Source organism: Ostrea edulis, chromosome 2 (genome assembly GCF_947568905.1).
Source record: "Ostrea edulis chromosome 2, xbOstEdul1.1, whole genome shotgun sequence".
NCBI classification, from domain to species: domain Eukaryota; kingdom Metazoa; phylum Mollusca; class Bivalvia; order Ostreida; family Ostreidae; genus Ostrea; species Ostrea edulis.
In genome coordinates, this window is record NC_079165.1 from 19969593 (window position 1) to 20077184 (window position 107592).

Here is a 107592-nt window from a genome sequence, read left to right on the forward strand (position 1 = left end):
AGTAGCAACCCAAGTTTGTGCCTTTTCTGCTCCTCAAGATGACACAAAATAACCATTTCAGTCATTTTCAACCAAAATGGGGTTGCGACCCCCGTAACCCTCTCTAGATCCAACTCTGAGTTATACTGTGTCTTTTGTGCTGTGGGAATAAGGGTGTGAATTGATGAAGTATTTTTTCATGTATTATAATATTTCATAGTACTTATATACAGCCTGGAGGTGATATTTCAGAATGTTTTTAAGAAAAAACTCTTAAGATCATACATCATACCAACTAAAACTCCAATAGTAAAATAATATATTCACTAATGAAGAATTCTCTTCAATTCTCAATTTGATTTCTACTTATAACGAAACTATCTGGCACTATTTACGAAGTGCACAATGACACTCGCAGAAAAATGATATTTTTTAACCGAAGGAAAATAAAATTTTTAGTTATCTGCATTAGAAAGAGAAATAACATTGCTTTGTCTAATTTCCTTAGTTACTATATTGTGTTGAAATCCACACGACTTGGGGTGAAATGTTTTGTATTTGTTTTAATAAATTTCAATTATATTCCCCCCACAACCCTGAAAAATTCAACTGAACGCTTTTGCTAATACATGTATTGATGGAAATTGTTAGTTTTACAGCTATCAAGGTTAATTAATATATTTATTTATTACCTGTAATACATTTATATTCATCAATTTACATAACATTCATTATTCCTTTTGCCAAGGTCACTTTTATTGCAATGTTATTGTCCAATGAAAAAAATTGTTACAAAAGCTTTCGTTAAAGTTAACCTCCGTAAGGTCGACAATTAATTATATGCATTTTAAGACACACTTTCCCCCCGATATATCATTGAATTAAATGAAAATCAGGGAAAGTACCTTTTAAGTGTTGACTACATTGTGTTGTTTTGCCGATGGAGTTCAAACGTTATAATAAAGTAGTAAAATGTTTTACATGTACAATAGAAATTAAAAGTGAACATTTCAAGGCTATGATTATGCCCTATACTCCTTGATATTCTAAACTAAGTGAGCACAAACACTTCTCCAAAGTGAGATAATTGAATGCATGTAAAAATCGTAAATAATATATCTTCCCTTGAAATCAGAATTGTGATCAGATAGGAAGTTTCTTTTGAATGACTTACCATATTTTAAGTGCTACTTGGCAAGATAGGGGTCGGATAGTTAAACAATGTCATTATAGAAAAAATTAGAACTGTGTGTAAGTTTTAAAATGTTATGCTAATTCAACCCTCCTATATCTTAATCGAATGCATTTAAAGCCCTAACATTGTGCATTGCGGCTAAATAGAACCGTTTATCAATCTTGACATCTAATTTTCCTCCGGGATCCTTGCCCTCCGAATATTTTATACTCTACACGAATAATTAAATCTTTCAAAAGTTGTAAAAGGTTTTTTATTATTATTTTTTTTATATATATCTAAAGAATTGGACATACCTTGAATTTTTTTCTCTTTATCGCGACGTAAATATCAAATTGCCTTAAATTGTCTACGAGTGAATAGCAGAATCCGAGTTTGATTTAATATCTGAAGTATAAATTCATAAAGACCCTGAATGAACAGTCCTTATGAATAGGATTTTACTTTCAGTATCTTTTTATTATCAATATATTGATTACCGCTTTCATTCGATGACGCAGTATGTATATCAACCCTCATATTGATTTTTCTTCTCTTACGCAGTTAAGGGGGTACTTTTAATTCATGTATACACGAATGTTTAGCCCAGTTTGATGATCAAATGCGTTATATACTAAAAAAAAAATTATCTGCCATTCCCAGTCGAGCAGTGACCATGGCTAATTTCCTGTGTAACAGTATGCCTGTGTAGATTTTCAAAAAAATAAATATACTTGTATGCATGTCTCTTTCATATTGCTGGTGGCAATTTGAACATAAAATATAATAGATATTCCCCATGCATAGTTAAAGCTTATCAGTGAACATTCTTGCTTCTTTACAATAGAGTGCAATTTTGTCCTGCTTCTAGACGGAAATAAATGCACCTCAAATCTGGATTGTGTTTTCTTATAAACAAAACATCTGCAGATCATAAGAATGGATAAGAAAAAATATACAGAAAACACATTTCGATAGCAAACCCGAAGCATTCCAAGACTTAAGGAAATTTGTGTGTGAAAACGGATGTCCCAACAAGCGTAAAAGTAGTACTTCATTTGGTAGAACACCCTCCCGTGCCTATTTAAATCATTCAATTAGAGCGATGACTCCGCCAATTGTCCCAAACTGCAGTGATATTATCTGGAAATATAATGCCACAACTGTCGAATCATTTTCGGTCATTTTGCTATTAATGTAATGAGCTACATCCTATCCCAGTCGGGAATTGTTTGAGAGCTTTCATATATGTTCTGTTGCTTTATTCACGGAACATAATATTTAGCATTGAGAATGTTTTTGTTGATAACTAGAAACGTTATAAAGTGTTTATGGTTTTATTTAACGCACAAGTAGCATCATGGTGATGTAAATTCACTGACCCACATTCAAAGCAATGGTGTGATAACGTATGCACAATCGACCCTCGTATTTACCACAATCTAGCCATATATGGTGCATTTATGTCACGAAAGGGAAAAAATCAATTCTGAAATACAGAAAAGCGTCCATTTCTAAAATTATCTTAAATCTATTATTAGTTTCCTATTCCCAGATTCAATGTCGTGTTTGCACTAACCAGCGTAATGCAAGTTCATTGATTTTTCTGCCCTTGTAGAAACCCCCAACATGGTCAGATCGAGGTTTTGTCGAAGTTTTATATATGTTTTGATCTATTTTTACTCTGATTTGAGAATATCTGCGTCAGCCGCAATATTGACGTTTAGATTTAGTAGTGCAGCCTAGATTGACGACACGACCATGAAATCAGCCATGCGGGTTTCACTTAATCCGCCAATCAGAAAGTCTGTTACAGATAGAACAATTACTAGGAATGTACATTCAAATTGGGTGACGTAAGCGGTGATGCTGTGTGACGTCACACGTATTCTCATAGACATATTACGATGATGGTGAAATATATACACGTGATGGCAGACTATTACTCGATGTTGAAGTCTAGTCGAGATGGTGTAACATGCATGGAATATAGCAGCCAAAATATACTCGGGCTTGGATATTTTAATGCAATCTGGCGTTTAATTTTGAATTTCATGATTCTACAAAACAAACATCTTTGCAGCATCAGGATTTGGAATTAAACATTTTAGAAGGTAAGCAACTTTACTTTTTTTTTTTCTATCTCTATTCCTTAGCAAATAGCATTGTAATAAATATCTGCAGGTAGTGCCCCAAAAGATTTTGTTGATAGTTTAACAACATTTAGATAATATAAATAAGAAAAAAATTAAACATTAAATTGTCATCGATTGCTGTGGTTCATAACAAAAAGCATAGAATTGTTCTCTTTACACAGTTAACATTAGTGAGACTCAGTAATGCATCAGCTGGAATATGTATTTGTGTTTGCAAGCTTGTTTGCTTCTCGTTGCCGTTTGTAACTGAAAACTTCAAAAGAAAGTTAATTCCTGATTTCTCCATGTAACAATGATTCCAAGAGATCTGTGGAAAGGTTGGTTGGGTTTATTTGTATACTATCAAAATATCAACATTAAGAACAAATTTCTTGCATATTCACACTAAAATGCAAATGTCTTTCATATTCTCACCAAAAATCAAATTTCACGCACTAAAACAAATTCACTTTTACATTTTGTTTAAAAAAAAAATCCTATTCTCGTTGACAAACGATAACGGAGGAAAATGTGGAACTCTACAGTCATAACACATGAATTGTACAGAGAATGCTTTAGAGAAGACACCGAAGAGTAGGACATCATTGTTTACTGCAAGGTGTTACAAAAGTATAACAAGACTAGTGCTAAAAAACAAAATGTTTACTTTTTTTAAATATTACAACAAAATGAGAGAAGATTGTACAACGTCCTGGAATGTCTTTAAACCTTTAAACTTGGCAGTATCATAGGATATTCTATGGAAGTAATTGTGTGAGAGTGCAAAATGTCAAATTTCTGGTGAATATTCTCGCAGACGTGCTTAAAGGGAAATAATGCATACTAAGTAAATCATACTAACAACGAAAACTTGTATTTAACCTTGATTTAGACAAGTCTGTTTAACATCCATATTATAAATTTGCTGTGTCAACAAGATCCGGAATTGCGTGTCATAAGAGGTAGAACTGTAATAATGATCGTCAGAAGAATGCGGTTATACAATTGATTTTAATTTTCATGGCGTAATATTTCTTTAGCGAAATGATGGAAAATTGGATTATTACATGTCAACATGAAGTGCAAATTTTTTCTAATGAATGTAAAAAAAAAAAGAGAGAGAGAGAGACAAGAATAGGGAAATTATGTTCTACACTTTAAGCATTTAAAAAAAAAAAATTCGTTTCCGTTGTATTTTGTATAAATTAGTTTTTTTTTCATGTTATATTGTTAAATGAGGCCCTATGCACTAGCTATCCGCAATATGAATTCAGAGTGATAGAAACCAACCCAGTGATAATCACACTGCTTTGGGAGTATGTAAGAAACGTGGCTCAAGGTGTACTATCAGCTGGGTTCACAAATGGAAACTGTATCATGTCATCTTTATCAAAATTGGAGAAATCTTGGCCACTACTCCATGACGTCATTCTGATATAACAAGAAATACGTTTTCAAAGGGGGTGTGTGTTCTTTATCAATATATAAAACCCCAATATCGTTAATTTTATGAAGTTCGGTATTTAGCAGAGAATGATGTTTCCTTTCTGAAACAAATAAATAACAGCTCCATTTGACCCAGACGCTGGGATATTTAACCCGTCCCTCATATAACACTGGTTTGCCGTGCGATTTCCCAATTTGAATTAGATTAACTGTTGACAGATTCGAATGGAAAAAAAAATCGCACCTAATGATATAGTTCTCATACATTTATTTGGGGGTCTCCGCTGTATCAGGCAGTACAAACACATTTCGTTCTTCTTTTAAAGGGAAATGAAATATCACTGCCTCAACACCAATTTAATTTGGTTTATAGAAACTCTAAAAATTCAAACTATCTGGAGATAGTGACTGTGTTTAAAGGTTTAAGAAAATAAATTTGTCAGAAACAAAGTGACAGGGTTAATTGTTACATATGATATTTCATTACAACTAGGAGACCAATCAAACGGCTACAGAAACGTTAGCAAAGATCTGAAGTGACAAATGAATAATAGCACATAGATTCCAATAATTAAGATCGACATTTTCATTCAAACATGTATAAATTGTATGTCACGTTGTAAAAGTCTTGCATTTCGATTTGTCATGAACGCGTACGGAGTAAAATCAGGTATTCATAATAGCTACAAGTTAAACAGTATGAATGAGTGTATGATATACACCATATTATGAAATACATTTTCTTTTAAATTTTTTTCCAGCTAATATTCCGTCGACCTCTGTTGATCTCAGTCTCTCGTCGCAGAAACCTGAAGGTCAAAATACATCCCCAATGCTGCTTTTGCAATCACAGGTATAGTTTTGGAAAATCTGTTAAAGAAATTAAAAACAGTCCGAAATGATGCATGGACTAGCAAATGTATGATACTCTTATTGTCATCAACACCAGTATTCACTCCTTTGATTTCTTTACAGTCCTCGTATAACGCCGGGACGGGATTCCAAACTGACCCTTGCAGTATATACCCTTCCTGCGGAACTCAGGTACCGGGCATGTTTCAATCCCCTAATGTCGGAAACAACCACATCCCGGAGTTTGTAGATAACTTTTTCCAAAACGACGATGTCACTCCTATCACGATGTCGAGTCAATTCAGCAGTGGTTCATGTGAATTCCAACAAAGTTCGCACGGTATGTTTGATGCTCCATTTCCTTATGAGAGCTCTCTGATGGATAAACAGCCGATGAAACCCTCCGTCTCGTTTGGGGATAATACAAGATGTAGCAATGTTGCACATCAAAAAGTGGAAGAACCGGTGTTTGCCTATGAAGGCACTTTCCAGAGTTTCCCGGCGATGGATACTCATTATCAGCAACAATTATTAAATCAAAATACAAAGCCATTTGTTCGCTCTGGTTTGTTTCCACCACACCAGAATGTATTTTCTGAGAGTCATACGGATTATACAAACTTAGACAAAAAAGTGGCCGCCTATTCCTCAATACAGGCCTACAGTGGCAATCCAAATATATGTTCCCGGGGAGAAAGCACATTCCATAATTACGACAGCCCCTTCCCAGGGAATCCATTACCTCAATCAGAAGTGTGTTACCCCTGCCGCGACGTTCCCTTCCGTAACTCATACGGAATTGATCACAGTTCTCTTCAAATCCAAAGACAAATGTCTCACCATGGGCAACTAAATCTCACACTTCCACCACCCAGATCAAATGATGGGTAAATATATGTATGCTTAACTTAAAGATAACTCTAAAGATATATGGAACATATTTTATCTATTGTCTATTGTTTCTGTTTTATCATTTTAAATCTCTTTTTTTTTCAAATAGACTGAAATATCACATGGGATCACCCACTACATCCCCCACTTCTGTCTCATCAAGATCTTCTCCCATCAGTGGCCACGAAGCACCACAACGGGAAGGCATGTTGTGTGCCGTGTGTGGTGATAATGCTGCTTGCCAACACTATGGAGTCAGAACCTGTGAGGGCTGTAAAGGCTTTTTCAAGGTAATTTTGAATGTAGTATATAATACACCACTACTATACAGACTGTAGTGGTTGATGCAATGGAATCAGACAGGCTATGTACAGAAGATAATTCGTATTAACCTCATAATGATTTTTCTTTCAGAGAACTGTTCAGAAAAACGCAAAATACGTCTGTTTGGCCGACAAAAACTGTCCAGTTGACAAACGAAGACGAAACCGGTGTCAATTCTGTCGATTTCAGAAATGTTTATCTGTAGGAATGGTAAAAGAGGGTAGGTATTTCAAATAATCATAACACTTTTACTGGTTTACTTTCTTTATAAGAAGAACATTAATATTTTGTGTCTAGGTAATGTAATGATAATATTTGTAATTTTGACAGTTGTTCGAACTGACAGTCTTAAAGGACGTCGGGGCAGACTTCCATCGAAGCCGAAGAGCCCGCAGGAATCGTCCCCATCCCCGCCAGTCAGTCTCATTACACTTTTAGTGCGAGCACATTTAGATTCCAGTCCTGATAAATCAAGCCATTGTTACTCAAAGGTAAGTACCGTAAAGATAAAGGAATTCAAAGAAATTTGTGTATGTTTTAACACCCTCTTGCAAATTCCTAAGTTTTCGTGGTGTTTATGATGTTTATATTTTCCTCACAGTATGAAGTGCCTTGCACCAAAACGGAGGGGTGTAATGAAAAGACAACAAACATGTTCTATGACCTGATCACATCATCTGTTAACATCGTCAAGGCTTGGTCGTCCAAAATTCCCGGTTTTTCTGATATATGCCAAGAGGACCAGAATCTGCTATTTAAATCTGCGTCGCTCGAGCTCTTTGTTTTACGACTTTCCTACAGGTATTGAAAATTACATTCAGCAGCAATAGTATTTTATATCTTTGAATATTTTAAGGTAAAATACTGATTTTCATTCATCATACATTCATGTTTTTGTCAAAAATTTTGCAGGATGCAAGGAAATACGGATAATGTTATCTTTGAAAATGGTACAGTTCTTCATCGAAAACAGTGCGAAGAAATTTTTGGAGAGTGGATCAACTCCATTGCTGACTTCAGCACGTCCTTATACAGAATGTCTTTGGATATATCAGCGCTAGCCTGCATGGAAGCCTTGACTCTCATTACTTGTAAGTTGCATTTCGAATTAACTACCCAATTTTCTGTTTATATGTTTTTCTTGGCACATTGATTTTGACTGCGGATAACTCCGTTTACATGATCAGGATATAGGGCTCACGGCGGGTGTGACCGGTCAACAGGGGATGCTTACTCCTCCTAGGCACTTGATCCCACCTCTGGTGTGTCCAGGGGTCCGTGTTTGCCCAACTATCTATTTTGTATTGCTTATAGGAGTTATGAGATTGATCACTGTTCGTTATCTTCACCTTGCATGTAAAACTACATGTATTCAGTAAATTGAAAATACTATGTTCAGCGGGGTTTTTTTTTTTTGTGTGTGTGTGTGTTTTGTTGTTTTTGTTTTGGGTAATCGATCATTATATTAAAATTTAAATTGCAGTGAGACATGGGCTAAAAAACCAAGCTAAAATGGAAGAGATCCAAATGAAAATCATCGACAGCCTGCGCGATCACTGTGTGTACAACAGCGACGCTCAGAAAAAGCCCAATTACTTCTCCTCCATTCTTGGGAAAGTAGCCGAATTGAGGACCTTAAGTCGTCAGGGTATTCAACGAATGGAATTATTGAAAATGGACACAAGTGAAGTCTCTCCGGCTCCTCACATGATAGAAGACATTTTCTTGTCCAGTGAATTGCCGTTCTAACGATGGACCTGCTTATCAGTTCTTCATTTACATGTAATGTCACAGTGTTTTCGATATTTTTTGTGTCAGTGGTACATTTTGTGATTTATTATTTCACCTGAAATCGTTTATACATGTATTTGATCTTTGAATGAAAAGCTTTATCACGTGGCATGACACCCTTTTATAGCAAACTTATGTCGCATGTCATTAAAGATATCGAATTTCTTGATGTTCATCAGATACACACAGGTATTCCTTTGTCCTTGTACGATTTTTCTCTCTTCCGTTGACCCTTTTAAATTAAAAATGTTGTATATTTTGTCGTTTTTACGGTTGTTTTTTTTTATCGTACCGTATTATCAAGCCTTTTAAGGAACATTTTTAGAAGTGTAAATACGTCATCGATGCTTTAATAATTTTCTAAATCAGGCACGTAGAAACGGGGGAGAGTGGGGGATGAGAATGAAACATTGAAGTAATCGATTGACACCCCACCCCACCCCCGGTGTGGGATTTTGAAGTTTGGGTAATATAACATCTATTAGGATTTTTTATTCTCTTGCTATGAATTTTTGACAAATTGTTAAGTCAACTCCTCCAACACACTTTGAAGAACGGTGCTACGTGCCTGCTAATATGTTTACGAGACATGAATCATCAAATCGTGCGTAGTAATTTATCTCGTATTTAGGTGTTTAATGTTTGTGAATGTTGTTAATTGTCTGATTTTAAGTTTGTGATAAAAGTCACGCTAAATTAAAATCATATTTTGATTTTATATTTATTTGATATCTGTTATATTTATTTTTGATAATACCCATGGCACTGAGAATAGCGACCACAATGTACAATTTCATTTCATTTCTGGACAGAATATAATATTGCTCTTTCTGCATGATATGACATATCTGCTAGATCACATTGCAGGCCAGTAGACTTGATCTGATAGAGATGCCTACCAATGTTTCAAGTTCAGCTCAAGTTAACTTGCTTTAAAGTTATACCAACCATCTTTTCTGTCGATCCTTCTCAGAAATTGAAATTAGATCAGCTTAACTTGACCCTTAGTCCAATCTTGTTCAAATAAAGGGTTTCGTCCCCAGGGGGATAAATCTAGAGATTAAAAATAATTGTTTTCTAAAACCACTAAAAATAACAGAACTCTCGCGATGACTTTTATATGAAACGATGGGAACAAAAATATGAATGAATTTTTAGGAACATGTGGGACATTTTGTTATGATCAGGATGGGGTCTGAAAAGCGAGAGATGAAAAATATCCTTTTGAAGAGCAAAGCTAAGAATTTTTTCAGATAATGGGTCGGCAGTGTGATACCTAACAGTAGGGCCCAAAAATTTAAAGACATAAGTATGAAATGACTTATTGGGTGAACGCAATGACCTTTGGCCTCCTTTTGGTTATTACTATGGAAAATTTTAAAAACATTTTTCGCATACAACTGCGCTGTACAATTATAAAGTGAAATTTTGCTCAGAGATACACAATTCCTGTGTAGATTACAGAGAGAAACGGCATTTTTCATTTTCCTATCTTGCTTTGAAAATGTGAATGACTAATGCTGATAGTGTGGAAGACTTACAATATTTCGTCATACTTTTCAATTTTGATATAGTCGTGTGTGTATTCTTGGATTTCCATGTTTAACTTTAATTAATCTATAAGTAGTTATGTGTGTCTTCTAAGATTGATAATTATAAATGGATGTCTTACTGTAATCTTTAAGTTTGTTGCATCTAATTGTTTGATGATGAAGTGCCATATGTAACGCATGCGCAGATCGCTTAAAACATGTTACACGAAGGTTCCCTTTCCGAAATACATATTTATATGTTTTAAAAGTGCAGGTGTACTCATACATTCTAAATATAGTTTATGTATTAAGGTTCATATTGTTACTTTTAATTGAATAAATCTATGAAAACCGAAAAAACTCTGAAACTTACCGATTTTTAAAATCATCTTTTCTGTAGTAAAGACATGGGACTTATGATATAACTTTCATATTCGAAAATACATGAGGGTTTATAAGCTGCAACACGTCACGCCGACATACTCATGAACGCACTTCTTGGAGTATGCCGACGTGAAGACTCGCAATTCATAACCTTATGTAATTGTAATTTCAAAAATATAAATTCATTTCTTATAAACATATTCTATACTTTCCGTTATGTCGGAATTCCCAGCCGTTAAAATGGACGTACTATATTTTATCAAGATTCATACTCGCATTGTATATATGGATTTAGTATTCAACAGTGATATCTTAAAAGGCTTATAAAAAGTACAAAATGACTAGGCCTATTCAGAACGACAAGGTTCTGGGGCAATCGTTCTCACCCACTAGAGAGAGTACCAGGGTCCCAACGTTGGCGCCAAATATATGTCTGTTGACCGAGACCTCTGGCACGACAGTTCAGTGCTCTACAGATCGAGATAAGGAGTTAACCTACTGTCCAGAGCTAGTAGGGAGGCCACATATCGAACACTACAACACAGCATTTCTTGTTATAGTTGTTTATTATTCCTTTGGACTAGTATGGTGAAAACCTTAGTTTCAAACACTTACCAGGGTACACAAAAATAAAACTCCACTGAATGACACATAAAATTAACAAACCTTTTCGCCATCTTTTTTAATGTATCACCGAGTACGTGTACCCGCGAAAGACAGAAAAACGTTTTAAGCGGGTATACATATGCAATCTCTTAAACGTTTATTTGTACCCAGGTTTTATCTCAATTATGTCTTTTCCCTGTCACCGCCGTAGTGGGTTAGAGGTTAGAGCGTTCGCCCCGCATGCGTAAGTCGTTAAAACAGGTAGTGACAGTTCCATCGCCAAACTCTCAGGTGTGAATTCACGTGTCCTCGGAGATGACCTTAAAAACGGATGTCCCGTGTCACAGTAGGTGTGGCACGCTAAAGAACCCTCGCTGCTCAATGGCCCTGTCGTTTCGTTTTCCCGTGTTTTCCTGAGACTATATCATTGTCTTAAATTGGGTTGAGAAATCTCGAAATGGGGAGGGGGAGATGCGGAAGTGTTTTAGAGTACTAGTATTCTGATAAGATATGTATAATTTAGTGTTTTTGGATCTGTAAGCAGGGGCGGCGCTGGATTCACCACTGGTCAATATCTCAGCAATGCGTATCTTAAAAATCACAGCGCTTCGGAATTATCGCCCTTCATTTGGTTTTTCATGTTTTTCTTCTTATTGCTGCTATATATTTTTTCTTACGGAATTTGTTCACGAGATTTCTCAGAGATGTCATGATAAATAAATAAATAAATATATATATATATATATATATATATACATATATATATATATATATATATATATATATAATTATTCAAAATTGCAGGGATGGCCGACAATAATATGAAATTCCTTGCCCGTACTTCCGGTCATAAGTTGGGGCTAATTTCCCGTTTTTGTGTTGAATTTTGTCCACAAGTTTCCTCAGAATGGTTTAAGATAAAGACAGAGACCTTTAAGCTACATGTATCTAATTATAAATAGTTCCCTCACGCTCCCCTATTTATGGCTGCCAATACAACCTAACAATGGGTCAAATGCTGTCTGACGTGTTTCATACCGATTGTTTGACCGTTCTTGGTACACTGATGTTGACTACGGATAACTCCATTTACCTGATCAAGATATATGGCCCACGACCGGTCGACTCCTGCTAGGCACCCGATCCTACCTCTGTTATATCCAGGGGTCCGTGTTTGCCCAACTCTCTATTTTGTATTGTTTTTAGGAGTTGTGAGATTGATCACTGTTCGTTATTTTCACCTTTCATCAAATACATGGCCCAGGCGCCATGAAATCATGTTTCATCCCTATAAAGAGGCATGGTCACGATTTGAAATGAACATTTTCAGTTTTATTTTCCCATTTTTAATGTTTACAATGCTTTAAAAAGGTATTTCATATAGTCAGCAAAAATTTGAATGTCAGTTGTTGAGTTACAAGTGAGGTACAACACTCACAAGTCTTTGTAAACAAGTTTACATCTAGATTGCTCAATAGAAAATATCATGTTCAAAACAAAATGAGATGTGACAAACACTAGAAAATGTTTAACTGTGTTCACATTTAATTTGCAAATTGAAAAATCTGCTTTGAAGAAAACTTTTATTCATATATTTAACATATGTAAACAAAAACATGACACGAGCCTTGTTGACATAACAAGAATTCTGATCTCTGTATCTCTCACTGGCGTTCAAAGAAGGTGTTGCACGTCTCGTGTTAATTTCCCTAAAGGTGTTGCATGAAAGATCGATAAAATTAAGTTATTCAAATATATGATAAAACCAATTGGACCTTATGTCTTGATTCAAACATTTTTGAAAATAAGTTTAAAAGACGTGTATTGACAAAAATTAGCCAAATTAATTTGAGTTTAAATCAAGCAATAAGCATTTCATATGATTTTTAGCATTAAAATGAAGGAGTATCCCCGAATTTCAGAAAAACTGCCTCCGTGAAACAAAATAAATTTAGCATGAACATGTTCTTCGAGTTTTCCACTGAAAAACTGTCGCTTTGAAATTCTGTTTCACGAGAGCATTTTCTTTGTAAAGAAGTATAGCGCTTTTGTTGACGAAACGGCCGACTCAGAAATCTAAAGGGAAAACACCGGTTTCCAATAATAGACTGGCATATTATTTTTAAAGGGGCATGGACACGATTTGATCTGTACGTCAATTTTCGTTAGTAATTTATAGTATACTGCGTGGATTAGTTGGTAAGGTCAGCGATTTTTATATGAAAAAATGTTTTCTTTGGTTAAAACGACCGGGTTTGAACCCCTCACGTTCACAACATTTTTTTTTCATATTACGTTTTTCATCTAGATTCTTTTTCTTAAAATGAAACACACTTCTAGTTTTTATAAATGTTTCATGTAAAATCTGTTTAATATTACAATGTGCCGAGCTTGAAATAAGTTTCCGATCTGGACACTGTTTAGTTTGTGAATAGGACTCGCAACAAACACGCCGAATACAGCATACAATGCCTGTGTTTCAAAAGTCAAGGTTGCTAAAGAGAACTTATATGTTTTTTCTGTGTGAAAGTTGTTGACAAAGGCATCGTACCTTTTACGAAAACCTGTTGTGAAGTTTGCAAAGTTTTGAAAGAAAAACTTTAAGGCCAAACAAGATAAATAACCGTCAAACAGTTTGAGTGGAGAAGATATGTATTCCAGTTGCAAATTGTTATGGTTAACCAATGTTTTCAGGTGCATGTACATTGAATTATGTTGAATTTTATTGATGCGTAAACACTTTCCATATTTGTTTTGTGGTCGGGGTTGTAGAAAATAATAGATACGAGTATAAGAGCTTTTGGACTGTAGTAGTATATAATATCAAATATTTGATACACTCATAATATGTAACCTTATACATTGTATCTGATACTCAGAAAAAATAAAAAGACAATTCCATTTTCACGATTTAAAAAAATAATGTTTAGACTACATGTATTGACATATACATGTATAATGTAATAGGTTTGTCCTTAGTACTGGGGAATCCTACAGGTATTTAAATGGCAAATACGCAATAAGAGTATAAATATGGATGAGAGAGTTGGGCAAACACGGACCCCTGGATATACCAGGGGTGGGATCAAGTGCCTAGGAGTAGTAAGCATCCTCTGTCGACCGGTCACACCACCCGTGAACTCTATATCTTGAACACGTAAACGGAGTAATCTGTAATCAAAATCAGTGTGCCAAGAACGGCCTAACATTCGATATGAAACACGTCAGACAGCATGATGCAAAATGCTGACTTTAAACGGGACTGTTGAAACCCCTGTAACATCAACTTCTTTGTCAGTAGCCTGCCTCGATTTAAAAACTTATCATACGTAGAACAATCTCCTGTGTATCGAATAAGTTGAGAGATTTAAACACGATATGCAGGTGATACATGTAATGGAATATTGCTATATAAATACATGTATGGGAAGTTGACAATGAAGAAGCTGAAATCATCCCGTTTGTCATAAAATTGAGTTATTAGTTTGCCGTTAGTATTTAATTTCAATAAAAAATATAAGTACGAAGCAGATGTGTAAGACTCTGTGGTGTCTTATTTCGAGTTTACGGGAATATACATGTATCGAATCGACATATGAATGAAAATTGTTTTATGTATAGCTGATAGGGTGATGCTCCGTTTGGCACTCCATCATAACAGTGAATCGTAACACCTTTGTCAGGAATTAGAATGGCCATTTATTGAGGAAATAAATGACAAGAGTATTTCAACATATTTACAAAAGGATATGTTAAAGAGATTAACAAATCCTACAAATAAAAAGCAATACATTAAATATGATGACAGTGCTGCCTAGGATAACATATATACAAAGAGATGTTTTAAACAAATTCACAAATCTCACAAATAAAACACAATTCAATAAATATGACGACAATGCTTTGACGGTACATAATAGAACAGATAAAAATTGCCAAGTTCTAAAAAATGCCAAAGATGGGGTTATGCCCGCCACATATCAAGACAAGGAAGCGGTGTTGATAAGCCCCCCCCCCCCCCCCCGCCCCCCTCCCATCAGAAAATCATTATTGTTAATAGATAAAACGTCATCGATATATCTAAATGTCGAGTTGAAGGCCACAGAAAGAGATCTTTTTTTTCTTCTCATGTAGAAGCTTTTAAATAAACACTGCTTCAAAAAATATAAAAACAGGTCAGCTTACAAAGAAGAACAATTCGTGCTCATGGGAATTCCAACAAATTGTTGGAAGACATGATCACCAAAGACTACGAAGATATTGTCAATGAGAAACTCCAGTAAATTCTTTATTTCGACTTCAGAGTACTTGCGCTTGGAATCAGAGTGGTGTTTAACAAAGTAATTTTTTGGATGACAGATCACTAGATATGAATATTTTCTTTTTTCACTTTTTGTTGAAGAAGCAACTGTTTAGGATATCAAAAAGTCTAGTCTTTAATTTATAGTCAGGAATGGTCGTGTAATGTATTAAAAAGTCATATACGTTTTGACGTTGTTGATTTGAGAAAATTTTTGCGATATCAAATTTACTGAAAGTTCTTAGTATAGAATGTTTTAGGATCTACATTTGATTTACACCACTTCTGAGATATAGCATAAAAGTTTAGTTTTTGTTTTTCAAATGTTAAGTCTGCACTTTGGGACCAGATGATTACCATCCAAAAAATATTTTAGAAACATGTTTCACCCCACCCATCCACCCCAAACTCGTAAGTCTATAATCACGCAGATAAATGTCAGACCTATTTATCCGGAACCAATTCCTCAATCTTGAATCAGAAGAACATTTTGATAATTCACGATAAATGTCTTTTAAAAATCAGTAATGAAACTAAAATTTACCAAACGTTTTTGTGTTTCTTTTTCAAGAATGGACCAAGCTTCTTCCAAAATTTATGTCGTCTGCCATAATTTTGTTCACCGTTCCCGAAGCTAAAAAGAATAACGAATAATGTAGATACATAAAACGAAGAAAGAATGAATAAATCGACTCAAAATAATGTCTCTCTTTCTCTCTCTCTCTCTGCATATGGTATTGTTTTAACGATGCACTCATTGCACTAACATGACTTGCCTTCAGTTCAACTTGACTAAGAACGATTCAATGATTTAAATGATATACTCTAATAACTCTCTGTAAGGAATCTAAATCTTTGAGGTCAAAGTAAATCTTTTAAAATGTCCTTTGAAGGGAAATTTTTGTGTTGTATTTGTGGTCAAGCCTGACTTAATAGAATTTTATCTCCTAAGAAAGGTTCTATTGAAATCTATATTGCATGTCTTTTAAATCATTCTACTGGAATTTTCCAATATTTTGAACAAAGATGGACGAATTTCATAAACAAGGGTAAGAAAACATTCAAATAATTGTATTCAGATTTTTATATTACATCTAAGACCAAGATTATACATTATAGTGGTTTAATTAACGATATACTTAACACGATGAAAATCTTATTTTACTTCATAACTTTTCTCCTTTTAGTGAAATCCATGTAAATATCCGTCATTGTTTTGCTTTTCGTAACGAAACGCGTATTTGTTTAACCACAAAGCCCATTATCCTCAATCCATATTAACACCCGTGTGGATAACGTGCAACAGAGAACATGCGTGTGGTGTGTTGTCCGTATTATCCGGCACGTAGCATTGTTATGCTACATGTATATCACAAATAAAATCTAGAAACTTCAAAATACATGTACTAAATTCGGGGGAGGGGGGCATTCACTAAATGGGGTTCAATTATTAGTTCAAACTTACGTTCTTACTATTCACTACTGCTCTCAAAAAAAGTAAGGGGGAGGGGTGCAATATACCTATTTAAAATTCGATTGTGATTATTTTTCCTAGTCGTCTTACAGAGTAGTCCCCCCTCTAAATTCCCCCGGAAAATAAATTGACTCTTAAGAGGGATTTTTCTCTGGAAATAGACTCTGAAGTAAAGAGTGACTCTCAGTGATCCGCGGACTCTATAGCACATTTTCCGGGGGAGGGGGAAGGGAGGTTCTACTCTAGATTCTCCTAGAGTGGACTTTACCCCCCCCCCTTTCCGAGTCAGTTTTCCAATAATCTATAAGGACTGTATTTTATAGTATACTACCAAATACAATATAGAGGAAAAATTAGCTGAGCAACGAGGAAAGAAATTGAACCAATATATGCAATATTTATAAATTAGCATTAAACACTAGCTGTACATATTAATCAATCTAATTTTTTCCCCTTTTCATTATATTAAGAGCTTGCATTTGTCATGTTGATATACCGAGCACGCCTTCTAATCTGTCGTGGTGTTCTAAAAACTTCTTTTATTTATGGCACATGCTTTGGACTCTATAAGGTCCATTACACAGCATTGAAGGAATTTTGCCAGATTGAATGTTTAATATAATGGTCTTCCACTGTTATGATATTTCAATCAAATTGGGATGTTTTCAATCGTCTACTGTTTTCAGTGGTGTAGGTAGGTTTGAAATATTTGTAAGCAGGGGGTCTGGGGCGCTGCCACCCCCAGAAGCCGAGGACATTTTTCGTAATATGTAATAAAATTTAACGAACATAATTGTAAGCACGTGCATACAGTGCTACCGTGTAGCTACGCCACTGGTTTTATGAAATAATTAACTAGAAGAGGATGGTATTCTGGAGTGCCAAAAAAGAAAGAAAGAAAAATATATATATAAACTCAAAATATTTATTTCTAAACCCAACTGCTGCTCGTATTAATTCACTTAATCGTGTATTCAAATAATCAAGCATTAATTGATTGAGTACAAGGTATGAAGTCATTCGCTGCATTATTTCGCGCTATGATTGAATTTATACACACAGCTATTGAAATAAAGATATCCTGAATTCAACAAAAGATATCCAAATCTGAATCGTTGCTCTCTTCAGTTGAATTAATGAAAGTAACAATTGAATAATTGCACTCAATAATTCAATTTTGCTCCCGGCAATTAATGAGCGATATAATTCTATTAAACAGTGGCGGATCCTGCACCGGTGTGTTGATTGTGCGTCTCATTTCCAAAATATGATATATTTTTGAAAATAGAAACACGTCCAAAACGCTGAAATATACTTCTTATTTTGTCATAACTCAGTAGCTTCAGCCCCCCCCCCCCCCCGGCCACGCTTTGGGGCTTCAATAGAGCCACCACAATCCATCATTTTACTGCGACCTCCCTATCAGAAATTTCTGGATCCGCCACTGTTAAAGGTAGTTCAAAATATCATTCATTGAGAACTCTAGTTGATAACTTGATATCTTTATCTGAATTATTGATGCCATAGCAATTAATTGATTATTGCAATCTATAATTGAATAAATGATATAACTAATTCTATTGACGATTAATTACTATGTTCAATAAAAGAACAAATAATGAGAATACATGAATTCAAGGGTGCATTAATATCTCTCTGTGATATATTGAGCACTTTCATCATTCTTCACTAATCAAAATAAAGTTGTAAATAAACAATAGAATTGAAATTAAAGGGTACTGTCATTTGGGGGTAGACGACTTATGGAATGGTGAATAGAGAATGCAATGGATCTAGTAACAAGGACGTAGAGTCGACCCCCATACCCTCCAAACGTAGGTCTATGGTGAAAACTGTTCAATATATCATGCTACAGTAAAATCATACTTAACGTTACAAACTGAAGGACTGTTGTGACCTTGACAGACTGAATTTTCAACATAGGTCGTAGATACCCCTCTGGATCCTCCTTTATACTAAATTCTCTTAAAATGATATTAAACGTACAGACGTCCTATGGATCCCCAGTTATTTACATTATGAATGGGGAAATCCTACTCTGGTATTAGAAAGATGGGGAAGATTGTCTCTACGGTATGATTTCCCCGGGGAAAGTCTACATTAAAGTATGATTTCCCCCGGGGAAAGTCTACACTAAAGTATGATTTCCCCCGAGGAAAATCTACATTAAAGTATGATTTCCCCCGGGGAAAGTCTACACTAAAGTATAATTTCTCCCCGAGGGTAATCCTACTCTAGAGCAGATTTTCGGGGGGATGGGTTACTATGGGGGAGATATTACTCTATAACAAAGGCAATTTGTGAAAAATAAGAAATAGTCGATTCGTGGGAAAGGGCATCTTCACAAGTCAAGGGTTATTGATTCGTTACCTCGCAATAACCCTTGACTTGTGAAGATGGGGAAAGTGTTAGAATACTTTTCCTATTGTATATTCAAATTCACACTGTGCTTTCATTCTGTGTTGCTGCAGGTTGTTGCTTTGTTTTGTAACAATACTCGTATAACAGGCCGAAGTCTGTACTATTTTTATTGAACACTTCATTGTTGAATTCTTCCAAAACTATTTCAGTGTGTGCGGTGGGAGAAACACGTGATTCAAGGTGAGTTCTTTACTGTTATTTTATTCTATGTTAAAATAAAATTAAAAGATTTTTAAACAATCATGTAAACTTTATAACTTAACATTCAAATTGTGAAATACTGTATGTTCAAATCAAATCAAATCTCTCTCTTTTTTCTCTCCTTTTCTTTCCACTTTTCTCTTTGTCCTCTCCCTCTCTCTAAAACCATAGCCGCCTGGGTCAAGGACATTGCACTTGTCAATAAGACATTTTTTTTAAACGTAGATAAATTAGTATTCTGTGCATGGTGATGACACATGTAAGTTAAGCTCCTGAAACATGAAAAAATGTAAAAAGAGACACCATAGATCGGAGAGAAATATTTATTCGTGGTTCGAATTCCCTCCATTGTTTACATGTGGGTTATAGTGCAACATTATTGACCCAGGCGCCTATGTCTATAAAACTACATTCCAACAACATCCGATATCTCAAAGAGTCGGATCCACAAAGTAGATACAATATCAAATATAAGAATTATACATGTACACGTGTATACATAGAGCACTAAATCGTCTCTAACAGGAAGGGAGAAAATGCAACGGACCAGACCGGAATTCGAACCCGGGCCCCCTGAATCTCTAATCAGGTGCTCTACCAACTGAGCTAACTGGCCACCGGCGATCGAATCCGGCTGACCGCTACATTCCTCCCTCCTTAAATGTCTTCATACCTAAAGACATCAACCCAGGATCTTAATCCCCTGGCAGGCATTTTCACCTGCTAGTTCAACAGGGGCTGGTCACAGCACCAAATGTAACAAGAAGGGAAAAAATGCAACGGACCATAGCGGGATTCGAACCAGGGACCCCTGGATCTCTAGTCAGGTGCTCTACCAACTGAGCTAACTGGCCACCGGCGATCGAATCCGGTTGACCGCTACATGTCAAAGGATCAATATCAAATCTGGGTAACAAAAGTAAAGACATCGGGAAGAACAATTTGTATCAACTTTCATTGGTGTTTTTATCACAATTAATATTAATTTTGCGGAATATATATTTGAGCTTTTCATTAACAATTTGAACCTGAAATCTATGACAAGTACAGTGTATTTGCAATGCTGAAAATAACCTTCAAGGTTTACCTGAACAGTGTTTTTACCATTTTAATAAGCACCGATTTTGACCTTCCCAAAATGAAATTATGACATTTTGATATGTTGCAATCTCAAGAACTCATTAGAATACGGATTTTAGGGACAACCATGCTCAGGGGTCGAAATTCACAACAAAATCTACAAAACATCAGGGTTCTTGTGACAATCTGGTTCATATTTATATTCTCAGTTCTTGAAATTAGTGTAGCCCAGTAAGTTATACCACTGTCAGTGTATGCCGTGGTTATTGTAGCTCAGTAAGCTGTACCGCTGTCAGTGTATGCAGTGGTTACTGTAGCTCAGTAAGCTATACCACTGTCACTGTATGCCGTGGTTACTGTAGCTCAGTAAGCTATACCGCTGTCAGTGTATGCTGACGTTACTGTAGCTCAGTAAGCTGTACCGATGTCAGTGCATGCAGTGGTTACTGTAGCTCAGTAAGTTATACCGCTGTCAGTGTATGCAGTGGTTACTGTAGCTCAGTAAGCTATACCGCTGTCAGTGTATGCCGTGGTTACTGTAGCTCAGTAAGCTGTACCGCTGTCAGTGTATACCGAGGTTACTGTAGCTCAGTAAGCTGTACCGCTGTCAGTGTATGCAGTGGTTACTGTAGCTCAGTAAGCTATACCACTGTCACTGTATGCAGTGGTTACTGTAGCTCAGTAAGCTATACCGCTGTCACTGTATACCAAGGTTACTGTAGCTCAGTAAGCTGTACCGCTGTCAGTGTATGCCGTGGTTACTGTAGCTCAGTAAGCTATACCACTGTCACTGTATGCAGTGGTTACTGTAGCTCAGTAAGCTATACCGCTGTCACTGTATACCGAGGTTACTGTAGCTCAGTAAGCTGTACCGCTGTGACTGTATACCGTGGTTACTGTAGCTCAGTAAGCTATACCGCTGTCAGTGTATACCGTGGTTACTGTAGCTCAGTAAGCCTTACCGCTGTCAGTGTATGCCGTGGTTACTGTAGCTCAGTAAGCTGTACCGATGTCACTGTATGCCGTGGTTACTGTAGCTCAGTAAGCTGTACCGATGTCAGTGCATGCAGTGGTTACTGTAGCTCAGTAAGCTGTACCGCTGTCAGTGTATGCCGTGGTTACTGTAGCTCAGTAAGCTGTACCGCTGTCAGTGTATGCAGTGGTTACTGTAGCTCAGTAAGCTATACCGCTGTCACTGTATGCCGTGGTTCCTTTTTGTCATGGCTCGAAGACTTCTGTTGTTGGAGAAATACTGAAGAACAGGTTTTCGTTGCTATGATAAATGTACGCATACGTTTGAATGCAACGGGCTGAGTTTAAATAAGGTTTTTAAACAGTACCTACACTCCTTGTGGTTCAGTTCTCTTAATTATAATATCGAGACATTGCGATGTGTGAAAAACAACTTTGTGCATTTGTTTGGCCTAAAGTCAGGAACTAGAAAGAATTTGTAAAGACTAAAACCCAATCCGGCCCAATAGGGTTTGTTTCTCTGAATTGGCCCTTTAAGGATTACCTGCTCTTTCTCAGGACAAAAGAAATAAATTTACATAAGACAGCTAAAGATAACAGAAGATGCACCAAAAGCTAACACTAAAGCTACTCTATACTTGTTCTGCAAACTACATGTTCAGTTTTTGGCTGGCTATTCGATACATTTTATTCGGGAGCTGGCCAAGATTAAAGTTTTTAAAAGTAGGTCAAACTCTAAGGTCAAGGTCATGAGGTAATATAATTTGTTACCTAAAGAAAGGTCTTTTCAAAATGAATACACATGTGAAATATGAAAGCCCTATCACTAGCCATTAAAAAGAGATGACCTTGGTTAATTTTCTCTCTCAAAAGTATGGCAATTAAACTCCAAGCTGATGGCCACAAGGTCAAATATTTTGGTACCAAAAGAAAGGTCTTGTCAAAAGAAATACAGATTTGAAATATGAGTGATTGATTGATGTTTTCCGCCACACTCAATAATTTTTTAGTCATCTGGTGACGCCCAGTTTGTATAGGTGGAAGAGAGAACTCAGATACAATGTACCTGGGAAGAGACCACCGACCTTCCGATAGTAAACTGGGAAACTTTCTCACTTACTGGCAATGCGAAATATGAATGTCATATCACCATTCATTCAATAGTTATGGCCAAGGTTAAATTCTACTCACAAACAGGCAGACCTAAAACTATATTCCCCAATTCTCCGATTGCGGGGGGCATTAAAATGTAATTCTATGACACTTACGATAAGATCCATCTAAAATAAAAATGTTCTGCATTGTAAAATGTGTGTGTGTGCGTGAGAGAGAGAGAGAGAAAGAGAAAGAAAGAGATTGAGATTTTGCATACATTGTCCATTTCTTTAACAACAGATTACGTATCCTTTCACTGGTTTGAAAAAGTATTATGTAAAATGAATAAGGAGTGATTATTTATTCGTCACATCTTCAATCTTTAAATGACATGCATACATACCAGTAAGATATGCACACGTTTATCTCTGATAAGAGGCTTACAGATTCAACATAGCAAGCTTAGACTTTGACAAAAATATTTTCAATGTAGTCAGAGCATTTTTAATCCAAAAGATCCCTTTCAATAAAAGTCTATCTATTCCTCAGTAAATTGGTATGGTTACAAACTGGACGTATGCGCCGCAGAATTCTAGGTGAAATCAGCACGATACCCTACATGTCTCTTTCAGCTTGTTGGATATCCACGATCCCTGCAGGTACCGCCTGTCCACTGAATGCACATTGAGTGGTCAGGGATGATCGGGAAATCAGTCCCTGTGTACGATGCCCGCAGCTGGCCTGTGGTACGTATTGAATTGCAACATTTAAAAAAAAAATACAATTTTGTCTAAATATTACTCTCATCAAGAAGGAAGTGCTTTGTACATTTCGTTTGTGATTGATGCAGGTTAAGACAAACTGTTGGGTAAATTACCGAAGGTATTACTATACTGTGAGTAACCGGGGGAGGGGGTTGAAGGAGAGGAGTAGGGGTGTTAGATATACATGTAGATATACACTCTTGTATATTACCTCTCAGTGGCATTATTTTATGTCAGAATGCATGTGCTGTATCAGTAAACTAATTTACACTAATATACGAATGTTAATTAACCACGAACTATCACAATACTATATTTGGTCAGCACAAATAGTGAATCATCTTGTACGTCTGTCTCAATACCATTTCTTCGCAAAATTTTTAAGTAATTGATGAAATGCCATTTCAAAGACGTATTTTATGACATTTAAGAATTCATTAATAGCATATATTTTCTGAACAGCATGTGGGGTGCTCTAAATACTGTTGAATGCATGCAAATTCCCACGCGTCCCAACGTACAACTTTCAAAATTAAGATATTCTACGTTCATACATACGTAATGTATTTCTTTATGTAGTAAATACCTGATATTAAGAATATGATGCCCCATGATGTTGGGTTATCCTCTATAAGTTCATTGAGTGTAGCGTTTTATACATGTATTAGTCAAATTAAAATATCCATACCATGTTTCAATACTGAAAACTACAGATTCTGTCAAATCTGGCATGTATTTTTCCAAGGAGTTATATTGACCAATTTCATAAAAAAAAGGTTTGAAACAAATGTCGCGTTTTAGAGTATAAGCAGTGTTTTTTAAAGTTTTAAATTTTCATATATAGAACCATATTATTGAAATACATAAAGAGGTCCTAAGTTTGTCTGTGCAGCCTATGATATCCGAAAAATTGTGACTTCTAATACCTAGATATTTTTTTCAAACATTTTACCTTTACACCTCACCATTGACATAAAAACCTATGACCCCCTCAAAGCTGAAAACCTTGAATAATCGCATGGAAAAGGGAATCTACATTGAGAAGTAAAAGACCCCGTCATTCAACATCATGTTACATCGTCCTGACTGGGCCGTGGGATATTTAAAGTACTCAGTGACGTAGGAGAAGTGGCACCCGGGGCACATGCCCTCAACTTTTCAAAGTGATGTCACAACCATGTTTGTATCCCCCTACTTTTCGAATTCAGTATCAGTTATGTAATTAGCATTACAATTAAACTAATCTAAAAGGTATACGTGCCGTATTAAACAGTGTTTTGTTCTATGTCCATAATTTTGTCAGTATGATAAACTATGAAAAATAATACGATTTCACAATTTCCGCAAACTATATACGGGTATTAAAGGGGTACTGGTCTACGCAATGTAATAAGAAAACGGTGATTTTCTAATGCATATTCATGAAGGAATGACGTTTATGATGGAAGTTCGCAAGCGCGCGAGAAAAATATCATTAGAAACACCACGGGAGATTTACAGTATGTAGTCGTACTGAATAGCGATTCATGTTAAACATGAAATTTAACTTTCTCTCCATTGCTCAAAGTTGTTCTCTCTACCCTGTTTCTGTCTGACTGTCTTATATCATTGAATGTGTCCCGCCAACAGCCTGCAGGCCATCCACGCTTTCTCGTTATTGTTGACTTTCGAAATTCCGCGTACACGAGATCATGAACGGGCGTTCACTATCCGACTCGGATAATGCATACTGAGTGAATAATTTGCATTTTAGCTAAATGTATATTATATAGCTAAATATAAAACACGCGGGTTTTTTTTTTTCCATCCCTACAAAAATACCCAAAGATTGCGGTATTTACCGTATAACTTTAATCTATGAGGCGAGCTTTAATTAATACCCGTTTTGTGCTTTTTAAAAACGTTTAATCCCCTCATCTTATTTCCTTTTCCCCCTCTTATTTCGCAATCATAACTACATATTGGGATTTCTCTTGAACTGCATCCGGATTTTCACAAAGTGAAACATACATGTAATTTCTGCCTGTGTTTTGACAATTCACGACAGAAGTTCAGTCATCCAATGCTAGCATTATGTTTTGAATGACACTAAATAAATATCAGCCTATGTCATGAATCGACAGTCCATACTTCGACCAACTCTGCAGCTTTGACATATTGATAAGACCTTATAAAGGAGCATACCTGCGCCTACTAGACTAGAAGTAGTTTCAATTTCAGTGATTTGGCAAGTCCACCTTTCATTCTTCCCTCCACTTCCTCCCCAAGTAAAAAATTGCACTTTTCAGACCGCATTGGATATTTGGATATGCATACTATGAAAACTATAACGAAAAAGAATTTCGTATATAAAGGGTTTTCTTCCCTTCGCTGCTCACAAAATTTTAGCGGACAGCGAAACCATATCTATTTACGAACTAAATATCTGTCCAGTGACTTCTCGTGGAGATACGGGTTAGAATAGGTCCTCAGTACCCCTTGCTTGTCGTAAAAGGCGACTAAATGGGGCGGTCCTACGAGTGTCACAGCAAATGTGGCACGATAAAGATCCCTCCCTGCTCAAAGGCCGTAAGCACCGAACATAGGCCTAAATTTTGCAGCCCTTCACCGGCAATGGTGACGTCTCCATATGAGTGATAAATTCTCGAGTGGAACGTTAAAGAATATGCAATCAACTAGAAATGATGACTTTAAACTCACTGTTGAAACCCATGTAACACCAACTTAATTTTCAGTAGCCAGTCTTGATCTGACTTTAAAATGATCATACGCAGAACATGCTCCTCTGTATCGAATCAGTTGAGACATACATATAAACACCATATGTAGATAATAATGGAATATTCACTTGCTACACAAATATATAAAGCCTAGTACCAGAATCCCTGACTTTAAGCAACTTGGCTGTTTGATGTCCAGGAGTTAAGAAAAAGATTTTCTAAACAAATTATAATGTTTACCACGAATTTCACATTTTTACGAAATCCTCTCTACATTGTACTTCCAAATCCTAGTACTGGACCTGGTTCTTCATAGAACATTATGTCCAGGCGGATGATAGTAGCAGCTAAACTCATCAATATCTACAGTTTAAAGTATAAGAAAATTCCCAGAAATCATGAGATTATCTTTGGGGTCAGTGGAGCGGAACTGCTCATCTGATGGTGCTCCTAGAACGTCTGATGACAGCATGTTCCAATGTCTGATTGCTCATGGGAAGAAGAAAAACTTGCACATCCATGAGTGATGGAATTTCCTGTAACCTGTATATTCCCCAGGTTCTGGAGTCTCCTAGTGGAATGTGAGTTTTGACAGGTACGGTAAAGTCCTTATGGAGTCTCCTGGTGGGATGTGAGTTTTGACAGGTACGGTAAAGTCTTTATGGAGGATCTTGCAGGTCATGGGTAGTCTGGTCTTGCATCGTCTAACTTGCAGTTGGTTATGTGGACTATTGTGCACTTCTCATGATTAAAAGCGCCTGAAGAGACATTCTATCACTTGTTCCTTACTTGAAATTTTCTACTTGATTTAAAATGCTGACTTCCTTGTTAAAATATCTTTATGTTATTATTGAAATTTTCTATTTGTTTTAAAATTCTGACTTCTTTGTTAAAATATCTTTTATGTTACTATTGAAATTTTCTACTTGCTTTAAAATGCTGACTTCCTTGTTAAAATATCTTTATGTTATTATTGAAATTTTCTATTTGTTTTAAAATTCTGACTTCTTTGTTAAACTATCTTTTCTTATCACTTAAAGCACATTTTGGGTGTCACAGTACTGTTGATAACGTCTTTGTAGACCTAGCTGCATTTTGCTTCAACTGTCGATAGGATGTACATGTAGTAATGTCGTGTTTGGAAAACAGAATACTTAAATCCATCTATAAAATTAAGTTTAATTAGTTCATTTCTGCTAACAGCGCTTTTGACGACACTGCACATCATATATCCTAAGCACCTGATCCCACCTCTGGTATATCCAGGGGCTCGTGTTTGCCCAACACTGATTTTGACTGCTAGTTCGTCAATACAACCTCGCATTGGGTCAAATGCTGTCTGACGTGTTTCATACCGATTGTTAAGCTGTTCTTGGCACACTGATTTTGACTGCGGATAACTCCGTTTACCTGATCAGGATATGGGGCTCACGGCGGGTGTGACCGGTCAACAGGGGATGCTTACTCCTCCTAGGCACCTGATCCCACCTCTGGTGTGTGCAGGGGTCCGTGTTTGCCCAACTATCTATTTTGTATTGCTTGTAGGAGTTATGAGATTGATCACTGTTCGTTATCTTCACTTTTCATTCAACAAATATCTAAAGAACCTGTATATTGTACAAGTCATGATACTGAGTTGTCTTCGTGTTACTGGAAATAATAATCCAATACTGGTGGAAAATGTTTTCATAGATGCGGAGGAAACAGTTGCCTCTCCAATTTTGTTTTAGCAAATACTTTCTCTTATTGGAATTTAAAAATATACCTACCTCTGGTATGTCCAGTGGTCCGTGTTTGCCCAACTCTCTATTTTGTATTGCTTATAGGAGTTATGAGATTGATAACCATTCGTTATCTTCACCTTTCACACAATAAAAGTCAACGAAACAAAATGAAAAACAAACACACAAACAAAATTAAAAACTAGAGGATGCATTCCCATTGAATATGGACCAAGAAGACAAGACCTAGTACCACAAGCACTTAAATTACATATCTGTTTAAGAAATAGATTCTTGAATTAATACAGTTACTTATAGACGATATACCCCCTAAAAGCATTGTAAATACTTACACTAACGTCTTCAATACCCTAATCTCAGCAATATTTGGACTGACGCCTCAACACTACCCGAGCATCAAAGATTTTGCACAAAAACTTGCTCAGCGTCTGGGGGCCCGCCTGATTTGCCTCCCCAGGTTTACATGTCAAATATCACTTACAAAATAATCAATAACAAATACGTTGTAACAAAAGATGGGTGGTATAGTATCCGAATATGAATCAGGCAGAGCGATGTTACACTCGCTCAATGGTGTTTATATCCGGCGTGATGTAGTACGGGTCCCAAACAACTGAGCCGTATTCTAGGATTGGTCTGACGAGCGACATGTATGCGGTGCGTCTGCTTGGTTCGGGGCAACTACGCAAGTCCCTACGCAAAAAAGCCTAGGGTTCAATTGGCTTTCTTGGTGATGTTACCGATATGGGTTCCCCACTTGAGGTACTCTGAGATTGTAATTCCGGGGTATGGGTTTGAGGGGACCTGCTGGATGATGGTATTGTCCAGATTATAAAAGTATTGGCTGTTTCCCCTGGTACTGAGGATATAGCATTTTTTTGGCATTAAACTTGATGTCCCAGGAGTTGGCCCATTTCCTCCCAGGTGTAATATGACGTGGTCTTGCTGAGACTGAATTTGGAGGCAGAGCGTACACTCGTCTGCAACCAGTCGTGTCTGGGAGTGTACATATACTGAAAGGTCATTTATGTGGTACAACAATAGTACGAGGCCGAGGATGGTCCTCTGCGGAACCCCGGTAACTTGGGGTTGTTGTTTTTTGCCTTCTAAAGTGACCTGTATTGTTCCGACTGTGAGGAACCGTGTCAACCATCCATGTATGTGACCGTCTAAACCTTATGATATTAGGTTGTGTAACAACTTTTTGAGCGGCGCGCTGTCAAATGCCTTGGAGAAATTTCATATGGCAGTCTACTTGGATGTTGCTATCATATGCACTTACGAAGTCTTCCATGGTGACTTGGAGTTGAAATTCACACGAGTAACAAGATTTGAACCCATGATTTAGGTTGGTGAGTATGGCATCGTCCTTTAGGTGTTTCATGAGGTGGCAGCATATGATGTGCTCTAATAATTGGCAGGACACAGGTTAGTGAGATGGGTCGTTAGCTCTCTGTAAGGTGTTCACCTCCCTTTTTTATACACTTGAGATATTAGCATTAAGCCAATTGAATGGTAGTGTACCGGTATCGAGCGACAACTGGAAAACTGCACTGAGGCCGGGCGAGAGTTCATCGCTGCGCCCGGAGAGATTCTTATTCGGAATCGAATCCGGTCCACATATTTTAGCTGTTTAGGTTTTGCAAGAGATTGTTGATCCCATTAACGTCGATGATAACGTTTGTGGGCGGGTGGCTGATGTATGACATCGGTACTTCCGGTAGAACCTCTGACGGGTCCTCCTCTGTAGAGATGGATTGAAACTGCCATGTTGATCTTCTGGAGGCTATCACTAGTTAGTGCACCGCGGTCTTTTAGGAGTGAAACGCCCATGTTATCCCGTTTCTAAACTTGATGCAACGTCAGAAAGGTTTACTGTCATTATTCTTGAAGCCTTCTTCTAACATGTTGTTAACATAGCTGTATTCGTGGGGATCCGTTTTAGAATAGGTCCTCAGTACCCCTTGATTTACGTAAGAGGCGACTAAGTGGGGTGGTCCTTCTAGACCGCAAAAACGGAGGCCCCGGGTCACAGCAGATGTGGCACGATAAAGATCCCTCCCTACTCAAATGCCAATGATGTCGTCTCCATATGAGTGAAAGATTCACGAGCGAGAATTCAAACAATGTACAACCAACCAACCGGTCGCGCTAGCTAAGTGGCTGAGTGTTCGCTTCGTAAACGGGAGGTCGTGAGTTTGAGACCTGCTCGTGCCAAGGCTGCGTCAAACCTAAGACGTTGTAAACATACTATTAGGTAGTGATTGCTCCTTCGCCAAACGTATTAGAAGTGAAAATAATGGGTTTCTCGGATATTACCTTAAAAACAAATGTCTCATGTCGTGACAGACGTTGACACGTTAAAGAACCTCACTGCTACGGTTGTAAGTGCTTAAAGCATAGATCTAAATTTGTGGTACTTCACCTACAACTGGTGACGTCTGAATATGAGTGAAGAATTCTTGACAGGACGTAAAACAATAGTTCATTCTGTTGTGTTCTGCTTAACGTATAATACGTTTAACTTCTCGTTCTGTCATGTGTTATTCTTTAGAGCCTGTCTGTAGAGCCGTTGTTTGTGTCTTAGTATTTTCTTGATAATCTATTTACCCATGGTAGTTTTGGGCGCAAACTATAGAGTCTGGATGGAATGTTTTCTTCATGCTGTGCTGGATACCGTTCTTCAATGTTTCCCACGTTTCGTCGATGATGGCACCATTATTGGCTTTGTTTATGGTGTCTGACGAGATTTTTTGCACAGTCCTGTTTCAGCTGACCCCAGTTCGCTTTTGAATATTTATAGATCCTACGTCGCTGTTGTAAAATGGTTTCACTGGTCAGTGACGATGGTCTCATAGTGTGATTGGTCTGGTAAAGTGATGGATGATTTCACAAGTGTTGGGTTTGAAGGAAACAGAAGGACAAACATGTTATCTTCTCTAATATAAGTGATTCGTGTATTGGCTGAGGTTAGCAGATGTTACGGACTGTCTTGTCAGAAGTATCGTCCTTCACATGCGGGTTTGTTCAGTTTATGTCAAGGCAGTTAAAGTATCCAACCAGCAATGTGTTTTAGGGTATAAGGTATGAAAGAACTGCTGTAGTGAACGATCAAGTTCCAAGATGTCTCCCATCATAATGTGACATGTAGAAGTTCCCAATGAAAAGGTGAAAATAAAGAACAGTGATCAATCTCCTATAAGGAATACAAAATAGAGAGTTGGTCAAACACGGACTCCTTGACACATCAGAGGTGGGATCAGGTGCCTAAGAGTAAGCATCATCATTCCCCGTCAACCGGTCACACCCGTCCTCCTATATCTTGATCAGGTAAACGGAGCAATCCGTAGTCTACATTAGTGTTCTAAGAACTGCCTAACAAGCCAGTCAGCATTTGACCCAATGGTAGGTTGTATTGGCAAGCTTGATCATTATAACGACCATAGAATTTGTGAAATGATTACTTTAAACAAGACTGTTAGACGGCCTGTAACCAACTTGTTTGTCAGTAGAGAATGTAGAGGTGAAAGAAGAAGATAACGAACAGTGATCAATTTATAACTCCTATAAGCAATACAAAATAGAGAGTTGGGCAAACACGGACCCCTAGACACACCAGAGGTGGGATCAGGTGCCCAGGAGGAGTAAGCATCCCCTGTCGACCAGTCACACCCGTCGTGAGCCCTATATCTTGATCACGTAAACGGAGTTATCCGTAGTCTAAATCAGTGTGCCAAGAACGCTCTAACAATCGCTATGAAACACGTCAGACAGCATTTGACCCAATGATAAGTTGTAATGGCAAACTAAATCGTTATAACGACCATAGAATTTGCGAAATGCTGACTTTAATCGAGACTGTTGAAACTCCTGTACCATCAACTTGTTTTTGGGTTTTTTTTTTGTAGCTTGCCTCGATTTAAAACCTGACCACACACAGAATAGGCTCTTGTGTATCGAATCAGTTGAGAGATATAAACACCATATACATTACTCCTCCTAGGCACCTGATCCCACCTCTGGTGTGTCCAGGGGTCCGTGTTTGCCCAACTATCTATTTTGTATTGCTTGTAGGAGTTATGGGATTGATCACTGTTCGTTATCTTCACCTTGATACAGGTGATAATGGAATATTGCTACATAAATATGGGAAGTTGACGATGGAGAAGCTGAAATCACCCCGTTTGTCATAAAGTTGATTTGTTAGTTTGCAGTTAACATCTTCTTTCAATAAAATATCTAAGTTTGAAGCAGAATTGGACAACTCTGTGGTGTCTTTTATTTCGAGCTCACAGGGATATATCGAATCGACATATGAATGAAAGTTATTATTGTTGATAGATATATCTAAATGTCGAACTGAAGGCCACAGCAAGAGATTTTTCTTTTCACGTAGAAGTTTTTAAAAATAAATTCTGCTTCATATTGATATAAAAACAGGTCAGCTAACAAAGGAGCTCAATTCGTGCCCATGGGAATTCCAACAAACTGTTGGAAGACCTGATCACCAAAGACCACGAACATATTGTCAATGAGGAACTCTAGCATATTTTTATTGCAACTTCAGAGTACTTCTGCGTGGAATCAGAGTTGTGTGTAACAAAGTAATTTTTGGATGACTGGTCACTAGATATGAATATTACCATTTTCCATTTTTGTTGAAGAAGCAACTGTCTATGATGTCAAAAGGTCTAGTCTTAAATTGATCGTCAAGAATGGTCGTGTAAAGTGTTGAAAAGTCATACTTCTTGATGTTGATTTGAGAAAAGTTTGAGGTATTTTTTCCTCAGTAGATTGACCTTGACACAGTGAAGTTCACAATTTGTTACCAGTGCATGTTCATCTGACAACACAAGATTGTCATTCACCAGCGTAAAGACTCATTATCCGATTGAGCTTGAGTCATTCCTGTACGCAGCATCGCCTTCGGGGAACGATTTGAACGTCACTATATGTACACAAAAGTTTTGTTTTGTTGGCGGTTCGTAGATCGGTTTGCCTTTGCTAGATGATGTTGATGAACTTTATGTTTTTGATGTCTGTACAGAACAGTCTCGATGTGCAGGGCTACTAGTTTGCAGTAGACTGAATGCTGAACTGAGTGAATTTATAGATGTACCCGCGACAGGATGGTGTAGTTTGAACACTTCAGTTCGTAGGTAAGGAGGATGATTGAGTTACAGTTTATACTGTCACACTTTCAACATAGCCAGCTGACGTTGGAGCAGTTGTTTGATTGTAGTCATCGCAAGCTACCTCAGCGCAATATTCCAAATAACGGGGAACTCACTAATACCATAAGGGAAAATATTTCTGTTAGTGTTCCTCGGTCCTGGGTTCAACTACAGACGTGTGTGGTTGTTTTGCAGTTGATGATGAGCGTCATTACATGCCAAACCTTGAGTGCTTAGAGATGGTGAATCATCATTTCTGATCGAGGTTTGTGGGTACAGTACACAATCAGTAAAACGCTGTTAGTAGTCAGTGTGATAGACATCGTAAAGAAATATGGTGGATGGTGGGCGGCGAATACAAAGTCGCGTTTTGGGGTGATACCAGCCATTTATGCGAGGATTTTCTACACGATGTGCCTAGTTGTTATAAGCACTTGATGATGGAATGGTTGTATGATAATGTGAAGTACATGACCTTCGTTCAAGCTCTGGCTAGTGGGTAAAACCTTTAGCTCACAGATGTGTGGCACGCCAAAGAACCCTCACTGCTCAATGGCCGTAAGCGCAGAACATATATTTGAAGTCCTTCACCGGTCTTGGTGACGTGTCCATATGAGTGAAAAATTCTCGAGAGGGACCTTATACATTACGCATAAAACAATATTCTCTGCTTTTCGTTTCACTTCAAACTTTATGATAAATTTGACGTTTTTTCTCCAGGAAAATTCGTACTCAGATTTTAAAAAATAAAACTGACTAGAGTTTTTCTCCAGAATCTCCACAACTGGTCCAGGATATCGCCACTGGCAGTACATATGTCTCCAGCAACTACTTCAGTCTTGGTATTTGAGAAGTAGACGAAAGAGATCTACTAGAGATCAACGAGCAAATTGGGATCACGACTTCGTGAGGAAAACTCACAAGGTTTTGACACAATCTGAGCAAACTGGTATACATAATGTACCAGTAATACCGGGGTGCTCAGATTGATCTCGTACCCGAGTACGGCCATTCTATAATTAGAGGCGCGTCATCAAGCTAACAAGTTGATGTGGGTAGCACGTGACCTGTGTGTACACAATGCGAGTACGGCTTAATCTCAATATATTCCGAGTACGAGTTCTCCTGGGTACGAGTTCTCCAAAAGTAATGGCGTGACATAAGAAAGATAACTCTATTGCACTCCCGTGGAGAATATTGACGAGTGATAGAAAAAGAGTAGGCTACCCTTGGTGAATGAACTCTCATAAAGCGGGTAAAAGTCGATACATTTAAACATCGAAGCAGAAAAAAGGGACATCACTGTCATCAGATACCCCTGCGGTTGGTAGGCCTTCTAAGACATTTATTCTCAAAAAAAATGCATGTCGCGTCTAAACATTTTTTGATAAAATCAAGTATGCATGCACATTTGGGTAATCTCGGTTAAGATTCTAAATGGACTAACGCCTTCATCTCAACATTTAAAATTTGCCCAAATATAAGCATACGTTTGGCTACGGTGGCTGGTTTACCGTTTAGGACAAGTGGAAGAGGTTTGTTTGTTTTGGTTGGTTTTTGTTTTATAAATTCGTGGTACGGAATAAAATTCGTTCCCACGTTTTTCATGGAATTAAAACAAAATCTCGTCCATCTAAACCACTTTAACCAACCACTGTATATTGGGCCCAAAATGAAAGTTGCTGTGTTTCTTTTAAACTATCCAACCATAAATTATACCCCTAACAAAAAACAGTTGGATAAAAATTTCAATAAAATAATGTGTACAGTGAGCGAGTGGCTGATAATATGTATATATATGGGGAAAAAAATAAAATCTTATGTTGTTGCCCGAAGATAAAAGACCGAATATCATCACTTAATCAGTAAGTTATGTAGGGATATTTTTTTCTTTTATATCCATCGATGTTCCAAGCATCTTAAAAACCACATCGTTTTTAAAAATGAATTTAAATGTTTGTGAAAGTCTTTGATAATTTAAATGTACATGTAGCTCTGTTTTTGTTCACCAGCGTAAAAGGAATATTTTGTTTTACATTATTGAAAATTGTCCTCTTAAGTATCTTGGATATTGCTTAAAATAATTGAACTTAAATTTCATAGGTAAGATGTGCGTAGAATACAACATGTACATGAAACTACTATTCTGAGGACTTGAAACCTCCATTACCTGTTGTACAAAGATAGAGAAATGATAAAGACAAAGTTTTTTGTTGTATTTATTTGTCTAAGTTTACAGGTGCACTTTACTGGTCACGAATTTCTTGTTTACAGTTCACCACATGGACGCATATTCAATTTATCGATTATGATTTTATATCATAAACTGGGTAATTTTCCCTTGGATTTAGGGGCAGGTCTAGGAATTGAAGTAAGGGGGGGGGGGGGTGCAACTTCATGAGGCAGACCATTTTAGAAGAGGTCTTCTTGATCAACATTCATGACAATGCACTCGGATTGTCCGTTAGATTTCCCGGAGTAAGGAAGATTTTTATAGATTTAGATCTCATTGCTATACCAAAATTTGTGTGTAGCATTGAGATATAAAGAGAAAAGTAAGTTGTAATTTGCATGGCCCCCAGTTCCCCCTGAGGCAGGGTGATGGGGCCAAAACCTAAAAAAAAATTATGCAATCTATAAAAATCTTCCTTACTCCGGGACATCCAACAGACAAACTAAGTGCATTGTCTTCCAAAATGGTGAAATTCCAGGCCCTTGGGTCAAAAGTTCCGGTTTTAGGGTGGGGCTCTATGATTTAGATTTATATATAATATGCATTGTTTCTTTAAAAACATTCTTGACCGCTGGACAACAAACATGATAATTTTAAACAGAAAAACCTCTCAAAATTCATGGTCTCTGGGTCAGGTTTTGTGGTGTTAGGTTTAATCTCAATGGCTTTTATATACAGATATAATGAAAATGTGTTATTTCTATGAAAATCTTTTAAACAACTGTACACCAAACAACTAAATATTAGTAATGATGAGCAAAGAAACATCTGTTGATAGATATTAAAATTGCAAAATTCATGTGACAGGGATTTGGGCCAGAGACATTAGACAAGGCTACCTTCTTTACACTCCAAAGTGCATGTATCTATCTGCAAAATTGCATTGAATTGGAGGCCCTACAAAAATTGTGAGTTTTCCCCATTACATGCCTGGATACCTCTTCTACAGGAAAAAGGCTAGGCCTGTAACTCCCGCTCGAATCATATTGTATGCGTGGGTCTGGTCAGGTACTGTTTGTAATTCCAGCACTTGTCAAGTTTGGTCTTAAAATTGTTAAAATCCTTAGCACCCACGACCCAGTCTGGTAGACTGTTCCAATCGTTTACGACTCTTATTGTGAATGAGTACTTTCTAACGTTCAGGCGGATGTGTCTTTTTAACAGCTTCATACTGTGTCCTCTGGTTCTGTTTGTATTGGACATCAGCAGCAGCTTCTCTCTGTCGAGATCTTGTACACTTGGATCATGTCGCCCTGTTACCTTCTGTAGTATAGGGATGGTAACTTAAGGTGTTGCAGTCTTTCCTTACAGGGAATATTTTTGATGTCGTTGCATAGCTTCGTTGCTCGTCTCTGAACCTTTTCTAACTTGTCGTTATCATCTACAAACTGCTGTATCCGAGGTACATTTCCGTACTCAAGTGTTGGACGAACCATCGTTGTGTACAATATTTCAATGACTGTGCTGGCCCATGTAGCAAATATCCTTTTGATGACCTTCAAAACTTTGCTGGCTTTTCCTACAGCATTGTTGACATGTTGATGAAACGACAGTTTGTTGTCCACCAATACACCAAGGTCTTTTTCCTTATCTGTTGTTTCCAGTTCTATCTGCTGACTGTTGTTGTCTTTCATGAGCTGTAAGAATAGTTCAGGTTGTTCCACTCAGGTGTATCACACAACATTTGCTTGTGTTGAACTTGAGTTGCCACTTGTCTGACCATTCTGACATCCTCTCAGTGTCCTCCTGTATTCTTGCCCTGTCATCATCTGTGGCTGTTCTTCCATACCTCTTCATGTTATCAGCGAATATACGGGTCACACAATTACATGTAACTGCATCCTGGAGGTCATTAAAGAAAATGATGAACAGTAAGGACCAAGAACGCTGTCTTGCGGAATCCCACTTGTCACATCAGACCACTTAGACGTGCTGCCATTGATGGATACCTGTTGCAATCGACTTTCTAGGAAGTTGGTTATCCATACTCGGATGTTGCCTTTGATGCCATAGCTTCCAATCTTGCTCAGTAGTCTCTTGTGTGGAACCTTATCAAAAGCCTTCTTGAAATCTAGATAGACTGTGTCAAGGGGGCTTCCGACCACTCATCCAGGCACACTAACAGCTGTGTCATTCAGGAGTGTCCTGGTACAAAACCGTGTTGCTTATCACAAAACAAGTCATGATCATTCGTATGTTTCATCACTGCTTCTCTCACACTATGCCCTCCATAACCTTATGGAGAACCAACATCAAACTAACGGGTCTATAGTTGCCCGGTGTACTTCTGTCCCCGTTCTTGAAGATGGGTGTAACCTGGCCCTGCTCCCACTGCATCGGTAGGTGTCTGGAGTCCAAATTAAGGCTTTCTATGGATGATGTTGAGGGGTATAGCAATGCAAGGTGCCAGCTCCTTCAACACTCATGGATGAAATCTGTCTGGGCCCGATGACTTACTAATTTTACATCAAGAGATCAGGAACAAGGATAAGGATCATATTGTGAAAGTGAATGACTAAATTTTTATGTCTTTGCGCTCCTGAAAGTCCAACAAACCAAGTGTACTAGCTCCTGCAAACAAAGTTCAGGTATATAGGAGTCACTGATTGTCTGTCTGTCTATCTGACTGCCCATCTTCTGCCCTTTCACCTTACTTTGAACAAATTTGTAATGGAGTGACAAATTAGAAGCTTATACTTGTCATAAAGGCTGCTTATACATGTAACATGGGAAGGTGTAAAGAATCTCATTGTCGGAACCCACTGGTTTTCTCTCCGTACACTGCATGCATTCAACAATATACACAATGGTGGCTAATGAACAGAACAAAATACAAATGACTTAGCACAAAATTTCTTATGACCTTGTACTAAGGTTATTTCGTCAAGGTTACTGTTAAGAACAGCTTAACATTTTTAACATGTTTAAGGACCAATGATAACTATAAAGTGGAGGGATATTAGATGTTCATGCTAGAAACAGATTGAATGTGACCATATGGTGTGATGTTTTCCAAGATCCAGCATACTGCTCAAAAGTTCAGAAAGTGTTTACTGGATAATTTTGTAAAGGAAGAACATTAGAAGAAGAAATAAACATCACGTGTGATGTCATTCAGTTCTGGGATCTGATTTTGAAAGATGCATTCATTGTAACAACACACAACTTTTCTTATTCATAAGTATTCATATTTGTATTAGCAAGTTCATTGGGTCCAAGCTTCAAATGATTTTTTTTGGTATCAAACTTATATATATATATATATATATATATAATGTCCAACATCCATTGTTGGTGTTTATTTTTGATATTGTTGCCATCTTCTTCAGAACCAAATGGAAAATTTCAACTAAACTGTTACTTCCAGGGACAGGATGGGATCACAATAGGGATCAAAGTTTTATATGGGAATATAGGGAAACATCTTTTAAAATCTTATCAAGAATAGCTGGGTCATTAATATGGAAGCATCAAATTCATTAGATTGCTCAATTCAGGGGCACCATGCAGGGGTAGGATGGTGCCATAATAAACCAAAGTTTTATATGGGAATATACAGGAAATTCTTTCAAGATTAGCAGGGCCACACTAAATCATATAATGCACACATTCCTAAGTTGTGTTGATTTGATCTGTTTATGCTTCCATGACTAGGGGGGGGGGGGGGGGGGGGGGTTGTGAGTGATAGAGCTCACATATTTCTTATGTGCATTATTTTTGACAAAACCTTTCTTTTGGTTCCAAAGTTTGTGATTCTGACCTACTTTTAAGAAAACCTAACATTAGCAATTTCTCCTGTAGGGCTATCATATTTTTTGTATAGATTCCTAATAGAAAAAACTTCATTTGATGCCCTGATGTTTGACCTTATGACATTGACCTTTGAGTTTGACCCATATTTCAAAGCATTAACTGAAAATTGAACCTTGCTCATAACTTTTGAATGTTTAATGATACAGTGTACATGTACATCTTTCATGTATACATAAAAAAAATTTATTTCTTATATGGTAAAACTTTTCATATCGTACTATGATGCTTGACCTTGTGACCTTGTCCTTCTCTATTAAAGCAAGGTCATCATCATGCAAGTCATATTGGTAATGAGGTATATTTATGGTTCTGCAATTCTTGCAAGCATCAAGCATCCTTCAGTAGTACATATTCAGCTTTAGAGTTTAATGTGGTGCTCTACATTACAGAGAGAGCCAAAACACTAGGATGAAATTAAGACAATCTCTATAGTTAATCTCTGTTCAGTGAGATGTGACATAAATGCAGGATTAAAAGGGAAGATCATCTGGGAGGGTTTTTTTTTTTTTTTTTTTTTGGACACCAAAAATTCATTGGACAGATTTATATATTGAAATTTTCTCTCTCCTGATATTAGAGGTTTCTGTGCTCACTATTTCTTGTCAAATCAGTAGTGCTCTTTTAGGTCACCAGAGATAAAGACTCCAGTGAGTTTTTCTGATAAAATATGTCTGGTGATGTCTGTTGATATATGTGGTGGCATTGACATTTGCATTGTAAACTTTTCACAATTTTATCCTCCCCAGAACCACTGGACTAATTTCAACTAAACTTGGCACAGAGTATCCTTAGATGAAGAGGATTCAAGTTAGTTCAAATGAAGGACCATTTCCTCTTCAATAAGGAGATCCAATATTCAAGAAAAGATTAAAAAATAGAGTACAGTTATCTAAAGATCTTCTCAAAACCACTGGTACAGAAAAGATGAAACTTATGTAGAAGCTTCCTGATATACTAATACTGGTAATGAAAATTCGAGTTTGCCCAAATCATGGCTCTGGGACAGGGGTAGGATGGGGCTACAATAGGGGATTAAAGTTTATGTGGGAGGGGCTACAACAGGCGATTAAAGTTTACGTGGGAGGGGCTACAACAGTGGATTAAAGTTTACGTGGGACAGGAGTAGGAAGGGGCTACAATAGGGGACTAAAGTTTATGTGGGAGGGGATACAATATGGGATTAAAGTTTACATGGGAGGGGCTACAATAGGGGATTAAAGTTTACGTGGGAGGGGCTACAATAGGGGATTAAAGTTTATGTGGGAGGGGCTACAACAGGGGATTAAAGTTTACGTGGGACAGGAGTAGGATGGGGCTGCAATAGGGGACTAAAGTTTATGTGGAAGGGGCTACAATAGGGGATTAAAGTTTACATGGGAGGGGCTACAATAGGGGATTAAAGTTTACGTGGGACAGGAGTAGGAAGGGGCTACAATAGGGGATTAAAGTTTACATGGGAGGGGCTACAATAGGGGATTAAAGTTTACATGGGACAGGAGTAGGAAGGGGCTACAATAGGGGATTAAAGTTTACATGGAAGGGGCTTCAATAGGGGATTAAAGTTTATGTGGGAATGTATAGGAAAAATCTTGAAAAGTCTTCTTCCCCAAGAACAGCTGCACCATTATCATATTCATATGCAAGCATCGTCTGGTAGTACATATTCAAGTTTGTTAAAATTATGTACACCGGTGGGTGGGTGAAAATCTTTTCTCAAGAGCATCACTGCCATGATTAGTTCTATATTGATATGCAGATTCAAGTTTGTTCAAATTGTGACTCCTGGTATCACAATTTAGAGATCAAAGTTTTAAATGGAAATACATCAGTACATAGGAAAAACTTCTCAACAACAACAGGTTCATGATTAGTCATATTAAATGTGCAAGCTTCCCTGGGTAGTGCATATTCAAGTTTGTTCAAATTGTGGCTCCTAGGGGTAAGGTATGACCACAATAGAAGATCAAAGTTTTGCATGGGAATAGATATAGGGAAACGTCTTTAGAATTCTTCATCTCAATAACAGTAGGGTCATGGTAAGTCATTTATGCAAGCATCCTTTAGGAAGTACAGATGCAAGTTATTCAAATCATGACCACCATGTTAATATAATGTCGTTAGGGGACATTCTGTTTTTGTCCTGCTTGTCTGTCTGAAACTTTAACACTTTTAACCTTGCTAGAGTGTCCGTGATACTGGGCTCTTCATTTGTACAGTTCATATGACATTGTAATTTAGCTTGCAACCGTAACCTTGGTGCTTGACCTACAGTACTCCCACCATTATATTGCCCCTCCTCCCTTTTATAATGCGACCCTAGCTTATTGCCTAAATATCCTGAAGAAAAGATTTCTCCCATGTTGCCAACCCCACATAATGCCATATGCCAATGGGTTTTTATTTTATAAGTAAATTGTCAAATTCTATAGGGAATACTCTCAATGATAATTAATGCCAATTATCTAACACCCTTTGATAATCACACCTGGACTTTGAGAGCAGTGCAGTGAAGTGTGACAGGCTGGACAAGGTATTCAGATGGTCAGGTTAATTTCGAATAATTGCAGAATAAAACTCCACAATCATCTAAATGTTTATAGAGAATGTAGCCCAAATAAATTACATAACTGAATTTCTTTTGACTGCTCAGTGAATTGTAAGTATTAAATGATGAAATCGTTATATTGCCACACCATCTTTATTGCCCATAATGGTTTTGGAACAAAAGTTAGCAATACACTTGTATATTTAGGGAGCCTCGAACAGCACTGTAGTTTTAAGAAAAACTTAACTTATTCAAATCTCCTGAACTATCTAAGGTAGAGCTTTATTATTTTGTATTAGATTTCTTATGGCAAAACTTTTCATTTGATGCCCTGATGTTTGACCTTGTGACCTTGGAGTTTGACCCATATTTCAAAGTATTAACCGAAACTTAATCTTGCTCTTAAACTTTTGGATGTTGAGTGATACATTTTTTATATTCCATAAATACATAATAAAATTAATTTGTTATGGCAAGACATTTCATTTCATACTATGATTGTTAGCTCACTTGAGCTGAAGCTCAAGTGAGCTTTTCTGATTGCATGCAGTGTCAGCGCTTCAAGTTGCGAGTAAAACGGACGCATTTGCAACCAGAAAATCGATTTGTGATTAGAGATCATAATTAAGTCGCATTTTTGTAAGTGGAGAAAATTCCGGCATCCAGTGAAATTTTATAATAGGGATTGGAGGTTTGATTAAATATTTTTCAGTCTCGGTTAAAACAACGTTTGAAAGCAAGGGTTGCTATTTTTTTATTGAAAAATATCAAATTAAAAACACAACTTGCAAGTCTTATTTACAAATTCTTTTACCATGGCGAGTAGAAATTTTGTAATTGGCGACTAGAAATTTTAAAATGGCAACCAGAAATATTTCTAGGTCGCCATTTCGCGACCTGATAGCAAATGTGACTTGGAGCCCTGAGTGTTATCGGCCGTTGTCTGTCTATCAGTTTGTAAACCTTTTACATTTTTGACTTCTCCAGAACCACTGGACCAATTTCAACCGAACTTGGCAAAAAGCATCTCTGGATGAAGGGCTTTCAAGTTTGTTCAAATGAAGGGCCATGCCATCCTCAAAGGGGAGATAATTACAAAAATGCAAAAATAGGATGGGGTCATTTATAAATCTTCTCAAGAACCACTGGCCCAGAAGAGCTGAAATTTACATGAAAGCTTCCTGACATAGTGCAGATTCAAGTTTGTTAAAAGATTCAAGTTTGTTAAAACCATGACCCCCAGAGGTAGGTTGGGACCACAATAGGGGATCAAAGATTTACATACAAATATATAGGGAAAACTAGAGCCAAGCTCGTTGCAAAGCAACGAGAGGTCTTCCGTCGGAACTGTGTGACATAAAAACCTTAAACTTGACCATATGTCCTTGGGTCAGGTCCTAATGCAGGCAATACAGGAACCGTACATGAGTATGTGTGTGTGGGATCTCACTTTCGCCTTCTTTCCCTCTTGATATGTTATACATAACATCACCCCGGGAAAAATTATTTGAAATAATTATCCAGTGATTTTACAAAAGACGAATACAAGTTAAGTTTTTAGAAAGAAAATAATCAACTGTACTGTGACAGGAAGATAAGTACTGTAACGATATAAGTAGTTTGGCTACGCTGGCGATTCTGACTTCTCGTATGTACTTATGAAATAGTTTGAGAATTTAATATATATCATTGAAATGAAGCTATAAAGGTGATATCGAACTATAAATTTTTATCGTTAGGTGTTTAATAAATTTATACTACTCAAGTACATGCGTGTATGATCTCATTCCACGAATCAATCTTTTGAGGCGTGCGTTTATGTGGGATTAAATTCTTTCAGCATTTAACATTTTAGTCCCAATAATGAACAAAAAAAATACTATTTAAATTTATGAAATTTATGGCTCAGGACATACAATAAAGGTATATAGCTGTTACCAATATTTTATCATATAACAAAATTATGATAGCATAATATTCAGACTGAAGAGAATAATTCATAGAGTTTGAATTATTTATACATACAAATCAAATAAATTGCTCTCAAATCTTGAATATTTTATTAAACTTTAATATCTATCTGCGTAAATACATGTAGGTATATTATGTACACAGTGCGCACAGAAGTCGCGTATGAATTTCACGCCAGGGGCACGTGCCGAAGTAAGTTATGCACATATTTTTCCCCCTTCACCTACCTAATGATACGGTTACCTGTTTGTGGGTCAAGCATTTTACTCATATATAACACAATACTCGAGCAAAATATTATGTTTATGAGACCAATAAGATGTTAAAGAACAACTTTTCCAGCGAAAGCCATATCGAAATATTGACCGTTTTTGAGTTATAAAGCGAAAACTTTGAAGATCCCCAGATCCCTAATTTAAGGGGCCAGCCCCTTTTTAGGGATATCAAAAGAAAGCTCTTAACATTTTGCACAACTTTTGTTCTACACGTCGTAACAAAATAAAAGGAAAATATGTGTAATTCTTTGCTCCTTTAAGGAAAGTCCGTGCTTTTACGTATCCGGTTTTAAATTTTAAACACCGACTAGAGAGTTCCAGTTATAACTTCTTTGTCCGATGTTTGTAGTTTACGAAAACTGTACGAGTCAAATTTATCATTCAAATGTGAATCTTAGATATATTTACCATGAATTATTATAGTATCAAGTCCGCACTAGTTCCAATGGTACAAAGCAATGTAATATCCACATTGATCTCTAAAAGGCTCATAGCTTGCAATCTAAGCCTGAACAAGTTAAAAATCATACATAGGCGTGACCCTCACAGTGGAATTCAAACTGTTTTTAGTGAGTTTGTGTTTGGTTCAAAGAAACCCAGATCGAATTATAAATCCTCAGAAAATCATCAGCAAAGCTGTTGAATATTTGAACTCTTCTTCACAAGTACTTTCAAGAAACAAAATTATTTGTACATGAGCTGTAGTTGCTAGAATCTACACATGTTACACTATATTTATTTTTTCTATAAGTTTGAGATAACATGTAGGTATTTTTATGTATGATATGATTGATAGCCAAACAAAAAAAGAACAACACACACACCAAAAAAATTGTGAGAAAAAGGAAGGGGTGGGGGAGCCCCCCCCAACCCCCCCCCCCTTCTTGTTTCTAATTGTCTGGTAGGACAAAATTTTCAGTATGTTTTACATATATATATATATATATATATATATATATATATATATATATATATATATATATTGTCATATTCTGTTAATCTTTATTTTAAGACTGTATTTGCTGTTACAATTTACTATTTTCAAAGTGTGCAAAGAATAATTGTAAAACTTAAATTTAAAAATGGAGGTTTACGTACTTAAGAGACCATTTTGCGAAATATCTCTGGTCAACTATGGTAAAATATGTTTTTTTGTTAACCTTAGATATAATGCTACATATTTTTAAAGAAAAACTGGCATGTAAACAATTTAGATTTTGAGAATTTTTCAAAATTGCGATATTCTGTAATTTTTTTCTGAAGGATGTGAGCAGATTAAACAGCAATTGTGTATGTTTTCAATTGAATATCTTTAAAAATTCTCTCAGTAAATGAATAGCTATTGGTTTTTATATAGCTTAATATGATGTGCTTTGGTGCATATTTTTAATAAAACATGAGATCATGCATTCTTGTGTTAAAATTTGGCTTTTGCATTTGGGGGTATATGTGCTCTGTAGCACATAATATAAAAATAAACCCGCAAAGGTATGTCTAATATGGGTGTTTTAGTTAGTTTATGAGTTGTTAAAGTTATTTAAATGAAAAAAAAATTTGATTGACAGAAATTTCTAATAGTATTTACCTACCTTAAGCGTCCTAATTTTTGAACCCTGTAAACCACCATTTCGAACGCTGTAATCAAAAAACAAAAAACGATATGCACAACTACAATGCTCCTACTTTTCATTTTCAATGCATTTTCTGCTCAAACTTATACAGTCTCGGTGCCTTTGTCTGGAAACCAAAGCCCCTAAAATTTCATTCAAAGGGGAATAACTCGTGAACAGAAGGGAATTTCTGAAATGTAGTACATCAATTTAAAATCGTTCTATAAGTTTATGAACCCTGAAAATTTGAGCAAAATCCATGCAGAAATGAGCGAGATATGAAGTTTCAAAGTTAACGTCTAGGAAAAAAAAAAAAAAAAGAATAATAAGAATAATCTTAACCAGCACAATCAGTAGAAGGTCTTCCGTTGTTACGGAAGACCTTAATTATGAAAAATCTTCTCAAGAACCAGGAAAATTTACATATACAGGAAAGCTTCCAGACATAGTGCAGATTCAAGTTTGTTAAAATCATGGCCTCCAGGGAAAGGGTGGGGCTACAATAGGGGTCAAAGTTTTACATACAAATAGATAGAGAAAATCTTTAAAATCTTCTCAAGAACCATTGGGCCAGAGAAGTTTACATGAAAGTTTCCGGACATCGTGCAGATTCAAGTTTGTAAAAACATGGCCCTCAGTTGTATGTTGGGGCCACAATAGGGATCAAAGTTTTAGATGCAAATATATAGAGGGAATCTTTAAATATGGGCCAAGGTGACTCAGGTCAGCAATGTGGTCCATGGGCCTCTTGTTAATCTTGTGACCTTTTCCTTCCCTAGTGAAGCAAGGCCATGCTAGTCATATTGGTATTGAGGCATACCCATGTTGTGTGAATTCAAGTTCAGTTATGTAGTAACCTTTTGGGGTTAAGTTGGGACCACAATATGAGACCAAAATTTTTCATGCGAATAAATATTTGAAAAAAAATCTCTTAGAAATCATAGGGCCATAGTAATTTAACTCAGGTGAGCAGTGTGGCCTATGGGCCTCTTGTTTTATACATGGAATGATGATTGTGTATTATGCTGTGAGTCTGATTCTGATGTAGAGGTCTTTGGAAATGACCACAATATGTTGTTACAGTAGTTCAATAAAAGCGGTATGGCAAATGCAAGTATTGAGCATAATGCCAAGTATTTCTTTCATCATTTTAATTTAAAAGAAGAAGGGATTTAAATTGCAAAGTAAGTAAGAATTTGAGGCAAAATTCCCAGTGGTGTGACAGTGTTTAATTCTATTGATTTGGGAAGGTAAGTGATACTCAACTACATTTCATTTAAATATAAATATTCAAGAAATGTCACATCAAATTAAAGTAGAGACAAATTGACAGTTGGCTTTCATATTAAGTCTGAAACTCAGGAATGAAGAATAGCATATTGAAGAGAAAATAGAAATGGGAAGCAGTTTTGTGTGATCAGTTGAAGCAATGGGCCAATGTTGACAATAATGGGACCCTAACATCAAACTCTGCTGCCTCTAGCCGAGGTAAACATCGTGAACCGAGTGGACCGATACAAAGGAACATTCCAAGGATTTAAAGGTTGAAAGGTCAGTTCTGGGCTTATCAGCACACAGGTAGTTGAATTGTTTGGGATTAATATTTGATCGAACTTAAAAGAAGTGATAAAATATCGTAATTGGGATTACAATAGTGCCCAGACAGTGTATTGAATAAGGTTTTTTGTGGTCTGTAACTTGTTACACGTTGTGGTGATTAACATAGAGGGCGTACATGGTGTAAGTATTGTATGTGTGTGTGTTATGACTATATTCTCTCACAGGATTAATGTGTTGGTTGGGACGTGTACATGTATCTGATGGGGTTTGACACAGGTAAGAACACCGACTACACCTGTTTAGGGAGGCGATGTGAAGAATTACTTTGTGGTCAACAAGTGATTTATCTCTTTGAACTCGTTAATCCAATTAATCTACTCTCATTTATCTTGAGTACATCTTGGCCTGAAGGAGACTATTTTCACTAGTTTTATCCATTCATGGAGGGTTACAGGGTTTGCATATAGTTCCTTGTATACTGGTCACTCTGTTGAAACAGTGAGAGGGAAGTTTGATGGTCAAAGTCTTTGGACCAGTTGATCTGTCAGAACTGGTAGTAATTAAAATGACAATGTTTTCAAGAATTTCACCCTCTGACTGGGTGAAGTTGATCTGTAAAACCTTTCTCCTTCTGTTAAGAGGAATGCCTGGAGAGGGGACTTAATGACAGAAATTTTAAAGAAAATATTATGTACATGATGCTGAAGCTTCTGTTATATAGTGTTAAAAAATTCTGATGTATGAAAGAGAAACTTGTAATATATAAAGTATATTGTGTCGATATGTGTAATCCGGACTTTAATTTATCAGTTTTAAACAGATTAAAAGTATAAATACAGCTATATATAGTGAACAAAGCCGTTTTTACTGCTTTCATCATTGATTTTCTCTGGTTATTAATACTCCAAGCTCCTATTTAAAGACTGTTGTAATTTTATTGACTTTCAAAACTAGGCTTTCCAGGATGAATTTAGTTTATTTACTAATATTTAATACATTGAAATAAAATATTAGTGTGATACATATACTTTTATAATACAAAAAAAAAAATGCTTGAAGAAACCGAGTTATTGCTTCAGTCTCCTGATACTAGTATGTGATATGAATTAATTTACCAAACAGATGAAAAAAGAAATGTTTAACTGGTATAGTACATGTAACCAAGGATAACCCATAAAAGTTCAAAAGCTTATTTCCAGTGGGATTCTTTTATGCATCTATGTTGGCGCTAAGGGGTCATTTAGTATATGTACAGTGTTATGCATCTCATTCATGCTGCCTTTCAATTTCTGATATAAACCTCAAGGATAAACTTGGGGCATATGTAACATTTATTTATTTGTTTCTCAGTAACAGATAATTTTTCATGCCATTTCACGTACAGTTGCTCATTTTCTATTTCGTTTCTACAAAAAATCTTGGGATGATATTACCATGTGTATTATTTTGATATTTGTTACAATTTAAGTAAAAATGTAAAGTTAGTTCTTGTGTATTACAGTAAGTTGTATAAATGGACATTACTGGAGCAAAAAAGGAGAGAAAAATCTTTTGAACAATCGGATATGATGAACCCATGACCCTTGCATTTCTAGTTAGGTGATCTATAACCACTGAAACAAGCTAGGCCAATATACAAAGCACAGTAATATCTGGTAATATTACTGCAAAATAAAATTTCAACCCATTTTGGAAATTATACAAGAATTCTCGAGATGAAATATATCTTTAGAGAAATGGAAAATTTGAAGTTAGAAAAGACATATACCAGTAATTTAGCATCCTAATTGAATTCTCAATTCAACTCATGACAGGAATATTTTTAGTCTTTATGTGGCAGTTTCTCATGCAAGTATTTAGAGCAATTTATATGAAAAATTCAGTAAGTATATGAGTATGATATGCAGTACATAATGTGATTATATTTTTCTATTATGAAGTAATGGAATTTCACTGACAGCATTGTCCCAAGAGTTCAAATTATAAATTATTTTATCTGATTGCAATATACATATATGTAATAGATTTCAAGATTTTTCCCCAAATACCATTGTTTGGCTCTGATTCTGGTACAAGTACTGTGTATTTTATATTAATGCTAGTACTGAATCCATTGACTGCTAAACCCGTAAAACGGTCCTTACTACTGTCATTATAGAACACCTAGTGCACGTTGGAAAAATGCCCACATCTCCGTTTTAATACGCAAATTTATAATGTCCTGTCTGTGACTTGCTTATGTCAGAAAATGGCATGCATTCAAGACTTTTTTAAGAACTGTTGTCATATTATTATTAATGAAGGCTATTTAAGCCACTGGATTGCATGTTCTGCATACTCCGATGTGAGAACTTCTTGAGAATGAGATATCAGTTAGTTTGAAGTGCAGAAATAATTCTTACAACACTTATGTTTTACATGAATGTTGAATTAAAAGATGGATGAAATATCCTGAGTATGATAAATATTCAGTAACTTCGTGTGCTGAAATTATGGTTGAGTTTGTCACCTCTGTGCATCTTCAACTGTTTTATTAATTGATTGATTGTATTTTGTTTAACGTTCCACTTGTTTTGTTTTTTTCATTCGTATGGAGACGTCACCATTGCCGGTGAAGGGCTGCAAAATTTAGGCCTATACTCGGCGCTAAATACGGCCTTTGAGCAGGGAGGGATCTTTATCGTGTCACACCTGCTGTGTTTGCAGTCTCATCTGAAGGACCGCCCCATTTAGTCAATTCTTAATTACGACAAGCAAAGGGTACTGAGGACCTAAACGACCCGGATCCCTACGGAATTCAACTGTTTGATTCAAATATATTATATTGTACTAATATAAACTATTGATAGCAGAAATAATTAGCAATTTGATGGTATCCCCTTTCTTCTTGTGAACCACAAGAGTACAATTTATCAGATAGAATATGCAAGCAACGAACTCCTTGTGTAGTATGTTATAGTTTAAGTTTGTTTATTCAACCATGACCTAGCTGCCAGGGCATGGTTACAGTTAAGAGTTTATATATATAAGCACAAATCTTCAAAAATTTCAAGAACTTCAACCAGAGAGAGAGAGAGGGATAAGATTAAAGTTTTGTTCAAAGGTTGACCCTTTAGTTTCTCACTACCTGAGTGTCTCAAACTTATGAATCAGTTTAATGTGCGTGGCATGCAGAGGATGCAGAGACAAAGCAATGTTGTAGTTTGCACATTGTTTATTTGTAACTATAACTTTTCATATCTTGCCTTTGGTTGGATGATATATTCATTTATGGTACCCTATCATGAAACAAGTCAGGTCAAAGCTATGAATAAAGGGTCATAAAAAAATCACAATGAGATGATAAGAATACAGAAAGGATTGATACAGTGATTTATCTTGTGTGATGTGATAGGGTTATATTTTTGGAGAAGGTGGCATTCATAATTACAGAGTTCTTTGAGAACCCTGTTTAAATAAACATTATAAAGAAACCAACATTACATTAATGATGCTCTTCATAGAATCTTGGGTAGAACAGCTTTGACAGACATGACTTGTTGGATGTGACCTAGCTCATTAACTTCAAAAAGCCATTTTCTTCCCTCACACTGTCTGTAAATGGATTTAGCTTGAGAAGTTTTCCAATAAACTTGCATTCTTTTATGGAGTTGTGAATCTAAATTTGTCTCCTGTGGTGATGTTGGTGGGTTTGTGATCTTGTTCAGTGGATGACAAAGGTATTACACATGTATTGGTATCCCAAGGGAATATTGGGAATAGCATTAAGTTCATTTATTGACGTAAGTTGTGATAATTGTACAAGTTAACCTTTGTCAAGTATGTGGTGTATATCTGCATAATTATCAGTCTGCAATGTACTGTAATCTAGCACTTCCATAGTTCTGTATTAGTATTTTCCTATAGTACCGGATGTTATATTTAGTTATTTTTTCCAGTAACAAGGTTTGATTTTTGGCCACTGAGGTATCCATTTTTCAAGCCAATTTACACAACTGCATGAACTAGAATTTGGTACACATTATTTCAAATAAGACTGTTTTAACTTTTCATTATTTCATATTAAATGGTCTTTGAGTACCAATTCTGGTAAAATTTAGAAAAGAAATTTTTTGCTAACAAATTATAAATTTTAAAGTGGTGCTGCATTTAAGGATAAGATGGTGATTCATAAAGTAAGAATTGATAGCACAAGTGACACAGTTAATGATGATTGTAAGTTACTTTTACATGAAGGTGCCTGAAGCCACCTTATAATATCATTTACTGCACATCAACAATAAAAGGTTAAAAACCTCCGCTTTTGATTTCAGTTGTGGGATGCACTTGGGATTAAATTTCCAGATGTATGTTTTTAACGTCATGAAGTGGTGGGTATTTTGGGAGAATCATGTTTCAGATCACACTGTCTGTGAATATGTGATGTAATATGTTTACTCATCGAGATAAACAATAGTTCTTATTAGGTCTTGTATTTCAGTTAAATCTCAGTGGTATCCAATAACAAAATTGAGTCACCATTTTTTTAAACAAACTATATTTAGCTTTCTGATGGTATGGATCAGTGATTTTGTTCATGGCTTCTAAATCCTTATAGCTGAACTGAAATGAGATGGTTCTCATTCAGACTAAATGAGATCCATTCACTTGTTCATGAAAGACACATTTACACTGATACAATTTTGAACATGGATCTTCCAGATGACAACCCGAAGATGGGGTGTCTATATTACACACACAGCAAGGCAATATTCATGAATTATGAACAGTCATAAAATTTAAAATAGGGTGGAATGATATTGATTTTTTTAATTTAAGGTCATCAGTAAATTATACATTTAAAAAATTGGTATTGTTGAAAAATCAGATTTTGCTATGAAATTCTACCTTTTATGAACCAACTGTCCAACTTTTCAATTCATGCTTTAGTTCACCTGAGCTGAAGGTTTATAAATCTTCATCTTAACAACAGCAAAGTCATGCAAGTATCTAATCAAGTTTGTTCAATTCAGGGACCTTATAGGTGTAGGGTGGGACCACAATTAGGATTGATTACAGTTTTATATAGGAATATACAAGAAATTAATCTAAACAAATTCTTTTTCAAGAGTAGCAGGACCACACTAATTAAATCATATGCAAATGTTCCCAAGTTGTGTGCATGGTTTCAATTATTTTATGCCTCTGTGACCACGGTTAGGGGCATATGGTTTTGTCCTGTCTATCCCAAACTTTACTCATATCTTTTGAATGGTGAGTGATAGGGCTCTCATATTTCAGTATGCACATTTCTTATAGCAAGACCTTTTTCTGGTACCAAACTTTTTAACCTTGTGACATGGGAGTTTGACCTATACTATTGAGAAGTGTAATCTATTGAATATCTACTGAACTATTTCAAGTAGTGCTTTCATAATTTGCAGATAGTTCCTTATGGTAATTTAAGGCCTAAATACAATTCATTCTTTTACCTTGTGTTCTTAATCATTGAATGTGACCCAACTTCAAAACGTTAACCTTGTTCATAACTTTTGGAATAGAAACTCATATAGGACTCTCATATTTTATATTTGCATTCCTAAATGTGACAAAACCTTTTGTTCAGTACCAAAATTTTGTAACCTTGTGACCTTGTCCTACTTTAAAGAAAACCTAACATATTTAATATCTCTTGAACTATTTAAGGTAGAGCTTTCATATTTATGTATATATAGAATTCTTATAACTTAAAGATCGATCGACCTTTCATTTTCATACAATGATCTCTGACCTTGACCTTCTCCAAAAACAAGGCCATGTGAGTCAATTCTTGGTTATGTTGTCTCTTTTGGGACTAAGTTTGGGCAAAAATATGGGATCAAATTCTTTTTATGGCCATGGAGATTGAAAAAATTATATAAAAATCAAACAGCTGAACAACAGGAGGGCCAGGGTGATTCAGCTGAGCATTGTGGCCTATGGGCCTCTTGTTTTTTTGGTGTTTTTTTTTTTCATACTTTCATAAAGTCATTAATATAATCCATATTACATTAAAAATTTTAATTGATAAATCAGAACGTTGCAATTTAGTTAAAAAGATGATGTAAAGAAATTATCTAATTAAAAAATAAGATGGAAAGAAATAATTATGTTCTTAAAAAGGATGATGTGAAGCAACATATTTGCAAAAAAAGAAAAAGAAAATTATTATTTATAGTGATTTTTATGATTTTTAGATTAGGTTATAACAGTTTGGTGTTGGACGAAGATTGATTATCAAATGATGGACATTTACAATTTTTCAACATATTATGGGTGGAGTGGATTAGGTTCTGACCCTTCTCCTTTCTACCTATCCCCTTTTCTTCCATCACTATACATGACTCAGTCCTTTCCTCCTCCCTAAACATTCTCTCATCCTCCTGTCCCTTCCCTTCCTCTCTCCCTTCTATTAACTCCTCCTGCCCCTTCCCTTCCTCTGTTCCTTCTACAACTCCTCCTGTCCTGTCCCTTTATAACTCCTCCTGCCCCTAATCTCTTCCTCTCTCCCTTCTATAACTCCTCCTGCCCCTAATCTCTTTCCCTCTCCCTTCTATTACTCCTCCTGCCCCTTCTCTTCCTCTCTCCCTTCTATAACTCCTCCTATCCCTTCCCTTCCTCTCTCCCTTCTATAACTCCTCCTGCCCCTTCTCTTCCTCTCTCCCTTCTATAACTCCTCCTATCCCTTCCCTTCCTCTCTCCCTTCTACAACTCCTCCTGCCCCTTCCCTTCCTCTCTCCCTTCTATAACTCCTCCTGCCCCTAATCTCTTCCTCTCTCCCTTATATAACTCCTCCTGCCCCTTCTCTTCCTCTCTCCCTTCTATAACTCCTCCTATCCCTTCCCTTCCTCTCTCCCTTCTACAACTCCTCCTGCCCCTTCCCTTCCTCTCTCCCTTCTATAACTCCTCCTGCCCCTAATCTCTTCCTCTCTCCCTTCTATAACTCCTCCTGCCCCTAATCTCTTCCTCTCTCCCTTCTATAACTCCTCCTGCCCCTAATCTCTTCCTCTCTCCCTTCTATAACTTCTCCTATTCCTTCCCTTCCTCTCTCCCTTCTATAACTCCTCCTGTCCCTTCCCTTCCTCTCTCCCTTCTATAACTCCTCCTGCCCCTAATCTCTTCCTCTCTCCCTTCTATAACTTCTCCTATTCCTTCCCTTCCTCTCTCCCTTCTATAACTCCTCCTGCCCCTTCCCTTCCTCTCTCCCTTCTATAACTCCTCCTGCCCCTTCCCTTCCTCTTTCCCTTCTATAACTCCTCCTATCCCTTCCCTTCCTCTCTCCCTTCTATAACTCCTCCTATCCCTTCCCTTCCTCTCTCCCTTCTATAACTTCTCCTATCCCTTCCCTTCCTCTCTCCCTTCTATAACTCCTCCTATCCCTTCCCTTCCTCTCTCCCTTCTATAACTCGTCCTGCCCCTTCCCTTCCTTTCTCCTTTCTATAACTCCTCCTGCCCCTTCCCTTCCTTTCTCCTTTCTATAACTCCTCCTATCCCCTTTGATTAATGAACTTCAGTTCATGCAAAATTGTGTAAACTCTGAATATGAGAGAGTTGATTTAGAAAGAAAAATGATGATTAATTTGACCATACAAGGTAATATTTTACTGGTTATCAAAATTGCCATGCTTAAAAGGTGTCTCAGATTGGGAAGTTTATGATATCATACATTTTAACAGCCAGTACAATGTAGGAGAGTTTTATCTTCATTGCTAATATCTTAAATGTGTATTGATAAGGCAGCTCATAACCTCAATGTACATTTATTCATATATTCTCACTATCGAATCTGTAAAAAGATAATTCTGTTAGCACCAAAAAAATCTTTTTTTGCACAAAAAATCATCTGTATACTTGAAGAGGATTTGGTGGTAGACTGGTGTTTGACAGAAGATAAATGGAAATGACAGTCCAGCACTTCTAACTCTGTTAACACATGTGATCCCTTTCAGCTGGTAGTCCTCTCCCACAGGGAATCTAAGAGCTTTGGTATCTGTTACGAAATAACACACATGGTAAAAATGGATGGTTCATCATACCACAAATAGCAATATGCACATAATGTGATTAATTTGTAAAAATTGACAGCAATTCTAAAATCTCTTGGGGAACACTGGCAAGCTGTTGTACACCCAATACATTATCTTTTGTACATGTATTATGCATTTAAGGTTATGATAGTGTGTCTGGATAAGGCCTAAATCTAGACATTTCACAGTTTATAGCTAAATGCTTGTGGAAATTGATATTACATAATGTGTTAGTTGCATATGAAAAACTTATCTGTAATTCATGGTGATTTATAATACAGTGCATGGTACAGTTCATCTGCTCTGTCTGCTACAGTACTTTTACAGACTTCAACTTTTCTTTTTGTGATTCTGTATATGTAACAGTTTAACTATACTCTGTAATAATGATACTTATTATACAGTTCAACTTTTCTGAATTATGAAACTAAACTGTGTAACTTTTCTGAATTATGTAACTTATACTGTTCAACCTTTCTGAATTATGTAACTTATACTGTTCAACATTTCTGAATTATGATACCTAATGCAGTTCAATTAACTTTTCAGTAATAATGATGCTTATGCAGTTCACCTGTATACAAACATCTTTGATCTAGATACATGGTATTTTTAATATTAACTTGTTGAAAGTGAATAGTAATTAATACTTTACAGTTGAATTTTAGAATATAGCTGACTCAAAAATATTCTGTTTTGTACAGTATTTTTACAGTTCAACAGTTCTGTAATGAATATGGTACCTTCATTAACAACTTAATATCTTTAATACATGTACTAGTACTTTTACAGATCAATTTTTGTTGTTGTTACAGTATTAAATTGTACAATTCAACTTTCTGTAATAAATGCTACTTAATTGTTCAACTTCTCTGCAATCTTAACATGGTACATGTATTACTTTTACCTTTCAACTTTTCTGTGATCAACAGTACTTTATTTCAACTTCTCGGTTAGAAACGGTACTTTTACTCTACAACAGTACTTTATACTTCAACTTCTCGGTTAGAAACGGTACTTTTACTCTATACAACAGTACTTTATACTTCAACTTCTCGGTTAGAAACGGTACTTTTACTCTAGCTACAATTAGTACTTATCTGTGATTCATGGTACATCATACAGTTTACCTTTTCTTTAATATCGGTACTTCAGTGTCTGTAATTTACTTAACTTTAAAATGCTTATCTGTAATACTCTTTGAGTTAAATTACTGTATCAGTGAATTTTAAAATGTCATCAACAATTTAGCATAGCTTTTTTTTTTTTTTTTTTTAAATATTTATATTTCAAATCTGACGGACAGTTAATCAAGTTTGGCATTAATTTGAAACAGTTTGCTTTTTAAAGCTTGCATTGACATATACGTTTTTATGAAATGCAGAATACACCTTAATTTACATTCCGAGGTTGTCATTTATTAGTGACAGCATTTCCTTGTATGATACCAATAATGTGACTCAGTTTTGAATTAGTACACTGTAATATTGAATTAGTACATGTAATGAATTAATATTTATTATTCTTTTATGGGATATAACCAATATCTTGATGCTTTACAGAATTTTATATTTATATGCCCTTGTCTTAAAATGGTCTGTACGTGGTATATTTGTCAATCTTTCATTCCATCATAGTTGTTTTCATGGACTTTATTTCACCAAGCAGTAACCTGAAAACTCGAGTGAGTTGTTCTGCATGAAGTTTGGCAGGCATCCGCTGTCAGTGCTTTTCTTCTGTAAACTTTTTACATTTTCTACTGCTGAACCAATTTCAACCAAACCTAGCTAGCACAAGTCACACTTGTTAAAAACAATGCAAGTATATATATATTCAAATAAAGGACCCCACCTCTTTCCATGTAGAGATCGTGGATAATTAGATTAAGAAGGGTGGGGCACTGATGTTTGAAATACTTCTTTAATGCACAAAGTGCAATAGCTAAAACTTAATCTTATATAATAAAGGTAAAAATTTAAGTTTAAATTTTTCAAGAACGTAAAGGACGAATTTGTCAAATTTTAATATGCAAGTGTCTTAATTAAGTGTAAAACCATGATTTCATCAGCCTTAGATGGAGTTACAAAGGGGATTAAACTGGTTAACATTGGAATATTTTACTTATGAAGTTTCTTTGATAGTCTCAAGGACCAGAGGGTACAATATATATGCAAGCAGCTTCATGTATGGCAATTCAAGTTTGCTCAAATCTTTCCCTCCCTTAACCAAGCTAGGCTTAATTGGCTTAAAGGTACCTATATGTAGGTGGAAGGCAATTAGGATTTGAATTTTTATTTTGAAATTGATTAATTCCATTAACTATATAGGATAAATTTCTTCTTAGTCAGGACATCGACTCCAAGGCTACATTGATATGGAAACATTTTATGTTTATTCTAAACCTTACGTGTAGTCAAATTGATTATATATACCCGGTACAATGTATTAGAAAGAAGAAAAAATACTATAATCTCTGGTGAGTATTGTAGCTATGGGCCTTGTGCTTTTGCTTGTCAGCAGGTATTGATTATTGAACTGATCTGACCCAGTATTGAGTAACTTTCAGCAAAGGTACTGCTCTTGGACTCTCTAAGATTTCATTCACAGATTTTCCAACCTTTTTGGCTATAATGTTTGCTGATCGATACATTGAAATGATTTTCAATGTCTAAATAGGGGAAACTTGAGTTTTTGAAAAGTCAAGGGACCATGCAGGTGACGGAGGTGCACGCGCCTTTCAACCTACTGCCTCTTCTCCTTAGATATTACAATATATGTCTTGTGCATTGGATAAATAGCAAATGAAGCCAGATTAAATAACATTATGAGTTTTCACATCCTGTATGATCACTTTATTTTCATGTGGTCAAATTGTGGTGGTAAGAGAAATAACATTTTTGTAGGGTGTTTATTTCATGTTTCATTGCTGTGCAGTTTTTAAAGATGGTTTACATGAGTTTCTTGAGATTGTGGAGGATTCAAATTTTTAGGGTATGTCTGTACCCCCCCTCCCCCCAATAAAAACCCAACAAAAATTAGACTCGCATATGTTATAGACTACACAATTTTATGTATTGATTATTACTTCTCATTTCTGTATGATTGTTTGGAAGTTTTGAGATGATGTATAGGCATAGAAGTTGTTGATAAGTCACAGTGAATAGTTCAATTGTAACATGTGTAAATAAAGATGATTACTGAAAAATTTCTAGATTGTATTAAGATGAACAAAAAGATATCTCTAAATATCTAATCACAGGGAAGGTTCAGGCGGCACAAACAGCAAACAATGAAGGACGTAACAATGTAGATTGGCAGTACCTATAACATACATTGGGAGTGCGTTGTGTGTGAATGCCAAAAACTGCAATTCAGTTCAGATATTTAATCATCTCAAGATCAACTTCAAATTTCGATTTGACGATTTCTTTTCATGAAGGGAACAGATATTGGAGGCATGATGGAATAGAATAGGTATTGAGAACAGAAATAGGGTGCATTTATTGTGTAGATTTCATGTTTTCACGCAAAGGTTATCAGACTCTGCTATCTACTTTTGAGCTGTCTAAGTGGGCTGACTTTTGTGATAGCTGATCTAAGGTCCAGGTAAACTTGTTTTGCTTTACTGCACTATATATTATTACACAGAAGTTGTTTGTGGGTGGTACGGTCTGATACAATAATTGATGAGAGAAAAAACCCGCCTAAGTTTGTTTTAACATCTTAACTCAGAGAGATTATTGAGTAGAGGCAATGAAATTTGATGAAAACATCATAGAAATCACAATATAGCTGAACGCATTCATGCATTCATTGCGGTCCACTCATGGTACTATTCATTGAATATTTGTGCCTTTAAGAATTCTCAAAACTATTAAAATTGTTGGTGATTTTTTTTATATTTATAATTTAAAAACCATCTGTCTTCTTTGAAATGAAATGACAGTAGAAAATATTTTAAGCGAAGGATTATACATACCTGACTAGTTTGTTTAGATTGGGACAATGATGGATAAACATTATACACAATTTGGCCATTCATCAAGCACTCTTATTAAAGTCTTAAGTTTGTGCTAATTCAGATCCTTGGATCATTCTTGCAGTGTAAATCTTCAATAATTTTAAACAAGATTATGGTGTTAACCCATTTTCATGGTTTATTTAGTCATAGTACTTGAATTAAGTTCATTTGGGGTATTTTACACAGGGCCAGGTTTAACTGCCACATGGCTGATTTAGTGAATTGTTTTGTTTCATCTTGCCGGCTAGTAAGTTGTGAAGTAATCAGAAATTCATACAATGTACATTAAGACAAATTTTCTTTGTACAATTAAAAATTTCATGTCTTAAGGTTAGAGGACATGCAAAATACCTGGAGAAAAAGATCTATCTCATAGCTCTTCTTTTTTTTTTTTTGGTAATGATTTACTTTTTGTGTTTGTTTGTTGTTTTTACACCCCACATTCAGTAATTAATTTTTCAGTTATTTAGAGATGATAGCAGCTTTAGTGAAGGTGAAGTTCATGATGCTTTATAACTGCTAGCAGTGAGGTACTCTTTTATTGTGCCGACGTCTGCTGTGACATGGGACTTACGTTTTTAAGTTTATATCCAGAAGGCCTATGATTTTACTTCTTAATCTGGGCACTTGGCAAAGGAACAGTTACTACGAAATTTAACATCTTGGGTTTGACAGGCACAGGGATCTGGGCTTTCTGGTTGCAGAGTAAGCACCTTAAACACTAGGCTATAGCGACTGGTTTTTCACAATGTAAACCAATCATATACAAGTACTAAATAAATTTTAGGAAAATTGTGTAGGGTAGAAAGTGCTGGTTTCAGTTTTTGTTTTTGTTTGTGTTACTAGATTGAAGTTTGTACAAATATGTCAAGAACGACTTTTGGTCAGAATGTATGCAAGGGAAACATTTACCTCAGATATGCAATTTAAAGCAATAATAATTTAAAGCTTGTACTATTTCACAAATTTCCATTACAAACATTTTTTAGTATATACCCTCAGTCTCAAAGTTGTGCTCTATCTGAAATACTTTAAGAGAATTATAGGGACATGTATTTGTCAGGGTCAGTTTATAAGATCACTCAAGTGACTTGGGTAACCGTAAGACAGAGTATTGCTAATTTACCCATCTATCTTTATATCTAACGAATTCACTTACAATTCACTGAGCAGTCAAAGGAAATTCTGTTACATAATTTATTTGGACTTTGTTCTGTGTAAACTGATTTAGATATAATCTTGAGATTTATTCAGCAATTAATATTTGTAATTAACTTGAGTACCTTGTCCAGTCTGTCACACTTCACTGCACTGCTCTCAAAGTGCAGGTGTCAGTATGGATGGGTATTGGGTAATTGGCATTATTATCAAGGGTAAACCCTATGTAAATTTGACCATTTGTTTGTGAAAATCAATGGCATATATGACATTATGTGGGGTTGGCATGGTAACACCTGGGGTGTTAACACAGGGAGAAATCTGTCTTTTTGGGATTTTTAGGCAATTTCATTGATTTCTGGACACTTCATTCTATGATATATTGCAAGGTCCACCAGGGAATTACGATGAACCTGATCTTTAAAGATCATTCTTTTTACTTCCAGCAGTCACACTGTTTTAGATAACTGCCAAAATTGTAAAATCTGTGTCCCTATGAAATTTGGAATGGCGGGGTCATAGAGAGATTGTGGAGAAAAATGAGATGCTGACATGCATGACATAGAGGTTTCTTAATTTATGACCAAATGCCAGAGTGTAGGTTATATGTCTTGTAGCACCATTTGACAGATCAAATCAAATCCCTGTATGTAAATATGCTGATTTTTCCTCAAATCACACACACACACACACATATACATATATAGGATTTCATATGGGTAAATTTGAAATGGATTTGTTGCTTGATACTCAGATGACCATTTGTGTTCACAGGCGTTAATAAAAGTGCATGATCTCATGATGGATAATAAAACAACAGAATGTTTCAGGAAAATAAACTCATAATATAGGGCATTGATTGGTCTCAGGGTCTCTGTTTCATCGTATATATTGTAATTAAAATATTTGTTAAGGAGTAATAGCACATCATCATAATGGCTAACTTCCTTTGTGTTATTCCTCCTTAAATAATGCTAAGTGTGTATGTTCCATTGGGTTCATTATACAATTGATTGATTGTATATTATTTAACGTCCCGCTCGAGAATTTTTCACTCATATGGAGATGTCACCATTCCCGGTGAGCCCGGGCTGCAAAATTTAGGCATATGCTCGGTGGTTATGGCCTTTGAGCAGGGAGGGATCTTTATCGTGCCACACCTGCTGTGACACGGGACCTCGTTTTTTGCGGTCTTATCCGAAGGAACGCCCCATGCAGTCGCCTGACTTACAACAAGCAAGGGGTACTGAGGACCTATTCTTACCGGATCCCCATGGGGTTCCATTATAGAAAAAACTCAAGTCAAGGCAGTATGATTAAAATCCTTTGGAAGTTGATGTCACAAGTTGGGCAATCCCATAATTTTTTATGCCTTATTTTTCAGGAATAGAGAGTTGTAACTATTGAATTACCTTCACTTGAAAGACACATTTCTTATGGGAAATCCCAATACACTGCACATCAGAATTTTAGAAGTGTGAGTTATCTGCCCCTGATTCAGATTATATGGAATTTGCCTGGTGAAGCATTGGTACTCCAATAACCAAAGGTGTTAACAACCAGAGTTTGGTGACGACTGAGAGTCTGAGCTATTTTGTTTGAGTGGGTTTGAATGCTATTGGAAACTTTCACACTTCTTTATCTTTTGCTTTGCAAATTTTAAATTTTCAAAGATATTTTTTCTCAAAAAACATCATGGATACTCTTGCTATCTTCAGTTGAATTTAATTATACCGAAAAAAAGACAACCATTTTCTGAATCAGTTTTAATATGTGGTTCAGGTCTCCTTAACAATGGGATTTTTCTTATTAATTTTAAAAGCATCATAGATATAATTTAGCACTGAATAATTTATTTATTTTTTATTTGAATATAAGTGTCAGATTTGTTAATGTAACCACATGCATGCACTGGATATGATTGTAGTCATTTTTTAAATGTGCTTTGGACAGTCTGCAGTTATTATCCATATCATTCATATTAAATCATTGTTTTGATAAACCATCCAGTAATTAAGCTTCAACTTGATATCTGTAATGCAATATGATCTGGAATGGTGACAATTCACTCTGTTTGTTTATTTTACGGCCCTTTGAGTGTTGAGACGTCATCATCTGCTGTAGGTGAAGTACACAAATTTAGACCTTTTAAAGTGCCAACACCTACCACAACACAGGACCTGCATTTTTAAGGTCAAATCCGAAAGACCGATGATTCTCACGTTTAAATACTGAGCGTTTGGTGAAGGAGCAATTGCTACCCATGTTTACGTCTTAGGTTTGATGCCGCCTTGACATGAGTGGGGCGCGAACTCCCGACCTCCCAGTTATGAAGCAAATGCTCTACCACTGAGCTACCATATGACCAGTTCAATTCAATTAGTAGATACCAATTTGTGTCAAGAAAAGTCCTTGATATTTGAGATGTGAACCATTTGTACAATTTAACATTTAAGATAAATGAACATAAATGTACTCATTTTCGATAACCAATTTCCTTTCAAATTAGTTCCTAATGAAATCCCCACCTCCACCAATGTTTAAAAAGACCAAGATGTAACTACCATTTAATGAACACAAACCTTAAAAGTTTTAATTGCAGACAAAACTAATATTCAAAAACTGACAGCTATACAGAAAATGTAGGTGTATTTGCATATATGCACCAAAATGTTTTATCACATTTACATACCAAGGTACAATTTGTATAGAGTTAACTGTACGTCCTCGAAGCTCTGGACAGGGAGCACATGAATTGTTAATGATTAAAGTCATTCGATGACACAACAATGGTGTCCACATATCTGCTGGGATTTGCATAATGTATTTATTGAATTTTTATTCAGTGGTAAAGTCACGTCAATGTTGCGTTAAATGTGCAGTTGTTGTTGCAGTTATTTTTTACTGCACAGAAAGTCATTGTCATGTTTGATTTTCTGGAGAAAACATTGAGCTAGCTAATGGCTTTGTTTAGATCATATAAAGTACATGTTTGAAAGTGTTTGAGAACGTTTAGATGTCATCAGAAGAAGTACAGAGAATAGCCCCGTGGAAATGATATATAGCTTAATTGTTTTTATTGATCTCTATCAATACACATGTTCATCAATAACTTGCCACAGTATGGCTGATTCACTAATCAGAGTTGGACAATTGTCGCCCTGGAAGATTAATTATTGACTAGATTTTCTGGGTTACTGGAAAGTCAACGTAACATTAATAGTGTGAAGCAGGACAGATTTGTGCTTATAATTCCATTGGAATAGTGGATGAATATATATTCAATGGATTCCTTGAAAGGGATTTTGCGTTGATTAATGTGAAAAAATGACACTTTTAAAATACATGTAGCTCTATAATTTACAGAATGGAGACTGCTACAAAAAAACATGTGATACATACAAGGATCGGAGTGTTATTAAATAGTGGAATTTACTGCAATTATTCAAATACTCTTTTTGTGGTGTGAGTTCGTGTGAATTGTTTTTAACTGATCGTTTTAGATATAGATTCTCAGTTGTTCTCCGAGGAACTTTCAGGGAGATCAAACGATCCCACCTTTGATTCCCAATGTGTACTCTTTAGCTCTGTCAAAATGGATTACCCAAGACTTGCATAGATGTAACAAATTGTATCGGCAAACATTGGCATTTATTTGTATAAAGCATTGTGACAAACTATTTGTACTGGTGTATATCTTGGTAATGGTCTGGTTTGCCTATACTGCTAATCCAACACTGAGGGCTGGCCAAGAGGTAATATATTGTTCTCCATTTCCTTACACCCTCAGTCACTTTAGCCATTTACATTGGTACTCTGGCTAACACAGTATTTAATGAAATGTATTAAGTGCTTACACACTTTGTGTATGCTTGTTAATTGAATTGGAGTGATCTGTGGTTTGAAGTTTAATTATTGACCATGAAGATATGACTTTGGATTGTTGATTTTATCTTATGACTGCATAGTGGATATATATAAGATTTAAAAAAAAAATGTTATAATTTATGAAATCAATTGTAGATGCATGAATATTTAAGACGAAAGTGGCTCTATGAAAACATCCACAGACAGTTTCAGTACCAGTTAAAACTGATATACCATCTATTATGTGATATACATATATAGATTGAGATGCACAATTTTGGTTGAAATGTGAAATTGTTTTTACAGATCTATAGTCATTAAAGGGAGTACTTGTATGACAAATCAGAACTTTGTTGATCAAGAATTAATTCTGTCTTGCCAAATTTGTACTCAAGAGTTACCTTTTAGACCTTAAAGTGTGGGGAAAACTTGCCTGGCAGGGAAATGATAAAAATCTTGATACAGAGCCATAAACTTCCATTAAAAACATTGCCATGTCCTCAGCACTTTGACAGAACTTGACTAATGTGTCATACACACTGTAGAGTGCTTTACCCTAGGGATGTAAAATCCGGCTCAAGAACAGGCAGGAGATGCTGGTCATTCTTTATCACTGTTAAGTCAGTTTCAAGGTCATTTGATTCTTACCCCTCTCACTCTCATCCTGCTCGGCCCAAATTTGAAAGAGTTGTCCTGTGTACATGTATAATGGTAATTATAAGGTATTTAATTTTTCCTTTAGTATGAAAGAAAGATGTGTTTTTGAAACAAGTATGTATCAGGGTATCACTAATGATAAAGACTTGCTTCAGTTCATTATGATAAATATTAAATGACTGGGTTACAATATTCTCACTTTGATGGTCATCTGTAGAGCTTGCTGTTGAATTTAAGTCATTTGCTTTTGCAGCCTGCAGTGTCAAGGACATATTGCATGATATCAACAATAGTCTTTACTCTGTATGTGTGAATACAAAAGATATTACAAGAACAGACTGTTTATAGGTCTGTTCTTGTTGTATGCCAAGTGGAATAAAAAGTGTAATTCCTTGCTCTGGATATTGCATCTGCCCTACATTTAGTGTTTTTCATCTGGCCCCAAAACCATAAACTGAGAATCACTTATATCTTAAAGATTTATCTAGCACTGCAGAGGTTTAAAAAATCTTGTGGTTTATAAAAAAAAAATCAAATACAAAAATATACTGAAAATTTTATTTGTTTATGAAAATTATTTCAAAAGTTATCTGAATTTGAAATTTAGACTTAAGTCTACTATTCTCAGTTTATGATCTTGAGGCCAGGTCTTTAATCCCAGCTCTTTGCAAATGAAAAATGAACAACCTGTAACTAGCTGTGTACACTGCAGTGAGTGAAGGTGATATGACCCCTTAGTGTATGTTACAGCCATCAAATGATGGTGGCTGATCTGACCACTAAGAATTTAATTATGTTCACAATTTCAAACTAGTATCTGCATTACGGTGAAGTCCCCCTCCCTGGAATTTGCAAAGTAAAGACTATAATCAATGATTTTTGAATATTAATTAGTTTTCATAATTGTTGGTGACTTCAGATATGAGAATTTTATTCATACTCAATGTTTAACTGTTGGTGAGGGTTTGACATATTAATATTTTACGCTTTTCAGTATTTTGACAACATCAAACTTCTGGTCAATGTAAAGCTCTGACAGACAGTATTATATGCTACGGTATTGTCATAAAGTAATCGACTTTAGTTAAGAATGTCTTGTCCTAAAGTATATATATACCTCGAACCTCTTCACACCAGCAACACGTGTTAGCGCTCCGTGAAATATATGCCGGTTTGAAGAGGCTCAAGGTAATATAGTATCGTCTCTTGTACTTTCAAACACTAACTGATCGAGAGTGCTTTATGATGTTTACATTTTAATTGCATTTTGATAATAAACCATGTGTTGTACTCTTTTAGGTTCAGCATATTCATAGCTTATTTCAAAAGTTGAAAGTTCATGGAATTAACCTTAATATTGGTAAGAATGTTAAAGGGAAAACAGAGTGACTGTATACAAGTTAGACTGCATGTCTTTATAATATAGGAATTTATTATTGTGTACTTTCACGAGACGAATGACTCGCGAAATTAAATTATTTGCTTTTATTTTTATATCGCTAAAATGCATGTAAAAGCTCTTGATCAACAGAGCACTCTTGGATTTACGTTCTCGCGATTTGACATCTACAAGTCATTTCGCGATATTAAGTGCTCGCATAAGATAGGGAATTTACAGTACTTATAGACCTTTCAAAGTCCATGTCAATCGCGTCTCAAAGAATATATCCCATCAGGGCAGCTGTAGTCATTGTGTGGAATATTCTACCAAAGGTTCATAATCTCATGATTGGTACTATACTTTTTGTATATATTACCAGGAGCTGGAGGATTTCTGACGTTTTGTACAGGCTTCCAGTCTCGGAAAGTTCTGTCAATTTATGCAGAGCCTGCTGCATGTGGTTAATAATTATGAGCTAAAACTTGGGGACAATCAAATTAAGTCAGAAAATAATCATAGCAGTACTTTCATGTACAGGTTACTGAATAATTGTTAAGATCTGTGTATGTACAATTTAGACTGTCTTTACTTATAGTTGATCATCATTAGAAATTTACCGAAAAGAAATCGTACATTAGTTATTAGGTAGGGAAAACGATGATTATTTATTTAAGACTCTTCAATACACATAGCAAGAATTAAGTGTATGAAAAAGGAAGTATCCTTTTTATATGGACAATATACATTTCCATTTACATGCAAAGACTGATATATTACATAAAAAGTTCAATTTGCTGGCTGGTTTGCACAAACCGCCCTTTTTTATGGCAATTAATAAAAGGTGCGTGTATATATAGTGAAAATGTAAGTTTGAACCGATGAATCAAACATAAACAACACACATGATTTAGGATTTTGAGCTTTCGGGTTAATTAAATTAATTAAGCCTTTGAAGTTGTTGGTTTTTTTTTCATATAATAGTCTGTTTAACATTTCTTGCCTTGATTATAGCATAAGATTTGAAATGAAAGGATATTAAAGCAACAGATTCTGTAAATTCCTAAATATAGGAAAATATCGCGTAAAATAGGGAATTTACAGTACTTTAGACCTTTTAATGACGTATCGCGTAAAATAGGGAATTTACAGTACTTAACTTTAGACCTTTCAATGTATCGCGTAAAATAGGGAATTTACAGTACTTTAGACCTTTCAATGTATCGCGTAAAATAGGGAATTTACAGTACTCTAGACCTTTCAATGTATTGCGTAAAATAGGGAATTTACAGTACTCTAGACCTTTCAATGTATCACGTAAAATAGGGAATTTACAGTACTTTAGACCTTTCAATGTATCGCGTAAAATAGGGAATTTACAGTACTTTAGACCTTTCAATGTCCATGTCAATCGTGTCTCTATAAGAATTGGTCTATGTCGAGTGTTGCATTTATCCCGGCCATCAGGGCAGCTGTAGTCATTGTGGAATATTCTACCAAAGGTTCATAATCTCATGATTGGTACTGTATATATTACCAGGAGCTGGAGGATTTCTGACGTTTTGTACAGGCTTCCTGTCTTGTAAAGTTCTGTCAATTTATGCAGAGCCTGCTGCATGTGGTTAATAATTATGAGCTATTTCTGAACTTGGGGACAATCAAATTAAGTCAGAAAATAATCATAGCAGTACTTTATGTACAGGTTACTGAATAATTGTTAAGATCTGTGTATGTTTACTCCATCATGGTGAGAACATGCAGGTACATGGATATAGAAGTTAATTATTCCATTAAAATATTCTGTGTCACTTTATCAAGTCGGCGATTATATTGCATTATCCAATTTTGTTTAATTGATTTTTAAGTACCTCAGTCAATAACATTATTGATTGTGGAACCAGGGATAAAGAAAGATAAATCAATCATTAAATTCTGACAACAGCTTTTTAAACCATTTATAAAGGGAGTTAACTTGTTTCAGCCCTGACTGTTCTCAGGTGTGAATTCACCTCTAAACAAGTAGCAGCCATTCAAGTCTGGCATGCCAAATGAATTTGATTTTTTTCAAGTTCCCATCATAAAATTGCCATGTTACGGACTTAATGACCTGGTTGTGTTTACAATTGGTCCTAGAGGGTTGTTGACGGTCATTGTATTCTAGTCCTGTACCTCCAGGCACTATCCATGTACAATGCATGTTCAAACACTTGCAGATAACACCTGTTGACAACAGGAGCGAGGTCAATGTCTCTTAACCTTGGTCAGTATTATGTATATGTCTTGCAATTGTCTTGGGGAATATTTGGACTCCATGGCTTCAGTGTCAAGTTTGTAAATAATTTTCAGTAAGCTTTTTAACAGTCTTGCACTAAAATTGTCTACTAATTTTTAATTATTTCATATAATGAGTCATGATTTCTAGATTAATAAAACTTTATGTAAGTCGGCTTGAATTAATTAAGTTAAACTTGTAATTGTATTCTCATTTACTTTCAGAGAATCACTTGTATAGATTCAGTTCATTTATAAATATCAATATTTTCTAAACCACCAAATTAAGAGATATGTTCATTATTATTATACGTTCATAATAGATATAATAAGTGAAAATACATATGTGCATTTAGGCTTCAAGTAAAGAATTTTATTAACAAATACAGCTGATGGTTTCAGCATTTACACATTTGTTGAGGACATATGTTAGAGGCACCGTCTCTGAATATCTTCTAATTGTTGTAATTCTGTAATGTAGTGCATGCATCTAGTACAAAACGAAAGTCTCCAACACTATTTTTATCACAACGAGTATGAGCTTCTATCACTAATATATTCCATCTATTTCAAGGGGGAGTCTGTGATTGGTACTTATATTCTAAACTTTGAAAAACAATTTTGAGATTTTTAGGTAATTTCATTAAATTTTCAAAGCCAAACCAAATACTCAGTGTTAAAACCCTATAATTATACACTGACTGGAATTTTCTAATCGTACACAACTGTGTCAATCTTAAATAAACTGGCTCTTCAATGTTTCCTAAACTATAGATATATTTATTTTTCAATTTATTTGCCCTCATGCAGTTTACAGCTTGTACATGTATGAATTTAAATTGTCTTAAATTTTCAGTAAAGTGAGTTTGGAAGGTTAATGAAAGGTCACACACCTTTCTGCAACTATTGGAGGCATTCCCAGATATCACATGTGCTCATTATTCACAAAATGAAATAAAAATGGTGCACAAAGTATTGTGATTTTATGATGTGTAAAGAGGTGAATGTTTGTATGGTTATATTAATTATCATTGGATCAAAAATCTGATAATTATTCATATTCCCTCTTGTAACAGCTGGCTTTAATTGTCCTATACGGAATTAAAGGAGTCCTCTAGACTATAACTGTGAAGCAATGTTAACCAACTTTCTTAATGTTTGATTCCTATCAGCTGTTTTCTTTTGAGTGATATTAGTACATTAAAGGAAAATTGAATGTTGATCATAATGAATGAGTTAGTGCCCTTAAAAATCGCATTATGATATCTGTTCATATCACATAGACAAACAGCACTTTATATTTATTTCTAAAAAAGAAAAAGAATTACAGAGTGTAGAACATTTTAAAAGTCACAATATGAATTTAACCTTTTAACCTCATCAATCAATTAAACTGAGAGAGATGGAGCGTTGTCCTGTTCATCTGTGTACAAACTTAAAATATTATTTTAGGTCTGGTTTTAAAGATTATGTATGCAGAGATTTATTCCACTTTGATAAGACCGCTTGACTTTAAAGAAATTGTATAAAACCTTTGTTAGAGTACAGGTGAAAGTTTAAAGAAATGTGTACTTTAATTGAGCAGTCCCATTTCTTAACTGAATAATCTTACATTATTGTACTGGAATTAAATCGTAACAGTTTATATACTATTATAGTGTTTGTGACATTTCTTTGCCAAGTATTAAATGATTGGATTCGAATTCATTAGTATCTTTTAGTATGAAATTTTCCGAATGTCAAAGGTTATAATAACTATAAGATTCCAGTTTGACCAGAGACTGTCCTGAAGCATGTACAATCACTGGGCTATAGGATGAGGATATAGCAGTGGGTCAGAAAAGCATACAACACAATATCTTCTTAATAACACTTCCTCGATCTCTATCACGATGATGATGAGATATAAGAATCTTTGTGTTTGAAATTCCTAAAAAACGCCAACTCTAAGTCCTCCATTATCATGCAAACTGATACCCAACTCTTTCTGATAGAAACTTGTTTCTGGGTCAACTGCATCAATTGTACAAGTACCGGATAATATTATGTACAATGGGTTGATCGTGAATTATTATAAGCAATGTTCAACAATTTTGAACATCTCAATAGGCTATAGACTGGCCCAATGATAGACTCTTACTTTCTATCTCACTTGCCCAACTCAAGTTTCACTTGTCTGAAATTTTCATCTCAAATTGAATAAAATGCTTGTGTGTTTTATTTCAATTTAATTATACACAATGTGTGAAAAGTGTAACAAATCAATTTTTATTCAATAACTGGATCAAAATGTACATAGTTGTTATCAATTCCGTAAGTTGTATTACTGATAAGAAGAGACAAAAGTTCTGGCAATAGTGCTGAATTTCTGACACAAGGCAACAGACCATACTGTTGTCAGCATCATTTAAACCCATAAATCTAGACTGCCATTCCACCTAAAACTCATGGTTTTTAAAAAAATATTTTAATACTTATTAGGCTTCATACAAGTTAGATAATCCTGTACTGAAATAATCACCTGCCAGATGGAACAAATTTGTATTGAGTTTCACTTGTCTGAACAGAGCTTTATGATCTGTTATTTCACTATTTAGATGGCCTTAGTACACTTAGATGGACCTTATTACAATCAGTTAATTGCTATTCTTCAGTGTCCATTAATGGGTTATCATTTGAAAGGAAAGAACCAAACTGGAGTATGGTAACAATGAGGTGAGAAACCTCTATGAAAATTGTGAAATACATGGCCCTTAATGGGAAAAAGGGGAAAAACTTTTTAACATTGGTTATGTATTTTTAACTGAGTGGGGGATAGGACTTTGATGTTTCACATATAGTATTATAGATGCTTCGATCAGGACCCGACCTTTTTATTTGGTACCATTAAGACTCTTGGCTTTGACCTACTTTTCAAAAACTTTAACCTTGGCTCTTTCTTTTGAACCAAGTGGGATAAGTATGTCAGTCACTCTTCCTGGCAAGCTATTGTTGTCTTCTCCTGGCAAGCTATTGTTGTCTTCTCCTGACAAGCTATTGTTGTCTTCTCCTGGCAAGCTATTGTTGTCTTCTGACAAGCTATTGTTGTCTTCTCCTGGCAAGCTATTGTTGTCTTCTCCTGACAAGCTATTGTTGTCTTCTCCTGACAAGCTATTGTTGTCCTCTCCTGACAAGCTATTGTTGTCTTCTCCTGACAAGCTATTGTTGTCTTCTCCTGGCAAGCTATTGTTGTCTTCTCCTGACAAGCTATTGTTGTCTTCTGACAACTCTTGTTATGACATACTATAACTAATTAAGTTTCAAAAATTGCCTCAATCAAAATGATTGTTTAAAAATGTATTTGAAGCATATTAGAAGAAAGTGACTTTTGATATCAAAACCTGAAGTCTATATTCTGTTCGAAATAAGCACTTATTGCACTATCTGCATGCAACACTTTTCATGTGTGATACTCGGGTGACTGTTACGGTCCATGGACCTCTTATAAAAATGAAATTAAGTTCAATTACTGAAAATTTATCACACAAGAAGTATTTCAACATATATATTTTAGAGTCTGTGAAATGGTTTTGCGTACATGGTCATAATGAATGTAGACTTTGCCTTATAATTGAGAGTAAGAAAGCAAATTATTACATGCTCTATCAACATCTATAACCAGAAAACTGAAATGTATGTATATATAAAAGTTCAATGCTTTGTTTCAGGTGAAGTGTGGGAGTGTGTTTGTGACATCAAAAGATACAGTACAGAAGATCAAATCTACCATCTTGACAACGAACATAAAGCATAAAAAGTCAGGCAAACATGCAGTAGCCCTTGGGACCAGTTTTGGACATGGTAAATATTTGTATTTTGATTTTGAATATTTTGATTTTTCTAATGAAGACTTAATCTTGGATGGAAAGGTTGCACATCAGAGTTTAATAATTGACTTGGTAGCACAAATCAAGCAAGATATTGCGAGAGTGCAATTTTTTTCTAAAGCTCTTATAAATTAATGTGTTTTATATATGTATATATATATATATAGATATATATAGATGAAGACAGAAATATGTGAATTTCAGGTTAACATTTTAACCATGTGGTCTCTTGTGTAAACACAGTATGTGTCATGAGAAAATAGCAACAGTCCTGCTTTCTAAATGAAACCAAGGTTTGTTGATATGTACACTGTGTTTTATAAATAAGAATGTTAGGTTTGTATTGCTGTCCAGAGAAGACCACGGTTTACTTAATTAGCCGACTCTCCAAAAATCACGCCAGCTAAACTGTATCCCAGAATGACATGAAATTTCCATTAATCACTCAAACCCACGTGTCATCTTTTAATATGAATTAGATTTTGTTTGCCCTGTCATTTGGATATCCATCTTAGATTAACCTGAATGCACTCGCTATTGTCTTGGAGACACACTAGATATGGTTTTAAAGATTCAGAAAACAAAGAGGCATGAGCCCCTTGCCATCAAATACAGCTTTATCTGTTACAGAAATCTGGAGCACCAAATATGTGACACATACTTTGTGTAACATCACACCATTACACAGCACGTTTATCTTGCATTGTTTTCCATGAAGAAACAATTAATACTCAAACGGAGAATGGAAATATACGTGGTAAAACCTATTTGAATATTTATTGATGGTCACAGCCATATAGGATACAAATTTACAAATCCTTTTGTTTTAAGTAAGAGGAGATGTAGGATACTGTAGCTGAGAGTGAAGGGATAGAATGAAGGAATAGAATGAAGGGAATAGAATGAAGGAATAGAATGAAGGGAATAGAATGAAGGAATAGAATGAAGGGATAGAATATAGGAATAGAATGAAGGGATAGAATGAAGGTATAGAATGAAGGAAATAGAGAGCCAGGCAAACACTGACCCCTGGATATACCAGAGGTGGGATCAGGTGTCTAGGAGGAGCAAGCATCTCCTGTCGACCAGTCATGCCCACCGTGAGCCCCACATCCCGATCATTATTTATTACTAACTGTTGGAGAATTTGGGTAGTTAACATGGAATGAAATAAGCCAACCGTACTTCTCAAAATCTGCAGAAAAAAGCAAGTTAGAGGCTATCAGTTGTATTGAATAAGCTGACATTTTATCAATATCATTCAATGTAGGTCACTCAATGCATCTAATCACTAATTGATGTAGACATGGAATACAATTCCAGAAAGTGTGACATCTTAAGGGGGCTTTGTTTTTTCATTTACCTCATGCAGACATTCAGTCTTCAAAAAGTGGCAATGCAATACCTACACAAGGCGTATATATATACCTTCTATAATCTCCAAAGCTGTCAAGTATGAAGGGTGGACAAGATTTATCATTTGTTCTCTTAGACAATGCATTGTTTGCATATAATCGAAAGTGACACTTTAAATTAGGTTGTTATAACACAAATTTCTTTCTGCTAAATTAAAACAAACTTTCTATTTATTTTGCACCTGTCAAATCAAATAGAGTCTCTGGTCGATGATCAGCTGGGCTGTTTGAACTAAAATCGTAGAGTTCTTCGTGTAGATGTGTATCAAAGAATTAAGTCTAAAGTGTTTCTTTCTCAAATAGAACACATGGGAAGAAAAAACAGATCCCTGGGTCTTATATACATGTCACGCCACACCCCCCTTCTCCCGAAAAAGGATATCAGCGTACTTCAGTGTCCGACAAATTGAAATGTTGACCAAGCAGAAAGGATTTTATACTTCTGCATATATATATATTTCTTTATCATTTCAATGTTGTAAAAATGAAAATCTGTCAGAAATGCGTGTGGTTGAATTTAAAAGAGAATAATTCAAACTATTGTCTGTGGATATGTATAAAATCCAATGGCTTGAGTTCCTTTGATATCTGACAGAAACACAAAAGAGTCGTTAGATTGATTTAAGAGATAACAAATTGCTGTGCTAAACCTGTGTTGCAAATGTGATATATAATTTAATTTTATTGTAAAAAATCTTCAAGTGCATTCCAGGTTACCCTAGCAGGAACTGGCTGGAAAGAAGTCCAACTTTGTTTGAACAGTTTTCCAGTAGAAAGTCTAAATATACTTGCTTTGTGGTGTGCTCCATCATTTGTAAAAAGTTTGAAAGGGGTTCTCAGGAATTGTGTGTTTAAATTCACGGAGATTTAAAACAATTTAACGCTGTAAAGCAATAACAAACTTAACTAATGAGGCACTTGAAGATATTTGATATATAAATAAATTGAAACTCTGTCCGCTGGATAAATTTTGGAGTTGGATATAACAGACTATACAGCCATTATTTTCAAGAGCATGGAGTAGGAGCAACTTGAAATTAATATCAGTATGGAACTGCAGTGCTGGAAAACATTGCTTGATTTAAAAATGAACATTTTGAGCATTCAAGAGGAATTAAGTAAGTAAATATGTACTTTAAAAATTGTAAATTATATTCATAACTTGATAAGAAATTTTGAATAGGAATGAAAATAAATTTTGTTAATAGATAGAATTAGTTACAAATTTTATTTTCAGTTTACACATTTTGAATTGATAAAATGTTCAAAATTGTGATATTATGTGAATATTGTTAAATTTTTATTATAAAATCAAATGTAGAAAAACAAATAGAATTGAATATTTGTTAAAGATGCTGATAGAAGCATCTTTTTGTGGAGCCTCCGGCCAGGTCCCAATCCTCCATTTAAGAATAAATCATTTGTTCAATTTACAGTAAACCACCATTTGTACAAGGCAATGATGTTACTAAATAACTACACCAGTGAAAATGCAGTGTATCATTAACATGAAATTTCAAAATAATTTTTTAATATGCTGGATGATAACTTTCATAGGAGAAGATGTCAAGTAAACTGATAGTATATGGTTTACAATGCATAAACGACCAAACTTACTTTATATCGTATAAAATGAGTAAAACTTACTTTCATTACACGTGCATGTGTATACTGTATAACAGTTAAGGACGATGTGGCCCAATTCATTGTGCCTGATTTGGAATACATTGTTAGAAACTATATTTGTTTTGAAACTATTGAAATATTTAGAATTTTCATGATTATAGAACAAAAATTTAGTTAATGAAAACAAATTAAGATTTTAATCTTTTTTAAATATACATGTATATATTATACATGACTTTGGACAAAATGTCTAGCTCTACAATTCTTCTTCCTTCAAACCACGGGGTTAGATCTAGTTAACGTCAATATAAGCTACTACTTCGTTTACAAGATCAACATTACTTCCGCGGCCAGGTTAGCTAGTGTCGCTTATGACTCGGATCGTCTCCATCCTATTTGTAAAGGAATTTATGTGTCGCACACGTTGTGACTTTGCACTTTTTTCTTTTTCACACGTCTGCTTCTCGCTTTCCGACGTGTATCATATTTATTACATTAGTTACCATTTTCGCAGCAGTGTTTCGTAAAGTTAGTAAAAATAATTTGTAATTCAAAATAGTTTTGAGAAATAAAGCGTACTTAGATTTACATGAAAATGCTTGGGAAAATTAAACACTCCTAGCATGGATGTTAAGATTTGACAAAAAGTATCGATCTTTGGCATATGGGGGGGGGGGGGGTATTCTTCGCAAACAATGATCGATTATAAAAGCACCAGAATAATTCGTATGTTTCCCAAGCAAGATTTGGTAGAAATGTGTGTCCAGTTCTATTTTCACACTACTATAGTAAATACCAACAAACGATCATCATCTTATACTAGCTTGCACCGGGTCATTGTTTACGTACGATTGACTTTCTTTTTGTAAATGCCTAGATTCAAATTGCATGAACATGTAGGAGCGATTTAGGTGACTAATAGGCTATATACTATCAAAATTACTGTGGCGCATACCGTATGTACATAATATATATGCAATGCATATGAAAAGGGAGACTTGTAATCAATATGAAATAGAAATAAAAATTATCATTTGACAAGAATTCAATCAATAGATTTACACATGACACTTAATTGGCAGCGGTAGCAAATTACGACAAAATATGATGACATTTTCCCCGCGATACAACGTCGTGACGTACTTTTTTTATTGTGACGTCATATAGTGTGTCTGTAGAGCATTGTGATTTTTCTCGGGAAGCTTTAACTACGCTGTGTCCAGTTCTAAATTTATAATAAATTCGCAATCATCACGTGATCATTGTCCCGCATATCCTTAAGTTGTCCATTTTTTGTGGAATTTTGCGAAAAGGAAAAATGCGCAAAAATTACAATTGCGAAGAATATATATATGCTCATAGGGATAATGCAACCACAGAAATTGAAAATGCAAAATGTTATTTGCTACGTACCATTTACAGATCAATTAAATCGCAAAAATTTCCAACCGCAGAAAATACTTGTTATATGTGTACATACACATATACAATACTGTACACATATACATGCAGACATACATTTTAGTTTATATGCAACATATTGATCAAAGAAAAAGGAGACATATATGATCCAGAGGCGACATTGGTATATATATAATCCAGATACAACACTGGTATATATATAATCCAGATACAACACTGGTATACATATATATATATATAGAAAGATATATATATAGATATATAGATAGATATATAGTAGATAGATAGATCGATAGATAATATATATATATAGTGTATATATATAATCCAGATACAACACTGGTATATATGTAATCCAGATACAACACTTGTATATATGTAATCCAGATACAACACTGGTATATATGTGATCCAGAAACATCACAGTGATCGTGATCATTACAGATGAAATGTTTAGCGATATATTGCACCAGGTACTTTCTAAAATAGTCCATAGTCCTTTACCTGTAGAATGTTGACATCTATGGGATTATGAATATTTAAAGAACAAATGTAAACTTTTTAATGATTGCGTAGGTCAATGTTCAAATTTAGAGATTCAGAGAGGCCCACCCAATAAATTAGTGACATGTGTGTAAATGTTGATTATATATTTATCTGTTTATCAAAGATTTAGTGAAATATTTGTTTGAGAGAATTAATTATTAGCACAGTATGACCATGTACCGTAATATCTACCTGCTAATGTCAGTGCTTATAAATAACAGGGGGTTCAATAATGAGCTATGATGCAAAGCAATCCTCCAAAACAAGATCAACCAAATTATGACATAATTTGATTTCAAAATATATATTGGTGTAACCATGTATTAACAATGTTGGCATGGTCAATCTATTTTAAAGCTTGACCAATGAGTGCCAGATTATGTCACTCTAAAAGTACACACTGAAGGAAGGTTGAGTCATTTGATTGCAAAATTTGTAGTATTATTTGAAAACAAGGTACCAGCACATTATATGTTTTAAAGGACTTGTAAAAGTTGGATGAGCTAACTGACCATATAGAGGCAGAAAATGACATTCAGGAAAAATATTGAGTTGGATTTTGCACAAACTGCCCATGAATTGAAACAAAATTTTCTGAAGATTCAGCAACAGTGTAAGTTGGATGATATGTATGGATACTGAGGTTCTGTTGGATATGTATGAATACTGAGACTCTGTTGGATGATAGGTATGGATACTGAGACTGTTGGATGATAGGTATGGATACTGAGGTTCTGTTGGATGGTATGTATGGATACTGAGACTCTGTTGGATGATAGGTATGGATACTGAGGTTCTGTTGGATGGTATGTATGGATACTGAGACTCTGTTGGATGATAAGTATGGATACTGAGGTTCTGTTGGATGGTATGTATGGATACTGAGACTCTGTTGGATGATAGGTATGGATACTGAGGTTCTGTTGGATGGTAGGTATGGATACTGAGACTCTGTTGGATGATAGGTATGGATACTGAGGTTCTGTTGGATGATAGGTATGGATACTGAGACTCTGTTGGATGGTAGGTATGGATACTGAGGTTCTGTTGGATGATAGGTATGGATACTGAGGTTCTGTTGGATGATAGGTATGGATACTGAGACTCTGTTGGATGATAGGTATGGATACTGAGACTCTGTTGGATGATAGGTATGGATACTGAGGTTCTGTTGGATGGTATGTATGGATACTGAGGTTCTGTTGGATGGTAGGTATGGATACTGAGACTCTGTTGGATGATAGGTATGGATACTGAGGTTCTGTTGGATGATAGGTATGGATACTGAGGTTCTGTTGGATGATAGGTATGGATACTGAGGTTCTGTTGGATGATAGGTATGGATACTGAGGTTCTGTTATTACCTGTTTATTGAATTTCAACATTTGTACTGTAGCTTATATTCATTTCTGTTGAGAAACTGTCTTCAGAATTGCAACCATGCAATATAGTATTTGAAGTATTTTTAATTGTAAGGATTGATTGAAGTAACCCATTGGAACACATTGTGTATGAAACAGTAATTTACATGTGTATGTCCAAAAGTGAAATGCTGAAGATATATTTTTGATGAATATGCAGAGATTATATGTTAGTAACTGAGGTACAAAGTTGTACATGGAAGCAGAAAATGATATAGTACATTACCAACTGCATGTTTATACCTAGTTTAGTGTATTTAAGATTCTCTACAACCAGAGCCGATGTACTATTGATGTACTCATGAATTAGGACTTCTGTTGTGTACAGTGAATTTCATATTCTGTACCGAGTTCCATGATGTTGGAAGTCAAGAGGCAAGAAAGGCTGAAAGGAAAATTTGAAGTTTCTGTGCCTGTGTTCAAGATTGGGCTCACTTGCAGGAATGCAACCTAGCTTGCATAAAAATTCAGGGACCCTGCATGTACATGCATATACAAGTGTTTTGGAAGGGAATTCTGATATGTCCATGTTGTGAAGGGATGTCCCACTTTGGAGAATGTCATAATTGGAAGTAAAATACTGTGTACTAAAATTTTGTAGGTTTTAATAACCTTAATTATCATTTTGAATGTATTTGTTTTTTAGTGCATTCCTTTCTGAAGGATGACCTTCATCTTCTGCAGAAGTTGGAGGCTGGTCATGATCAGTGTTTGATGCTGATAAAGAAACCCAAATCCTCCGCAAAACAGGTACGTAGTGGTAATGTGGATTAATCATACACACGAGTGATCTTATTCCTTGTCAGTCCCAGTAGATAGTGGGTCCACAGACGCATCCTAATTGGACTCAAGCAAAATTTATGAAAAAGTTATATATGGATTTGAGGGCTTTCCAATAGGGATCTGAAAAAGTTAAAACAATTTCAGCACATTGAAAATTTCAAATCAGAAATGGGTGTGTTCAGGGCTGATCTCCATATACCAAATTTTTTTATTCTAAAACTGAAAACATGTTGCAAAACATTCCAAATTCATTTTATATACTGTAAAACATACTCATGTACTGCAGGTATTTATACTCCAAGGATTTCCCCATGTGTTTTATACACTTAAATGTCTAGCATTTGATATCAGATCAGCAAATAAATGGATGATAGATTATTTAATGCATAGTGGAAGATCAATAAAGTTAAATAGAAACAAAAGAGGTCCTAGTATAGACCCCTGTGGAACTCCCACTGTGACGTGCTGATAAGATGATAGTTTATTGTACAGATGGACACTTACGAAATCTGTCACTTAAGTATAATTCAAATCAGTGTAAAGTTTCGAAGAATATCAGGATTCACAACGTCAAATGCTTTACTGAATTCAAGAAAAACAATGCCAACAAGTTTTCTTTTGTCCATTTTCTTTAACGGTTTATCTGTAGTTTAGTGAGAGCTGCTTGGCAAGAGTATGAAGACTGACTGAATTTTTGCTTTTTCTATTGAAAAGAAAATGTATATACAGTCAAACCTCGTTATCTCGAACTTGATGGGACTAAGGAAAAACTTTGAGATATCTGAGGATTCAAGATATCGAGGGCAAAATACTTTTAAGTTAAAGAATAAGTGGTTGGGACTTCCAAATCTTATTCATGATATTCGGAATATCATTGTTCAAGATACCAGAGTTCAACTGTATTTTGTGATCTGCTATTCTATAATTTTTGATAATGTTGATAAAACAGAAAAGTGTGTATAATTGTTTGAATATAACCGGTCACATACCTTTTTAAAGACAGGAGTGACTTTTGTAAGTTTAAAACTGTCAGGAAAAATACCAGATATGATCTGAGTAGTAGTATTATATCACATGGGTCACAGACTATCGGTGCAGGTAGTTTTAAAATGCATAGCATCAAACTATTCAGTAAGGATAGCACTTTATAATGACTTTTTAAAAGCAGAATACAAAACATGTCTATACCCAGTTTAGACCTTACAAAATCCAACACCTGCAATTAATGCAGTAGAAACATCTGAAAATCTCTAAATTTCTTGTACATCCTCTAATGGTATTATAATTTTTTGCTACTTCAACTGGAATATAGTTTTGTGATTTCATAGCTAAATGTCTAATGCATCCCACATTTGTGGTGAATTTTTTTTTGTTCTATATTTGTTTTATAGTATTAACCTGTTTTCATGTTTTCAATAATTGATGTAACTTTTTCTTTAGTTTTCAAAATCTTTATACATTATGAAATTCTTTGCAGATGTGTTGTACTTACAGAATTTCATGTGTTACCCATTTTAAAGTCCTCAGCTACTGAGCTACCTAGTTGTTTGACATTACTGATATCCTTACATTGGAATCCCAGTAGACCTGCCTATAAATATAAAAAAAGATTCTGGAACAAATACTTGAATTTCCTTTGTTGCTTCACATTAGCATATACATCTGTAGCTTAAAGTTCACAGTGTACTTTTCGATGGTAGTAACTTTAATGGTTATGTAGTGACTTTTGATTACAAAGGTATGGTGTTACATGAACTATTAAAACATACATATTATAGATGACTTTGTACTTTAATCTTTATATTTAAACTCAGTATACTATATTTATCTTTAGATGCTAAAGTCCCAGAGCTGGTCAAATCTAGCATCTCCATCAGATTCTGGTATCTTTCACAAAGCTGATGAAGAGGATTTCAAAAAAAGACTCAAATCAAAGGTAAGCAAATGATACACAAACTGTGAAATATATATATATATATATAATAATAAGTAAACAAGGACCTGAGAGTTGATCAATTATAAATTAATGTTAAACTTTTTTCAGATGAAGAAGAAGCCATCATCTGACTATCGCCTAGCTCCTGTTAGAGATCTGTCACCTCAAAATAATTCATGTGAAGATGGAGGGTTCTTAAGTCACCCCCCTAACAGTATGTATCGATGGAGAAAGATGGACGACACAGCCTCGGACCTATCTGTATCCAGTGGCTATAAGTCTTTGGACAGAAAAGATCACAGTAGTTTTTTGAGAAGATCTCAACCGAGAGATATGCAAATTAACTCTCCACAACTTCGCAAGGATGGGCGGCGTTATCAAAGCCACAATGACATTTACTTTCAATCCCCCAAAAAGGTAGTCAACATTCAGCCGGAGGAAGATAGCTGTACAATAAAAAGTGATGAATTTTATTCTGAAACCAATACCCAAGCAAATACAACGTTGACATCAGAACTTGATGAATCAAAGGATCAAGAAAAGGTGCCCCGGTCTCATAGTCTGGGGGACCTTTCTACGGGGTTGACCTTATCTTTAGTTGGACAGAGAAAAGCTGAGAGCATACAGAGCTTACCCCTAGCCTCACAGAAAGTTACACAGAAGAAGACCAGTTACGCGAAACGAAAAACTGAGTCAAAGGGTCAACTTAGACACCCAAAAGGCAACAAAAACAAGCAGAGCATAGAAAGTCAGATACAAAGTATTATACAAGCAAGGGATGATGGTGATGTGACGCCAACCACCCCAGAGATTAACGCAACTCCAACACAGCCGATCATTTGCAAGTCTAACAGCAGTTCACAAATGATGAAAGAAAATGCCCTGAATAATGTACAGCGAGCATTAAAGGCCGACTTGCTTCCTGATAAGCATGGTATTAACATGACAAAATCTGAGAAGGATGAAGACAATTCTTCTGACAAGAGCAACCAATCCAGTAGGAGCACTGTCAAAACACCAAACAGACCCCGACGGACTTTGCCAACGGTACCTAAAGGTTCTGAAGAGGCTGGAGAAAAGAAGAAAAAGTATACAGACATGATGAAGATGAGGGTGTCTCTACATAGCAGTAACAGCTGTGGTTCTTTATCCAGACAATCCATTCTCTCACCGGGATCTGAAAGTGTGTCTCAGAATGACTCACAGACAGACACACCATCAGACAAAGAGGTGTCGGAACTATTTAATGGTCATTCAGCCAAACTTCACAGACACAGCCATTTAACAGACTGCCAAATGGTAAATAGCAATGGAATACCTTTCAATGGAAATGTGCATTCCTCTTTACCCTCTGGATTGAGATCCTGTGACTCAGGGCAGACAACTCTCAGGTCGTGTGATTCTGGACAGGCTACACTGATGTCACTCAGCAGTACAGTAGATTCAGGCTATCACACTACAGATGCTGAAAGTGATATTTCTTCTTACACTCGAAGCTTACAGATATCAGCTCACAATTTCTATTCCTCTAACAAATTAAATGGCTATGGATTAGGAAGTGGTCCAAAACAAGAGACCGATAGGAGCTTTCTGAATGCACAGTTGCATCAAATATCTCCAAAGCAACAACCTGTTTCAAGAAACATTGTTTACCCATGTAGTATTCCCACAATGCAACCATCCAATCCATTGGTGCATAGTTCTCAATCTCAGATGAGTATGCCATTCACTGCCCAGATGAAATCCCCTTCTGTTGAGAGACAAGCATTCCCTCCAACCAATGTTCATATTGACAAAGCTCATGAAGTGATTCGAAGGAATTCAGCATCAATGATGCAGAGTGAAAAAGGAAGGAATTCTTCTTCACATCCAGATGAATTAAATAATCAAAATGCAAGACAACAAATTCCAAAAGATTCAAATGTGACTGAGAATGGGAAAAAAGTCAGGCCACAGTCTGCTCAAACCTCTAGCATCAGAATTCAGGATAACACAGTTTCCTCTACTCAATGCCTGATGGAAAATTCTCCTCACCCAAAAATCATGCCAACTTCAACAGGACATTCCATTCCACATCAAGGAGAGCATCAGTATTTGGTGAAAACAATCTCAGCTGACAAGTCAGTGAAAAAAGATCTGATGGACAATTTCTCCCCTGAGAATTACCTTTCTCATTCCACTCCTACCTCAAAAGGGCTTTCTTACAGTAATACTCTCCCAAGGTCTACCAACCCTTACAATCAAAAAGTACTCAGTTCTTCTGTCAAACAATTCTCAAGTCCACAACCTGTCAACTTTACAGGGAGCGGTACCCTGAACTGTGATACAAACCAAATGAAATCAAAATACACTTCGTCTTGCCAAGCTGAATCAATGAATCAAAAACAGGTCAATGCAAATATGAAATATTCATTGGAAGGCCCAGGACAGAACAACAACAACACATACATGTCTACCTCAGTGCAAATTCCTGCAACTTCAGGTTATCATTTACAGAATAAATTAACTGCCAAAGTGTTTAACCATGACTATGTGAATGTGCAAGGAAGAGAAATCAGACTTGGCATTGACTATGACTCAGTGGATCCGAACACCTCAGACAGCTCCAACATATATGAGGAATACCACACTGGTTGTCAAGAATGCAGCAAGCAAGAATTCCAGAGTCAAGGACCACTCTTTCCAAAGAATAATTTACCAGAGACTGTTATTGTTCCTCAGAATGCTGGAGCGAAAGTTCCCAGTTTGTTTCAGTTACTCCAGAGTTATGACCTTCACCCCTTGTTCTTAAAATTCTGTGATAATCTCCCTGCCTCTAACTTTATAACTTTTTCTGATTGTTCCATTGTGCTGTCTAACATAAAGCAGGACAAAAGAGATGCCATAGCAATATCCACACCTCAGGGAAAATGTGCAACCATTGGAGGTCCCGGAAGTGCCTTCACTCCAGTGAAGAATGCTGTTGTCAGCACCTCCTCCACCTTCTCTATGGTAACTGTAGCAAACTTCACAACTCCACCTGGCTGTGATTTGGCAGGGATACAGAAAGGGGACATAATTATTGAGGTATGTAAAAAACTAAACTATAACACCAATCAAGATTCTCTGTATCAGTTAAAGATATTTGATAAATACTGAATGGAATGAGAATTTTGATTTTTTTGAAAGTCTCAAAGCTGCTGACTCGAACAGCAAACTGTTGGGCTGTGATGGTAAATATGAAGAAGAAAACCTTCTACATGCACCTCATATTAAATCTGTTTAGGTCAATGGTGCTACCACGATGTCCATACCTGCAGTATCACTGAAGGCAGCCATCCAAGCACAGCCTGGAGATATCCGACTGCTTGTGGCTAGATCTAAGGAGGAGAAAGAGGTATATAAAATGCTGGTATTCTTTGGAGTATGGCATGGTTTGATTTGAATTAAGATAAGATTTTTCACTGCTTTATAAGTATTGTGATTATACTATGGATATGTTGACAAAAACTTTTCTCTTTCGTATATGTACACTGCAGTTTTGTGGTTTTAATGTAATGTCTAAGAAGGACATGGGGTTATGAACTGTGACATTCACGCTGGCAGACTTCATGAAGCATGTTAGCGCTTTATTAAAATTAATAAGTACGCTGGTGTGAAGTGTTGCAGTTCATACCCTCACGTATTTTCAGAACTAAAGTTTATTTTTTATATTTACATTCCATGTTCATTTCTGTCAGAAATTTCCCAGCCGTTAAAATGTATTTATCAAGATTCATGTAAGTACGCATTGTTCACAACTGCAATGCATTAATGAGGAAATGGCTATCATTGCACTTTGTAAAGCTGTTGAAGGCAAGAACATTGGGAATGTAAATATTTTGAAATGTGACAAACCTAATTATAGTGATAGAAGGGAGATAACTGAAGAGAACATTTTGCTGTGCATTGTAGACGAAATCACTAGAAAAGAAAAATGAAGAAATAGACAACCTGAAAAAGCATCTAGCCACCATGTACAGGGACCTGCAGAAGAAAAGCAGTGCACTGCAAGAACTCACTTCACAGAGAAATGTGATCATTAAAACCAGAAAACCAGAGATTAATGGGAATGTCATGAGTCACGAAGCCATCCTGAATGCCTTAAGTGAAGATGAATACATTGTTTGATGTTTATGTTTAATCTTCATTGTTTAATATCATTCATGCATTTCATTTTTACATCATATATTTAATGAGAGACGACTTTAAAACTACTGATACTTATAACTACTTGTGGATATACTTATAAATACTGTTATCATAGTGCAATCAGAATATGGCGTCTTGTCAAAATGTTCATTTCTATTGAGTGAATCATTTGTTGTTATTTTGTATTGTTAATTATTAGGACACTGAGATCTAGTACGACTTCTCGTAATTGTCACATTCTTGTTGAAGTAGACTGGATTCATCACTATAATGGCCAATAAAAGACGGAAACAAGGTTCACCTTTTTGTGTTCTCGATCATAATAATGGAATTTTAAGCCCAAAATTATATGTTATTGAAAAGGCTACATTTCCATGGATTGGAATTATCCAGTGTTCAAAAAAGAGATAATTTGTTTCTGTAAATCTTTTCTTAATTTTATAAAATCTGCATGCTCTAAACACTGGGAAGGAATTTTAAAAGATATTGAGGATAATCATGCAGCTTCTCAGATCTGGTTATAGAATCTTAAAGTTTGTAAAGAATGTTATAAGATAAATCATTTAATGTATCAAACTTTGATATTCCCTAGCCTTTTACAGAAATACAATGTATTCTATCCCCAATCCACCACCCAAACTCCCCTCCTGCTACGGAAATGAGAGTTACCTCTCTTAGAAATAGTTTCTGCATGCAAACATGTTGATGCACAACTGTTTGAGATGTACATTGTTTTGGTTTTTATTATGTCACCTGAGTCACGAAGGTGACCTATTGCCATTGGTCTGTCGTTGTGCGACATGCATCATTCATTAATATTTATATCAACAAGTATAATGAAAATTTGTAACGAAAAATAAATTTGTCGCATTGTTACTGTGGAAACCAATTGCCTTTTAAAAAGCGTGTTGCATGTTTAAGTATAACACCAGAATTTTTGTTGATGCAAACACATAATTATTGCTTGTGGTTATCATAAAACTCTTGGGTTAGATTTTTTTATTCAAACATATACTGATATCATGACCCTCAGGGACTCAGGGGTTGTTTCCTCCAGGGTGGACCCAAAATGAATTATACCAACATTTTAGAAAGTCTTGTTTTTCTCTTCTGCACAACTGTATGCATGGTAAGGAAATGCGTGAAACCTTCCATTGCTTTTTATGGACCCCAGGGCAGGGGTCACTTGGCTGACCTGTTTCTATTCTGTGTCTGTTGTGCATGAACAATTAAGTTCTTGCATCTTTGGGACAAGGGGGACAAAAGTTGTAAATTTCAGGACTCGTTGCCTTAGGGACAGGGTAAAAATTTACCCATTATCCAAAAATCTTGTGTACAATCACACATCTGTAAGAAAAACTAAATATATTGTCTTGTAGAGTAGGAAGTCCCCTGCTAAAATGGTAAATTTCATGTTCCCCAGGGTAGAGTTTCTGACTCTAGAGTGGCACCAAATTTGGCATACAGTGTTCATGTGTAAAACATCACAAAAGCATCTTCCTTAATGCTATTTATACTATATTGAAAGTAAATGGAGCTGGTAGTCCTTTACCAAAATTGTAAATTACCTGATCCCAGGGGTAAGTGTTTTGGTACCAGGGTGTGGCCAAAATGGTCGTAGTGATTAAATGTTATTATCATCTGAAAGACTTCATTCATTTTTCTGATGCTATATAGAAACTAAATGCATATTTAGGAATAGCTGAAAGGGATGTATCAGAATTGTGAATTTCGGAACCCCAGGGATAGAAGTTCCGAGTCCAGGTCGGGGTTAATATGATCATATTATGTTGATGTCAATTACATTTCATATTTTACTGACACCATATAAAAGTAAAATCATTGTTTAGGAGGAGCAGAAAAGGGTCCAACATTTCAATGCTTTATTTGATATGACATTAAAAGCCCTCAAGAAATTGTAAAATCCAGTACCCTTCAGTTGGGGTAAGGCTTTAGGGCAGGGCCATTATAATAATATATAGTGAAATATATTGAAGAAATGGAAAGCCTCTTTTAAAAATATAATTTTCTGACCCCATGGCAGGGGTTCTGACTCTGGGGCAAGCCCAAAATTATCTTGATAGTTGCCAGTGGCGGATTTAAGGGGGGGGGGGGGCTAAAATTTTCAAATTTAGGGTCAATCGTGGTCTCTGGTTTGGGAAAATGTAAACGATTAAAGAAGCAATAATTTCTTCCACTCTCGGGGAAATGAATGACAAAATCTTTTGATTTATTGAATTACTTTTATTGGGAGAACTTGCATTTTTTCCAAAACCCCTTAAAATTTGCGTTATTTTTATTAATTTCACCTTATTGAAAATGACAGAAAATAGTAAAAATGACTACATGTGAGACATATTTCAAACCTTATAAATTCTGTAAAATCCAGGAGCTTCACCCCCTCGGCCCCCTGCCTCATAATGTTGCGCCCCCTCCCCTAACCGCCATTCCTGGATCCGCCCCTGGTTGCGTGTAATGTGTGCAATGTTTGAATAAATACAAGAGGCCCACAGGCCTTATCGGTCACCTGTGTATAAGTTAAAGGTATCACTAGCTCCAACGGCTACAAAATCTATAACAATTTTCCTGTTCTGCAACTCGAAGATAATTCTAATACTAAGCAGCAGTATAATTAAGAATTGAGAATACCTGAAGGTGTGAACTGTGACGTTTTATGCCAGCCTACTTCATGGAATGTGTTAGCGCTTTGTGAAAAGTATACTGGCGTGATAAGTGTCTGTTCATGCCCTCATATGCCTGTATTTTCAAAAACGAAATATATCTCTCGTAGCCAGGTGTTAGATTTACATTTTATTTTCATTTCTGTCGGAATTCCCTTAATGAAGGCAAAAACATTGGTAATGTAATAATGATAATAAGATATGATTCTTCTGAATTAAAACACAAAGACCCTGAGAGTGCCCATACTGATGAAAGACCAAATACATGTATGTAGACGTTGCATGTATATATAAAAGACTGTGTGACTATGTTGGACCTGTTCTAGGGTCGGAACCCTTAATCCCTAGGATCCTAAAATTTACAATTTTGGCAGAGGCCTTCATACTCCAGCTAAATATGCATTCAGCTCTAATTCAACATCAGCACAATAGTTTGTCCATTGGTATTCAGTTAGATCTACACAACGTTATGAAATATGGACTGTCTTGCATGACAACTTTTGAGGATCTACATGGAAAGTTTTATGATGTCTGAAGATGACAGGGGCGGAAATGTGATTCAAGTTTGTACCGTTTCCGCCACTCTTCAAGGAAGGGGAGGGGGTTGAAGAGGCCACAATGACAAATTTTTTTCCAATTTTTTAAGGGGGGGTTACAAACCCTGCAATTCCTCTAGATCCGCCACGGGATAATAAAATGTACATTAGCTATTTCATTTCACCTCGATGATGAGTAGAGCTAATGCTAAATCACTCATTTCCTATTCAGAATAAGAGTATGATAAATTAACTAAATTGAGCTAAAAAAAAATCTATGCAATCTGAAAACATTTATGACCATATAAATCATGGTCCCAGCCTGTACTATATATCTAACATTGACAAGGTGAAAAGGATTGGATTATAATCAGTCATTCTGAGATAAGTTTAATCGCATGAATTTAAAAAAAAATTGATGGCGTATAGCTCTTCAGTCGATTTGGGATTCAATGTTAAGTGTATATGTACTAGAAAGTCTTTTTTGATAAGTTCTACAGCTTGTTTTAAAATTATTTGAATGTCAATAAATGTAATTCAAATGTGAAAGAAAGTTAAAGAACTTATTGTATGGAAATGGTTTACTGGAAGAAATAGTGGAAATAGGCCTTTATGAAGAAACACTAGTGCATGTCGATATTTCCTGTAAATTTCCAACACAGTTGTAGGTATGAGAATCAAGCAAGCGCGCACGCACACACACATACTACTTTTTTTTTATTTTGAAAATACAGATGAGAGTGCTAGCGAATGAAAGTGAATGACCCAAACAAACTGTCAACATTCCACACCAAGTCCCAGAGAAGGATTCTACGATATGGTGGCCAATTACTATCTCCAATAAAGACCTTTTCAACAGATGCCAGCAAAAGGACCAAAATCATTACAAAACTTAGTGCAGAGTATTTGATGATTACATGCAAGGATCGGTTTATTGGCTGAACCCTCCCCCTCCCCAACTTTTCCCTACAATAATTGTACTCGGAACGTTAGATATGTCCATGATTTAGGTTCCGTGTTACTAAAACAGCAGTTTGTTAATAGCATTTGTTTTCATCAAATGTAACCAGAATGTTAAATGTGTCCATAATTTGGATTTAATTTACAGTTTGTTGTATGCGAATGGTAGAATTACCTATGTACATTGTTCATATAAAACATACACGATATCGCACTTGATTCACTTTTACCTTACGTCAACAGACAATTAGATCCACGTCATAATCGCAAAAATGCTTACTCTGTTCCATTGAGAGTTTTGAATACGTCATTTGAAGAAGCTGAAGCTAGTCCATACTTGGATTTTTTAACACCAGATTGCAGACTGAATTCTGATTATGGATGTTGACCATCACAGGCTCTTTAAACATCGCGGGTTATGGATAATAATCCTTCCAGATTATGTGGTCAGCTCCTTAAATGTACCCACAAAGGAATAGATGCCGTCAACATAAGCAATATTATTCGTCATATAAAAAGTTCAGTCTTGTATCCCAGTATATTCCAAGTTCAAGTATTCGCCGTGTATAACCTACAAATATACTTCTACTATTGCATCCAAACTTTCTGACTGCAAACGAACTTGACAGTGCCTAGATATAGACCATCTTATACTTAATCCACCTACGTGTTCTTGTTCTTCCGTCTTCTTTCAACTAAGTCTAGCTGGACATGTCATTATTGGTGATGTTGATATAGTTGAAAATGAGGACCTCAAATCACTTATTTTGAAAGGTCCGAAGCTCAGAGAACCCTGGTCTTTCAATTGGCTTCAGAACTTCATTTCTATTATGAATTCTGTCGAAGATTATGTCAGACGATGGCCTTGATATGAAAAGAACTGGACACCTTGTCAGAATGGATAACAAGAGGCCCATGGGCCACATCGCTCACCTGAGTAACCTTGGCCCATATCTAAAGATTTTCCCTACATATTCGCATGCAAAACTTTGATCCCTATTGTGGCCCCAACCTACCACCGGGGCCATGATTTTTACAAACTTAAGTCTGCACTATGTCAGGAAGCTTTCATGTAAATGTAAACTTCATTGGCCCAATGGTTCTTGGGAGGAAGATCTTTAGAGATTTTCTCTGTATATTAGTATGTAAAACTTTGATCCCCTATTGTGGCCCCATCCTATCCCTGGGGTCATGATTTAACAAAATTTAATCTGCACTATGTCAAGAAGCTTTCATGTAAATGTAAACTTTTCTGGCCCAGTGATTCTTTATCAGAAGATTTTTAAATGATTTTCCCTATTTGTATGTAAAACTTTTATCCCTATTGTGGCCCCATCCTAGCCACAGGGGCCATGATTTTTACAAACTTGAATCTGTACTATATCAGGAAATCTTTCATGTAAATTTCTACTTTACTGGCCCAGTTGTTCGTGAGAAGAAGATTTTTAAAGATTATCACTATTGATCACTGATCGTTATCTTCACCTTTCACTATATATTTGCACGTAAAATTTTGATCCCCTATTGAAGCCCCATCCTACCCCGGGGGCCATGATTTTTACAAACTTAAATCTGCACTACGTCAGGAAGCTTTCATGTAAATGTAAACTTCTTTGGCCCAATGGTCTTGAGAAAACTTTTAAAGACTTCAAACGTATTGTGCAACAACACATACAAGAAGTGGTGTAAATCAAATCTGGATTCTAAAATATTCTAAATAACTTTAAGTAAATTTGAAATCACAAAACTTTTCTCAAATCAACAACATCAAAACGTACGATTTTTCAACACTTTAAACGACTATTCTTCACGATAAATTAAAGACTAGACTTTTGACATCATAGACAGTTGCCTCTTGAACAAAAATGGAAAAAGGAAATATTCATATCTAGTGTCAGATCAGTCATCCAAAAAAAAAATTCTTTGTTAAATACCACTCTGGTTCCACGCACAAGTACTTTGAAGTTCATTTAAACAACTCACCTTTATGACAACCGGAACAACTTCATCTTCTCCACCGTCAACTTCCCTTATCTATATAGCAATATTCAACTATCACCTGCAAATATGGTGTTTATGTCTCTCAACTGATTCTATACGCAAAAGCTTGTTCTACGTATAATCAGTTAACAAAGATTGCGGAAATATAGGGAGCAGAAACTAAGCTTATTAGAATTGATGCTAGTTCATATTGCAAATTATTGCCCCCTAATCTCCCGAAAGTCCATAACTGACAAGTCTAATTCAATCGAACAAGTGTGGCAAAGTATCCAGCTATACTATAGATTTCAATCCACGGGTGGCCTCTTCATCGACCAGAGGGCCTCATCCAAAGGATAGCATTTTTCGTGGAGGATAGCCTCATTAAGCATGATAGGTATAATTTCACATAACAGTGAGCCAATAGAGGAAGATGAAGTACCTACCTCCACTCTCAAGAACTTCATAGTTTTGACGTGACTCAGGCTTCTTCACTCTGACTTACCAAGATTTGTTAAACAAGGTTATGGAACCGAGCTTTGTACAAGAACTTTTCCTTCCATTTTAAGCCATAATTTCTTTTTCAGGCTCTGTCGATGTTGTTGCTCTTGGAGGAAATTCCTGCTATGAATGATGCTAAAGTGATGAGATCAGTACCAGTAATAGACAGAATCACATACTCAAATTCACGTCCGTCCCTTTCTTGGAATTGTCCGTTGTGTGAAGAAGCTAGAAGCTCTGACAACCATTTTCTGAGTATGTGTAAATTTTTACACGAGCAAGTCAGATTATAGGTTATGAATGAGACAATGACGAAGTGGGGAATGCTTATTAATAGGATGATATACCTTCAGAAACGAGAACCGATATTCAGTCATCTACTGAATCTTTCCGAGTACAATTCAGACAATCTCCGTGTCCGGATTGATTTAACAAACATCATCACACCCGTCTTACCATTGCCTCAGGTGCTACGGGCAACATAATTCTTATGTTAACTGCCGTCCTAATTGACGCTAAAATTCAGAGCACATCTCCGTCTGCCTGCCAGGAGGGTGGATCATCTCCTTTGAATGTTGTTGGAGAAACAAAATTGTACTTCATACGTGACCACCACTCACTATATTTTGAAGGTTCTGTCGTTGACAAACCTGACGTTGGGGTATTCACTAGAATTCCATTAATGACATATCCGTATGGCTAACGACATTTTGTGATTGGAGACATCACACTTAACCACAAGGTTCTGGGACTTCATCAACCTCACAACATTCAATTCGCCCTGTTACAGAAACCACCACAATTTGGTTTGAAGAGTATATAAAAGTAAATGTCTCCTCTGAATTTTCAAGTGTTGGCCAGTGTTATGCTATGAAAACACGCCAATCATATTCAGTCTTTGACTCAGATAAAAGTCACATGTGGCCTATTCCTGAGATAGTCCATAGTGTGTCGAAGAAAGAATTCCAAATCTCACATCAGAACCACAAATAGTCAGGCTCCATGAACACTTCTGTTAGATACGAACCGTTCTGTCCTCGGAGAGCGCTAACCCAGAGGCTTATCAGCCTAACCCAGAATAGTGTATGACCTTACAAACATCACAGCCACCACTTAAGACCACTGCAATGAAGAACCATATGCATTTCTCTACAGTACAGTTAAACCCTCATGACATACTTTCTACAAAAGTCAAACAACCGTATTGTCACACACTGTGTCAATTTGATGAAGTTTTCAGTCCTACTGGGTTATAATGAGAAGGCCGGTCCATTTCAAGCAGTCGTTAATATGGGTCCTGTGTTATTACAACGCAAGAAAAGATTCCAACTCCAAGAGCAATTCAATATGCTAGAGGAGCAGGACGTTTTCAAACCTTCACAAGATTGTGACATTACTATAGAATGTCAAAACCCGTTATCTATAGTGAAAATGATAGATTTCGTTGAGTGACAGCCTTTGCATATGTTGGTAGATATCCTAAACCACAACCATCGTTAATGCCCGATGTAGGCAATACCTTACTTCACATGGTTCAGTCGAAATACATCACTGTATCTGACTTATCGAAATCCTTCTATCAAATACTGCTGTCCCGTTCATCCATGAAGTACTATGTAGCCGTTACCCTATATCGAGGAGTATGTGTGTATATTGATTGATTGTATATTGCTTAACGTCCCTCTCGAGAAATTTTCACTAATATGGAAAAGACATCATTTCCAGTGAAGGGCTGCAAAATTTAGGTCTATGATCGGTGCTTACGGCCTTTGAGCAGGGTTGGATCTTTATCGTACCACACCTGCCGTTACACAGGTCCTCGGTTTTTGCTATCTTATCCGAAGGAACGCCCCATTTAGTCGCCTCTTACGAAAAGCAAGGGGTACTGAGTACCTATTCTAATCCGGATCCCCACTGGAATGTATGTGTATATACAAGATAAGCTATGGGAATGCCGGTTCGGAAACTGCCTTAAAAGAATTAATGTGTTGAGTACCTGGCGACTTGCTTGAAGAAGGCAGTAAAATTAGTTGACGACATGTACTGTGATGGGAACTCACCTGATGGCTTTCTTCACAATTGTAAATTTACAATCTAAAGCTCTCACCAGTGATAGCTCTTAGGACAAACATTCTCGGTTAGTTTGGGAAATGGGCATGCTGAAGGCCAGTCCGCATCGCATAGCCACACTATCAAGTTACCCCCAACCAACCAAATCAGGCCTTAAGTAATTTATAGGAGCCGTCAAAGTCCTAGGTCCAGTTAGTCCCGACTTTTCTTCGCTAATTGGACCCCCTGGAAATGCTATCACCAGAGTGGATTCTCACAACTACATGTATTTGAATTGGACTGATGCAAGGTGAAGATAACGAACAGTGATCAATCTCATAACTCCTATAAGCAATACAAATTAGATAGTTGGGCAAACACCTACCCCTGGACACACCAGAGGTGGAATCAGGTGCCTAGGAGGAGTAAGCATCCCCTGTTGACCTGTCACACCCGCCGTGAGCCCTATATCCTGATCAGGTAAACGGAGTTATCCGCAGTCAAAATCAGTGTGCCAAGAACGGCTTAACAATCGGTATGAAACACGTCAGACAGCATTTGACCCAATGCGAGGTTGTATTGATAAACTACTTGCATTATTAAAATGTTTATAGGAAGCCGTTTTCTTACCTAGAACAATTCACCTATCACGGTCAGAGGTCACACTGACAATACTGTTAAGAATCATGGCAAAGGTGCAACCTTATATACCACAAGGGAAAACAAACTACTCCTAAGTGAATCTTTTAGCGCAAAATTCAGAAGACAACAGGCCTCATGGATACCCTGCAAAATTGAAGAACTTGCAATAGTCATCACTGTGAAACACTTTAGTCTCTAAATCGTTTAGTCACGCAACAGGGTATGTGATTTGTTATATAGAAAGCCCTGTGTTATGAAATTCGAGAATCTTCTGTTAGTTCCCGTGTATCCATCTTTCTCTCAGTAGTTAACCGATACTAGTTATCCATTTCAAAGACCATCCTTCCTTCAAATTTCGAAATGCACCAGACTGCAACGAATCCAACTGCCAGATTTGTGTAATTATTTGTCAGCATTGTTTGTAAAGTCTCAGTTGACGATATTCTTTGTGGTAATGCCAATTCCCCACTTACAAGCAGATCTACTTGGCTATCAATCCAGACTGAATGTCCTGACTTCCCCGCTTGTGTGCTCACTTGGCTCAACAACATCCGTTGCGTCAAACATTACTTAGCTAAGAGTTGTGAAGAGATATCCCACATCTCGCAATTACATAGTGCACTGCATGGAATACTCACCTCGTTACACATTCAACTGAATCACCCTTTGTACCGTAGTCCATGGGTACTTTTTAACCTTGGATATGGGTAAAGCTTCTAAACTGGTGTCCGAGAGCTGCTTTCATTACACCGGCATTCGAAAATCGCCATACACTGCAGGTGAACAAACATCCTATCCCCAAGTTGTTATTGGTGCTTCATTTGCCGCAGATGTAATGCGTCGTGAAAGTAAATTCATTTTAGTTGTACGGGAAAGTGTTACATCATATACTTCTGCCATCATAACTGATAATGAAAGAGCAGAGAACTTTAGTGGTGGTCTGTGTTTGTGCGTTGAGTTACTACCCTTTGATGACTCGATTGCTGCTGTCCGCACTGACACGGTACCAGGATTTCATGCCCTAATTGATGACATGCGATTAAAAAATACCGCATTGTGATTGAGATGGGTCGAATTAAAAATGAAAACAAAAGTCCCGTTGCAGAAACCAAGGTTATTTATGGGCTGCACGATGAAATCCTTCTGCAGGACCCATACTTGGTCGTATCATTCCCCTGTGGCTTACACTTGATTTGCGTATTAAATGTTGAGGCCTTTCTGCACGTAAAATATTGACTCAGATAGATCAGTTTGAGAATATGCAGTTATCTATAGAGGACAGAAATCTAATTAAAAAACAACATTCCGGCCGTATAGCAAATCATCTTCACAGTGAAAGTTGATAATAATAACGAGCAGTGATCAATCTCATTCTCGTGACTCCTATAAGCAATACAAAATAGAGAGTTGGGCAAACACGGACCCTTGGATATACCAGAGTTGGGATCAGGTGCCTAGGGTGAGTAAGCATCCCCTGTCATTCATTCATTCATTCTTTATTTCCCCATTGTGGGATTGAATATAGATATATTAATTACATGCAATTACATATATATGACAAAATATAGAGGGAAAAAATGCTAATAAGCAGAGTGATGATGATATATACAATGAACAAATATTTTCATACAGACTGACAAGATCGGTTGAATGATTAGTTAGCCATCACTGGCAGATGACGTATGTAACGCTGATATGTGGCTGTAGCGTTGCTTAAAAATTTGAAGTTTTTAATTTGAAAAACCTCAAGTTCATAAGGATCTAAATTAGTATTTGGTATACGACCCAGGAGAATATAGTAAGCCCACACAGTTCAATGCAATGTTTGTTTGTGATGTCATTCCACCAATTACCTCGAATGTCGGCAGTTATTGAGCACGAACAAACAATATGTGTAAATAGATTTAGGAAACACACACCACACAGCTGACAATAATCCGGGGAATCTCGACGTTGATCAGTAATCAATTTGAAAATGAATTTGCACAATCGAATTTCGAAACAATTATTAGGTATGTACCAAAATGATGAGGGGTGACGCCCGTTAAAAATTGTAAGAAATCGTGAGAAGTCGGGGTCAGAAGACATTCTCAGGTATCGCATATCTCTGTGAGTTCTGGTGGTAGCAGACCGTACAAAAGTTTTCCAGGATTGTTTGGAAGGAAAGGAACCGTTCTCTATCCACTGATGTAAGTAGTCAATGAGGTTATATATGGTCAGGAGTTGGACGACGTCAGGTAAAAATTATTTGTTAATCTCATTAAGTATGAAAAAAGTCTAATCAGAAAAGTTAGTTTCGGGAGAGCTTGACTGGACATCCGACATAAACGACCAAAGAACAGAAGTTTCCGTGCGTCTATTTCCACTGAGATTGGAATAACGTTGAAAAGACTTTCGCACATGTCAGATCGTGTTTGGCGCGGGAGATTCTACGCCGATTTACAAATAGAATGTTGAAACACTTTGAGACGTTGAGAATTTGCTGTTGACATGGTGTTCCAAAGTTCACAACCGTTCAAAACAGAAGGTAGCACAACAGATTTGTACAGTTTTGACAGTGATAAAGGGTTGAGATATGGAGAGCTGATATCTATTAAGGCGTAAAATGAATTTTTCCCTTTCCTACAGGCATTCTTGATATGGTCTGACAGAGATCCTTTATTATTCACAATTATACCCAAATTAGTATGCGAGTCCACACAGGATATAGTTTTTTCCCCTAGAGTCCATATGAAATCCTGGTTAGTATGTCTGCTTTTGGAACAGAATTGCAGTATACAGGATTTGTCAGCGTTGAATTTGAATTGCCATTTTTTTTAAATATTCGTTTGCTATGTTTAACATACTTTGCAAAGAGATTGGTGTTAGCCTATCAAAGAAATATCATCTGCCAATGTGGGACAGTTTCTTGCCACATTTAATAGCTTTGTACAAGTAGAGCAATGTTCTAAGGTATCAATTAATTCATCAATGAATACCAAATATAAGAATGAGGACAACACACCCCCTTGACGTACACCCTGTAGCACATTGAACCATCTTGATTGTGCTTGATTTACAACAACGGAGCTGGATGTATTTAAATGACAATCATTAATAATCGACCAGCATTTGCCATTTACACCTAACATGTGCAGTTTGTAGAGTAGACCATGTCGCCAGACAGTGTCAAATGATTTGGAGCTATCTAAAAAAAAAAAAAACTACATAGACATGGCTACCTTGTTCTAAGTTGTAATTGATTGTCTCTTTTAAATTGAAAGACGCAGTTAGACAACCTAGTTTCTCTTGGAATCCCTGTTGCTGTTTATTAGGAAAGGAATGATTGTGAAGAATAAACTTTGAGATTCGGTCATTCAAGACACTTTCGGAAATTTTAAGGAAGCATGGAAATAGGTTAACCGGTCTGTAGCTATTTGGGGATGTTTTAGGTTTGTCTCTTCCTTTATACAAGGGAATAATGAGTCCTTGCTTCCAAGCAGATGTTATCTTGCCGTGAGATATGATCGAATTAAATAGTTTGATAATGCATGATGTTAATCCATTTTCTCCAAATATTATATGTCCATATGTAATTTGATCTGGGCCTGGGGCTTTCCTTCTTTTTAGTTTGTTGATAATCGGGAAAATGTCATCAAAAACAATTGGACCATGCACCGGGAATGCCACCTGATGTTTTGGAGCAATGTGATTCTATTTGTTTATATGTATCTTCGATGTCCCGATGAAATTGTTTATCAAATATATCATTTTCAGATGGAGTGTATATGTGTTCATAATGTTTGGCAAAGGCCTCTGCGATGCTTTTGGGGTCGTTGTACACATTTCCGTTATCATCATGGATTTCTGGATAGGTTCGTGTGGTTCTCTTCTTTCGTTGTTTTACAAGCTTCCAAAATGAACGAATATCGCATTCAGCTGCAGAGTCCAGTTCACAATAGACCTCTTTCATATGGTGCTCGTACTCCGTATCTAAGGCAATTCGAAATTGTCTTTTGGCGCGTTTATATTGCCGGTATGACTCGTGAGTCATTCCTCTTCGTCTTCCCTCTGATATCCAGATGCGACGTAGTCTCCTCTCGTTTGGATGGAGGTCTTTGATCTCTTTTGTCCACCCGGGGCGTGTGTGTGGATTAAAATTAGAATGAGGTATACTACATGCTGCATTGTTTAGGAGAATTTGGACGAGGTCGTCAAAGAATGAATTTGTGTCGGAGTCAGATTGAATTTGACGAGTTTGCAGTTTCTCTAAGGAAGCATCGTTCTGTGACTTATATAGTACAATGTTGTCGGAGGTTGCCTTATGCCATGCCGGTATTTGTAAGTTAGGGCGAGTTAAGAAAAGGTTTGTATGACGAATTTCTAGCTCCACAAACACAGGTAAATGATCAGAAGTACTTGAGAAAAAACCCTCCTCATATACTTTGTACAAAACAAGTTTGTTTGTTAAACATTGGTGAAATAAAACATAGTCTAACATTGTGCGTTTTGGAGCAAAAGTAAACTTTTCACCACAAATATCAAAATGAACAGTAGGAATACTAATACCACAGTGGATCATAAAGCTAGAAAAATATCATGTTTGTTTGCATTTGTATGTAATGAACTAATGCAACTACTATTAAAGTCAACTGCTATCATGATATAGCCATATTCTTTGTAATAATTGTACAAACTTTCAACAATATTAAGTTCGTCAATATAAGAATCTATGTTGCTATCTGCTGGTAAGTAAACTCCAAAAATAAAAACATTTTCCTTACCACATTTCAGTTCCAGTCCTATAACTCTCTTTGAGTCAACATGAATTTCTTTAACTGATTACACAAGTGATTAAAAATGCAACACCACCCTTGCCAATGAAATAACTATTGCCTTCTGTATATGTATCATTGGTATCTACTTTGACAATGCTGAAATATTCATTGTGAATGGTATCTAAATACATTTTACCATTGTGTTGATTTTTAAGCTTGTGTTCTGATATAACAGCTATATCGCATTTTGTATTGTCTAATAGAGATGACAAACACATAGTTGAAGACATAACGCCTCTTACATTCCATGTTAGCACACGCATGATGGTTATTGGAGGCAAATATAGTGGCAAAACGTTAAGTAACTTTATCATAATAATGTGATGTCATTGTCTGTTGTAGTTTATTGGTTTCACTTTACCAACCATCACTCTGAGGGTTTGACCCATATTTCTCTTCCCATCGACGTTCGCTAAGCCACTGTCGATATCGTACACCTTGTGGCCAGAAATCGGGATGTTCCACTAGGTCTGAATGTTGTGCAGAAACATTTAATTTTTGCCGAAAGAAAACGTTCTTTCGGTTTGAAAAGTACAACATGTGAAATTTTGGCCCCCTTGTTTTGAATGTAGTTTTGGATACCAGAGTTTGTTGATTCCCTGTTGATCCCTGATAAATAATATCTCGCAGTGTTTTTAAACGTAACTCCAATAAATACGTCTTTTTCTTTTGTGTTTTGATTAGCTGTTTTTGCATGGTCATCTACGGTTATAACACAGGCTTGTCCATTGTATTGTACTGACCTAAACAACTTATTGGTTTTGTCTCCTGTTCCCATTCGACTGTCATGTGTGTGTTCGGGTGGTGTATCTTTCCTAGACCGTGACGTTTTTACCTGTGCTTCGTCTGGCGGGGCACCCGGTAGGGAAACTTGTTCAACTAAATCGATGGTTGAATCCCTCTCGGATTTATCAGTCTGATTTCGGATTAAGTTTATTTTCTCTTGGATAGTTTTGTTGAGTGTGTTTGATGAGTTTGTTGAATCATGACAAGTAACATGGAGAGATTCCGGGTTAATTTCAGTTTGATTTTTAGGCATGACAGCACTCGCATACGATTTGACTGGTGTTTTATTTGTTTATTTACACTAGCACAGATTTTGGAGATTTTGTTAATCTTATTGTTCATTTTTTCTTGATGATCTTGAAAGTTCTCGATATCTGATACTATTTGTTTGATTCTATCAGAGTGAAGGTTTTGGAAATAATCGTATTTCGAAAACTTTGAAGTGGCCTCAGCTTTTAATCCTCCGTATGGAGATTGAAGTTGGTCATGTTTCGATTGAAGACTTTCAAGTTTTGATTTCATATTGTCAATGGTTTTGTCTTTCGCTGATATAGAAGTTTCTAAATCATTCACTCGTTGTAATAATGATTGTACAACGACTCTTAACTCTATGAAATCGACTTTTGACATGTCTGTCGCCTTCATTTTTTGTTTGTCAAACACATGTTCAATACCTGTCTTGTCACCCTGAATAAACATATGTAAAACATAACAATCTCCTGCATATCTCTGAGTACTTGAAGCACTTTTGGTTGATTTCCTATTTAGGAGGTTACCTTTCGGACAATCATTGTGTGATCTTGCTCGAGAACAAAGAACGTTCCGGTACCAACATATCACGTCCTCATTATATGAGCTTGTATCTAACAGTTTAGCTATATACATGTCCTTCGGAAGATTTTGTAGACAACTGTCTAACCTTTCGATATCTGTTTGTTGAAGAATGACATCATTAGAGCTAGGGAACTCTGAATTAGCCAAACTGTCATTAATGTTACTTTGAGTATTGCACTGATCGTAATTACTACTCACAGATTCTGAAGTGAAAATGCGTGCAAACTCGTTGTTTTCCTTATGGAAATCACATCCAATAGAATTCACTAGTAAGCTAGTTGCTGTAGAGGGATCTGAATCAAGATCTGGATATACAGAGCTTTGCAATGTTGACGAATTTGTCGGATCTTTGGTCTGCAATAGAAGACCGTCATGTTCAGTGGCAGCCATTTTTGTTGTTGTTGTTGATGATACCGCATTGTGATTGAGATGGGTCGAATTAAAAATGAAAACAGAAACAAGGGTTATTTATGGGCTGCGCGATGAAATCCTTCTGCAGGACCCATACTAGGTCGTATCATTCCCCTGTGGCTTACACTTGATTTGCGTATTAAATGTTGAGGCCTTTCTGCACGTAAAATATTGACTCAGATAGATCAGTTATCTATAGAGGACAAAAATCTAATTAAAAAACAACATTCCGGCCGTATAGCAAATCATCTTCACAGTGAAAGTTGAAAATAACGAGCAGTGATCAATCTCATTCTCGTGACTCCTACAAGCAATACAAAATAGAGAGTTGGGCAAACACGGACCCTTGGATATACCAGAGTTGGGATCAGGTTTCTAGGGTGAGTAAGCATCCCCTGTCGACCGGTCACATCCGCTGTAAACCCTAGCTATATCTTGATCAGGTAAAAGAAGTAATCAGTAGTCAGAATCAGTGTGCCAAGAACGGTCTAACAATCGGTATGAAACTCGTCAGACAGCATTTCATCCAATGACAGGTTGTATTGGCAAACCAGATCGTTATAACGACCATACATTTTGCAAAATGCGGACTTTAAACGAGACTGTTGAAACCCCTGCAACATCAACTTGTTTGTCAGTGGCCTGTCTCGATTTAAAACTTGATCGTATGGTGGACAAGCTCTTGCATATCGAAACATGTGAGATTTAAAAGCGCTATATAAATATACAACAGTAATAATAATAAAAACATCATATGCAGGTGATAATGCTACACGAATATGAGAAGTTGACAATGGAGAAGCTGAAATCATCCCGTTTGTCATAAAGATGAGATGCTAGTTTGTCATCAATATCCACTTCAATAAAGTAACAGCAAGAGATTTTTTCTTCTCATGTAGAAGATTTTGAATATTGAATATAAAACAGGTCAGCTAACAAAGAGGTACAATTCGTGCCCACGGAAATTCCAACAGACTGTTGGAAGACCTGATCACTACAGACTACGAAGATATTATCAATGAGGAACTCCAACATATTTTTTATTTCAATTTGAGAGTACTTGTGCATGGAATCAGAGTGGTGTCTAAAACTAAAGCGTAATTTTGAAGAATTTCATCTTTTGAAAGGATATAAGTACGATTATAAATTATAATTGAAAATCGTTCAATCATATTTTTTTCTGAAAACATTTAATAGAATACTTAAATGAACCTCCGGTTTGGGTGGGCTAAAGACTTGCTGGCAATACGGTCACATCTAAAATTGTCATTTACTACTAGAGTATCTCTCTCTGTCATGATTTTCTTTTTACCGTTCTTTAATTCATATTTTTAATTTTCAGTTGATGAAAATCAGTAGATATATTCGTTATACTAAAAGTTGTATGTGATAAACTTCAGCTCAGTGGCTGTTTTATTTCTAACAAAAAAACGCATTGTCCACGTTAGCTCATGGAAGTCAATTTTGCCATATTTCAATATTAAGGATAGTAATTTAAAATGAACAAGCATTTTTTGAATTGCTACCGCAATCAAATGCATATCATCTCTTACAAACATGAAAGCAAGTATTGATGGCATTCATCATCATAAAACACACATAAGAAAGACAAATAGTAAATCTAAATTGATTCGGATTCCCCTCATTCAATGAATAGATAAATGCTTGTAAACCCCGAGTAATGTAACGTAAGGGCAAACTATAACCGTTATCAAAACAAGTTTCACAGGTATCATTCAAATATTCAAAAGGTGTGAAACTGGGATACATCTAAGTACCTAGCTACCGTCCCTAGCCACTAAAAATGACTACCACAACACCAGGAGGTAGTCCTTAGAACTGTGTATTCTACCTGTACATCATAGCATTATTTAGAAGATACCACAGACCATTAGGTGCCTGGGCACCTATTCACAAAATATCTTACGACTAAGATCAAATTTTACAAACACGGTAATTTCCTTATTTTTCATTGCTTGTAGCCTTTCTTAATTAATATGTAAAGTACACCCATGGTTTATAAAAGTTGAATACATACTTGTGACCTTGGGATCGGTATTTGATTATCAGACATAATTATGTTTTTCATCTTAGTCGTAAGATATTTTGTGAATATGGGCCCAGATCTTTAGAACTGTGTATACAGCAACGAATGAGTATGTCAGATACTGCCTCGTCAGGAACGACTTGTTTCCTCATTAGAAATCCTCTTTTCATTTTATGAACAATTATTGGGATATTTCCCCGACGTCAGATAGGCGGTGACACCCTCCATCGTATGCGCTAAAACGAAAAAGGCCAAGTTCGCGGTTACAGCCGAAACGAAAATTATAGTGAAACCCGGAACCCAAATTATGATTTTAAAGTTCCGGTCAGAACGTGAAATAGCCGGAACGTAAATGTGACATCTAGCCAGTCAATCTTTGCATGTAATCATTACTCAGTTTACATGTAAAAATAAAGGGGGAACGTTGTCAAATGGGGTGGGGTGGGGAAAGGAGGGCTGTCTAACATCACCTCCCCCCCCCTCCCCCCCTGTTGTTTATACAGTGTGGCCAGGAGAAAAAATACTGGCTGTTAGCCACACCAGGACTCAAATCAGACAACGGACTATCAGATTGATCACTGTATCATACCAAAGAAATATATAAAATGGACTGGTATATGTTTCTGATAACACATACGCAAAATTTGCTTCCTACAAAACGTCATGTAACAATATAGGGCAATCTGATTGTGATAACGGTAATCGAATTATGTAATATGTCCGATTTGTGTTAATACTCAGACATGTAAAGACAAGTAGCAAAGGAATGTTCAAGTAGGAGGATTTGTACAGTTTACACACAGTCCCTAGTGATTTCAAGACTGAATCCTTTATTTACAATTACTTATTTAAATGGTCGAGTAATAATTTTCTTGTTCAACGTGGATATTGCTAATACAAAAATAAGTAAACAATATATTTCAAAAAGTAACAACCATCGAGCAAAAATTCATGGGTATTTAAGATTTAAAAAAGAAATGAAAACAAATTCGAGAATATTCTTACGAAAAATCAGGAATAATGAAATACGGAGGTATTTGAAAAAAGAAATTGATTTCGCTGACCCCTAATTTTTATGTATATGAATTTATAAAAATAAGTTTGGGGTATATTGTAAATTACACCATTTCATAAAAGCTAGAATACTTCAATGTAAAACTTTTGATATATTTAATATAATTATCTTAACATTTTAAGTTCAAACATGCCACTACTAATTTTTAAGGACGGAGATAACGCGAACTCTTTTTCTACTTAATGTTGTTAAATCTTTTAATATTCAATTTAATATCATTTTTGTAGTCAATCATTAAAACACTAGCGAATCTTTAAAAAAAAACCCACCTGTAATTATCTTAAGATATTTCTATCATAATCATATGCTTAACAAAATGAAACACAAACTTTATAGATCCAGTGATAAACTTTAGAACATTCTAAATACGTTGAAGGAAAACCCTGATTTCTATAAACAATAACAATTATATTTGATACTAGTAAATTTTCAATATACATGTACGTTATCTCACTCTGCTTCAACGTGAATTCAGAAGTGAAATTTACAATATCCAGACTCAGCATCGGTCGTGGATGTTTTTCAGTTTTCCTTAAAACCTTGTAGGTAGAGATACTTAATTGAGATTTAGAACTAGACATTCGCGGAAACAGTTATTTACGTTTAATAATGTACGTGATGTATACATTTTCCTGAGAAATAGTTCAAAAGTCCAGATAAACAGACGCCTATATAATTCTAAACAACACATCAATCTACAGTATATACGACCATTTTCTGGAGGCCGACCTCGAAGAATTCTACGTTTTACGTCAACCACACGCGAATGTTTTAAGAAAGTTGGTTTGAAATTCATGATGTCAATGTTATATGTATATTTGTTTAGTTCTTCACGCACATTTTTGAGAAATTTTATAAATAAATTTATAAATAATCATTATTTAAAATTTGTATTCACCTGAGGATGGATGTTAAAATCCAGAAAGCGCTAGGCGCTAGTGATTTAAATATATTTTGGAACTGTATATTTTCCTGCTTTTTTATTGAATTATTTTGACTGTGTGATATCAACTCTTTCTATTTGGATTATATATATATATATATATATATATATATATATATATATATATATATATATATATATATATATATATATATATTTCAATTCATCTTGGTATTGTATAGAAAATGTACCAGACTTTACCATAGAATTTAATTTGACTTAATCTGCGTGCGTGCGTCGCATTTCATATCTCTGTCATAGCATGCGCATACGATGAAGTAATAAAAAAAATTGTTTGAAAATGCATGAGGGCATGAACTTCGACGCTTCACATTGGCAGACTTCATGAAACGTATTGGTAATTCATGAAAAGTATGCCGGTACGAAGCATTGAAAATCACATCCTTAGGTGTTTTCAAAACTGAAATTTATTTCGTGTAGTTACTTTAGACTTTTATTTCTGTCGGTCCGGAATGTCTAGTCATTAAGACAGACGTGCTATATTTATCAAGGTCCACAAGCGCATTGTTAATTTACAACTGCAGCGCGTTCACAAGGAAATGGCTAGTTATAGATCGGTAAAGTTGGCTACTAGTAACCAGCTACTAGTAACTGGCTACTTAAAAAGAGAAAAGTTGGCTACTAGTAGCCAGCTACTTGAACCAGGAAAAGTTAGCTACTGCTAGCCAGTTACTAGTAGCCAGCTACTTAAAGTACTCGTAGCCAGCTACTACAAAATATAAACGTTATAATTACTGATAGCCAGCTACCAGATAAAGGTTAATGAGTTTGAAAATTATTATCTTTCAGATTTATTTCTAAAGAGGACGAGGAGTCCTATGGAATTTCATGCTCAATTATCCCCAATTACATAACGTTGCAATGAAAAATGCAAATAAACTTTTTCAATTGAGTGTTTACTTTGAAAATGATACGGATTGAATTCAGACATTCATTCATTTGATATGCCATCCATTTTGAGATAGCTGCTACTTTTACAATTTGATTCGAGTTACCCTGAAATTTCAACATTTGTGAGAATGCCGTAAGGAACTTTGTATAGGTATTAGATATCTGACGGATTTACGACTATACATATGGCAAGAAGTGATAGAGGGTGTTTTGATACGCCACGAATTTTCAGATATCGCTCTTAAGGGAGATCTATACTCTGCCTTAAATGGACTCGATCATGAAAAAATTGCCTTAACAAGATAAATATATATTCCAGTAATATATAGACATTGAAAAATATATATGTTGACATGCTATTTTCATTGTTATTGCTTCTCAAAAGTAAGCACCCCATCAACATGAAGGAAAATGCACTCCTCCTTAATTTATTTTTCTTAATAATTATTTATTTTCTTTAAAAAATGGGCTGTAATAATCAACATAGACTATATACCCTTTATCTAATGGTATGCAATCATTTATTCTAATAAATTGGAATACATATTTTCATAATGTACACTTTGTGAGCCCAAACATGTTAAAAGAAATACTGTAGGAAATACCATTTGACGTCAATATTGGTCTTTTCCCTAATTTTTATGGACTAAACTTTGAATTAATTGGTTTTAATCTACAGATTATTATCTTAAAATAAGGATTTGAGTAAGAAACTCATATGTTGACGTATTATTTTAGAAGCTATCAGCTC

The 107592-nt window shown here is 35.9% G+C and overlaps 2 protein-coding genes across 11 annotated transcripts in view; both read left to right on the forward strand.

Annotated features, from left to right (window-relative positions):
* LOC125667583 (probable nuclear hormone receptor HR38) overlaps window positions 1–10484 on the forward strand; it is a 19459-nt gene extending 8975 nt beyond the window's left edge. The window contains exons 3-11 of one of the 4 annotated variants that reach the window (XM_048901141.2): window positions 2848–3267; window positions 5496–5587; window positions 5710–6473; window positions 6587–6767; window positions 6892–7021; window positions 7132–7292; window positions 7403–7602; window positions 7714–7892; window positions 8285–10484. In XM_048901141.2, coding sequence (XP_048757098.2) covers window positions 5567–5587; window positions 5710–6473; window positions 6587–6767; window positions 6892–7021; window positions 7132–7292; window positions 7403–7602; window positions 7714–7892; window positions 8285–8550 — 1902 coding nt within the window. In that variant the 5' untranslated portion in view covers window positions 2848–3267; window positions 5496–5566 and the 3' untranslated portion in view covers window positions 8551–10484. Of the gene's footprint in view, window positions 3268–5495; window positions 5588–5709; window positions 6474–6586; window positions 6768–6891; window positions 7022–7131; window positions 7293–7402; window positions 7603–7713; window positions 7893–8284 lie in introns of all 4 variants that reach the window. The other 3 variants (XM_048901142.2, XM_048901143.2, XM_048901144.2) reach the window with 3 other exon arrangements.
* Window positions 10485–34304: 23820 nt separating this feature from the next.
* Window positions 34305–85962, forward strand: LOC125667581 (serine-rich adhesin for platelets-like). Of its 7 annotated transcripts, none has more exons than XM_056156325.1 (7): window positions 34305–34405; window positions 72190–72322; window positions 79425–79528; window positions 81396–81497; window positions 81606–84563; window positions 84763–84873; window positions 85431–85962. In XM_056156325.1, exons 3-7 carry the CDS (start codon window positions 79493–79495, stop codon window positions 85644–85646), a joined length of 3423 nt encoding a protein of 1140 aa, XP_056012300.1. In that variant the 5' UTR covers window positions 34305–34405; window positions 72190–72322; window positions 79425–79492; the 3' UTR covers window positions 85647–85962. The 7 variants fall into 7 exon arrangements, with proteins under 7 accessions (XP_056012300.1, XP_056012301.1, XP_056012302.1 ...); XM_056156326.1 differs by lacking the exon at window positions 34305–34405 and adding an exon at window positions 46459–47076; XM_056156327.1 differs by lacking the exon at window positions 34305–34405 and adding an exon at window positions 47265–47361.
* The last annotated feature ends 21630 nt before the right edge of the window (window positions 85963–107592 follow it).

Excerpts from the sequence above, each read along its gene's own strand:
- LOC125667581 (XM_048901136.2), top strand. The coding sequence starts at position 64,014 with ATGGTCTGGTTTGCCTATACTGCTAATCCAACACTGAGGGCTGGCCAA. Across the intron at positions 79,529-81,395 it reads CCAAATCCTCCGCAAAACAG|ATGCTAAAGTCCCAGAGCTG; the intron begins GTACGTAGTGGT and ends ATTTATCTTTAG. Across the intron at positions 84,564-84,762 it reads AAGGGGACATAATTATTGAG|GTCAATGGTGCTACCACGAT; the intron begins GTATGTAAAAAA and ends AAATCTGTTTAG.